A 144179-nucleotide genomic window follows, 5' to 3' on the forward strand; every position below is an offset into this window, starting at 1 on the left:
GTACCGGTGATCACGTACTTGCTATGGCCAATGATTTACACGTAATCTTTGGGAAGGGTCTCGGCGGACTAGCTGTTCCGAATGACGCTGAGAATCACGCACCCATGTGGAAGAAGAAATCTATATTTTGGGACCTACCCTACTGGAAAGACCTAGAGGTCCGCTCTTCGATCGACGTGATGCACGTGACGAAGAACCTTTGCGTGAACCTGCTAGGCTTCTTGGGCGTGTATGGGAATACAAAAGATACACCTGAGGCACGAGAGGACCTGCAACGCTTGCATGAAAAAGAGGGCATGCCTCCGAAGCAGTATGAAGGTCCTGCCAGCTACGCTCTTACGAAAGAAGAGAAAGAAATATTCTTTCAATGCCTGCTCAGTATGAAGGTCCCGACTGGCTTCTCGTCGAATATAAAGGGAATAATAAATATGCCAGAGAAAAAGTTCCAGAACCTAAAGTCTCATGACTGCCACGTGATTATGATGCAACTGCTTCCGGTTGCATTGAGGGGGCTTCTACCGGAAAACGTCTGATTAGCCATTGTGAAGCTATGTGCATTCCTCAATGCAATATCTCAGAAGGTGATCGATCCAGAAATCGTACCAATGCTAAGGAGTGATGTGGCGCAATGTATTGTCAGTTTCGAGCTGGTGTTCCCACCATCCTTCTTCAGTATCATGACGCACGTCCTAGTTCATCTAGTCGACGAGATTGTCATTCTGGGGGCCGTATTTCTACACAATATGTACCCCTTTGAGAGGTTCACGGGAGTCCTAAAGAAATATGTTCGTAACCGCGCTAGGCCAGAAGGAAGCATCTCCATGGGCCATCAAACAGAGGATGTCATCGGGTTTTGTGTTGACTTCATTCCTGGCCTTAAGAAGATAGGTCTCCCTAAATCGCGGTATGAGGGGAGACTGACTGGAAAAGGCACGCTTGGAAGGGACTCAATAATATGCAGGGACGGATATTCTTGGTCTCAAGCACACTACACAGTTCTACAGAACTCTACCTTGGTGACCCCGTATGTCGATGAACACAAGAACAGTCTGCGCTCCAAACACCCGGAGCAGTGCGACGACTGGATTACATGTGAACACATCAGGACTTTCAGCAGTTGGTTGGAAACACGTCTCAGAGGTGACAGCACTGTTTGTGATGAGCTGTACTTGTTGTCCAGGGGACCATCTTCGACTGTAATGATTTGGAAAGGATACGAGATAAATGGGAATACATTTTACACGATTGACCAAGATGAAAAGAGCACCAACCAAAACAGCGGTGTCCGCTTTGATGCAGCAACCGACAATGGAAATGACACATATTATGGTTACATAGTAGACATATGGGAACTTGACTACGGAGTAGATTTTAAGGTCCCTTTGTTTAAGTGCAAGTGGGTCAATCTGTCAGGAGGCGGGGTACAGGTAGACCCACAGTACGGAATGACAACAGTGGATCTGAAAAATCTTGGGTACACTGACGAACCGTTCGTCCTAGCCAATGATGTGGCACAGGTTATCTATGTGAAGGACATGTCTACCAGACCGAGGAAAAGAAAAGATAAGGAAGCGAATACATCATACAATGAGCCAAAGCGCCACATAGTTCTTTCAGGAAAAAGGGACATCCTGGGAGTGGAGGGCAAGACAGACATGTCTGAAGAGTATGAAAAGTTTCATGAAATTTCCCCCTTCAAAGTCAAGGCTGAGCCAAGCATCCTGATAAACGATGAAGATTATCCATGGTTACGGCGCAATAAGCAAACGACACAAGCGAAGAAAAAGTGAAGACTTTCTCCCGCAACTATTATATATGATGATACCATGCCAACTTTGTAACAGACGAGTATGATACCATTATCCGTTTTGTACATGCACATGCTATGCCAACTTTTTCAGATTTCATTTGAAAACTATGAATTTGAAAACCTCGCCAACCGAAGGGCGCTCACACCGGTTTATAAGCCCGTCCCTCTACACGCGTTGTTGAGCTCACAAACTTGTGATTCACACAAATTTCAAAGAAAACTAATGGCACAAACAGAAAGTTTATAATTTTGCTGACCTAAAAGCAAAAAGAATTAAAAAATAAAGCAAAAAACCAAAAGAAAATAATTAATGCAGAAAACAAAACAAAAAACAGGAAAAAAATAAAAATAGCAACAATAAGTATTTTCTTGTAAGTAGAAACAAAATAAAATGAATAAAGCAACAAAGAAAACAAGAAAAGTGTTTTCAAATTTGAAAACTAATGGCACTAACAGAAAGTTTATAATTTTTCTAAAACTAAAAGCAAAAAGAATTAAAAAATAAAGCAAAAAACAAAAGAAAATAAATAATGTAGAAAACAAAACAAAAAAAAACTGGAAAAAAATAAAAATAGCAACAATAAGTATTTTGTTGTAAGTAGAAACAAAATAAAATGAATAAAGCAACAAAGAAAACAAAAAAGTGTTTTCAAATTTGAAAACTAATGGCACTAACAGAAAGTTTATAATTTTTCTAAAACTAAAAGCAAAAAGGATTAAAAAATAAAGAAAAAAACAAAAGAAAATAAATAATGCAGAAAACAAAACAAAAAACTGGAAAAAAGTGCCACCTACTGGGCCCCCACTGCCTGAATACGACTAGAAACCCTACCATGGGCCAGGATTCAGGCCCGCATGAGGCCCAATAGGCCCACAGGCACAGATTGCAGGGTTAGGCCCGAAAGCCTGCTTAAGAGAGAAGCTCGAGAGGGAAGGCGCACCGCACCTTATAAACAGGTGCGCCTCCCTCTCAACTAGCGAGGTGGGACTAAATATTAGGTTCGGGGCAGCACAAGCCTTTGGTCCCGGTTGGTGGCACCAACCGGGACTAAAGGGGTGCATTAGTCCCGGTTGGTGCCACTACCCGGGACTAATGCCCCCCTTTAGTCCCGGTTGGTGCCACCAACCGAGACCAAAGGCCGCCGCTTCCCGCCCTTTGGGCTGCTGAAAATTGGCGTTTGGTCCCGGTTGGTGGCACCAACCGGGACTAAAGGGGGGCATTAGTCCCGGGTCGTGGCACGAACCCGGACGAATGCCCTTGCTATATAAGAAAACACTTGAGAAATTTCAGATTTCCCTCGCCAGTTTCCCCCCGACGACGCCGAGCACATCGACGCCGCCAGGCTGCCCTGACGCCGCCCGTGGCCCCCGCCGTCGCCGTCGCCTCGCCCGTGCCCGTCGTCGCCGTCGCCCGCGCCCTCGTCGTCGCCCGCGCCCCTCCCCGACGCGCGCCGCCCCTGCCCGCCCCTGCCCCGACGCGCTCCGCCCCGGCTCACCACCGTCGCCGTCGCCCGCGCCCCTGCCCCGACGCGCGTCGCCCCGGCCCGCCCTCGCCGTCATCCGCGCCTCTGCCCCGACCCCGCCATCCTCGCCGCAGCTTGGTCCGATCGCCGGCGCCCTCCTTTTTCATTTCTTTTTCATATATATATATGCTTGTTTTATATATATTTTTTTATGAATGTATTTATTTTTTCAATTGTAATATGCATGGTGTTTTCAATTGTTCTATGATTTAGTACATTAATTTTAGGTTAGTTTCATTTTTAGAAAAGTTTTATATATTTAGGACGAAGGAAGAGAAGGAAGAAAGGAAGAAGAAGAAAAAAGTTTTATATATGCAAAAGTTACATTTTTAGAAAAGTTTTATATATCTAGCTAGAAAGAAGGAAGAAGAAGAAAAAGAAGGAGAGGAAAAAGGAAAATAAGAAGAGGAAGAAAGGAGAAGAAGAGGAGAGGAAGAAGAGGAGAAATAAATAAGAAGAGGAAAAAAGAAGAAAAAGAAGAGGAGAAGAAGAAAGAAATAGAGGAAAAGAAGAAAAAATAGAAAATATTCTATTTTTTCTTCTTCTCCTCTTTTTTTCTTCTTTTTTTTCTTCGATCTTCTCCTCTGTCATCGTCGATATACCCCTCCCGATAACTTCAACATGAGGGGGGGGGTCCATATACCCCCTCCCGATAACTTCAATACATGGGGGGGGTCGATATACCCCCGCCCCGATAACATTAATTTCTCCCGTGTATGTATCTCGTTGTTGTTGGTATTACCCCCTTGAAGCGTTGTCGATATTATCCCGGGTCGAGGGTTCTAGGTCGAGGGATCGAGGGTTCCAGGATCGTCTAGGGGTCGAGGGTTCCAGGGTCGTCGAGGGTTCAAGGGGTCGAGGATCGCCGAGGGGTCGAGAGGGTTCCTATAGTGTCAAAGTATTGAAGAAATCCATGGCTTCATCATTAGCCGGAAGTAACCATGGCATGATGGTACGAAGTCCTCCAAAGTTATTCTGGAATGGAGTCCCGGATATGATAATTTGCCTTTTTGTATGAATTTCAGCAAAGGCCTTCCAAATAATGATATTCGGAAGGTTCTTGCTGAACTTTGTACCAAAAAGCGAATTATCCTATCTGGGACTCCGTTCCAAAATAACTTTGGAGAGCTTCGTACCATCATGCACCTGTTACTTTCGCCTAATGATGAAGACATGGTTTTGTTGAATCCTTTGACACTAGGCAACCTCCTGACCCCTCGGCGATCCTCGACCCCTTGACCCTCGACCGCTCGGCGATCCACGACCCTCTACCCTACCGCGGGCGTCGATGCCCACGTCACTTGTGGGACATAGATGTAGTGTTCAAGGCCGACCCCCTCCCGATAGCTTCAACACGTGGGGGGGGGGGGGGGGTCAATATTACCCCCTCCTGGCTTGAAGCGTTCTCGAGGCCACCCCCTAACCCTTGAAGCGTTGTCGAGGCCACCCCAAACCCTAGAGAAGCAGCGTCGAGGCCACTAATATGATTTCTTATTGTGATTAGCTAGCTAGTTCTACGTTTGCCACTAATATATCCATATCTGTCATGTTTGAATAATAATTGCCATGTTGTAAATATTTGTAGAAACTATGGACACCCCCCGAGACGAAGCACAAGAAGCGTTGTAGAGGGACATAATCGCACAAGGAAGTGATGCCGTCCCCTCGTTGATGTTTCTCAATGACAACGATGGTCTGGAAGGAGAGGGTTAAGAAGCAGCTGGCTATGATTTACATGGCTCTGATGACCCAATGCCGGTGCAAGAAGGAGAGGGTGAAGAAGTAGACCGTGAGGACGGCTCCGGTGATCACCAAACCGAGTCCGGCCAGGTATATATATTAGTTAAGCCTGTGCTGACTAGCTAATTGATGCATTCATTGTTTTGGTATGTACACATATTAATTAACTCTCGTCTTTGTTCTTTTTTCTAGCCCTCCGGATCGAGCACAACTTCGGTAAAGAGACGAGGTCCGAAGAAAAAGTTGAGCTCGGATGAAAAGTTTGAGATCATACAAATCGCGCGCGACGGCCAACCGATTGAACCCTACCGGACAAAGAAGGCATTTGTTGCTCAGTGCGGGGTTCTGGTTAGGGACAAGATCCCGATCAGCATCCAGCAATGGTATAAGCCTAAGAACGAAGACCCTGAGGTGTCTTATGTCCATGAGATGCAGAAAAAGAATCTTTGGACTGAGCTGAAGTCAAATTTCACCCTACCGCCAGAGGATGATCCGGAGAAGCCAGTTATAGAGCCATTAATCAAGTCTTTTGCTCTGAGGAAGATGGCAGACCTATTCAGGAATTGGAAGAAAGACCTCAATAGGTATGTCGAAAAAAATGAGACACCAGAATTCATTGGCAAATATGAGAAGATCAGAGATGACTGGCCCGCATTTGTGGCCCACAAGACATCGGAAAAGAGTAAAAAGATGTCGGCGACAAACAAGAGAAATGCTGAGAAGAAGAAGCTTCACCATCGCACGGGGTCAGGTGGCTACCTCGTAGCCCTGCCTAAGTGGGCCAAGGCTGAGAATGATCTGCTTGATAAAGGGATCGAACCAGAGACAATGAACTGGCCAGAACATTGCCGGACTTGGTTCTTTGGGGCCGGCGGATCCTTGGACCCTATAACAGGGAAGTGCATTTGGACGGACGAACAATTGGACATACCAGTCAAGAGGCTTCAGCAATATATCGAAGCAGCGCAGCAAGGGACGTTCGTTCCAGACAGGGAGAAGGACGAGCTCACAATGGCCCTCGGAAATCCTGAGCACCCTGGACGGACACGAGGCACGCCAGGCTCCGTTTCGTGGAAGGCTGGATTTCCGGATGCAGGGGGTTACAAAACCCAGGAGAGGAGGAAGAAACTGGAGCAAAGCCAACTGCAGGCGCTGCACGAAAGGGTAATGGGGCTAGAGGAACGAGAAGCAGATCGCAGCAAACGACCTGCCGAAGCTTCCCCCGAAGCTACCCCGCCATCTCAGCGGAGAAGCAGCGTGGCTTCCACCGAGCTGCTTCAGCCAGAGCATGCCTTGACGGCTCCTGCCAGCTATCCCGTGGATGCTATCGCGGATGCTAAAAATTGCCACCTTATGGCGCAATGGAGCAATTTGAAGGTCAAGGCGGCTGTTGGCTCTGTTTATCCTACTAAACCCGACTCAACTTTTCACTGCCGGCCGATTCCAGAAGGATATGCTAAGGTGATGGTCGATGAAATAATGGAGGGATTTGAGGACCTCCGGCTTGACCACCCTACCGGTGAAGGGGAGTATCGGCTGGGTTCTGCTCTGAAGACTCCATGCCTATGGCGGAAGGATCTCATCAACCTTCCGAACAGGATGCCTCCGCCTCCTCCTCCTCCTCCGGGGAGTCAGGGCACTCCACCTCCTCCACTGCCTCCTCCTCCGGCGAGTGACGATCAGGGCACTCGGCTGGCTCCTTCTCCGGCGCGTGGCAGCACTCCGCCTCCTTCTCCGCCTGCGCCGGCGCGCTCGAGCAGCCAGCCTCCTCCTTCTCCGCCTCGTCAGCAAGGGCGGAAGAGACCCGCCGCCGCTCCGGCTGCTCCGGCGCGTCACAGTCCTTCTCCTCTCCCTCGTAAGCAAGGAAAGAAGACATCCGCTCCGTCTACTCTGCCGGCGTCTAGCAGTACAGCCAAAGGCGGGAGGAGATACAGATTCGGTCTTTCTCTGAAGACTCCAGAGAAGTTACCGTACGAGAGGAGCGAGGAGGAAAACGCGAAGATCGCACAGACCGAAGTGGATGACTGGTTTCCAGGGTTGAAAGCAAAGAGACATCCACCTCCGGAGGAGAAGGTAGATCCGGTGAAAGCGAAGCGCACTCTGGCTGCCCTGACAAAACCACCCAAGTCTCCGCCGAAAGGCAACTATGAGAGCATTATTGGAAAGGCATTTGCCGAAGCGGAGAGGTCGGGAAGTACTAAAAGTGATCAAAGGATGAAAGAACGACGAGCTGGGAAACAAATTGCCCAGCTCGGCAAACAAGCGAAGCAATCGTGCCCCCCGCTCAAGGTGCCCGGTTATGGCAATCCTGCAGATTACCTGCCCGACGATGTACATTATGATATCTTGGAGGTGCAGATACAAAGATACGAGTACGGGAAGCCTCTCGTCAAAGATGAAAGTTCTCTATCAACGATGATGCGAAGATTGCATGATTGGTACATGAAAACCTGCAAAGAGTCTGAGGGGAGGAGTACTTTGTATGTGAGAGTTAAAAAGGAGCATGACCTCCTTGGAATTGAACTGTTGCCTATTCCATTTGAGGAGTTCTATCAGTTTTTCAATCAATTGGCCATCGAAAAAGCAACGGTCACCTCCTACTGTCTGTAAGTAGTACTACTTCCGTCATTAAGTCTCTCTATATAACTCAGCCCTTTCATTTGCATGTATTTATAATTATCCTCACTATATTATGCAGATTGAAGATCGCCGAATTGAAGAAAAGACAAGTGGGAGATATTGGGTTCATTAACACGTATCTCATAGATGCAACTGAGGTTCAATATCGTGCCCAAGAAACCGAGGCCAACTTGCTACGATCGTTGGAAATAAATGAACACAAAGATATAATACTCTTTCCTTACAACTTCAAGTGAGTGTTACTGTCTTGTGGCATATTCAGTTTCCTTATTAGTCCGGGTTATAGTAATGTAATATTGATGAGTTATGCATGTGTGCGCAGCTACCACTATATTCTCCTAGAGATTAAGCTTGAGAAGGGAGTAGTAACTGTCTTAGACTCCAAGCGAAAAGATCCCAAGGAGTATGCGGACATGACTGAAATGCTCGAGAAGTAAGTTAAATCGATCATTATCCACCATATCAGCAACTTTGTTCATTTCTGATATCAAGTAATTGTTTTCTCTGTATGGCAGGGCTTGGAGAAAATTCACCAAAAAAGCTCCGGGACTACCGAAGAAGCTGCAATTTAGGCACCCGAAAGTAAGTACTATATAGTAGCATATTCCAGGCATCTCCTAGTGATTCAAGCACTAGTTTCATCAATACCATTTAGCATGCTTGCTAATTATCAGTTTGATTGACCTCTATTTCTTGTAAAGTGGTTGTGGCAGGAACAAGGGAATGATTTCTGTGGATACTACATTTGCGAGTCCATCCGCCACACGACTTGTGAGCGGGGCTACTCCGACAAACAATATGAAGTGCGTAAATAACAATATTCACAATTTTATTTTATTACCATCATTTGTGTTGAGTTTCATTCATTCATATATATATATATATATGTATTGACCCCCTTCTTAAAATTAGATGTTTCGGATGCGGGATGAACTCCTAGCACCAGATCGCATGCGAGCAATTCAAGAGGAATTGGCGGCATTCTTTCTTGACCACGTGACCGCTGAAGACGGAGAATACTATGTGGACCACGCGTCCGTATTTTAGGAGATTATATATTTGTAAAAGATAATTATTGTATATATGTAGCCGGTAGTGTCGGATAGATATACGAGAACTTGTTATTCGACCAATCTCTCGGAGAAGGAGAGGTGGTCGATATCACTTCTCTCTGTATGCATATAAGTTCATGACGATCTTCTGTTTGCTTACTAGCTAGCTAGCGTGTCTAGCTAGTTCTCTCTATACGTATGTATGGTACGTAGCGTCGACCAAGCACGGACAAAAGAGAGGACACTTCTCTCTATTAATGAGCTAGCTATAGCACAATATATGAAACACCTAAATTAACCCCCCAAAACCCCCCAAACCCCCCCTTTCAAAAAAACACAAAAACCCCAGCCACAGAAATGCTGACGCGTGGATGCCTATTGGTCCCGGTTGGTGCCACCAACCGGGACCAAAGGCCCTCCTGCCTGGGCTCTGCGGACAGGCCACGTGGAGGCCCATCTGTCCCGGTTCTGGATTGAACCGGGACTAAAGGGTCAGGGCATTAGTACTGACCCTTTAGTCTCGGTTCATGAACCGGGACTAAAGGCCCTCACCAACCGGGACTGTAGGCCCTTTTTCCTGGTTGGTGAGGGCCTACAGTCCTGGTTGGTGAGGGCCTTTAGTCCCGGTTCATGAACCGGGACTAAAGGGTCGGTACTAATGCCCTGACCTTTTAGTCCCGGTTCAATCCAGAACCGGGACAGATGGGCCTCCACGTGGCCTGTCCGCTCAGCCCAGGCAGGAGGGCCTTTGGTCCCGGTTGGTGGCACCAACCGGGACCAATAGGCATCCACGCGTCAGCATTTTTGTGGCTGGGGTTTTTGTTTTTTTTTAAAAGGGGGGGGGGGGTTGGGGGTTTTTGGGGGGTTAATTTAGGTGTTTCATATATTGTGCTATAGCTAGCTAATTAATAGAGAGAAGTGTCCTCTCTTTTGTCCGTGCTTGGTCGACGCTACGTACCATACATACGTATAGAGAGGACTAGCTAGACACGCTAGCTAGCTAGTAAGCAAACAGAAGATCGTCATGAACATATATGCATACAGAGAGAAGTGATATCGATCACCTCTCCTTCTCCGAGAGATTGGTCGAACTACAAGTTCTCGTATATCTATCCGACACTACCGGCTACATATATACAATAATTATCTTTTACAAATATATAATCTCCTAAAATACGGACGCGTGGTCCACATAGTATTCTCCGTCTTCAGCGATCACGTGGTCAAGAAAGAATGCCGCCAATTCCTCTTGAATTGCTCGCATGCGATCTGGTGCTAGGAGTTCATCCCGCATCTGAAACATCTAATTTTAAGAAGGGGGTCAATACATATATATATGAATGAATGAAACTCAACACAAATGATGGTAATAAAATAAAATTGTGAATATTGTTATTTACGCACTTCATATTATTTGTCGGAGTAGCCCCGCTCACAAGTCGTGTGGCGGATGGACTCGCAAATGTAGTATCCACAGAAATCATTCCCTTGTTCCTGCCACAACCACTTTACAAGAAATAGAGGTCAATCAAACTGATAATTAGCAAGCATGCTAAATGGTATTGATGAAACTAGCGCTTGAATCACTAGGAGATGCCTGGAATATGCTACTATATAGTACTTACTTTCGGGTGCCTAAATTGCAGCTTCTTCGGTAGTCCCGGAGCTTTTTTGGTGAATTTTCTCCAAGCCCTGCCATACAGAGAAAACAATTACTTGATATCAGAAATGAACAAAGTTGCTGATATGGTGGATAATGATCGATTTAACTTACTTCTCGAGCATTTCAGTCATGTCCGCATACTCCTTGGGATCTTTTCGCTTGGAGTCTAAGACAGTTACTACTCCCTTCTCAAGCTTAATCTCTAGGAGAATATAGTGGTAGCTGCGCACACATGCATAACTCATCAATATTACATTACTATAACCCGGACTAATAAGGAAACTGAATATGCCACAAGACAGTAACACTCACTTGAAGTTGTAAGGAAAGAGTATTATATCTTTGTGTTCATTTATTTCCAACGATCGTAGCAAGTTGGCCTCGGTTTCTTGGGCACGATATTGAACCTCAGTTGCATCTATGAGATACGTGTTAATGAACCCAATATCTCCCACTTGTCTTTTCTTCAATTCGGCGATCTTCAATCTGCATAATATAGTGAGGATAATTATAAATACATGCAAATGAAAGGGCTTAGTTATATAGAGAGACTTAATCACGGAAGTAGTACTACTTACAGACAGTAGGAGGTGACCGTTGCTTTATCGATGGCCAATTGATTGAAAAACTGATAGAACTCCTCAAATGGAATAGGCAACAGTTCAATTCCAAGGAGGTCGTGCTCCTTTTTAACTCTCACATACAAAGTACTCCTCCCCTCAGACTCTTTGCAGGTTTTCATGTACCAATCATGCAATCTTTGCATCATCGTTGATAGAGAACTTTCATATTTGACGAGAGGCTTCCCGTACTCGTATCTTTGTATCTGCATCTCCAAGATATCATAAGGTACATTGTCGGGCAGGTAATCTGCAGGATTGCCATAACCAGGCACCATCCTTGGATCGACGATGTCGCTAGCAGGCACCTTGAACGGGGGGCACGATTGCTTCGCTTGTTCGCCGAGCTGGGCAATTTGTTTCCTAGCTCGTCGTTCTTTCATCCTTTGATCACTTTTAGTACTTCCCGACCTCTCCGCTTCGGCAAATGCCTTTCCAATAATGCGCTCATAGTTGCCTTTCGGCGGAGACTTGGGTGGTTTTGTCAGGGCAGCCAGAGTGCGCTTCGCTTTCACCGGATCTACCTTCTCCTCAGGAGGTGGATGTCTCTTTGCTTTCAACCCTTGAAACCAGTCATCCACTTCGGTCTACGCGATCTTTGCATTTTCCTCCTTGCTCCTCTCGTACGGTAATTTCTCTGGAGTCTTCAGAGAAGGACCGAATCTGTATCTCCTCCCGCCTTTGGCTGTACTGCTAGACGCCGGCAGAGTAGAAGGAGCGGATGTCTTCTTTCCTTGCTTACGAGGTGGAGGAGAAGGATTGCGACGCGCCGGAGCAGCCGGAGCGGCGGCGGGTCTCTTCCGCCCTTGCTGACGAGGCGGAGAAAGAGGTGGCTGTTGGGGAACGTAGCAGAAATTCAAAATTTTCCTACGTGTCACCAAGATCTATCTATGGAGAAACCAGCAACGAGGGGAAGGAGAGTGCATCTACATACCCTTGTAGATCGCTAAGCGGAAGCGTTCAAGAGAACGGGGTTGAAGGAGTCGTACTCGTCGTGATTCAAATCACCGGAGATCCTAGTGCCGAACGGACGGCACCTCCGCGTTCAACACGCGTACAGCCCGGTGACGTCTCCCACGCCTTGATCCAGCAAGGAGAGAGGGAGAGGTTGAGGAAGACTCCATCCAACAGCAGCACAACGGCGTGGTGGTGATGGAGGAGCGTGGCAATCCAGCAGGGCTTCGCCAAGCACCACGGGAGAGGAGGAGGAGGAGAGGCAGGGCTGCACCAAGAGAGGGAGAAGTCCTCATGTGTTATGGGCAGCCCCAGGCCTCTATTTATATAGGGGAGAAGGGGGCTGCGCCCCCTTTAGGGTTTCCCACCCCAAGGGGTGCGGCCAGCCCTAGATGGGACATGGGGAGGCGGCCAAGAGGGGGAGAGAGGGGAGGCGCCCACTAGGTGGGCCTTAAGGCCCATCTGGACTAGGGTTTGCCCCCTCCCACTCTCCCTTGCGCCTTGGACCCCTTGTGGGGGGCGCACCAGCCCACCTAGGGGCTGGTCCCCTCCCACACTTGGCCCACGCAGCCTTCTGGGGCAGGTGGCCCCACTTGGTGGACCCCCGGGACCCTCCCGGTGGTCCCGGTACATTACCGATATCGCCCGAAACTTTTCCGGTGACCAAAACAGGACTTCCCATATATAAATCTTTACCTCCGGACCATTCCGGAACTCCTCGTGACGTCCGGGATCTCATCCGAGACTCCGAACAACATTCGGTAACCACATACAAACTTCCTTTATAACCCTAGCGTCATCGAACCTTAAGTGTGTAGACCCTACGGGTTCGGGAGACAAGCAGACATGACCGAGACGTTCTCCGGTCAATAACCAACAGCGGGATCTGGATACCCATGTTGCCTCCCACATGTTCCACGATGATCTCATCGGATGAACCACGATGTCAAGGGCTCAATCGATCCCGTATACAATTCCCTTTGTCTAGCGGTATTGTACTTGGCCGAGATTCGATCGTCGGTATACCGATACCTTGTTCAATCTCGTTACTGGCAAGTCTCTTTACTCGTTCCGTAACACATCATCCCGTGATCAACCCCTTGGTCACATTGTGCACATTATGATGATGTCCTACCGAGTGGGCCCAGAGATACCTCTCTGTTTACACGGAGTGACAAATCCCAGTCTCGATCCGTGTCAACCCAACAGACACTTTCGGAGATACCTGTAGTGCACCTTTATAATCACCCAGTTACATTGTGACGTATGATACACCCAAAGCATTCCTACGGTATCCGGGATTTACACGATCTCATGGTCTAAGGAAGAGATACTTGACATTGGCAAAGCTCTAGCAAATGAACTACACGATCTTAGTGCTATGCTTAGGATTGGGTCTTGTCCATCACATCATTCTCCTAATGATGTGATCCCGTTATCAACGACATCCAATGTCCATAGCCAGGAAACCATGACTATATGTTGATCACAATGAGCTAGTCAACTAGAGGCTCACTAGGGACATATTGTGGTCTATGTATTCACACGTGTATTACGATTTCCGGATAATACAGTTATAGCATGAATAAAAGACTATTATCATGAACAAAGAAATATAATAATAACTTATTTATTATTGCCTCTAGGGCATATTTCCAACAGTCTCCCACTTGCACTAGAGTCAATAATCTAGTTCACATCACTATGTGATTAACACTGACAGGTCACATCACCATGTGACCAACATCCAAAGAGTCTTGGGTTTGATCATGTTGCTTGTGAGAGAGGTTTTTAGTCAACGGGTCTGAACCTTTCAGATCCGTGTGTGCTTTACAAATCTCTATGTCATCTCCTAGATGTAGCTACCACGTTCTATTTGGAGCCATTCCAAATAACTGTTCCACTTGGACCTATTCTAAATTGTTGCCCCATTATACGTATCCGGTATCTCTACTTAGAGCTATCCGGATAGGTGTTAAGCTTGCATCGACGTAACCTTTACGACGAACTCTTTTACCACCTCAATAATGGGGAAAATTCCTTAGTCCACTAGTTACTAAGGATAACTTTGACCGCTGTCCTGTGATCCATTCATGGATCACTCTTGTACCCCTTGACTGACTCTTGGCAAGGCACACTTCAGGTGCGGTACACAGCATAGCATACTGAAGAGCCTACGTCTTAAGCATAGGGGACGACCTTCGTCCTTTCTCTCTATTCTGCCGTGGTCGAGCTTTAAGTCTTAACTTTGTACCTTACAATTCAGGCAAGAACTCCTTCTTTGACTGGTCCATCTTGAACACCTTCAAGATCATGTCAAGGTATGTGCTCATTTGAAAGTATCATTAAGTGTTTTGATCTATCCTTATAGATCTTGATGCTCAATGCTCAAGTAGCTTAATCCAGGCTTTCCATTGAAAAACACTTTCAAAATAACCCTATATGCTTTCCAGAAATTCTACGTCATTTCTGATCAACAATATGTCAACAACATATACTCATCAGAAATTCTATAGTGCTCCCACTCACTTATTTGGAAATACAAGTTTCTCATAAACTTTGTATAAACCCAAAATCTTTGATCATCTCATCAAAGCGCACATTCCAACTCCAAGATGCTTACTCCAGTCCTTAGAAGGATCGCTGGAGCCAGCATACCTTTTAGCATCCTTAGGATCGACAAAACCTTTCTGATTGTATCGCATACAACCTTTCCTTAAGACTGGTAAGGAAACTTGTTTTGACATCCATCTGCCAGATTTCATAAACGCAGCTTGTGCTAATGTGATTCCGACGGACTTTAAGCATCGCTACGGATGAGAAAATCTCATCGTAGTCAACTCCTTGAACTTGTGAAAAACTCTTCGCCACAAGTCGAGCTTCATGGACGGTGACATTACCGTCCATGTTCGTCTTCTTCTTAAAGATCCATTTATCTCAATGGCTTGCCGATCATTGGGCAAGTCCACCAAAGTCCACGCTTTGTTATGAGACATGGATCCTATCTCGGATTTCATGGTTTCTTAACCATTTGTCGAAATTTGGGCCCACCATCGCTTCCCCATAGCTCGTAGGTTCATTGTTGTCTAGCAACATGACCTTCAAGATAGGATCACCGTACCACTCTGAAGTAGTACGCATCATTGTCACCCTACGAGGTACGGTAGTGACTTGATCCAAAGTTTCATGATCACTATCATAAGCTTCTACTTCAATTGGTGTAGGTGCCATAGGAACAACTTCCTGTGCCCTGCTACACACTAGTTGAAGTGACGGTTTAACAACCTCATCAAGTCTCCACCATCCTCCCACTCAACTTTCCGAGAGAAACCTTTCCTCGAGAAAGGACCCGATTCAAGAAACAATCCATATTGCTTTCGGGTCTGAATTAGGAGGTATACCCAACTGTTTTGGGTGTCCTATGAAGATGCATTTTATCCGCTTTGGGTTCGAGCTTATCAACCTGAAACCTTTTCACATAAGCGTCGCAGCCCCAAACTTTCAAGAAACGACAACTTAGGTTTCTCCAAACCATAGTTCAAACAGTGCCGTCTCAACGGAATTATGTGGTGCCCTATTAAAGTGAGTGTGGTTGTCTCTAATGCCTAACCCATGAACGATAGTGGTAATTCGATAAGAGACATCATGGTACGCACCATATCCAATAGGATGCAACTATGATGTTCGGACACACCGTCACACTATGGTGTTCCAGGCGCTATTAATTGTGAAACAATTTCCACAATGTCTTAATTGCGTGCCAAAACTCGTAACTCAGATATTCATCTCTATGATCATATCATAGACATTTTATCCTCTTGTAACAATGATCTTCTACTTCACTTTGAAATTGCTTGAACCATTCAATAATTCAGACTTGTGTTTCATCAAGTAAATATTCTCAACATCTACTCGAATCATCTGTGAAGTAAGAACATAACGATATCCACTGCATGCCTCAGCACTCATTGGACTGCACACATCAAAATGTGTTACTTCCAACAAGTTGCTATCTTGTTTCGTCTTACTAAAAAGAGGCTTTCAGTCATCTTGCCCATGTGGTATGATTTGCATGTCTCAAGTGATTCAAAATCAAGTGAGTTCAAACGGTCCATTTGCATGGTGTTTCTTCATGCATATATACCAATAGACATGGTTCGCATGTCTCAAACTTTTCAAAAATGAGTGAGTCCAAAGATCCATCAACATGGAGCTTCTTCATGCATTTTATACTGATATGACTTACGTGGCAGTGCCACAAGTAGGTGGTACTATCATTACTATCTTTTGGCATGAACATGTGTATCACTACGATCGAGATTTCAATGAACCATTCATTTTAGGTGCAAGACCATTGAAGGTATTATTCAAATAAATAGAGTAACCATTATTCTCTTTAAATGAATAACCGTATTGCGATAGTCATAATCCAATCATGTCTATGCTCAACGCAAACACCAAATAACAATTATTCAGGTTTTAACACCAATCTCGATGGTAGAGGGAGCGTGCGATGCTTGATCATATCAATATTGGAAACATTTCCAACACATATCGTTAGCTCACCTTTAGCTAGTCTCCGTTTATTCCGTAGCTTTTATTTCGAGTTACTGAACCGGTATCTAATACCCTGGTGCTACTAGGAGTACTAGTAAAGTACACATCAACACAATGTATATCCAATATACTTCTATCGACCTTGCCAGCCTTCTCATCTACCAAGTATCTAGGGTAATTTTGCTCCAGTGGTTGTTCCCTTTATTACAGAAGCACTTAGTCTCGGGTTTGGGTTCAACCTTGGGTTTCTTCATTAGAGCAGCAGCTGATTTGCTGTTTCATGAAGTATCCCTTTGTTCCCTTGCCCTTCTTGAAACTAGTGGTTTCACCAACCATCAACAACTGATGCTCCTTCTTGATTTCTACTTTCGCGGTGTCAAACATCACGAATATTTCAAGGATCATCATATCTATCCCTGATATGTTATAGTTCATCACGAAGCTCTAGCAGCTTGGTGGCAATGAATTTGGGGAAACATCACTATCTCATCTGGAAGATCAACTCCCACTCGATTCAAGTGATTGTTGCACTCAGACAATCTGAGCACAAGCTCAACGATTGAGCTTTTCTCCCTTAGTTTGCAGGCTAAGAAAATCATCGGAGGTCTCATACCTCTTGACGTGGGCACAAGCCTGAAATCCCAATTTCAGCCCTTGAAACATCTCATATGTTCCGCGATGTTTCGAAAACGTCTTTAGTGCCTCAACTCTAAACCGTTTAACTGAACTATCACGTAGTTATCAAAATGTGTATGTCCGTTGTTTGCAACATCCACAAACGACGTTTGGGGTTCGGCACACTGAGCAGTGCATTAAGGACATAAGCTTCCTACTGTCCGCATAATTGCTACTTTCAACTTTCAACTATATTTTCTCTAGAAACATATCTAAAACAGTAGAACTAAAGCGCGAGCTACGACATAATTTGCAAAAGGTCTTTTGACTATGTTCAAGATAATTAAGTTCATCTTATGAACTCCCACTCAGATAGACATCCCTCTGGTCATCTAAGTGATAACATGATCCGAGTCAACTAGGCCGTGTCCGATCATCACGTGAGACGGACTAGTCATCATCGGTGAACATCTTCATGTTGATCGTATCTACTATATGACTCATGCTCGACCTTTCGGTCTCCGTGTTCCGAGGCCATGTTTGTACATGCTAGGCTCGTCAAGTTAACCCTAAGTGTTTTCGCTATGTAAAACTGTCTTACACCCGTTGTATGTGAACGTAAGAATCCATCACACCCGATCATCACGTGGTGCTTAGAAGCGACGAACTGTAGCAACGGTGCACATTTAGGGGAGAACACTTCTTGAAATTTTGTAAGGGATCATCTTATTTACTACCGTCGTCCTAAGTAAACAAGATGCATAAACATGATAAACATCACATGCAATCAAATAGTGACATGATATGGCCAATATCATTTTGCTCCTTTTGATCTCCATCTTCGGGGCTCCATGATCATCATCGTCACCGGCATGACACCATGATCTCCATCATCATGATCTCCATCATCGTGTCTTCATGAAGTTGTCTCGCCAACTATTACTTCTACTACTATGGCTACCGGTTAGCAATAAAGTAAAGTAATTACATGGCGTTGTTCAATGACACGCAGGTCATACAATAAATAAAGACAACTCCTATGGCTCCTACTGGTTGTCATACTCATCGACATGCAAGTCGTGAATCCTATTACAAGAACATGATCAATCTCATACATCACATATCATTCATCACATTCTTCTTGGCCATATCACATCACATAGCATACCCTGCAAAAACAAGTTAGACGTCCTCTAATTGTTGTTTGCATGTTTTACGTGGCTGCTATGGGTGTCTAGCAAGAACGTTTCTTACCTATGCAATACCACAACGTGATATGCCAATTGCTATTTACCCTTCATAAGGACCCTTTTCATTGAATCCGTTCCGACTAAAGTGGGAGAGACTGGCACCCGCTAGTCACCTTATGCACCAAGTGCATGTCAATCGGTGGAACCTGTCTCACGTAAGAGTACGTGTAAGGTCGGTCCGGGCCGCTTCATCCCACAATACCGTCGAAACAAGATTGGACTAGTAACGGTAAGCATATTGAACAACATCAACGCCCACAACTACTTTGTGTTCTACTCGTGCAAAGGATCTACGCAATAGACCTAGCTCATGATGCCACTGTTGGGGAACGTAGCAGAAATTCAAAATTTTCCTACGTGTCACCAAGATCTATCTATGGAGAAACCAGCAACGAGGGGAAGGAGAGTGCATCTACATACCCTTGTAGATCGCTAAGCGGAAGCGTTCAAGAGAACGGGGTTGAAGGAGTCGTACTCGTCGTGATTCAAATCACCGGAGATCCTAGTGCCGAACGGACGGCACCTCCGCGTCCAACACACGTACAGCCCGGTGACGTCTCCCACGCCTTGATCCAGCAAGAAGAGAGGGAGAGGTTGAGGAAGACTCCATCCAACAGCAGCACAACGGCGTGGTGGTGATGGAGGAGCGTGGCAATCCAGCAGGGCTTCGCCAAGCACCACGGGAGAGGAGGAGGAGAGGCAGGGGTGCACCAAGAGAGGGAGAAGTCCTCATGTGTTATGGGCAGCCCCAGGCCTCTATTTATATAGGGGAGAAGGGGGCTGCGCCCCCTTTAGGGTTTCCCACCCCAAGGGGTGCGGCCAGCCCTAGATGGGACTTGGGGAGGCGGCCAAGAGGGGGAGAGAGGGGAGGCGCCCACTAGGTGGGCCTTAAGGCCCATCTGGACTAGGGTTTGCCCCCTCCCACTCTCCCTTGCGCCTTGGACCCCTTGTGGGGGGCGCACCAGCCACCTAGGGGCTGGTCCCCTCCCACACTTGGCCCACGCAGCCTTCTGGGGCAGGTGGCCCCACTTGGTGGACCCCCGGGACCCTCCCGGTGGTCCCGGTACATTACCGATATCGCCCGAAACATTTCCGGTGACCAAAACAGGACTTCCCATATATAAATCTTTACCTCCGGACCATTCTGGAACTCCTCGTGACGTCCGGGATCTCATCCGAGACTCCGAACAACATTCGGTAACCACATACAAACTTCCTTTATAACCCTAGCGTCATCGAACCTTAAGTGTGTAGACCCTACGGGTTCGGGAGACATGCAGACATGACCGAGACGTTCTCCGGTCAATAACCAACAACGGGATCTGGATACCCATGTTGGCTCCCACATCTTCCACGATGATCTCATCGGATGAACCACGATGTCAAGGACTCAATCGATCCCGTATACAATTCCCTTTGTCTAGCGGTATTGTACTTGCCCGAGATTTGATCGTCGGTATACCGATACCTTGTTCAATCTCGTTACCGGCAAGTCTCTTTACTCGTTCCGTAACACATCATCCCGTGATCAACCCCTTGGTCACATTGTGCACATTATGATGATGTCCTACCGAGTGGGCCCAGAGATACCTCTCCGTTTACACGGAGTGACAAATCCCAGTCTCGATCCGTGTCAACCCAACAGACACTTTCGGAGATACCTGTAGTGCACCTTTATAATCACCCAGTTACGTTGTGACGTTTGATACACCCAAAGCATTCCTACGGTATCCGGGAGTTACACGATCTCATGGTCTAAGGAAGAGATACTTGACATTGGCAAAGCTCTAGCAAATGAACTACACGATCTTAGTGCTATGCTTAGGATTGGGTCTTGTCCATCACATCATTCTCCTAATGATGTGATTCCATTATCAACGACATCCAATGTCCATAGCCAGGAAACCATGACTATCTGTTGATCACAACGAGCTAGTCAACTAGAGGCTCACTAGGGACATATTGTGGTCTATGTATTCACACGTGTATTACGATTTCCGGATAATACAGTTATAGCATGAATAAAAGACTATTATCATGAACAAAGAAATATAATAATAACTTATTTATTATTGCCTCTAGGGCATATTTCCAACAGAGGTTGGCTGCTCGGGCGCGCCGGCGCAGGCGGAGAAGGAGGCGGAGTGCCGCCACGCGCCGGAGAAGGAGCCGGCCGAGTGCCCTGATCGTCACTCACCGGAGGAGGAGGCGGTGGAGGAGGCGGCGTGCCCTGACTCACCGGAGGAGGAGGAGGAGGAGGAGGCGTCCAGTTCGGAAGGTTGATGAGATCCTTCCGCCATAGGCATGGAGTCTTCAGAGCAGAACCCAGCCGATACTCCCCTTCACCGGTAGGGTGGTCAAGTCGAAGGTCCTCAAATCCCTCCGTTATTTCATCGACCATCACCTTAGCATATCCTTCTAGAATCGGCTGGCAGTGAAAAGTTGAGTCGGGTTTAGTAGGATAAACAGAGCCAACAGCCACCTTGACCTTCAAATTGCTCCATTGCGCCATAAGGTGGCAATTTTCAGCATGCGTGATAGCATCCACGGGATAGCTGGCAGGAGCCGTCAAGGCATGCTCTGGCTGAAGCAGCTCAGTGGAAGCCACGTTGCTTCTCCGCTGAGATGGCGGGGTAGCTTCGGGGGAAGCTTCGGCAGGTCGTTTGCTGCGATCTGCTTCTCGTTCCTCTAGCCCCATTACCCTTTCGTGCAGCGCCTGCAGTTGGCTCTACTCCAGTTTCTTCCTCCTCTCCTTGGTTTTGTAACCCCCTGCGTCCGGAAATCCAGCCTTCCATGAAACGGAGCCTGGCGTGCCTCGTGTCCGTCCAGGGTGCTCAGGATTGCCGAGGGCCATTGTGAGCTCGTCCTTCTCCCTGTCTGGAACGAACGTCCCTTGCTGCGCTGCTTCGATATATTGCTGAAGCCTCTTGACTGGTATGTCCAATTGTTCGTCCGTCCAAATGCACTTCCCTGTTATAGGGTCCAAGGATCCTCTGGCCCCAAAGAACCAAGTCCGGCAACGTTCTGGCCAGTTCATTGTCTCTGGTTCGATCCCTTTATCAAGCAGATCATTCTCAGCCTTGGCCCACTTAGGCCAGGCTACGAGGTAGCCACCTGACCCCGTGCGATGGTGAAGCTTCTTCTTCTCAGCATTTCTCTTGTTTGTCGCCGACATCTTTTTACTCTTTTCCGATGTCTTGTGGGCCACAAATGCGGGCCAGTCATCTCTGATCTTCTCATATTTGCCAATGAATTCTGGTGTCTCATTTTTTTTGACATACCTATTTAGGTCTTTCTTCCAATTCCTGAATAGGTCTGCCATCTTCCTCAGAGCAAAAGACTTGATTAATGTCTCTATAACTGGCTTCTCCGGATCATCCTCCGGCGGTAGGGTGAAATTTGACTTCAGCTCAGTCCAAAGATTCTTTTTCTGCATCTCATGGACATAAGACACCTCAGGGTCTTCGTTCTTAGGCTTATACCATTGCTGGATGCTGATCGGGATCTTGTCCCTAACCAGAACAAATGCCTTCTTTGTCCGGTAGGGCTCAATCGGTTGGCCGTCGCGCGTGATTTGTATGATCTCAAACTTTTCATCCGAGCTCAACTTTTTCTTCGGGCCTCGTCTCTTTACCGAAGTTGTGCTCGATCCGGAGGGCTAGAAAAAAGAACAAAGACGAGAGTTAATTAATATGTGTACATACCAAAACAATGAATGCATCAATTAGCTAGTCAGCACAGGCTTAACTAATATATATACCTGGCCAGACTCGGTTTGGTGATCACCGGAGCCGTCCTCACGGTCTACTTCTTCACCCTCTCCTTGCACCAGCATTGGGTCATCGGAGCCATGTAAATCATAGCCAGCTGCTTCTTCACCCTCTCCTTCCAGACCATCGTTGTCGTTGAGAAACATCAACGAGGAGACGACATCACTTCCTTGTGCGATTATGTCCCTCAACAACGCTTCTGGTGCTTCATCTCGGGGGGTGTCCATAGTTTCTACAAATATTTACAACATGGCAATTATTATTCAAACATGACATATATGGATATATTAGTGGCAAACGTAGAACTAGCTAGCTAATCACAATAAGAAATCATATTAGTGGCCTTGACGCTGCTTCTCTCGGGTTTGGGGTGGCCTCGACAACGCTTCAAGGGTTAGGGGGTGGCCTCGAGAACGCTTCAAGCTAGGAGGGGGTAATATCGACCCCCCCCCCCCACGTGTTGAAGCTATCGGGAGGGGGTCGGCATTGAACACTACATCTATGTCCCAGAAGTGACATGGGCATCGACGCCCGCGGTAGGGTAGAGGGTCGTGGATCGCCGAGCGGTCGAGGGTCAAGGGGTCGAGGATCGCCGAGGGGTCGGGAGGTTGCCTAGTGTCAAAGGATTCAACAAAACCATGTCTTCATCATTAGGCAAAAGTAACAGGTGCATGATGGTACGAAGCTCTCCAAAGTTATTTTGGAACGGAGTCCCAGATAGGATAATTCGCTTTTTGGTACAAAGTTCAGCAAGAACCTTCCGAATATCGTTATTTGGAAGGCCTTTGCTGAAATTCGTACAAAAAGGCAAATTATCCTATCCGGGATTCCATTCCAGAATAACTTTGGAGGACTTCGTACCATCATGCCATGGTTACTTCCGGCTAATGATGAAGCCATGGATTTCTTCAATACTTTGACACTATAGGAACCCTCTCGACCCCTCGGCGATCCTCGACCCCTTGAACCCTCGACGACCCTGGAACCCTCGACCCCTAGATGATCCTGGAACCCTCGATCCCTCGACCCTAGAACCCTCGACCCGGGATAATATCGACAACGCTTCAAGGCGGTAATACCGACAACGACGAGATACATACACGGGAGAAATTAATGTTATCGGGGAGGGGGTATATCGACCCCCCCACATATTGAAGTTATCGGGAGGGGGTATATGGACCCCCCCTCATGTTGAAGTTATCGGGAGGGGTATATCGACGATGACAGAGGAGAAGATCGAAGAAAAAAAGAAGAAAAAAAAGAGGAGAAGAAGAAAGGAATAGAGGAGAAGAAGAAAAAATAGAATATTTTCTATTTTTCTTCTTCTCCTCTATTTCTTTCTTCTTCTCCTCTTCTTTTTCTTCTTTTTTCCTCTTCTTATTTATTTCTCCTCTTCTTCCTCTCCTCTTCTTCTCCTTTCTTCCTCTTCTTATTTTCCTTTTTCCTCTCCTTCTTTTTCTTCTTCTTCCTTCTTTCTAGCTAGATATATAAAACTTTTCTAAAAATGTAACTTTTGCATATATAAAACTTTTTTCTTCTTCTTCCTTTCTTCCTTCTCTTCCTTCGTCCTAAATATATAAAACTTTTCTAAAAATGAAACTAACCTAAAATTAATGTACTAAATCAGAGAACAATTGAAAATACCATGCATATTACAATTGAAAAAATACATACATTCATACAAAAAAATATATAAAACAAGCTTATATATATGAAAAAGAAATGAAAAAGGAGGGCGCCGGCGGCCGGACCAAGCTGCGGCGAGGATGGAGGGGTCGGGGCAAAGGCGCGGATGACGACGAGGGCGGGCCGGGGCGGCATGCGTCGGGGCAGGGGCGCGGGCGACGGCGACGGTGGTGTGCCGGGGCGGAGCGCGTTGGGGCAGGGGTGGGCAGGGGCAGCGCGCGTCGGGGCAGGGGCGCGGGCGACGGCGAGGGCGCGGGCGACGGCGACGACGGGAACGGGCGAGGCGACGGCGACGGCGGGGGCGACGGGCGGCATCAGGGCAGCCTGGCGGCGTCGATGTGCTCGGCGTCGTCGGGGGGAAACTGGCGAGGGAAATCTGAAATTTCCCAAGTGTTTTCTTATATAGCAAGGGCATTCGTCCCGGTTCGTGCCACGACCCGGGACTAATGCACCCCTTTAGTACCGGTTCGTGCCACCAACCGGGACCAAAGGCCTGTGCTGCCCCGAACCTAATATTTAGTCCCACCTCGCTAGTTGAGAGGGAGGCGCACCTGTTTATAAGGTGCGGTGCACCTTCCCTCTCGAGCTCCTCTCTTAAGCAGGCTTTCGGGCCTAACCCTGCAATCTATGCCTGTGGGCCTATTGGGCCTCCTGCGGGCCTGAATCCTGGCCCATGGTAGGGTTTCTAGTCGTATTCAGGCCGTGGGGGCCCAGTAGGTGGCACTTTTTTCCAGTTTTTTGTTTTGTTTTCTGCATTATTAATTTTCTTTTGTTTTTTTTCTTTATTTTTTAATTCTTTTTGCTTTTAGTTTTAGAAAAATTATAAACTTTCTGTTAGTGCCATTACTTTTCAAATTTGAAAACACTTTTTTTGTTTTCTTTGTTGCTTTATTCATTTTATTTTGTTTCTACTTACAACAAAATACTTATTGTTGCTATTTTTATTTTTTTTCCAGTTTTTTTTGTTTTGTTTTCTACATTATTTATTTTCTTTTGTTTTTTGCTTTATTTTTTAATTCTTTTTTCTTTTAGTTTTAGAAAAATTATCAACTTCCTGTTAGTGCCATTAGTTTTCAAATTTGAAAACACTTTTTTTATTTTCTTTGTTGCTTTATTCATTTTATTTTGTTTCTACTTACAATAATATACTTATTGTTGCTATTTTTATTTTTTTCCAGTTTTTTTGTTTTGTTTTCTGCATTAATTATTTTCTTTTGGTTTTTTGCTTTATTTTTTAATTCTTTTTGCTTTTAAGTCAGCAAAATTATAAACTTTCTGTTTGTGCCATTAGTTTTCTTTGAAATTTGTGTGAATCACAAGTTTGTGAGCTCAACAAGGCGTGTAGAGGGACGGGCTTATAAACCGGTGTGAGCGCCCTTCGGTTGGCGAGGTTTTCAAATTCATAGTTTTCAAATGAACTCTGAAAAAGTTGGCATAGCATGTGCATGTACAAAACGGACAATGGTATCATACTCGTCTGTTACAAAGTTGGCATGGTATCATCATATATAATAGTTGCGAGAGAAAGTCTTCACTTTTTCTTCGCTTGTATCGTTTGCTTATTGCGCCGTACCCATGGATAATCTTCATCGTTTATCAGGATGCTTGGGTCAGCCTTGACTTTGAAGGGGGGAATTTCATGAAACTTTTCATACTCTTCAGACATGTCTGTCTTGCCCTCCACTCCCAGGATGTCCCTTTTTCCTGAAAGAACTATGTGGCGCTTTGGCTCATTGTATGATGTATTCGCTTCCTTATCTTTTCTTTTCCTTGGTCTGGTAGACATGTCCTTCACATAGATAACCTGTGCCACATCATTGGCTAGGACGAACGGTTCGTCAGTGTACCCAAGATTTTTCAGATCCACTGTTGTCATTCCGTACTGTGGGTCTACCTGTACCCCGCCTCCTGACAGATTGACCCACTTGCACTTAAACAAAGGGACCTTAAAATCTACTCCGTAGTCAAGTTCCCATATGTCTACTATGTAACCATAATATGTGTCATTTCCATTGTCGGTTGCTGCATCAAAGCGGACACCGCTGTTTTGGTTGGTGCTCTTTTCATCTTGGTCAATCGTGTAAAATGTATTCCCATTTATCTCGTATCCTTTCCAAATCATTACAGTCGAAGATGGTCCCTTGGACAACTAGTACAGCTCATGACAAACAGTGCTGTCACCTTTGAGACGTGTTTCCAACCAACTGTTGGAAGTCCTGATGTGTTCACATATAATCCAGTCGTCGCACTGCTCCGGGTGTTTGGAACGCAGACTGTTCTTGTGTTCATCGACATACGGGGTCACGAAGGTAGAGTTCTGTAGAACTATGTAGTGTGCTTGAGACCAAGAATATCCGTCCCTTCATATTATTGAGTCCCTTCCAAGCGTGCCTTTTCCAGTCAGTCTCCCCTCATACCGCGATTTAGGGAGACCTATCTTCTTAAGGCCAGGAATGAAGTCAACACAAAACCCGATGACATCCTTTGTTTGATGGCCCATGGAGATGCTTCCTTCTAGCCTAGCGCGGTTACGAACATATTTCTTTAGGACTCCCATGAACCTCTCAAAGGGGTACATATTGTGTAGAAATACGAGCCCCAGAATGACAATCTCGTCGACTAGATGAACTAGGACGTGCGTCATGATATTGAAGAAGGATGGTGGAAACACCAGCTCGAAACTGACAAGACATTGCGCCACATCACTCCTTAGCGTTGGTATGATTTCTGGATCGATCACCTTCTGAGATATTGCATTGAGGAATGCACATAGCTTCACAATGGCTAATCGGACGTTTTCCGGTAGAAGCCCCCTCAATGCAACCGGAAGCAGTTGCGTCATAATCACGTGGCAGTCATGAGACTTTAGGTTCTGGAACTTTTTCTCTGGCATATTTATTATTCCCTTTATATTCGACGAGAAGCCAGTCGGGACCTTCATACTGAGCAGGCATTGAAAGAATATTTCTTTCTCTTCTTTCGTAAGAGCGTAGCTGGCAGGACCTTCATACTGCTTCGGAGGCATGCCCTCTTTTTCGTGCAAGCGTTGCAGGTCCTCTCGTGCCTCAGGTGTATCTTTTGTCTTCCCATACACGCCCAAGAAGCCTAGCAGGTTCACGCAAAGGTTCTTCGTCACGTGCATCACGTCGATCGAGGAGCGGACCTCTAGGTCTTTCCAGTAGGGTAGGTACCAAAATATAGATTTCTTCTTCCACATGGGTGCGTGATTCTCAGCGTCATTCGGAACAGCTAGTCCGCCGGGACCCTTTCCAAAGATTACGTGTAAATCATTGACCATAGCAAGTACGTGATCACCGGTACGCATGGCGGGTTTCTTCCGGTGATCTGCCTCGCCTTTGAAATGCTTGCCTTTCTTTCGACATTGATGGTTGGTCGGAAGAAATCGACGATGGCCCAGGTACACATTCTTCCTGCAGCTTCCCAGGTATATACTATCGTTGTCAAGTAAACAGTGCGTGCATGCGTGGTATCCCTTGTTTGTCTGTCCTGAAAGGTTACTGAGAGCGGGCCAATCGTTGATGGTCACGAACAGCAATGCCTTTAGGTCAAATTCCTCCTTTTTGTGCTCATCCCATGTACGTACCCCGTTTCCATTCCACAGCTGTAAAAGTTCTTCAACTAATGGCCTTAGGTACACATCAATGTCGTTGCCGGGTTGCTTAGAGCCTTGGATGAGAACTGGCATCATAATGAACTTCCGCTTCATGCACATCCAAGGAGGAAGGTTATACATACGTAGAGTCACGGGCCAGGTGCTGTGATTGCTGCTCTGCTCCCCAAAAGGATTAATGCCATCCGCGCTTAAAGCAAACCATACGTTCCTTGGGTCCTTTGCAAACTCATCCCTGTACTTTCTCTCAATTTTTCTCCACTGCGACCCATCAGCGGGTGCTCTCAACTTCCCGTCTTTCTTACGGTCCTCACTGTGCCATCGCATCAACTTGGCATGCTCTCCGTTTCTGAACAGACGTTTCAACCGTGGTATTATAGGAGCATACCACATCACCTTCGCAGGAACCCTCTTCCTGGGAGGCTCGCCGTCAACATCACCAGGGTCATCTCGTCTGATCTTATACCGCAATGCACCGCATACCGGGCATGCGTTCAGATCCTTGTAGGCACCGCAGTAGAGGATGCAGTCATTAGGGCATGCATGTATCTTCTCCACCTCCAATCCTAGAGGGCATACGACCTTCTTTGCTGCGTATGTACTGTCGGGCAATTCGTTATCCTTTGGAAGCTTCTTCTTCATTATTTTCAGTAGCTTCTCAAATCCTTTATCAGGCACAGCATTCTCTGCCTTCCACTGCAGCAATTCGAGTACGGTACCGATCTTTGTGTTGCCATCTTCGCAATTGGGGTACAACCCCTTTTTGTGATCCTCTAACATGCGATCGAACTTCAGCTTCTCCTTTTGACTTTCGCATTGTGTCCTTGCATCGACAATGACCCGGCGGAGATCATCATCATCGGGCACATCGTCTAGTTCCTCTTGATCTTTAGCAGCTTCGCCCGTTGCAGCACCATCGTGCACATCGTCTGGTGCATCTTGATGTTCAGTAGCATCACCGTATTCAGGGGGCACATAGTTGTCATCGTACTCTTCTTCCTCGCCGTCTTCCATCATAACCCCTATTTCTCCGTGCCTCGTCCAAACATTATAGTGTGGCATGAAACCCTTGTAAAGCAGGTGGGTGTGAAGGATTTTCCGGTCAGAGTAAGACTTCGTATTCCCACATATAGGGCATGGACAACACATAAAACCATTCTGCTTGTTTGCCTCAGCCACTTCGAGAAAATCATGCACGCGCTTAATGTACTCGGAGGTGTGTCATGAACCGTACATCCATTGCCGGTTCATCTGCGTGCATTATATATAATTAAGTGTGTCAAAAATCATTACAGAACATCATGAATAGATAATTAAGTGACCAAATTAATAGAAGTTCATCATCAGATAAAAACCAAAGGACATACATAGTTCTCATCTAACAACATAAAGCTCTGCAGAGCATCTAAATTAATTAAACCATACATTGAAACTATGTAAAACATTTCAATGCGAAAACAAATGCGATCATAATCGCAACCAAGGTAACAACTGATCCAACGGCATAATGATACCAAGCCTTGGTATAAACGGCATAATGAAACCTTAAGTACTGTGGCTCGGGCATTCCATCGAACACCTTGTGTGCATAGGAGGTGAGCTAGAGCACCACCAAGCCCTCTCCCCCTCGGCGAGAAAAAACAGAGCAGTGTGCTCTGCGCTTGCGCGAGGGGCTATATATAGGCAGCACCATTGGTCCCGGTTGGTGGCATGAACCGGGACTAAAGGTAACCCTTTGGTCCCGGTTCATGCCACCAACCGGGACCCATAGTGGTGGGCCAGGAGCCAAGACCATTGGTCCCGGTTCGTCCCACCAACCGGGACCAAAAGGTCCGGACGAACCGGGACCAATGGCCCACGTGGCCCGGCCGGCCCCCTGGGCTCACGAACCGGGGCAAATAGCTCCATTGGTCCCGGTTCTGGATTGAACCGGGACTAATGGGCTGAACTGGCTTGGGCCATTGCCCCCTTTTCTACTAGTGATAACTCTGCAACATTTGTAAAAAAAACCCTATGAGGAGTCAAAAAAATGCGCATAGGTCCACCAGATCCAACAACTCTCGGATGCCGTTCAATCTATATTTTGGGGTATGAGTACAAGTCTGGAGACGGGAGTAACCAGACATGCCAGCCAATCGGCAGAGAAAGGGCAAGTTTAGCAAGAAAATCTGCTTCCTTGTTGGATTTTCTAGTCTCATAGTTATATGCAGTATCCTCGAATTCCTTACGACTGTCATTGATCTCCTTCAAAATCGTGTTGTAGATGCTCAGGATTACATTGTTAATGTCGTTCACCACCACTTGACAATCAGATGCAATTTGCGCTCATCGGACATTAAGATCAAATGCAAGCTCCAAAGTCTCTCTACAAGCTATCGCTTCAACAACTGAAGGCTCCTGAATGCCTTGAAACAACACAACCGATGCTCCTATACAAGAGACATCCCTTGCACGGCAAACAGCAGCAGCGGATGACCTCCTACTGGATGATCTTGCTCGCATCTCAGATTTACGTGACATTAAGCAGGCGCCGTGGCCCAGTACGGCCATCTAGCGGAGACCATCGTGGCCCAGTACAGCCATCTAGCCAAAATTTGTGTCCAGTATTTTGGACCTTACATGCCAAAGTGGCACATTAATGAACGCTACTAGTCGAAACTCTTTGGTCGTACGCATGCATATAGTAGTAAACGGCAACAGCTTTTCCAGCCCCGTTGTAAGGGCATCTTCAACAGCGTTCATCAAACGAATGCTTCCAAATATCTGCAGACACGTATGAATATGTTTGTTAATATCTGGATGATGGATGCCATCCAACCCTATCCTTCAAACAAGGCACAAACTGAGCCATTTTACTAGTTAACAGATTTTTTATGATGCAAATGATTGCTACTCCATCCGTTCCATAATAAAAGACTAGTGTCTAAAATGTAGTTATATTATCACTGGTAGAAAAAGAGGCTTCTGTCCAGCCCCATTAGTCGCGAAACTGTAGGAACCGCGACTAATGAAGTCTTTAGTCGCGGTTCGGCAGACGAACCGCGACCAAAGGCCTGGGCCCAGGGCGCTCGGAGGCCAGCTGGTGCACGTGATGGGCTTTAGTCGCGGTTGGCCAGGCCAACCGCGACTAAAGGTGCCCAAAGGCCTTTAGTCGCGGTTGGCCAGGCCAACCGCGACTAAAGCTCCTCCCCTATATATACCAGTTCAGCACGCTCACTTAGCCATTTGGTGCCACTTCTCTTCACAAGCTTCACAAGGGGGTGTAGGTTTGCTTTTGGTTCCTCTTATGCACACAAGGTGTTTGATGAAATGCCCCAAGAGGGTGAAACAAACATGATATGAAGTGTTGGAGCCACACTTGAGGTTCCTCATTTATTTTTTCCTCCTCGATCGCGGTTAGCAACTTGAACCTTTCATGCATGTGTGTCATTGATAAAATATGCATGTGTGTTGTTCATTGTTTAATTTCTATTGTTTATAGCTAGTTAGTTTAACAAATGCATGATGGTTAATTATATATTTTATATTATAATAATGCAGATGAATCGGTAATGGATGTACGGTAACTGACTCTCCCGCGAGTTCACTACGGGTTTGAAAGATTTCCTCGTAGTGGCTAATGCGAACAAGCAGAAGGGTTTTGTTATCTGTCCATGTGTTGAATGTAAGAATCAGAAGGGTTACTCTTCCTCAAGAGAAGTTCACCTGCACCTGCTTCGGCACGGTTTCATGCCAAGCTATAATTGTTGGACCAAGCATGGAGAAAGAGGGGTTATAATGGAAGAAGATGAAGAAGGGGATGATTTCATCGATGAAAGCTATCTTGCTCATTTCGGTGATACTTTCATGGAGGATGCTGAAGGTGAAGGGGAAGGTGAAGGGGAAGGTGAAGGTGAAGAAGAGGCACGTGATGAGACCGTTGATGATCTTGGTCGGACCATTGCTGATGCACGGAGACGCTGCGAAACTGAAAAGGAGAGGGAGAATTTGGATCGCATGTTAGAGGATCACAGAAAGTCGTTGTACCCCGGATGCGATGATGGTCTGAAAAAGCTGGGCTGCACACTGGATTTGCTGAAATGGAAGGCACAGGCAGGTGTAGCTGACTCGGCATTTGAAAACTTGCTGAAAATGTTGAAGAATATGTTTCCAAAGAATAACGAGTTGCCCGCCAGTACGTACGAAAGCAAAGAAGGTTGTATGCCCTCTAGGTTTAGAGGTTCTGAAGATACATGCATGCATCAACGACTGCATCCTCTACCGCGGTGAATACGAGAATTTGAATGAATGCCCGGTATGCACTGCATTGCGTTATAAGATCAGAGGCGATGACCCTGGTGACGATGTTGAGGGCGAGAAACCCAGGAAGAGGGTTCCCGCCAAGGTGATGTGGTATGCTCCTATAATACCACGGTTGAAACGTCTGTTCAGGAACAAAGAGCATGCCAAGTTGTTGCGATGGCACAAAGAGGACCGTAAGTCGGACGGGGAGTTGAGACACACCGCAGATGGAACGCAATGGAGAAAGATCGACAGAGAGTTCAAAGATTTTGCAGCTGACGCAAGGAACATAAGATTTGGTCTAAGTACAGATGGCATGAATCCTTTTGGCGAGCAGAGCTCCAGCCATAGCACCTGGCCCATGACTCTATGCATCTACAACCTTCCTCCTTGGTTGTGCATGAAGCGGAAGTTCATTATGATGCCAGTGCTCATCCAAGGTCCGAAGCAACCCGGCAACGACATCAATGTGTACCTAAGGATATTAGTTGATGAACTTTTACAGCTGTGGGGCAGACCTGGTGTCTGTGTGTGGGATGAGCACAAAAAAGAGGAATTTAACCTACGAGCGTTGCTTTTCGTAACCATCAACGATTGGCCTGCTCTTAGTAACCTTTCAGGACTGTCAAATAAGGGATACAATGCATGCACGCACTGCTTACATGAGACTGAAAGTGTACATTTGCCAAATTGTAAGAAGAACATGTACCTTGGGCATCGTCGATTTCTTCCGAAAATTCATCCAGTAAGAAAGAAAGGCAAGCATTACAATGGCAAGGCAGATCACCGGCCGAAGCCTGCGGAACGCACTGGTGCTGAGGTATTTGATATGGTCAAGGATTTGAAAGTCATCTTTGGAAAGGGTCCTGGCGGACAATCAGTTCCGAAGGGAGCTGACGGGCACGCAGCCATGTGGAAGAAGAAATCTATATTCTGGGAGCTAGAATATTGGAAAGTCCTAGAAGTCCGCTCTGCAATCGACGTGATGCACGTTACGAAGAATATTTGCGTGAACCTCCTAAGCTTCTTGGGCGTGTATGGGAAGACAAATGATACAAAGGAAGCACGGCAGGACCAGCAACGTTTGAAAGACCCTGATGACCGGCATCCGGAATGGTTTCAAGGTCGTGCCAGCTACGCTCTGACCAAAGAAGAGAAGGTCATCTTTTTTGAATGCCTGAGCAGTATGATGGTCCCGTCTAGATTCTCGTCCAATCTAAAGGGAATAATAAACATGGCGGAGAAAAAGTTCCAAAATCTGAAGTCTCACGACTGCCACGTGATTATGACGTGATTATGACGCAATTGATTATGATGCACGGAGACGCCGCGAAACCGAAACTGAAAAGGAGGGGGCTCCTGTCGAACTGAGGGTAGCGCAGGCGGGGGATATCGCCGGCCGTGATGTAGTCCATGACGCTCTGCAGAGTCCGGCCGTACCACCATAGCCGACGGCCGGCCTCTGGTATATTATTTTGAATTGAGTTAGTTTTATTTTTTTTAATTTTTTGATATATTATTTGTATTTTTAGAATTTTGAATTGAATTAGTTTTATTTTTCTGAATTTTTTGATATAATATTTGTGTTTTTAACATATTGAATTGAATTAGTTCTATTTTTATGAATTTTTTGATATATTATTTGTATTTTTAACATATTGAATTGAATTAGTTTTATTTTTCTTAATTTTTTGATATATTATTTGTATTTTTAAGATTTTGAATTGAATTAGTTTTATTTTTCTGAATTTTTTGATATATTATTTGTATTTTTAACAATTTGAATTGAATTAGTTTTATTTTTCTTAATTTTTTGATATATTATTTGTATTTTTAGAATTTTGAATTGAATTAGTTTTATTTTTCTGAATTTTTTGATATAATATTTGTGTTTTTAACATATTGAATTGAATTAGTTTTATTTTTCTGAATTTTTTGATATATTATTTGTATTTTTAAGATTTTGAAAAAGAAAAAGTATTTTGAAAAATACCTTTAGTCGCGGTTGGCCTGCCCAACCGCGACTAAAGGTCGTTGCGCGCGGGAACGCAAAAACCCGCCAAAAACCCCTTTAGTCGCGGTTGGTCTGGCCAACCGCGACTAAAGGTTACCCTTGCGACTAAAGGTTACCCTTTAGTCGCGGGTCGCCTCCCCAACCGCGACTAAAGGGGGGGGGGCTATAAATACAAGGGCCCGAACCGTCGCCTCCATTTCTCGTCTTCTCTGCCGCGCCGAAGGCCTGCCGCCGTCGCCCTCGCCCTCGACGCCGCCCGCCGTCGCCCTCGCCCTCGACGCCGCCCGTCGTCGCCCGCCGCCCCCTCTCGCCCACGTACGGCGCCCGCCGCCACCTCTCGCCCTCGTACGCCGCCCGCCGACCTCCCTCGCCCACCGTGCCGCCTCTCGCCCGCCCTCAATGCCGCCGGCCGGCCTCGCTGCCGCGCGCGCACGCGCGCGCCTCTCTACAGAGAGCGAGATCGTGGAGAGAGAGAGAGAATTTTTTCTTTTTTTTTCTTTTTTTGTTCTTTTTAATTTTAACTAGTTAATTAGTTTAACAAAAAGGGTAAAATAACTTAAAACTTGATAATTAACAAAAAAAACCGTAAAATTTGATAATTAACAAAAAAGCGTATATACGGAGAGGGGGCGGCGAGGGGGGCGGCGATGCGCGCGGTGTTTTTTTTAGGGATCGAGAGGGGGCGGCGAGGGTTATACATGTGTGTTGTCCTCGCCTCCCTCTCCGTGACGCCGTCGTCTGCCGCCCCGTCTCGCGCTCTACCGCGACACCCTCTCCCACCCCTTCCTCGCCCCCTCCTTTTGCCACCGCCCTTTCGCCACTGCCACCGCCACCGCCCCCCTTCTTCACTTAATTAATTTGTTTTTACTACATGTTTTCAGGACTGACATAATGGCGGACGATAGAGCTGACCCGATTATGGACAACTATGATCCGGACGGTGAAGCACATATGTTCGGCATCATAAACGGCGATATTCTATATGTGCCGACCGGACAAGAAGAAGATGATATCTCTTCTTATCTGAACCTTGACGGTGAAGATGAAGGGCGCCGTCAGCAAGATGATGCCGAACAAATGTCGATAAACGACGATCTTCAAATGGAAGTAGCAACCACCTTCGGCGCCGAGGTATATATATACATTGAGCCTCTGGTGATACAAACTAACTGATTTGAATAAATATGTGTGTACTAACGCGCGCGACTCTCTTTCTTATTTTAGCCCTCGGCTGGATCGTCGAAACAATCGAGTACGTCGTCAAAGCGTGGCGCAACCAAGACGATGAAACAAGGAGAAACATGCACCATCGAGGTTGTCGACAGTGCAACCGGCAGGCCGCTGGAGCCCCGCAAGAACGCCACCAAGTTTGTCAACCAATGCGGAGCCATTGTTAGAGACAACGTCTCGATCACCGTCCAGGAGTGGAATAAGCCAAAGAAGGCACGAATTGCTGGTTTCACTTTTGTCGATAAGAGAACAAAAAAAGATTGCTCTATATCGATCGGCCTATTTCGTTCATTTCCTAATATCAAGTAACTAATGACTCTCTTGTTCATTTAATTTTCTTTGCCTCGTAGGGTTTGGAGACGGTTCGTAGATACAAAGGTCGGTGAATTCAAAAAAGAGCTAGAATTCAAAAGGTCAAAGGCTAAGAATGGTGAGGATATTCAGCCAGCGGGGACCAATCTATGTGCATACTATGTTTGTGAGATGATCCGGAGATACACCTCTGAGCGGCGGGTTCCGAGTGATACCAATGCTCAGAGGAATAACCTCCGGATGATGCTTAGTCCAGAAGCTCGCTTCCGACCACTTCAAGAGGAACTAGCTGGATGGTTCAGGAGGGAAGTCCTCCATCCTAAAGGAGAACACCATTACGAGGACGTATAACTTTATATGCATTAAATTATGTATGGAAACTTGTTCAAAATTGTATATGGTCATCCGATGATATTGAATATATATTGTATATTCCTCTTGAATTCTTTTTGGTTCTAATTTCAAATTTGTTTGAAATTGTACATTCATATGCATGTATGTAGTACCGTAGAATATGTGAAACTCCTTCAAAATTAAAATAAAGCACAAAAGAAATAAAACAATACAAATTAAACAGAAAACAGGTTTAGGGGGGGGGCTAAAACCCTAAACCTGCGGCGGCCTTTAGTCGCGGTTGGCCAGAAGAACCGCGACTAAAGGTCCTCCGCCCCGACGGCCGCCTGGCGCCCACGTGGACGGGCCTTTAGTTGCGGTTCTTAAGCAACCGCGACTAAAGGGGGGGGGGCTTTATTCGCGCCTGTTTGGTCGCGGTTGCGCAACCGCGACTAATGGCAGTTGCGAACCGCGACCAAAGGCCCTTTTTCCACCAGTGTATGGGACGAAGGGAGTAATAAACAATAAAAAACTACTCCAAAATTAATCTTACTCACTGGTAGAAAATGGGTCAAATCTGAGACACATTAGTGCCGGTTTGTTTTTGAGCCGGCACTAATGTGTACATTAGTGCCGGTTCCAATGGCTAGCCGGCCGCTGTCATTAGTACCAGTTCGTGGCGAACCTTTCACCGGTTCGTGCCACGAACCGGTACTAAAGAGAGTGGTGGTAGGATGTTGTCAATCTGGGGCCCCTCCAGCACCTTTAGTACCGGTTCGTGGCATGAACCGGTACTAAAGGTCGACGTACATAAACCCTTCGTCCACCCGAGCTCGCTCTGTTCTTCCCATTTTCCCTCACTTCCTCTGTTCTTCCCCTCTCTTCGTCGAGCTCATCACAAAGTTTGCCCAAAGTTTGTCAAGATTTGAAGGCCCCCATCCATTGAAATGATCACAAAGGTTAGCAACTTTGTCCTTTCATCTTTTATTGCTAGATTAGCTCTTGCAATGCTTTGTATAGTGATTCATTTGTGAGTTTAGTAATTTGGAAGCAATTATATGTGCTAGTATTTGATTTATATGCAATTTAAGGTCAAAAATAACACTTAGTTTGCATATGTAGGTGTGCTTTACTTAGTGCCTGCTAAATCTCCGTCGTAACCACCGTCGATCGCCCGCACCGTCCCGTCTCTCGCACCACCTTGTGGTGAGGCTCTTGTTCATGAATGTTTTACATTATCAAATTGATGTTTGTGTGATTTGGATATATAGTTACTCGTATAATTACCTTACCCGTACGTTGTTTGTTAAACATAGTGTCATGGTTTTGATATCCATCCCCGTGGGCCCTCGTCCTTGTTATGATTCGGATGTGGTATATTCTCTTTTAAATCTAGTTGTTGCATTTCGTGTTTATGACAAATTACGCCCATCAAGTTGACATAGATATTTTTATGTAGGAGGTATGTGAACCGGAAATTCCAACCGACCCTATTGTCGAGAGGTTAAATTTAGTTGAAAGAGAAAACGAGTATTTGAAAGAAAAATTAAAAAGAATTGAGGGGGAGAAGATGGAATTGGAGTTGCATGTTATCGATGTCGTCGATGATCACAAGATCAAGATGGAGAAAATGCGGTTGAAGATTAGAAAGATTAGAAAATATGCCATTGATAGTGTGGCTTGGTATCATTATGCTGTTGGATCAATTGTTACCGTAGTTGCGATCTTGATCGCATTTGTTGTTGCATTTAAATTCGTTAGCTAGAGAGTTATTTGTATGTTGCATTTAATTAAGTGTTGTATATGAACTTTATGTATGAACTTGTATTAATTTGGTCTATTCGGTGTTGTGTATAATGAAGATGAGCCGACAATGATTGTTTGATGACCGCTGCTCTCCCGGGTTCATTAATGTCGTGCATACTTTTCTTCTTGCCGCTAAGGCAAACAAGCGGGCGGATGATTTTATGCCTTGTCCATGTGTTGGTTGTAAGAATGGTCACAATTACTCTACGTCAAGAACCATTCACGTCCACCTATTTGAGTCTGGTTTCATGCCCCACTATAATGTTTGGACCAAGCACGGAGAAAGAGGGGTTATGATGGAAGACAATGAAGAAGAAGAGGACGACAACATCTATCCTGGCCATGGTTTCCCTGAATACGATGATACAACAATGGGGGAAGAAGCTGAGCCGGCAATGCGGGAAGAAGCTGAAGAAGAGGCATCAGATGAGCCCGCTGATGATCTAGGTCGGGCCATTGCCGATGCAAAGAGAAACTGCGCAAGTGATTTGGAGAGGAAGAAGTTGCAGCGCATGTTAGAGGATCACAAGAAATTGTTGTACCCGAATTGCGAAGCTGACAAAAAAAGTTGGGCACCACACTGGAATTGCTACAATGGAAGGCAGAGAATGGTGTATCTGACAAGGAATTTGGAAAGTTGCTGGTAATGATAAAGAATATGCTTCCAAAGGACAACGAATTGCCCGAGAGTACGTATGAAGCAAAGAAGGTTTTTTTTGACTGGAGACTGCAGGGCTTACACCCCACAACATTTTATTAAAATCAAGAATAGCAAGTACATAGGAAGGTTCCCTAAGAAAAGGAACAAAACAGAAGAAAATAAAAGAGAACTATGTGCAATCAAGAACAGCAACGAATTGCCCGAGAAGGAAGCAAAGAAGGTTGTCTGTCCTCTAGGGTTAGAGGTGCAGAAGATACATGCATGCCCTAACGACTGTATCCTCTACCACGGTGAGTACGAGGATTTGAACGCTTGCACGGTATGCGGTGCATTGCGTTTTAAGATCAGTCACGATGACCCTGGTGATGTCGAGGGCGAGCGCCCCAGGAAGAGGATTCCTGCCAAGGTGATGTGGTATGCTCCTATAATACCACGGTTGAAACATTTGTTCCAAAACAAAGAGCATGTGAAGGCGATGCGGTGCCACAGAGAAGAGCGTAAGAAAGACGGAAAGTTGAGAGTACCTTCTGACGGTTTGCAGTGGAGAAAAATCGAGAGAAAGTACAGGGAGGAGTTTGCAGGTGACCCAAGGAACGTATGGTTTGGTCTAAGCGTAGATGGCATTAATCCTTTTGGGGAGCAGAGCAGCAACCATAGCACGTGGCCTGTGACTCTATGTTTGTATAATCTTCCTCCTTGGTTGTGCATGAAGCGGAAGTTCATTATGATGCCAGTGCTCATCCAAGGCCCTAAGCAACCCGACAACGACATTGATGTGTACCTAAGGCCATTAGTTGAAGAACTATTATAGCTATGGAATGGAACAGGTGTACGTGCGTGGGATGAGCACGAACATGAAGAATTTGACCTAAAGGTGTTGCTGTTCGTGACCATCAATGATTGGCCTGCTCTCAGTAACCTTTTAGGACAGAAAAACAAGGGATACCGCGGATGCACGCATTGTTTGGATGATACCGACAGTATATATTTGGAGAGTTGTAGGAAGAATGTGTACCTGGGACATCGTCGATTTCTTCCGAGCAGGCATCCCGTAAGAAAGAAAGGCAAGCATTTCAAAGGTGAGGCGGATCACCGGACGAAGCCTCGCCACCGTACTGGTGCTGATGTACATAATATGGTCACGGATTTGAAGGTAATCTTTGGAAAGGGTCCTGGCAGACAACCTGTTCCGAAGGACGCCGACGGACGCGCACCCATGTGGAAGAAGAAATCTATATTTTGGGACCTATCCTATTGGAAAGACCTAGAGGTCCTCTCCGCAATCGACGTGATGCACGTGATGAAGATTCTTTGCGTGACCCTGCTTGGCTTCTTGGGCGTGTATGGGAAGACAAAAGATACACCAGAGGCACGGGAGGACCAGCAACGTATGCACGGAAAAGACGGCATACATCAGGGTCAAACCAGCTATGCTCTTACCAAAGAAGAGAAGGAAATCTTCTTTGAATGCCTGCTCAGCATGAAGGTACCGTCTGGCTTCTCGTCGAATATAAAGGGAATAATAAATATGGCAGAGAAAAAGATCTAGAACTAAAGTCTCATGACTGCCACGTGATTATGACGCAACTGCTTCCGGTTGCATTGAGGGGGCTTCTACCGGAAAACGTTCGATTAGCCATTGTGAAGCTATGTGCATTCTCAATGCAATCTCTCAGAAGGTAATCGATCCAAAAATCATACCAAGGTTACAGAATGATTTTGTGTAATGTCTTGTTAGTTTCGAGTTGGTGTTCCCACCATCCTCCTTCAACATCATGACGCACGTCCTAGTTCACCTTTGCGAAGAGATTAACGTTTTGGGTCCTGTATTTCTACACAATATGTTCCCCTTTGAGAGGTTCATGGGAGTCTTGAAGAAATATATTCATAACCGTGCTAGGCCAGAAGGAAGCATATCGAAGGGCCATGAAAATGAGGAGGTCATTGAGTTTTGTATTGACTTTATTCCTGACCTTAAGCCGATTGGTGTTCCTGAATCGCGCCATAAGGGCAGACTGGATGGAAAAGGCACACTAGGAGGGGATCAAATAATATGTATGGACGGACATTCTCTCACTGAAGCACACTACATAGTTCTACAGAATTCCACCATGGTGGCTCCATATATGGAGGAACACAAGAATTTTCTACACTCCAAACACCCGGAGCAGTCTGACGACTGGATTACACATGAACAAACGAGGAATTTCGCCGGTTGGTTGCAAAAACGTGCCATGCATGATGGCGATATTGAAGATGACCTGTACTCGCTGTCCCAGTTACCATCTTCGAATATAATGACTTTCAAAGGGTACGAGATAAATGGGAATACATTTTACACGATCGCCCAAGATAAGAAGAGCACCAACCAAAACAGTGGTGTCCGCTTTGATGCAACAACCAACACGGGAAAGGAAACATATTATGGTTACATACAAGACATATGGGAACTTAACTAGGTGGTTTGATGGGTCCCTTTGTTTCGGTGCAAATGGGTCAATATGACACGAGGCGGGGTAACGGAAGACCCACAGTACGGAATGACAACAGTGGATCTTAACAATCTTGCGTATGCAGACGAACCATTCATCCTAGCGAATGATGTGGTGCAGGTTTTTTATGTGAAAGACATGTCTACCAGTCCGGAAAAAAAAGATAAGGAAGCGAATGGATCATACGACGAGCCAAAGCGCCACATAGTTCTTTCAGGGAAAAGAAACATCATGGGAGTGGATGACAAGACAGACATGTCAGAAGATTATGAAAAGTTTGATGAAATTGCTCCATTCACAGTGAATATTGACCCGAGCATCCAGTTAAATGATGAAGATTTTCCATGGCTACGGTGTAAAGGGACACACGCGAAGAAAAGTTTCACACCCAAAGATCTGGGTTGTGATCGACTTTACTATCATCACTTTCTTCTGTATTTCACACCCAGGAGGGAATCTCTGTAATAGTTAGGGTAGTTATATGTTTTGGCATTTGATACGCGAAGAAATTTTATGTGCAAACAAATTCTTTCATGCATTTACTGATTTTTTCAGCTAAATGACCCTGAAATTGAAAAGCATTTCAAATGAACTCAGAAAAGGTTGAAAGTTGGCATGGTATCATAATTTCACCCACATAACATGTGCAAAAAAGTAGAGAGGGTTATGGCAAAAACTGGATGCACTTCGTGTACAAAATGGACAATCTATTTTGAAGTATCAGGGTTTCGGACGAAAACTCATCTGTTACGATTTACGAAGGCATTTCATTTTTTAAATAACCTAAGCATTACCAAATTGAATATAATAATAAAACACACTAATAATATTAAACATAAGAAAAAAGAATCACTGAAAAATCTATTTTCAAAGTTAAGTTGTTCACAAACTCGTGATTCACACAAATTTCAAATAATTCAAAATTTAAACTATTCAAATTTGAAAACTACCAGCACTAACCTAAAGCAAAAATATTCACAAAGAAACTCTATATACAGCAAAAAAAACTCAAAAATAAATATAACAAAAATAAATAAAGCAAATAAAATTAAAGCAAAAAAATTTAAGAAAACAAAAAATCCCGCCTAATGGGCCAGAGCGGCCTGCATACGACTAGAAACACAACATTTTGTTGGGCCAGGATGCAGGCCCGCAACGGCCCAGTAGGTCCATAGGGCAGCACAGAACAGGTAGGCCCAGTAGGCCTGCTTTGGAGAGGAGCTCGAGAGAGCTACCGCACCGGGGTTTACAAACCAGTGCGGACGCCCCTCGGCTAGCGAGGTGGGACTAAACTTGCCGCATGAACCTGCGCCAACACATACCTTTAGTACCGGGTCGTGGCACCAACCGGTACTATAGGGGGGGAGGGGGGGCGGTCTTTAGTACCACTTGGAGCCACCACCCGGTACTAGGGGGGGGGCACTTCCCGCCGCTTGGCCTGGCGAAAACAGACCTTTAGTACCGGTTGGTGGCTCCAACCGGTATTAAAGGGGTCTTGTATATAAGGAACTGCTTCAAAAAAATCATTTCTCATCTCTCCCTCTGCTTCTTTCTCTTCTGCCCTGTCGCTGCTGCCCCTCGTTGCCGCCCCCATCACCGTCGCCGCCCCTCGTCGCCGCCCCCGTCGCCGTCGCCGCCCCGGCCGTCCCCGTCCCCGTCATCCCCGGCCGTCCCCGTCCCCGTCGTCCCCGGCCGTCCCCTCGTCGCCGCGCCCCGCCCCGTCGTCGCCGCCCCATCCCGTCTTCCCGTCATCGCCGTCCCGTCCCGTCGCCCCATCGTTGCCTCGCCGGTGAGCTCATGCCCCGACCGCCATGTCCACACACACACACACACACACACACATACATTAGTTTTTTTGTTATAAATTTTAGTTATAGAATTTTATCTGTTTTTTAGTTATAGAAATATTAGAAATGTTAGTTATATATATATATATAAAAATGTTACAAAAATTTTCTGTTTTTTATTTATAGAAATATTTATAGAACTGTTAGCAATTTTTCTGTTTTTTAGTAATAGAAATATTAGAAATGTTATAGAAATGTTAGTTATATAATCAGAAATGTTAGAAATTTTAGAATTAGTTTTAGTTAGATGAATTAGATTAATGTCAAATTGTTAGAATTTGCATATAGAATTTTAGTTATCACAATCCAATCATTTAAAAAATGTTACTTTTTGCGGGCATATAGTATTTGTTCTCGATAATATGCCCGGCCCGCATCCTCGCCATCGGCCCGTTCGCGACGACGTCATGCTTCAGAGGACCCATGTCCGGGACTGGGCTCCGCCGGGCTGGCACTGGGAGGAGCTACCTGGAGGGGCGCGCCGCTTGGTGAGGAACCCGACCTCGGGTCCCGTCGTCGACCCTGATCTCCTTTGGTGGCGTTCGCATGAGCCACATTTGGTGCAGAGGCAGCCGGCCCCGCCGGAGGTGGTGCGTCGCCGTGTCAGGGAGGAAGACGAGCACGTCCATCGCTACATGGCTGCTATGGATGACGTCAGGTTCTCCACTACTTGGCAGGTTCTTTGGGCAGATGACTGCAGATATGATCCTGTGATGATTCCTTCTCTTTGGGTGTCCACCGCCCGCGCCCCAGGAACCACGAGTGGTGCCCTAGATTCTTTTGTAGTACTCGATCTCTATTAGGTACCTAGCCAGTGATGTATTCGATATATAATATCCGAGACGATATATTCGAGATTATATATATTATTCGAGACTATGATGTATTCGAGATTATATATCAATCGAGACGATGCATATATTATGTACTATATGATTCAGTTTTTCCTTATTAATTGCATCGATGCATTGTAATTTGAATACTAATTAAATTGTTTTATATTTCTTTTGTATTAGTTAAGTAAAAACTATGGCGGACAATACCGGCAGAGAGAGAAGAGGAATTGTTCGACATCATACGCAGCCCTCGCAGGCTAGATGATCTGAATGAAGAAGATGACGGCTCCCAATATCTGAACAATACCGAAAAGGGTGATGAAAGGATATTCGATCTCGACAACCGAGCTGATGAAGTCATGAACTATGATTATGATTATGATGACACAGACAATAACGTTTATGATGACACCGACAATACTGATCTTCAAATAACAAATAGTACCGGCGAGGTATATTTATATAAGTAGGCATCTGGTGATCATCACATGTTTTATTTTATTTGAAGATATATTAACGAATCGATCTTTCATCTTTCAGCCCTCCGGATCGAGCAAATCTGCTTCTACAGACAGCAGGACAAAGCGAGGCCCGGGCAAAAAGTTGAAGGATGGTGTAAAGTACAACATCGATTCCGTCAAACCTAGTGGCGAACCCCTCACGCCTAAGAACATTGCGAACAAGTGGACTCGTCAGTGCGGAGTTCTTGTGAAGGACGTACTCCCGATCTCCATTCAAGAATGGAAAGAGCCAAAAACTAAACGTCCAGGTGTTACTTGGGTCGACGACAGAGCAAAAAAAACCCTTTGGGAATCTCCGATGGAACATTTCACCCTACCAGATTATTTCACTAAAGCAGATGTGGACAAAGTCAAGGGCGCTGCTCTTAAGAAGATGGCAATTGCATTCAACACCCACAAGAAAACTGTATGGGCCAACTACCTCGCTGCAGAAAGGAAGATTCCAGAATTCATGAGAACACTAGAGAAGCAAAGAGAACACTGGATGATTTCGTGAAATTCAAGGATTCACAATTATCTAAGTAACGGTCGATAAAAAACAAGGCTAATGACGTAAAAAAGACGCAGTTCCAGAGGTTGGGTCCAGGTGGCTACGCGGTGGGAATGCCTAAGTGGGATAAGTCTGAGAAAGAGATGGAGGATGCAGGGGTCACTCCGATTACTAGAAGCTGGCCCCCCAGGTGCAGAACTTGGTTTTATGCGCATGGGGGGGGGGGGGCATTGGACCAGAAGACAGGCCTGGTTTCGCAGAAGGCAAGTCTAAAAGGAGCCGAACAAAAGATACTTGACACAATAGAAGAAGCTCGAACGGGGGTGTTCACGACCAACAGAGAGCACGACGAGCTTACGCGCGCCCTGAGAAATCCTGAACACCCGGGAAGAACACGAGGCAAGGGCGTTATTCCCTGGTATGAGTGCTTTTCGGACTGGAACAACGACTATAGGTCGTGCAAGAAAGAAGATGGAGGAGGAGAAGAAGAGGAAGCTGGAGGAGGAGCAGAGGAAGCTGGACGCAGAACGCCTTCAAGGCCTAGAAGCAAGGCATGCGGACTTGGAACTCAAATTCCAGCAGCAGCAGCAGATCAACTCACTTAGCCAGGAAAGGGGGTCTCAGCAGCGGCAACAGCAAGCAGATGATCGTCCAGCATTGGATAACACCGTCCATCCATGCCGAGAAGCAGCGTTGGTTCTGCCCTGGGCGACACACTGCTGGATACATACCCTATGGATGACATCATAGAGAACACTAACTGTGAGCTACACTCTAAAATGAAGAACATATCCATGAAGGTGGCGGACGGCGTTGCTTTTACAATTACCCCCGAAGCAACCTTCCATTGCATCCGATTCCAGAGGGCTATGCTCGTGTCATGGTTGATGAAGTGGTGGAGCCATATTTGATGCTAGCACTTGACATTCCTGGAGGTGACAGCGAGCGCACATTGGGAGAGGCCATACATCATATCATCCCATGGAGAAAGGATTGCATCATCTTTCCAAGTCCACCGACACCGCGTCGTCTGCCGACTCCTCCTCGAAGTCCGCCACCGAATCAGCAGACTCCCGCTCCTCCAAGTCCACGAACGCGTGAGCCGACTCCTCCTTGAAGTCCGCCACCGAGTCAGCAGACTCCGGCTCCTCCAAGTCCACGAACGTGTGAGCCGACTCCTCCTCGAAGTCCGCCACCTCCTCCAAGTCCCCGAACGCGTGAGCAGACTCCTGCTTCAAGTCTAGCACAGCATCAGGCCACTTCTCCGGTTTCAAGTCCGACACAGCGTCAGACCACTCCTCCTGCTTCAAGTCCGGCACAGCGTCAGCCGTCTCCGCCGTCTCAGCAATCGCAGAAGAGACACGCCACGGCTATGGTGCGTAGCGGTACAAGTCGAGGTAGTACAGGAAGTCAAGCAGAGACAAGCGATATAAATATGGTCCAAGCCTCGCTCCTCTTCCTCAGAGGCCTTACGACATGACCGAGGAGCAAAACGCAGCCATAGTGCAGGCCCAAATGGACGCCCATTTTGGACCGAAACCGGCACCGCCGCCAAAGGAGAAAGTGCCTGAGAAAACGATTGACCACTTCATTCGTATGGCTAGAGCACCAGCTCCCAAGCCTGTTGACTCAGACTATGAGCGCCAAATCAGGAAGCTACATCGAGCACGGCTACAGAAGGAAGCAAGCTCGAGCTCGAGCCAACCAGCATCTGGCAAAAAATGCGGGAAAACCGCTCCCCAGCTGGGAGAATAGACGGTACAATCGATCCCCCGCTTGTTGTGCCAACAACACATGAGAGTACACGCGCCCAATATTATTGTGGGCAAACCGTTACCGTTCCCCAGCTGGGCGATGTGGTAATAACCGAGGAGCATATAATGCAGGCTGAAATGCTCAAGATCACTGTTGGACAACTCCTCGAAATCGAGCCCATGCTTCGGCTTAGAGAGGAGGAAATAAAACGGAAATATGTCCAGGGCCAACCTTTGGTCAAGCCAGACAAGGTCAAGAACCTCTCAACGAGAATGTATGAATTGCATCAATGGTACATAAACATTACCAAGATTTCCATTTGAGAGTCCCTCATGGTGAATGTCAAGCATGAGCATTACTTCCATGAGAAAACTCTGTCCGTTGAGTATTCAAAACTATTTCAGTTATACAATCAAGACGCACTCGACAAGTCTATCGTCAGTTGTATTATCTGTAAGTGATTTCTTTTTGTAATTCAAGTCTCAAGCTAGCTATGTAGTGATCATTTTGATCAATCATTACATGTAATTATCCTCACTATATTCTTTTCTGTGGTATTATATGCAGGGATGAAGATATATGAAATGAAAAAATCTGGACGCTATGGCATTGGGTTCATTGACCCAAATACCATTAATGAGTACACTTGGAAGCTTCCAATTTATCAAGCAAGTGTATAGGAAAGCATGCTAGAGTTCTTGAAGCGCCTCAATACCAATGAAGATATACTACTTCCTTACAACTTCCTGTGAGTTACACTGTCTTGTACTACAAATTCTGTTTTTGCTTACTAACTAGCTAGGTGTTAATAATTAAGTGTATACAGTTTACGGTAGTTGATTAATTTTATGCACATGTCCGCTCAATTAAGACATGCAAACGTGTGCGCATGCAGTTTTCACTGGATCTTGTTAAACATTAAAATTGACAAACGAACAGTTGAAGTACTGGACTCACTACTTAAAGAAGATAAAGACTACACCATCGTGAAGGGGATAGTCAACAGGTAGTTTCAATCATTATTAACTATATCTCGGCCTATTATTAGCTCGTCATTTCCTGATATGAACTATTTAATAACGCTTTATTAATTTTCTTTGCCGGCGGGCAGGACTTGGGCAAAGTTCATCAAGGTGACTCCAGGCAAATGGCCAAAAAAGTTGTTTTGGCATCGACCAAAGGTAAGTAATTAAGTAGTACTAGCTAGCTACCATCTCTTTAATTCTTGTTTCAATACCATTAATTAATTATCATGCTTGATTAATCATTATCTGATTCAATTCCATTCTCATAAAGGTCCTGAAGCAGGCGCAGGGGAATGATCTGTGTGCATTCTACGTTTGCGAGAACATTTGCATGATGGCGTCCGAAAGGAGCAGATCTCAAAGACAGGACTGGGTACGTTTGTCAGAACACTATTCACACCATTATCGATATCTAGTCACACAACTAATACACATGCATATTGATCTCCTTCTTAACAGTTCAGGGAGATGCGGGATAAGCTCCTACCAGCGGACCGCATACTAGCACTTCAAGAGGAAATAGCCGGATTTTTGCTCGACCAGGTCATAGATCCCAAAGGAGAATACTATTACTCGCTACCGCCCCCATGAACCACTTGGCAACATGTAGGAGAAATTGCATATGTATATACATGTGTATGTGTGAATAATTAATGGTGTTGGTTGTGAGACATTTGATGATATATATTTATATATATATGCGGTTCTACGTACGAGAAAATCTATTTATATATATGCATAATGTGTACAATTTGTAGTATCGTGAAATACCAGCAAACAAAAAAGAATTAAATGGAAAATAAAGCCAAAACCCTCCCAAACATTTAGTATCGGTTGGTATTACCAACCGGTACTAATGTCCTACACGCACCCGGGCCTGGCTCGTGCCACATAGTGACACTTTAGCGCCGGTTCGTGACGAACTGGTACTATGGGGGGGGGGGGCTTTAGTCCCCACTCTTTAGTGTCGGTTGCCAAACCGGCACTAAAGGCCGTTACCACTACTACAAAAAGGGCTGCTAGTGGCGCACCTGTTTTCGTTACTAATGGCGCACTACAGGTGCGCCACTAGCACCACGCCATTAGATTTTTACTAGTACGCCACTAGTAGCATATCAATCCTATTATACCTTGTTGATGTCTAGGACTTTGTTCATGTTCATGACTATGATGAAATTTTGAAAAATATTTCAAACTTCCCGGTCATATTACATATCATTTTTTGAAAAAAAATCAAAACAATTTTTTTTGTTACTAGTGGCGCACCACATCCAAGGTGCGCCACTAGTAAGTTTGAATTTTTTGGAATTTTTTTGCATCTAGATCTTGAAAGCCCTGTAACCTTTTTCCTGTTAGGTTTTTTGGGATTTTGAAAATGTTTAACGGGGATTTTGAAAATTTGGATGTAACTTTTCGAGTAAATGATTTTTCATATAAAAAACTTTTTCATCCGAGTTCATATGCAAAAGTTATGCCCATTTTACAAATTTCCAGAGATATTTTGCAAATAAAGTCGAAATTCATATTTATAAATTTTCCCAACAACTAGAGCACATATCACATGGGAAACTTATTTTTTTTTAATATTTTTTTGACATTTTTATCATTTTCTTTAAATTTTTTTAAAACTGAAAAGGCGGTCCAGGGAGGGTGCATTCGGTGGAATTTTTCGGGCCAAGTTAGTAATGGCGCACCATGGGGTGGTGCGCACCACACCCACGATGTGCCATTACTAGTTTTGAAAAAAAAATTAAAAAATGATTTTTTTGAATTTTTTTTTGAAAAAACTTAGTAATGGCGCACCTGTGGACAGTGCGCCATTACTAGTTTTACTAGTAATGCCGCACTGTCCACAGGTGCGTATGGCGCACTGTCCACAGGTGCGCCATTACTAACAATTTTTTTTTCCAAAACTACTAATGGCGCACGGTGGGTGTGGTGCGCCATTACTATGTCAACTAGTAATGATACACTGTCCCACGGTGCGCCATTAGTAACAATTTTTTTTTACAAAACTTCTAGTGGCGCACCACACACCAGGTGCGCCATTAGTAATATATTACTAATGGCGCACCTGTATGTGGTGCGCCATTAGAATATAGTAATGGCGCACCACATGTCTGATGCGCCATTAGTGGCCGTATCATCTATAGCCCTTTTCCTAGTAGTGTACGAACCGGCACCAAAGACCGGTTCTGTACTAATGACTCCCCGCCGGAGGTGACATTGACCACAATGCCGGAGCTGATTGTCATTGGCCATGCCAACCCATCGGAGCCGTTGGCGTGTGCCTCTTTGGCCTCGTCGTCGTGCTGCTCCGCCACCTCATCATCTTTGGCCCGAGCTCCTCGAAGAAACGGGCGCATCATGCTTCGTTGATGCAGAGCTGGCGGTACTCCTTGTCCACCAATGAAAAGCTTCATGATTTGTCTCAAAAAGAAATGAATAGTCTTTTTTTAGCCTGGCCTGCCCGGGTATTTCTTTGTAGCGTCACCAGTGCTTATAGGACGACTTTAGTCCTAAAAATATTTACTTCGCACGTGCATTTCTGTAAGATTCATTTAAATTAGATTGTTTATTTTTTGTGAAATCATTTACACAAAGACTATACTCACTCTGTCTAGGTGTGTAAGTCATCTTACGAAAGCCAAATAATTCCAAAACACTTAGGCGCGGTGCATTAACTTCTACCTCGTTTCTTGTTTTTGACATGACAATCAATAAGAAATGAGGGATGTGCATGCTTTTAATGACTTGAGACTATGAAACATGACATGCAGTGGTTAGTTCATTACATGCAATACTATTAATTAGCAAATAAACATTAATGTCTCTCGTTGTCCCCTCCTCCTTGGTCACGGTGCATAATCTAAGATGACTTACTCATCTAGACGGAGTAATAAAGTTTACATTCACTCTAGTTACATGTGCAAATCATATGTTTTTCGTGTGTGTAACTAACATTCGCACTTTATGATATTATAAGATGGTTAGATATACTCTATTCATATGTGATGTGATTTGTGCATTCGCACACAGTACTTTGAAACGGTAACAGAGATTAGGCGTGATTGTTTGGACGTTTTGGAACGATCTTCCATGCACCTGCGGCCCTCTGCTGAATATTTATGTGTCATCAGTGTGCTCTGGTTGCCTGGCGAGCCAGCATATCTTGACAACCGGGCCAGCCGGGCACAGTTTGCTAGTTTAGGTGTCAAATTTTAGGTTCAGACTGGACTCAGTGGCCGACACAGCATTTTGCCTTGTCATCCTCAGTACGGCGTCTACCTTATATATATTCCAAAACAGATGAAAGTCTGAAGACCGTACTCCCTTCGTTTTTTTAGTCTACATATAAGGTTTGGTCAAAGTCACGCATTACATAGTTTGACTAACTTTATATTAAAAAATATCAAGATTTACAATAAGAAATTAACATTTTCAGATGCACCATGAAATGTATTTTCATATTATATAGTTTAAGTATTGTAGATGTTCATAGTTTTTAATATAAATTTGATCAAACTTTGTGTAGTTTGACTTTGACCAAAACTTATACGCGAAGTAAAAAGAAACGGAGGGAGTATGTCAAATACATGAAGCATGTAAGATGCACCAAGGTGCAAGGCCACAATCAGTTTAGGAAGGAAAGACAAGGAACAGAAGGAAGGGGGAACGAAGATTAGATTACAGCATACCCTTACAAAAAAATTAGGCATCATTCTTATCTGCTGTTTTCTAGCCCTGTTCCATAGCCGGATCATGTCCACGGCATAAAACCTGATATAAGACTCCGTTCAATATTTAGAATTGAAAACTCTATCGTTCTGTGCATGCCAAAGTGCAGTGGCGGAGCCAGAACTTTTGCGAAGCCTGGACAAATGTGAGGCCAAGTGCCTAACCTAGGAAGCAAAATTGGGTGTTCTGATATACAACATATAAAATAATCAAACTTTCAAACCACAAATCCGCATTAATGATGTAGTGAAAAATATAACCATAGAAATCATACAAATGCAATTTTAGAGTGAAATAATATAATACATGCCCCTCCGTCCCAAAATAAGTGTCGCTGATGATTATGTACTAAATTAGTATAAATTTTGTACAAAAACGACGACACCTATTTTGAGACAGAGGGAGTATTTAGTTCCATATGCCAAATAAAGTTGAGACTTGACAACATAAGTTATAGAACCAGGCCTGCAACCAAACTCGTCATATTGCCGACGAGAATATAACTATCAAATTACCAATCAAATATCCTAGAAGAGACAATCAGATAAAAAATGGATTTGTAATTCACATAGATTAAGTATTATGATTTGTGAATATATTCAAATACAGAGCTTGCAACCATCTCACGAGGCAATATGAGATGGTGGTTATGGCTCTACTTAAGTTTTCGGTCGCACACCACTCACATTTCAGTTCCAAAAACCTCATCATCTCTCAATTTAATAATTTGAAATTTGAAATTAACATCAACTATCTGAAACAAACCCCTAAATGAAGGACTAAGCTCATAAAGTCGTAATCTTCCCCAATGACCAATTTCCCTCGCTGTGACATCAAAATAAGTCTATTAATCTCACCTAACTACGATGACGGGGACAAGCAGCCGATGATACAAGCTGTTCCTAGGAATCTCGGGTGCACTACAACAAACCCGATATTACAAAATGGGGACAAGCAGCTGACGATGCAAGTCTCTCTCTAATCGATCAAGGATTCCGCCGTTTTGTACAGAAGCTAAACGAACAAGGGGTCGCCTGCAGGGAGGTGGAGCGATCGACCGATCGTTTCCTTCTCGTCTCGAGTAAAAAATACCCGAACCAGTAGGCTTGTCTCACGTGGGTACTCCTAGCCCATTAGCCTGTCAGTGCTAATGGAAGCCCGCTGGCCCAGCTGACAACTGCCCGGGTGAACCACCATCCGAGGAATATTTTCCCTGATTTGATAGCGCCATCATAGCATGTAGCGCAGCTAGCGAGCCCGGGCAACTGCCCAGGCTAGCCCCACTGCCAAAGCGTGATAGCACAAGCAGCAAAAGCATGCCGGTGAACAGCATGCTCCATAAAATACATGATGTCAATAGATATGCATGCCAAAGGAGTCAGAAGCAGCTCGTTCCAAGTAGCGTTGGTTGTACGGCAACGTAGTACCAAATGATCGATAGATTTAGTGGCCGGACAAATATCACCGTCAACATTTGGGGCAACCACCAACCAGCTTTTCCTGACCATGTTATGTTTTGTATTGGGACGCCCCCAGAAGACCAACCAAAGGAGAACCCTGTGCTTCAGAGGTACTAAAGAATCCCAGATCCAAAGTTCGAAAGCACACTTCACACCACGGAAAGTGAGCAGTCAGTAGAAATAGCTTGTGCTGACCTTACTACTGTTAAAATAGGGAGTGCACACTTTTTACTTGGTTGGTGGATAAAACGAGAGAGAAAAACAAGAGTGAAGAGAAGCAGGCTGTAAACTTGCCAGCTACTACAGCCCGCACTCAAATGAAATTTTGTGAGGGAGTAAAAGCAACGTAGTAGAGTCGTCATATCGGCTTGATCATCATCATGACTGACAATATGACGATTTTTTTCCAGTTCGCAACTCTAGTAGAGCCGGCATACAACTTCAGATCGCCACAATTCATGGAGGCGCTCCATATCGAGCCGACGACTCTCCATATTTGAAGGCTGTGGGGTGTTGTAGTGGATGGCGCTTCATCTGCCAACTGTTCGGGCGAGAGAGGAGTTTCACCTTCTCCTCAGCATCGCCTAAAATAACGTCCACCTCAGTGTCCTGAGCGGCCCATCTCCTCGCCCTGCCAACAACACAGATGACAAACACCTATGGAATCGGGAAGCATGTGAATAAATGGCGGCCACCGTGTGTCAACTATTGGCGACCATTCCCGCCAGATTTTCCCGCTGCGAGTCATGTTTTTCCATCGCCCGCTCCTATAAAGATTGTTCATACACACACCGTCCACCGCTGCCACTTAAATCCTCGTCGCCATGCCACTTCCCTGGCGTCCGGACTGGGTGCCGCTATTGGAGGTGAAGCTGGAGCAGATCCTAGAAAAGAAGCAACGGGACGAGGAGGCTGCCCTCAATGTTGAGGAGGCGGAGTTTAATTTATGTTGAATTTATGTTTTGTTTGCATGTTAGGGTTACTTGCGACGAGGGTTTGGAAACAAGACAACTCTTGAGTACCTTTTCAAAACTTTTAGAACTCTCTCAATTTTGAAACATTAAAACTTGATAATCATCATGTTATGTTTTTGCCAAGTTTTACAAAGTTCCATTTGATCTTAGAGTTTAGGGTTTAGGTTTAAAGCTTAGGGTTAGGGCATAAGTTTTATTATCTTAAACTTGGTGAAAATTTATCCTTCATTCTTATTAAGTTCATGTAGTTGAACCACATTGAAACTTGGTAAAATTTTAAAACTTGTGAAAAGGTGTACAAGAGTGGTCATATGTCAACGCATTCGTCACAAGGAACACGGATATGCAGTCGAAACATAATTTTGTCTTTCGATTGAAAAGTTATAGTAGATTTAAATTTTGAAGTTAAAAGAGGAAAACATGAGAACGTGGAAGCATAGTGCGGTTGGTGGGTTGACAAAGTATGCAAGCAGTGCCCCCCCCCCCCCCCCAACAAAGTAGTCAAGTGCTTAAGACATGGCAGGGACTAATAAAGTGTTTGTGTGGGTGCTACAAATCCTCTCTTGAGATAATGAAACCAAACATGCCCGGGTCCAACCGAAGTAAATCAAGCAAACGTGTGATGCATCAGCGTGGTCACTGGTGAGCCTCATGCAATCCATCGCAAGCACCCCTTGTGGCCCAGTCATATTTGCAGCTGATGGAGCACGGGCATAAGCGAGCTGATTCGCATCATGTCAACATGAAGTTATCTGCGACATCAACTGCGAGTACCCACCAATTGGTCTTTAACAAAGTTCTTGTCAGATACCCGCTCCATCTACGTATATGAGACCACTTAGTTTTTGTTAATTTCAAATGTCGTTCAATGTGCTGTAGGCATGTTCCAATGCATTTAATGTGGTTCAACTATGTTGTTTTTCGCTCCGATACAAAATTCAAATTCAAGATATACGAAAGTAATTTATTATGACTCTTGTTTTTAAGGTCTCTCCGTTGGAAAGACTGGTTCAAATTAGGCAACTTAAATCAGAGATTCGGTTTAAATATTGAGGTGGTTTCAGCTTGAGAGAGAGAGAGAGAGAGAGAGAGAGAGAGAGAGAGAGAGTAAAAAAGAAAACTAACCCATATATGTACCCGGTTAGAAAAAGGTAAGTTTATTTAGATCACATGTTTGGGAGATATTGCAGTTTAGTTGGTTCATTAAAAGAATCTAAGTTCAACATTTTCAAGAAACTGCATAGAAATGCAGTAAATCATACATGTACTCTACCTACTATTGATCTCGAAAAGATTTGGGTCATTTTGACCACTGGTTTAACAGATATTGGCCACTTAAGTTGGACGACTAGTGCAGCTTATTCGTTTTGCCATGTGTGGACTTACAAGCGAGACTCACCTGTTAGAAATCATGTCAACATAGTCCAACAATAAATTAGAGCTAGCCACAACAGATTACACCAATAGATGATGTCTTTTGTAACAAACCTAAATTGTAGGTGTTATGTGCAAACTTGACCACAATAGTTGATGGTTTGTGTAATTTCCTCACATCTCAGATTTTTTTTAGCTCAAGGCTGCTGACATTTTATTCAATCACAATTCTTTGGGGGGGGGGGTGGGGGGGCGTACCTAGTGCTACCATGATACGAACTCCTGGACCGTTGGATTCTCAGATCTAACGGCTCTCAGTAACTCTGCAACATTTGTAAAAAAACCTACGAGGAGTCCAAAAATTGCGCATAGGTCTAGCAGATCGAAAAGCTCCCGGATGTCGTCCAATCTAAGAATCCGACGGCCCGGATGACCGTATCGCGGTAGCATTTAAGCCTTGGTAGCACCAGATATTCTCCCATATTTTAGGGTATGAGTACAAGTCTGGAGACGGGAGTAACCAGACATGCCAGCCAATCGACAGAGAAAGGGCAAGTTTAGCAAGAAAATCTGCTTCCTTGTTGGATTTTCTAGTCTCATAGCGATATGTAGTATCCTCGAATTCCTTACGACTGTCGTTGATCTCCTTCAAAACCGTGTTGTAGATGCTCAGGCTTACATTGTTAATGTCGTTCACAACCACTTGGCAATCAGATGCAATTTGCGCTCATCGGACATTAAGATCAAATGCAAGTTCTAAAGCCTCTCTACAAGCTATGGCTTCAACAACTCAAGGCTCCTGAATGCCTTGAAACAACACAACTGATGCTCATACAAGAGACATCCCTTGCACGGCAAACAGCAGCAGCGGATTCCCTCCTACTAGATGATCTTCCTCGCATCTTAGATTTACGTGACATTAAGCAGGCGCCGTGGCCCAGTACGGCCATCTAGCGGAGACCATCGTGGCCCAGTACGGCCATCTAGCCAAAATTTGTGTCCAGTATTTTGGACCTTACATGCCAAAGTGGCATATTAATGAATGCTACTAGTCGAAACTCTTTGGTCGTACGCATGCATATAGTAGTAAACTGCAACAGCTTTTTCAGCCCCGTTGTAAGGGCATCTTCAACAGCGTTCATCAAACGTAATGCTTCCAAATATCTGCAGACACGTATGAACATGTTTGTGAACATCTGGATGACGGATGCCATCCAACCCTATCCTCCAAACAAGGCACAAACTGGGCCATTTTACTAGTTAACATATTTTCTACGATGCAAATGATTGCTACTCCATCCGTTCCATAATATAAGACTAGTGTAAAAAAAAGTAGTTATATTATGGGACGAAGGGAGTAATAAACAATAAAAAACTACTCCAAAATAAATCTTACTCCCCGCCGGAGGTGACATTGACCACAATGCCGGAGCTGATCATCATTGGCCATGCCAACCCATTGGAGCCGCTGGCATGTGCCTCTTTGGCCTCGTCGTCGTGCTGCTCCGCCACCTCATCGTCCTTGGCCCGAGCTCCTCGAAGAAACGGGCGCATCGTGCTTCATTGATGCAGAGCTGGCGGTACTCCTAGTCCACCAATGTAAAGCTTCATGATTTGTCTCAAAAGAAACGAATAGTGTTCTTTTAGCCTGGCCTGCCCGGGTATTTCTTTGTAGCCCCACCACTGGTTATAGGACGATTTTAGTCCTAAAAATATTTACTTCGCACGTGCATTTCTGTAAGAGTCATTTAAACTAGATTGTTTATTTTTTGTGAAATCATTTACATAAAGATTATAATAAAATTTACATTCACTCTAGTTACATGTGCAAATCATATGTTTTTCGTGTGTGTAACTAACATTCGCACTTTATGATATTATAAGATGGTTAGATACTCTATTCATATATTGCTTTCAAATCCTGCGAAATCGAACAGATCTCCACCAACTAGAAAATGGAGGAGTCAATGGTCGAATAGATATATGATGTGATTTGTGCATGCACACACAGTACTTTGAAACGGTCACAGAGATTAGGCGTGATTGTTTGGACGTTTTGGAACGATCTTCCATGCACCTGCGGCCCTCTGCTGAATAGTTAATGTGTCATCAGTATGCTCTGGTTGCCTGGCGAGCCAGCATATCTTGACAACCGGGCCAGCCGGGCACAGTTTGCTAGTTTAGGTGTCAAATTTTAGGTCCAGACTGGACTCAGTGGCCGACACAGCATTTTGCCTTGTCATCCTCAGTACGGCGTCTACCTTATATATATTTCAAAACAGAAGAAAGCCTGAAGACCGTATGTCAAATACATGAAGCTTGTAAGATGCACCAAGGTGCAAGGCCACAATCAGTTTAGGAAGGAAAGACAAGGAACAGAAGGAAGGGGGAACGAAGATTAGATTACAGCATATCCTTACAAAAAATTAGGCATCATTCTTATCCTGCTGCTTTCTAGCCCTGTTCCATAGCCGGATCATGTCCACGGCATAAAACCTGATGTAAGACTCCGTCCAATTTTTAGAATTGTCTATCGTTCGGTGCATGCCGAAACGCAGTGGCGGAGCCAGAACTTTTGTGAATCCTGGTCAAATGTGAGGCCAAGTGCCTAACCAAGTAATCAAAATATGGTGTTCTGATACACAACATATAAAATAATCAAACTTTCAAATCACAAATCCACATTAATGAGGTAGTGAAAATATAACCATAGAAATCATACAAATGCAATTTTACGATGAAATAATATAATATATGCTCCCTTCGTCCCAAAATAAGTGTCGCTGATGATTATGTACTAAATTAGTATAAATTTTGTACAAAAATGACGACACCTATTTTGAGACAGAGGGAGTATTTAGTTCCATAGGCCAAATAAAGTTGAGACTTGACAACATAAGTTATAGAACCAGGCCTGCAACCAAACTTGTCATATTGCCGACGAAAATATAACTATCAAATTACCAATCAAATACCCTAGAAGAGACAATAAGATAAAAAATGGATTTGTAATCCACATAGATCAAGTATTATGATTTGTGAATATATTCAAATAGAGAGCTTGCAACCATCTCACGAGGCAATATGAGAGGGTGGTTGTGGCTCTACTTAAGTTTTCGATCGCACACCACTCACATTTCAGTTCCAAAAACCTCATCATCTCTCAATTTACTAATTTGAAATTTGAAATTATCATCCACTATCTGAAACAAACCCCAGAATGAAGGACTAAGCTCATAAAGTGGTAATCTTCCCCAATGACCAATTTCCCTCACCGTGACATCAAAATAAGTCTATTAATCTCACCTAACTACGAAGACGGGGACAAGCAGCCGATGATACAAGCTGTTCCTAGGAATCTCGGGTGCACTACAACAAGCCCGATATTACAAAACGGGGACAAGCAGCCGATGATGCAAGTCTCTCTAATCGATCAAGGATGCCGCCGTTTTGAACAGAAGCTAAACGAACAAGAGGTCGCAGGGAGGTGGAGCGATCGATCGATCGTTTCCTTCTCGTCTCGAGTAAAACAGAAAAACCGAACCAGTAGGCTTGTCTCACGTGGGTACTCGTAGCCCATTAGCCTGTTAGTGCTTAATTAATTAATTAATTAATTAATTAGTGTTGTTGACTGGAGAGGAAATGGAAGCCCGTTGGCCAAGCTGCCCACTGCCCGGGTGAACCACCATCCGAGGAATATTTTCCTGTTTTGATAGCGCCATCGTAGCATGTAGTGTGGCTAGCGAGCCCGCGCAACTGCCCAGGCTAGCCGGGCGGTGGCTCCGCCACTAGCAAAGCATGATAGCACAAGCAGCAAAAGCAATATTCCATTTGCGCTTGAAAGCATGCTGGTGAAAAGCGTGCTCCACAAAATACATGATGTCAATAGATATGCATGCCAAAGGAGTCAGAAGCAGCTTGTTCCAAAGAGCATTGGTTGTACGGCCACGTAGTACCAAATGATCTATAGATTTAGTGGCCGGACAAATATCACCGTCAACATTTGGGGCAACCACCAACCAGCTTTTCCTGACCATGTTATGTTTTATATTGGGACGCCCCCAGAAGACCAACCAAAGGAGAACCCTGTGCTTCAGAGGTATTAAAGAATCCCAGATCCAAAGTTAAAAAGCACACTTCACACCACGGAAAGTGAGCAGTCAGTAGAAATAGCTTGTGCTGGCCTTATTACTGTTAAAAGAGGGAGTGCACACTTTTTACTTAGATGGTCGAAAAAACGAGAGAGATAAACAAGAGTGAAGAGAAGCAGGCTGTAAACTTGCCTGCTACTACAGCCCGCACTCAAAAGAAATTTTGTGAGAGAATAAAAGCAACTTAAAAGAGTTGTCATATCGGCTTGATCATCATCATGACTGCCACTATGACGAGTTTGTTCCAGTAGGCAACTCTAGAAGAGTCGGCATACGACTTCGGATCCCCATAATTTATGGAGGCACTCCATATCGAGCCGACGACTCTTCATATTTGGAGGTTTTGGTGTGTTGTAGGGATGGGCGCTTCATCCGCCAATTGTTCGGGCGAGAGAGGAGTTTCACATTCTCCTCAGTATCTCCTAAAAAAACCTTCACCTTAGTGTCCTGAGCGGCCCATCTCCTTGCCCTGCCAACAACGCGGACGAGAAACACCTATGGAATCGGGAAGCATGTAAATCATCCTAAAACCACATTTTGTTTATCATACGTGTGGCCTATTAGAAATGCTATAGGGTATATGGCAATATGATATAGCCAACCGTTAGCTCTGCTATTATCCTTGCTCTAAGGATGATGCTATGTATTGGTCAGGTAACATGAGTTCAAGTGCCCCAATCTGCACGTTGCAAGCTGTCCGATGGTATAGTCCCAACTGTTGGATCATAGACCCCCACATTCTTCCTACACATTGTAGCAACATCATCTTGTCGCTCGCAGCAGGCCTGCAGGACGTTTGAAGCTAAGAGAGAACACTGATGGACGATGACCAGCATCGGTTGTAGCCGCTCGAAGCACCGATGGTTGCAGCTCACAACAACACAGTCATCATCATTGTCGCCCGCTGTTGGTGACACCAGCAGCAACACGTACGCTCGCAACCCTGAGCAATGCTGGTCGAGAGGGAGGGGACACTTGGAGCGTGGCAGTGCAGCAATGGCGACCGATCTGGATTCATGGGAAGGAGAGAGACGTACAGAGAAATGAGAGGTTGCGGACGGGGAACACAGAACGAAGAGTGATCGAATATTTTCTGGAATATGGAATCACGAGGAGATACTTACCGTGGAGCCCATAGTCATGTGGCAAGCCTCGATGTTACCCCACCGTTTCTCACGTTTTCCTTCAAACAATTGTTTCCAACACATAGACACCCCGCTCTCAACAAAACATAAACATATCGTCAGTTTGTACCACCTCATTTTATTCTTTGCGAAGGTTGTAGCATATCTTTGATTTTTGTAAAACTTACAAAAATACTCTACATAATTGTGTGCGTGTCTTGTACCCTTAATAAAACAGAGAAAATATTCTACATAATTATGCGTCGATATACGGCACATATACCCTGGTAGCAGACATGCGAAGTCCAAAACAGCAATCGTGTTTGGCAGCTTACACAAAGGAAAAAAGTTAAGCACAACGGTATCTGGCTAGACTTTTTTTTTACTAGAGTAAAGAGATGTGCAACTTGGTACGCATGTAAAAGAGAATCTTTTGCTTTGTGTTGCGTGCAGGCATCCCACTCAAGATGGTGCTTCCAATGGACACGACGACAGAGAAGAGCCTTGAGCATCATGCAGGCCTAGGCCCTAGCACAGAAGATGATGGAGGCAAGCAAACATCCAACTTTTGCTTTTGACGAACCTGGGTGAGCGGTTGTGAGCATCTACTGGCAATTGCGAAAATCAGGCCCGCAAACCACCATTTTCAAATCACCAAATTGATATTATTACACGCAATGTAAAACCTACTCTAAGCGGAGGTCATCCGGCTCCACCTTGCCCATGTCCGGCAGCTGGTTGCACCACTTAGAGTGTTTATCGGGTCGCCGGCGAGGTAAAGTAGGACATGGAACATTGGCGGGCTCATAGGACTCAAGGCGTCACCGTCTCCCATGCCCTACTCTTCCTCGTCGGAGTTCGGGACCTTCACAGTGCCAGTCGACGTGAGATCGATGATCGATCCACCACAACGCGCTTGTGGAGCCCGGGGTGGGCGTGCACCACACTGGTCGCCGGAGAATGCGACCCTGTATCGCCAACGTCCACCACCACCTCGCAAGGCGGGCACACCGTGCCATATTTGCCTCGGCGGACAACCATGCCTTCACCTCTGCCTCGGTGCGCCAACGAAGCGGTTGCACATCCGCCGACGTGTTCGAACGCCAGACAGTCCACGCCGCCTCCGGTGAGGCAGCAGCGACACAGTTGGACGGGTGCAATGGATTCCCGACGGAAGGAGTCCGACGCTGCCGTCGAGTGGTCTCTTCCCGGGTATGGCGATGCGCAAGGAGGACGGTCATCTTCTCCTAGGGGTCGCATGGGATGAGCTCGGGGTGGTCGGATTTGGAGCTGCAGGATTTGGATCCGCTGACCGCCATGCCGGGAAGGGTAGGAGATTGCCGGACAGGAGCTTGTGGGCGAGGAAGTGAACTGGATGAGAGTGGAGAGGAGTAGAGTGGAATGCATATATAGGGTTTCAGCCGGAGGTGCGGATATGCTCTAGTTTATGTGTGGTCTGGTGGGGCAGTGAGGGCTAGGCATGTGCGGACGTCCCAATATTCAATTGAGAGAGAGAGTAAGCACAGATGGGGTTGAGAGTGGTCAGCATGGATAAAGTAAGTGCTCGGCGAATGGTTGCTGGTCAAGCAAGTTTTTTGTGACACGTTTTATTCATAAGGTTATGCATGGAATAACCATGGAAAGTAACCGGTAGGGAGAAAAATCATAGATAATATATGGATAATAATGTTAAAAGAATTAAAACAAATCTTCATTTCTATTTAGTCATTACTAAGAACTAACTGGTAGAAAGAAATCTTCGGTCGATGCGCCCTAGAGGGGGCGGTCTGACTTTGCGTTGGGGCGGCGGCCCCGGATGTAGTGCGGCGTTCGTGGTCTGCAAGCGGTTGCCCTGAGCAGCGTGGGCTGCGGGCAGCTGGGTTGTGCGGCGTTGCTGCTCGAGGGGAGCGGTGGTATGTCGGGGCGGCGGTCCCGGAAGGCGGTGCCGGTTGATTGCGTTGGGCGCAACGGAGCGGTGGATGTCGGGGCGGCGTCCCCGAGAGAATCACTGTGGCGACCAGACTTTTGAGGCAACGATTATGGTGGGAGTGATGTCAGCGATGCGGCAATGGTTGCGGTAGTCGCCTCTTCTCCGGTGTGTCCACGGTTTGCTTGTTGTTATGGAGTCGAAACTGCGGCGGCGGGGCTCTCTGGTGTACGATGACTGGCTGCATGTGGCCCTTCGGCGGTCTTCCGTGGTGCCAGCTGTGCCTGGTTTTGTTCTTCTGAGTTCTCCGTCTGAATCGGAGTTGCGTTGTCTGGCCGTAGGTCGACTTGTCGTCGATAAGGGTGGGCTTTGCCCTGTGTGTTTCAGTTTACGGGAGTGGGCTTGGGCCTTGTTGTTCCGATTTTTGCCCGGTTTTACGTAATTAACTGGGCAATTCTCTTTTGCTTAATTAATAGACGAGGCAATCTTTGCCTCCGTTTCAAAAAAAGGTACATAAATATAATATTTTATACACTATGAAAATAGGTAGAAAATGATATTTATAAATATTCGAATCCATCTAATTTCTACTCCCACTGTTCACAAATATAAGATGTTTGGATAGTGGACTACATATAAATAGAAATGAGTGTACAAACATACTAAAATGCGTCTATATACATCTCAATCAGAAAAAAAAACAGAACATCTCATAATAGTGAATGGAGGGAGTATAATATTTAGAGAAAACAATACGTATAGAAAGTTTCTATGTATAAAATTATAAACCTCCAGAATTCCTAGCCCGTGCACAGAACGGGTTGAGGACTAGCAGACATGGTCCTATGAGGAGCAGACCATACTAAAACAATTTTCAACAATTTTGCAATCCTCAAGATTTTCTATGATTTTTTTAAATGTGCCGTAGTATTTGAATGCATGACGTGACTACTTTATTATTTTTCTTATGCACACTGTGACAAATCATGGTTGGTAAAGGAAATTTGGGAAGCGTAGTACTCCGTAACTGATATGCACTGCACGCATACATCCATTCTAAATCAATGAGCCAATGAGGCGGCCTCTTATAAACGCGGATTTTCCTAACGTGTCCATGGACATATAGATCTACATAAGTTAATATTAAAAGAACTGGCGAACCAACCGGTGGTTGGGTGGTTAGTAGGACAGTTGTATCTCCGGCTCACCAGAGTGTTCAAGTCCTAGACTTGACGCTGATGCTCGCATTTTTCTGGATTTATTTCACGTCATTCGGCGATGTGCATTCAGTAGGATGTTCCCGTGACGACTTCATCAAACTCAAAATGATATGTCGGCTCAGTCTTCCAGAGGTGCTCATCAGGGTAAGGTGTGCGTGCATTAGTTCATAAGAGTAAGTGTATGTGAGGAAAATTGATCGTATTCTGTTAAAAAAATTCCCCCAAAAAACAAAAGAATTGGCAATGTCCCTTGCCTCCACCTCCACATGGAATTTTAGCGCTGAGAGATGAGAGGACCTCAGATCTTGAAGAATATTATAGTCTTCACCGGTATTTAGTGGTTATTACGGTCTTTTTTTGAATAATATTACTCTTGTTCTTTGGGCATGCCATGGAGACATTAAGGTCTGCATCCTCGCAGAGCTTATTGTTCCTCAACATTATGTGAAGATTTTGTGTTTCAACGGTGAGCACTTCTAAGATATCATCCTGGCTAAAGTACGTTTAGTCTTCACGTCATCTCATCGTTCTGGACATGCAACTTAAGAAACCTTTATTGGTAAGCAAGTTCGTGCAGACGAACGAGTTGCAATACTAATTCTTTTTCAATATAAATGCAGTCTCTTTCTGAAGCGTTGGTGATATTTCATCTTGCAAAGATTAATATCATGGAGAGGATGTCTTCAAGAGATTTCATTGTATTTCGCAAAAAAGAATCATTTTGTTCCTAGTTGTATGAGTTACTTTGATATTTTTTTGTATTTTAATTCCAAAGCAGTGCACCCCTAATATTCTCGAGAATGAATAAAATTACGCACATCTCCGAAAAAAATAAATCTAAAATAGCTTATTTTCCTCACAAAACTAGCGATATGAAGAAGAACATGAGTTGTCAAAAGGAGGCGACCGGCACTTCTCCTCGACCTGCTGGTGCGGCTGTGGACTCCCCCCCCCCCCCACACTCTATCGACCTCTTCAACGGAAGGAGTTGGAGCATCTACAGCCGGGCACCTCAAACCGTCCCCAAACGCCGCGACGGGCTGCCCGGTCAAAAAAGGGGACCCATCTAGGCGCCACAAACGGGTCTCAAATTCCCGTGCCGACCGGCACCCCTCATATCCAACCCAAATCTGGGGTGGATATGGGGACACCTGGATGCAACCGGGCGCGTCCGTCGTGTCGGATTCTGCTCACGCAGGACCACATCGAGCACACAGGTATTCGTCCCCATCCTGTTGTTGGACCAAACCATAGTACTCCACTCTGCCCCGCTCCGCCCCCGGCGAGCTTCGGGCTTCTCTCAGATGACAGACATCACATCCGACATCGACCACTGCGGATCCATCTGTTAGAGTTTGACTCGGATATCGGTAATCTCAACAATCCGAGTCTCTCTCTCCTCCCGTATCTAGTTCTACCTCTTGTAATCTCTTGTACTCCAAGGCAAGTGTTTGCCCAATATATATACACACCGCGGCTGCCTATGGCAGTAGGAACGCTTATACGCAAACCTCTTACATGGTATACAGTGCTAGTCTCTTCCCTATCATCTAGCAAACACAAAAACCCAAAACCCTAGCGCCCTTCCATCGCCATCACCATGAGCTCCAGCGCTATCGGCCTCAACCTCGGTGCTCCACCAACAGAGAAGCTCGCGAGGGGGAACTACCTCATATGGAAGGCGCAAGTTTTGCTTGCACTGCAAGGCGCGCAGGTGACCGGTCTTCTCGACAGCAGCGATGTCGCGCCGCCGAAAATAGTGGAGATCACCAAGCCGGACAAGACCATGACCATAGAGCCGAATCAACTGTATGGTCCATGGATCGCCAAGGATCAGCAGGTCCTAAGATATTTGCTGAATTCTCTCACCCCAGAGATCCTCGCGCAAGTCATCGGTAAGGAAAATACCCTTGATCTATGGACCTCCCTTACCACGTTATTTGCTGCGCAGTCGCAATCGCGAATAACAAATCTGAGGATTGCCATCTCCAACACCAAGAAGGGCAATATGTCTAGTAATGCTTTCATCGCCAGGAAGAAGAGCCTCGGAGATGAACTTGCAGCAGCAGGTCGTTCGGTGACAGATGGAGAGATGGTGGACTATATCCTCGCTGGACTCGATCGGGATTACGATCCCATCGTTGCAGTAGTTGGCGCCATCAAGAACTCCATTACCGCTGATGATCCTTTCTCACAGATTTCCGCCTTTTATCAGAGGATGGAGATGCTAGGTGACGGACCAACAAGTTTTCGTTCGTCAGCCAACGCCATGTACAGGGGGCGCGACCAGTTTCGAGGCAGAGGAGGGCGCGTGCGAAGAGGGTTTGGTCGCTCCGACCGTGCTCCCTCTTCTCCTGTTCGCGCCGCAAGGAACATCGACTATCAGCAGCGCCAACGCCAGCCATCACCGCAGCAGCACCAGCAACAACATGAGGGAGACTACCCCGAGTGCCAGATATGCTACAAGTACCATGCGAGCGGCGCCAGGGACTGCTGGTATCGGTACGATGAGGATCATCAGGAGAAGAAAATGGCCAACCTCATCACCAACTTGTATGGCATCGACACTAATTGGTATGCAGATTCAGGTGCAACCGAGCATATCACAGGAGAGCTTGACAAGTTGACGATGCGGGAGATATATCATGGAGGTGACCAAGTGCACACGACATGTGGAGCTGGTATGGATATTACTCACATTGGTAACTCAATTGTTAAAACCCCTGAGAAAATTTTTCATCTAAACAATGTCTTACAGATCCCTCATGCATCAATGAATCTTGTCTCCGTTCATCGTTTTACACTTGACAATAATGTTCTCATCATATTCTATTCTTATTCTTTTGTGATTAACGACTTGGCAACGAGTAGAGTCATCCTTAGAGGGAGATGCGATGGAGGTCTCTATCCAATCACATCATCATCTTCCTCGTCATGGTCAAATAAGAAAGCTTGGAGTGTCACCAAACCATCTTCAGAAAAGTGGCATCGACGCCTGGGTCATCCATCTTCAGTCATCATTCAGCATGTCCTCAACAAAAATAAACTTCCTTTCGTGTCTAGTATTGAGTCAGTTTGTGATGCGTGTCAACAAGCCAAAAGTCATCAATTACCATATCCCATCTCCACTAGTGTATCTACTGCTCCATTGCGACTTATTTTTCAGATGTTTGGGGGCCAGCTACCACCTCTGTTGGTAGATTTTCTTATTATGTAAGCTTCATTGATGACTATAGCAAGTTTACTTCGATTTATTTGTTAAAGAAACGATCCGATGTCTTTCGAGTTTTTAGTAATTTCCAAAATCTTGTTGAACGCCAACTAAACTCCAAAATTCTTGCCATGCAAACAGATTGGGGTGGTGAGTATGAGAATCTCAATTCCTTCTTCCAAAAGATTGGAATTTCACATCATGTGTCCTGTCCACATGCTCACCAACAGAATGGCTCAGCTGAACGGAAGCATCACCATGTCGTTGAAGTTGTACTAGCACTGCTAGCCCATGCGTCCATGCCTCTCAAATTTTGGGATGAAGCCTTTCTTACTGCCGCATATTTAATCAATATTCGTCCCAGTAAAGTAATAAAATGTTAAAATCCCATAACTCGTCTCTTTGGTGTCAAACCTTATTACACATCTCTTCGCATATTTGGTTGTGCATGTTGGCCTAATCATAGACCATACAACACATGCAAACTTGCGTTTTTTTCAAAACAATGTGTCTTTTTAGGTTATAGCCCTATGCACAAAGGGGTTAAGTGCCTAGATGTTTCCACTGGAAGGGTTTACATATCCAGAGATGTTGTGTTTGATGAATCCGTCTTCCCTTTCGAGTCACTTCATCCAAATCCCGGAGCTCTTCTTCGTAAAGAAATACTTCTTCTTCCGGAATTTGATCAAAGGGGGGGAGAACAATTGTGCTGACCCATGTGCTAATAACATTTCTAGTTCTACTCTTGATATGCCTGTACAGGTGGCTGAAGAAAACGGAGTTCAAAATGATCAAAACGACCAAAATCCGGTGCAACACAGTGCGGTATTTGATGTGTATGGAGACGAAGCAGCAGACGCGGAACCTGAGGAGGATTTAGTGGCGCCTACCACGCCTGCACGTCGATCAGCCTCGGATCGTGGCTGCAGATCCATGCGGGATCGCGCGCCCGCCTGACAGGAGGACCAGGCGGTTCTAGCCTAGTCGCCCATCGCCACGTCGCCTCGCATGCACGGGACAGAGCCAGACGCGGGATCGCCCTCGTCATGCGCGGGCATGCTGATAGCAACAGGTTCAGGATTTTCTGCGCCCGTGTCCAGTCCATCATCAGCCACACCAGGTACCATAGGATCCAGTGTGTCTCTTCAGCCTACACATGCTGATGGATCTGCGGGATCTTTTGCAACCAGCCAGATCGTGCAATCTCCTGTGCAGTCGCACCAACCTCCCGTCACTACTTCAAGAGCCATGACTCGGCTACAAAAAGGTATTAAAAATCCCAAAGTAAGGACAGATGGAACTATACCATATGGCATGTTATGCATTTGAGGAGAACCCACAAAATTGAATGATGCACTTCGAGGTCCTAAGTGGAAAAGGGCTATGGATGAGGAATATGGTGCTCTCATGAAGAATAAAACATGGCACTTGGTACCAAGTCAAAGAGGTAAAAATATCATTGATTGCAAGTGGGTTTATAGAATCAAAAGGAAAGCAGATGGCTCCATTGACATGTACAAGGCACGTCTATTTGCTAAAGGATTTAAGCAATGATATGGTATTGATTATGAGGACACGTTTAGTCCTGTTGTCAAAGCTGCTACTATAAGACTTGTGCTAGCCATTGTTGTTTCCAGAGGATGGAGCCTTAGACAGCTAGATGTTCAGAAGCGTTTCTGAATGGTGTTCTGGAAGAGGAGGTCTATATGAGGCAACCACCAGGGTATGAAAATAAACAAACACCCAATCATGTCTGTAAGCTTGATAAAGCTCTTTATGGTTTGAAACAGTAACCTAGAGCATGGTTCTCAAGGTTGAGTTCATAATTGAAGTAGTTTGGTTTTATTTCATCCAAAGCAGATACATCCCTCTTCATTTATACCAAGGCAAACACTGTTGTTTTGTAATTATATATGTTGCTGACATTATAGTTTCAAGCTCCTCTCAAAATGCCACTAATTCTCTTTTGCATGATCTGAGTTCAGAATTTGCCTTGAAGGATCTTGGTGATTTACATTTCTTCCTTGGCATTGAGGTTAAGAAGGTTCAAGATGGCATAGTCTTGAATCAAGAAAAATATGCCACTGAACGTCTAACATGCATGAGAATGAAGGACTGCAAGCCTTCACCTTCTCGATTGTCATCTTCAGAACAATTTTCAGCATATGAAGGAGTGCCACTTAATGAGGAGGAGAGTACAAAATATAGAAGTGTTGTTGGAGATCTACAGTACTTGACATTGACACGGCCAGACATATCTTTTGTAGTGAATAAGGTTTGTCAATATTTGCATGCCCCTACCTCTGTTCATTGGACATCTGTCAAGAGGATTGTTCGATATATCAAACAAACTGTGAGTTTGGGCCTTGAGTTCAGACGTTCTAGTTCTACACTTGTCAGTGCCTTCTCTGATGTAGACTGGCCAGGATGTAGTGATGATAGCAGATCAACTGGAGGATTTGCTGTGTTCTTTGGTTCGAACCTTATTTCTTGGAGTGCCAGAAAACAAGCCATAGTGTCAAGGTCAAGTATAGAAGCTGAATATAAATGGTTAGCTAATGCAACTGCTGAAATTATTTGGATGGAATCATTACTCAAGGAGTTGGGAATTAACCAACAACGTGTCTCATGTTTATGGTGTTATAACTCGGGAGGCACCTATCTCTATGCTAATCCAGTGTTTCATGGTAGAACCAAACACATTAAAATTGATTTTCATTTTGTGCATGAGAGGTGGCAGAAAATAAGTTGGATATAAGGTTTATTCCATCCATAGATCAAGTTGCTGATGGGTTCACAAAAGCCTTGCCAGTCAAATCATTTGAGGAGTTCAAGAAGAATCTCAACATAGGATAGTTTAGATTGAGGAAGGGTGTTAGGGTTTGAGTCGTATATCTGTAATCTCAACAATCCGAGTCTCTCTCTCCTCCCGTATCTAGTTCTTCCTCTTGTAATCTCTTGTACTCCAAGGCAAGTCTTTGCCCAATATGTATACACACCGCGGTTGCCTATGGGCAGTAGGAACGCTTATACGCAAACCTCTTACACCGTCAACTGGGGTGTCGTCCCATGCTATATGGAGAAGGCTATGGACTTTTGCATTGCCCTCCGACGCTGACAGGAGGACTGCGCCCGACCGATGGGATCAATCTGGTGTGCATCCATTGCGTCGATGCAACAGGCACTCAGATCCGCCGGGGCTAGAGCATCACGTTCTGTTAGCCTCCCCATCTCCAGTCCGCTGGTGTATGAGTGCTGCCGGAACGGTGTGCCCACCGTGGGAAGGAGAGGAAGAGGCTAGCTGAGGGAGTCCTGGATTAGGGGGTGTCTGGATGACCGGACTATAACCTTTGGCCGGACTCCTGGACTATGAAGATACAAGATTGAAGACTTCGTCCCGTGTCCGGATGGGACTTTCCTTGGCGTGGAAGGCAAGCTTGGCGATACAGATATGTAGATATCCTCCCATTGTAACCGACTCTGTGTAACCCTAGCCCTCTCTGGTGTCTATATAAACCGGAGGGTTTTAGTCCGTAGGACGAACAACAATCATACCATAGGCTAGCTTCTAGGGTTTAGCCTCTCTGATCTCGTGGTAGATCTACTCTTGTACTACCCATATCATCAATATTAATCAAGCAGGAGTAGGGTTTTACCTCCATCGAGAGGGCCCGAACCTGGGTAAAAACATCATGTCCCTTGTTTCCTGTTACCTTCCGCCTAGACACACAGTTCGGGACCCCCTACCCGAGATCCATCGGTTTTGACACCGACACTAGCCAAGGCCCACCTTGCTGCCGACATGGCGGAGGCGGAGGCGGTGGATGCAACAGCATGCACTGCCACTGGGGAGAAGGTCATCGGTGCCCACATCCTAAAGAGAGTAAAATCGGCCAGTCTGTGCCATAGCCGGACCCCCCACCAAGAGGAGAAGGAGGGCAGCAATGGGTTACTCAGGTGAAGAGCAGATCCGACTTGGTCCATTTTGTTGTATCGAATGATACTTCCACGAGAAAGACGGCAAGGGTGCCGGGAAGGGTAATGGCAAGGCCAGATGTGGATGATCCATAGTAGTATGTAGGTAGAACATGCCTAATTTGGTAGTCCAATGACATATGCTTATTTAGCCGGATGGATTTAAGTTTACATTACAATACATATTTTTGCATCGATTTGAGGTTTGATAATTGAGGTGTCCGACTGTGCCATGCAAAATTTAGACGACGATAACTGCCACACATGTGGGCGTTAAGGGGTCTGCCTACACGTTTTGTGTGGTGTCTAAGAGGACCAGCCCGCACGCCTACGTGTGGGCAAAACAACTAGCACCCACACGCCTCTTTTTTCCTTGCGGTCTCTCTCACACGCTTATGTGTGGGCAAAATGCATAACACCCACACGATCTCTCTCAGCCAACTACCTCACGGTCCCGCACGGCCCGCGTGACAGTCACCAACACTACAAAAAAAATACACTTCCGTGATGATACGTGTTTGTCACAGTAGGTCGCGTTTTCTGTCATGCATGTACATCCATGACGATTTTATGACAGAATCAAGATAGTCATACCTGTGTTGTCGTAGAAGTGTTCCATGACATTACTGAAATTATCATCACGAAAGTGTCTACTTCCATGACGATAAATCACGCATCACAGAAGTGCTTTCGTCAAGGGTGACCGACACGTGGCATCCACCGTAACGGAACGCTGTTAAGCTATCGGGCCGGGTTTTGGATACGATAACCTATTAACAGCCCCGACCAATGGAGATTTTCCACGTGTAAAATAATCATTGGCTGGAGGAAACACGTGTCGGCTCATCGCTGGGACAGATGTCATCCACTCATTGGACAAAAGGCGCCTATGATATGTCGACACGTGGCACGGCCCAACAGAGGCCCATTCCCATGAAAAGGCCCGCCCGTTTGACTTGGTCAAAAGGTGGCGGGCTGGCCCATGGAAAGCCTGTTAACGGCCTGTTCGCATATAGCCCATTTACAGCCCGCTAACCCAAGGCCTCTTATGCCCTATCCGAATTAGGCCCAGTAGCGTCATCTGGGCCATCCAATATGATTCCAGCCCGGCCGTTTTCACTTCTGGCCCATGTATGGCCCATGACGTCTTTCGGCCCATATGAGGCCCTTTGTAACTCTTGGCCCATTAATGACCCGTCGTGAAACTGGCCCGTAATGAACAATGTATCACTTTACACCCATTAACGGCCCGTGCTGAAACTGGCCCATAATAAACAGTGTATCATTTTATACCCATTAACGGCCTGTTATTCCGTTGGGCCGTTTCCACCCCATGTTATCTTTCGTCCTTCTTAGAGCCCATTTATTCTTGGGCTCATTTCCAGCATTCGTTTACTTACGGCCCATTACTGTCATTTTCTGCTTGTGGGCCAAATTCAGCCCATGGTTATAGTCGGCCTGTTTGTGGTCCGTTAATACGTTGGGTCGTTTTCATAGCGTCATCACATACGGCCTATTAACGATGGCCCGTTATGGTCGGCCCATGAACGGGCGATTCCAACTCTAGCCCGTTTACGGCCATAATGCGGTCTATTTGGCCCATGTTTGGCCAATCGATCATATGGTCCGTATAAGGCCCATTGATGACACAGCCCGTAGAAGGCCCATTGTTTCTATGGCCCATAGAAGGCCCACTGTTTCTACCGCCCATAGAAGGTCCACTATTTTTACGGCCCGTAGGAGGCCCAGTGTCGCTACAGTAAATATTAGCCCATGGTTATTGTGGCCTAGTTTTAAAAAATAGGTTATTGCAGCCACTAGCAAACCATGGAAAAAGAACTGCACTGACTACAAGCAAACAAATAAACAAGACAACAAGGAAATAAATAAGCAAGAAACTTATGCTAGACTATCACGGCTATTACACATATTACATCCACTGGGCATCAAAGTTCGCCACCGTGCAAATATAGGGAAGAAAGCAGCATATAAACGCCACAGCAAAAACAAGTCGAGAACTGAAACCACTTCTGAAGAGTTCAAGAAACATTATCCTAGGTACCCGTAATGCTGGCAAGATGCTTAGCAAGCTTATTAACTTTCTCTTGTTTAGCGCTTAAATCCTCCAGCGCTTGTTGTTGCACAAGAAAGTACGCATCTGAATTCTGCAGGGACTTCCTCAGTCCTTCGGCTTCTTGCCGCAGCATAGCTGACTGATGCCTTTCAGCTTGTAGCTGAGAGTGAAGAAGCCGAAGTGATTCAGGCAGCGAGTTCGAAGAGCTTGTGCCAACGGTACTGTCCAGTAACTCGAACACTACATCAACGCATGACTGTGGGGTTTTCTCACTGTCTACAAGATCGTTGTATCACCTTTCTTGGAGACCAATAGGGTTGTGTCACTATCTTGAACCTTATCTGCATTACTTTCTCTACCATTACATAGTGGGGTGCTCTTCTCCAATATTCTGTTTGCATACTACAAGAGAAACAAGCAGACACATCACAGGTTTAGCTTGAAGTATACGAAACTCATTTTGGTAAACTGGTTCAGTAGTAAGGTGGATAGGATAACAGCATGAAACGAACATATATATATATATATATACTGTGGTCACTGTATTGTCCATATTATTCTAGTTTATGTTCCCTAATCAAGATAGAGACGCAGTTAACCTCATATGTTTTTAAGACACAGCAGCATAGACAGAATATAGGTGTGAGAAACTACACAACAGTGGTAGCACTTGTAATTTGCATCACATGAGAACATAACTGTTTATACAACTTAAACTGAAATCAACATAGAGCAAGAAGTTAGAACATCAATCCAGTTAAAAAATAGGTTTAAAACATACCTGTTGCGCCATTGGAGTTTCAATTGGATCCTTCAAATTCGAAAGTAGTTGGTATGAGTAAATACAATGATGCAACAGCAAAGAAGTATGGACCATAGCTACAGAATCTGACCTGAGAACAATTGCTCTTCTGCTTTAAACATGGAGTTTGGGTTAGATGTGGTGGTCTTCGTGCTTTGGGAACTGCAGTAGCTTTACAAACTGCTCATGTGGGGGTACTCTGTGGTGGACATGGTGCTTTGTCAACTAGAAGTGGGTTACTATCCGCTGGGGTTGCGGTTAGATGGGTTGTAGCTGGTTCTCTGCCCAACGGTGTAAGTGTGCAATCTGGAAGAGTCTCGATTATGTGTGGTGGGGCTAGTTTGTGGGCCAGTACAACCATGGTTCTATCTGCATTGGATACTGCCATCACCCCCTCCAATTCAGATGGCAGATAAACAAGAAAAGAAATTGAACGTACATACATTGTATGATAGACAGAAGTGGTAATTCACATATATGTTGTCTAACCAAACAGGACAGCATGACACAATTTCACATATATGATTCCTAACTAAACATGATAGCATGACACAGTTTCAGATATATGATGGATAACTTAACAGGATATAATGGCATAATTCAACATATGGTGAGTACCTAAACAGGATGACATGACAAAACTATATGATGTCTTTCTAAAATAGGTTGGGATGAAATAATTCACATACATGTTCTCTAAGTATACAGGATGGCATGATATAATTGGCATAATTGATTCATATACTAAGTAGCTGACACTCGCATGTATGATCTCTAAACTAAGCAGATGGAATTCAATATTGTGCATATGATGTCTAAACTAAGCAATGCAAGACACCATATGCATCATATGAGAAATATAAACATTGCTAGTTAGAGCATACACCTCAGGTGGGATATAGGACTGGTCATCTGTCTCTGAATCCTCCTCTGAGGAGCTCCATGTAACCATCGAGATATATGCTTCAACAGGTACCATTGCCTGCTCTAACGACCTTGTTTTCACTCTAGATTTTTCAATAACCGGCTCAAATGGTTGATACACATGAAGAATAGTATACACAGATTGTCGACAAATGGAATATGTAATGAAAAAAAAAGATGGCATGAGATAATTCACATATATGATGCCTGGCTCCATGGCGGTGCATAATTCACATATATGATAACTGGCTAAAAAACATGGTATTGCATAATTCACCTATCTGATATATAAAGCAAATAGGAGGCATTCACACAAAGCATGGCTAATCTAAGCAGATGGCATGGCAATGCAAGACACCATATGCATGATATGAGCAATATAACCCAGCCAAGTTAGAGCATGCACCTCGGGGGGGGGGGGGATACGACTGGTCATCTGTCTCTGAATCCTCCTCTGAGGAGCTATCTGTAACCATTGGCTGATGCACAGGAAGAGTAGATGAACGTATAAATATTGTTGACAAATGGAATACATTATGGAAAAAAATATGGCACGATACAATTCACATATACGATGACTGGCTAAACAGGATGGCATTGCATGATTCATGTATATGATGCCTGGCTAAAGAAGATGACATTTCATAATTCCCATATACTCCCTCCATTCCTAAATATTTGTCTTTTTAGAGATTTCAAATGGACTACCACATACAGATGGATATAGACATATTTTAGAGTGTAGATTCACTCATTTTGTTCCGTATGTAGTCACTTGTTCAAATCTCTAAAAAGACAAATATTTAGGAATGGTGGGAGTATGATATAGAAACCAAACAGGTGGCATTCACACAAAGAAAATCTAAACTAAGCTGATGACATATAAGATGTATAATGTAAGCAATGCAAAGCGCCATATGCATGATATGACCAACATTAGCATGCCAGGTTAGAGCAAACACCTCAGGTGGTAAACAGGCGTGGTCTGCTCCTTCTGAATCTCCATCTGAACAGTTATCTTCCTCTGGAATACAATGTGGAAATGCAGGAGGGGTGGGCACTTCGCCCACCATGGAGCGGCGTCTGCATGACATTATATTCCCACACAACGGTCTTCTCTTTTTCTCTACATGTTCAGTACGATTGTGTACAATATCGGCATGCATAATAAAAAATAGTTAGATTTTGTAAGGCCTAAGGGGTGCATGCAAAAATCAAGGCTGATGGTAGCAAACGATTGGATGGATCCAAAACTAATGATAGTAGGTAGATTATAGCTTCAGTTTCAAAAGATAGACAACGGATCATCTATTGTTTGTTGCACACCCAACATGAACCACATAGAAGATCCCAGATGAACCAGATAGTAGACAAATACTATTCGTTGCTGGCTCGATATGAGACACATGTGCATTTCAAAACTCAAGTTTGAACGATAACGTAGCAGGTAATAATAACCGATGTATAACGTAAGCAAACACGAAAGACTGCAACCTCTCTTCCGGAACTGTGTAGTCCTCAGGTTCATCTGCTCAGTCGATGATGGCAATGCAGTTGGCGTGCCTGCCGGCAACGGGGAAGATGATCTGAGGCGGTGAAAGAAAGTCTTCAGGGGGGATCTCCGCTGCAGTGAACACTTCTGTCGATGGTGCACCTCAGGTGGGGGTGGATGATGGCACGGCAGGAGCAGGACATAACACACACAGTTTTCTTTGACGCCTATCTGAAAATGAAGTAAATCTGTAAGGGCTCCTTGGAATTGGAGGATTCTATAAATGCAGGGACAGGAAAAACACAGGAATAGGATAGGAATGCACGTGCAAAACAGAGCAATTGGAAACATAGGATTTCAGTCAACCTTGGTGTTTCGTTCACAAAAATTGAAGAACACAGGAATGGAGAAACGTGGTCAAATTAAAGTCAAACCACGTGAAAATGAAAAAATAAGAATCTTATTATGCCAGTAGTGCAATTAGTTCTGTTCTTCATGCATATTAATTTGAAAAGGACGTCCAAGTGAATAAAATGCCTACATTTTTTCTTCGAAAGAGACCCCAAAGGAAAAAAATCCTCCACTCTTGCTTTTCTCCACTCCTTCTAACAGATTTGCACGAATAGTAGTTCCATAGCAAAGGATCCCTGAGGGATCGACATGAATGCAGAGTAATAAAGTGATGTGACGAGTGTACAACCTCTTTGGCATAGCCTTGTGGACCACAGCATCATTGGGTAGTATGTGGAGGATGGTGATTGTCACATCCCTAGCTTCTGGTGCCGTCTAGTGTTTGCATTTTGTTGCATCATGTTTAAATTTCTAAGAAACTTGAAATGGGGATTGCCTAAACCCTAGCATTAAAGGAATTCACTAGATTTACCTAAAATATTTTTCAGTAAGTCCAAATGGCTTTCAAAAATGTTCATCAATTATGGTAAATACTGTAAACAGTAGCCAGAGGTGATGCACATTTTTCCATGACATATTTGGGCTCTGAATTAAATCATATGGTATTTTCATTGGGCATTTGAATACTATAAAATATTTGAAATGCTCAAATAATCATAAACTAAAATGTTTACTGTTGGATATATTCTAAACAGTAGCCATGATTAGTTTCATGATTTTTGAAAGTGTTTGAGTATTTTTAATAAAGCCCTAAAATTTACAGAATAATAGAAAACTGAGATAATTAGAAAAAGGAGAGAGAGAAACCTACCGGCCCAGCTCCTCCAGCCACTTACCTGGCGGCCCAAGTGGCCGGCCCAGCCCACTAGGGGCTCCACTCTGTCGTCTTCCCCCTCGTCAGGAGGACGAGCGCGTGGCCGGCGCGCGCGAGCACGCGTCCGGCCACCTCCTGCTTCCACCGCGACGCCACGGCCCTTCTAGCATCGCCATGCGACCCTCCTCGGTTCCCTTCACCTCTCCCTCTCTCTCCCTCGAGCGCCCTCCCTCCTCTGTCTCTCTCGCGCGCGTCCGTTCGAACGCGCCCGTCGCCATCGACGCCGTTCGCCGCGGCCACAGCCACCGCCTCGCCTCCCCGACGCCTCCCAAAGCTCCGCCTCGACCCACTCTTCCTCCCCACCGCTCCAAGCAACACCAGGAGCCCTGCAGTGACGCCATCGCCGCCGTCTTCACCGACGGGCACCGAAGATCGCCGGCCCGATTCTCCATCTCCAGGTCGCCCCCGAGCCCACTGAGACGCGCTCTGCAACCACAGTGAGCTCATGGACCGACTCCCCCTCCTCTCCTGCTCGTGTTCTTGCTCTAGCTCCGTTCCCCACCTCCGCCGAAGCTCGCCGCCGCCATGGCCGACGAGCTCCATGCTCCTGAGCTCGTCCGCTCGCCCGAGCATCACCAGCATGCTCGCCGCGCTCCTGTGAACCTGCAGCACCCACGGGTTCGCCCTGTTGTGCACCGTAGCGCCGTTTCCGCCAACGCCCGAGGTCCGGCAGCCGCTGAGCTCGACGCCGGCGAGGATTACGGCCACCCCAGCTCGCCCCGGTTGCACCGTTGGATGCGCGGGATCGCCAGCTTTCCGTAGAGCCCAACGGCGCCTCGAATGGTTCCCTGTATCGCAATCCCGAGCCGCCCCGCCGTTTCTGTCGTCGCCGGCGACAAGTCGCCGGCAGGTTTGACCTGATCGGCCCGGGGTTTGACCTCCCCTGACGTGTGGGCCCAGGCGCTTGCTTAATTAGTGTTAGGTCAGTTAGTGTTAATTAACTTAGCTAATTAGATGAGCCACTAACATGCGGGCCCCGCCCGGCTAACAAAGTTAGTTAGGGTTAATTTTAATTAGGTTAGTTAGTCCAGACACTGACATGCAGGGCCCACAGGTCAGTTTGACCTGGACGGCGCCCGTTGACCTGCTGACGTCACTATGAGGTCATGCTGACGCAATAATTCCTTTCTGAAATTTAAATAAATCTTAAATGATTTAATATTTTCGGAAAATGTCCAAAACTTCTAAAAATCATATAAAATCAACCGTAACTCAGAATGGAATAATTTATATATGAAAAATTATCAGAAAAATTCAAGGAATCCATCTGTACCATTTTCATGCATGTTTGAACAACTTAACCTCACTGTTTAGACCAAAACATGATAATGCACTATTTGAATTCATAGTTTGAATTTGAATTTGAACCTAGTGTTCAAACCAGCACCATTTAACCTGTTGCTAGATGCATTAGCCCAAAACACATTCGTATTGCCATGTCATAGCGTGCATCATATTGTGCATTGCATTGATCGTGTTTCTTCTGTGTTTGCCGGTGTTGTTCCCCCTCGGTAGACGCTGTACCGATGATGTGATCGTTGACACTGATGAAGACTGAATGTTATCTTCAGAAGTGCCAGGCAAGCAAAACCCCCTTGTTCATTCCGATACAATCCTACTCTCTCGCTCCTGCTCTCTTTTACTGCATTAGGACAACAACGACATATTGTTACTTGCTGCGGTAGTTGAACCCCTTTATCCTCTGCATGACCTGTCATTGCCACAGTAAATAGATGAAACCCACTAGCATGAGTAGGAGTTGTTTGAGCCCTGTTGTGCCTACTCATTCATGCTTGTTTGTCATGCCTGCTATTGCTTAGAGTTGTGTCAGGTCTGATTCATCGGGAATGAATCAGAGGTGTATGAACACGTCCTACTGTGTGTGAGCTAAGTGTGTGAACACGATTTGGTAAAGGTAGCGGTGAGAGGCCATGTAGGAGTACATGGTGGGTTGTCTCATTGCAGCCGTCCTCAGGAACTGAGTTCTGTGTTTGTGATCCATGATTCAGCTACTACCACGCATTGGGCCCGAAACCAATGGACCCTCTTGGCTTCTTAATCACCCTTGTCCTCTGTCCAGGAGTTGCAAGTAGTTTCTGGTGTTTGTAGTATGCTGGAGGCCGTGGGCAGCGCTGATCGGAGGGGTGGGCTGTGATGCGGTAGGTACGTGGCACGGTGTACCGAATACCCGTTAGGTATCTCGGGAACCCTGCACACATCGTTTGGGGCTGTGAGCGAATCTCCGGCCGGATCTCCTCATGGATGGAACCCGAATAGGCGATAAACCTGGACTAGAGACTTGAGTGTTTAGGCAGGCCGTGGCCGACACCCACGTTGGGCTTCCGCTTGAAGGTTGCCGAGTACATGTCGTGTAAACGGCGGTAAGTTGTGAGAGCGTGTGTGAAGAAGTACACCCCTGCAGGGTTAACATTATCTATTCGAATAGCCGTGTCCACGGAAAAGGACTTCTGGGTTGCCTAAACAGTTCATAGACAAGTGAAAGTGGATACCCTAAAATACGCAAGATAAGCGTGAGTGCTATGGATGGCGTTCTCATAGGGAGACGGGAGCGGATCCATAGTGGTGTATTGATATGGTGAATATGTGGACTCGTGTGCGCCACCTCAAAAGAGTTACTTGCAGTCGTAGTTTAGGTTAGCCACCGAGTCAAAGCTGGCTTGCTGCAGTTAAACTCCACCATCCCCTTTGTTGATAATGGTGCATATGTAGTTAGTTCTGATGTAAGTCTTGCTGGGTACATTTGTACTCACGTTTGCCTATTTTATGTTTTTGCAGAGAGACGTCAGTCTCGCTAGTAGTTCCGCGTGGTCTTCGACGTTTAGCTTGATACCTCAGCTACGATCTTGTGCCCTCGGCAGGATCTGGTAGATAGTCAGGCTTCTCAGCCTCTTTCATTTGTAGATGTCTGTACTCAGCTCAGACATATTAGCTTCCGCTTGTGTTTTGATCTGTATGCTCTGAATGTTGGGTCATGAGACCCCTGTTTGTAATATCTCGCTCCTCGGAGCCTATTGAATAAATACTTGAGTCGTAGAGTCATGTTGTGATGCCATGTTGTATTTGCACATATCGAGCATATTGTGTGTATGTTATTGAAATGCTTGGTATGTGTGGGATCTGACTATCTAGTTGTTTATCTTTAGTAGCCTCTCTTACCGGGAAATGTCTCCTAGTGTTTCCACCGAGCCATGGTAGCTTGCTACTGCTCCGGAACACTTAGGCTGGCCGGCATGTGTCCTTCTTCGTTCCTGTGTCTGTCCCTTCGGGGAAATGTCACGCGATGAATACCGGAGTCCTGTTAGCCCGCTACAGCCCGGTTCACCGGAGTCCTGCTAGCCCAGTGCTACAGCCTGGATTCACCCGCTGATGACCGACACGTTCGATGCTGGGTCATGGATGCCTGTCCCTGTAAGTTTGTGCCACTTTGGGTTTACGACTAGCCATGTCAGCCCGGGCTCCTTATCATATGGATGCTAGCGACACTATCATATACGTGTGCCAAAAGGCGCAAACGGTCCCGGAAAAAGGTAAGGCGACACCCGTGGGAATACCGTGCGTGAGGCCGCAAAGTGATATGAGGTGTTACATGCTAGATCGATGTGGCATTGAGTCGGGGTCCTGACAGCGTTGGTATCAGAGCTTGACTGCCTGTAGGATTACCAAGCCAAACTGGTCGAAGTTGAGTCTAGAAATTCTTTAGTTATGTAAGGGAATTGATTGTGGGATGGAACGTAAGGCTCTTTTTACTCCTTATACCTCATGTCCCTCTGATCTGAGTCATCCTCTTCTCTTCTACGGGGACTAAGAACTAGGCCTTCTCATCTATCTATCAGGATGACGTGTTACTAATCCGTAGACTTATAGAATTGTTGGATTTAAGCCCCTATTCAGTTCTACTACTTCCGTACGTTAACTGCTGATCTCGAAACCTTGGTATTGTGCTTCTGAGTGGCTATGCCACCATTTTTGTAGCATTTCTCAAATCTTTTTGAGCATTTATAGCCGTTATGTTGTCCGAGTCATCCCAGGTTTCTAAATAATCTAATGCAATTGCAAAATCCTTTCCCTCTGTTTTGGTGTCCGTTTGGTCAGAATAAGCACACTAATCGCTGGTTGAGGTACTCTGTTGCCTCGGTCTATATGTTGGAGCTACTATTATGACCCTAGGAGTTTTAGGGAGTCACCTAGTAAGCTAGCCATGATTTGTGTCCCAGTGTGATGATTCTGGCCTTTATTCTCGAAAGCATTCCGTGATGCTACTTAGTAGTAGGTATTCTATTCCTGGGTTTTGAACCCGAGATTCACTCTACTTACTTCATGTTGATAGTGTTTGCTAGTTCCTTTAGGATATTAGTAACTTTGCATTAGTCCTCGAAGTTCGTGGTATTTCCTTCTTCCAAATACTATGAACCACTTTATGGCAGATGTTTATTGGATCAAAAGATCACAATTAGAGTACTCTTGAGGAGATCTCCATTCATAAGTCGTGACTCTGCCAGTCCTACCTCTCTGCATGGGTTATCTGGAAGAAATGTTGATCTCGCTCGACATACTAATCTATGCATCCACAACTCAGAAAATTATATGTTCCTTTGAGTTGTTCTTTTTAGTTGCATTCTGACCCTCGTCTATCAATTGATAGTCAGGAGTATGCGTGCATTCATTTATCGAGGCCTATTACTCTTGTGGTCCGTCAAGCCATTCTATTACGGAATAACTAGGAGAAACAAACTCCAGTACCTTGTCCATTTCCAGGATTCGGTCAAAGCAGTCGTACTCCACAGATCAAATTGCTAATCTTGCTTTTGCTCTGTTCTACCTTAGAGTATTACCATCTTTATATCAAGAGTGTCATGGGAATTGCACACCATCCTATGAACTCTTGACACAGTGATACCTCTCTCCATCATTATTCATTTCTCGGTTCCCGTGTTGTTGCAACCGGAATGTCGACAAGTGAATCATGGTGTGTGAAATCAATACTCCTAGCAACCTTGTTGCTTGGTAGTTAAAGGACAATAATTTCATTCTTAGCGTGTTGGTTCTTGAATCATCATTCTAAGACTATTCGTGCTACCTAGTCCTTATTTCTGGTGCACCCTCTGATCAATGAGTTAGGATTGTGTCAATACCTTGCTCTGTTGATCATATCGGCCCTAAAAAGCAAGATTGTTCTCAAGCTTAGTAACATACCGGTGGTTTGTGATTTTCCGAATATCTTCTCGAAAGTATCACCAGGTTGTCACCTGACTGTTATGTTGAGCTCGTGATCAAGTTGGTTTATCCTGTAATCCACCTTTTCTCCAAGAATCTGTGTTGGGTACCCCTGAGCTAGTTGGCTAAGCTGAACAACAACTTGGAGAGTTGGAAGATGGAAGCTTGTCCGATTTAGTTCATCTTAAGGGATATCATGTGTGTGTGTGTGTGTTGAAGATAGATGATATCTTTATTGGTTGATCCTCATGATCAACTGTTGGATCTATTATCTCACCCAAACCTTTGATTTGAGTATGGGCTATCGTCAAATCAAATCAGAACCAACGATATTCGTAATGTTGTGTTACTCATGGTTGTTCCTCGAGCATACACCATTATATCTTTCGGGTCTGACCAATGCTATCACCTTGTTCACATAATTGTGGAATTCCACTAATATGGAAACCTGGATGAGTTGTTGTTGAGCCCATTGACAACATCCTTATCTCCTCCATGATTTTGTTGAACATTAAGCTAGTGTTGGAAACTTGTGTAAGCATTATCTTCATGACTCGTTCGTGAAGCATATGTTTGGACAAAAGAAGTGAGTCCCTCTAATTCATGTGCACTTGATGCAAGTTGCCGCCATGAATTTGAGAAGGCTTGTTTTACCTCCTTTGGAATCATCCCAAGTCAGTCATGCACGTGCGAAGAATTCTGTGGTCCGTTAGACTGATCATCTTCATTCCATATGTATATCCTAGCACACCAAGCCACTGATTGAGTTGTTCAAAGATAAAGGAGTCTGTCCAAGGTGAACTCTTTGGACTTCCACGCGTGGAGACTTCGATGTCATTAATGATGGTTCCCCACCTGAACTCGGTAGTGTTTTATTGTAAGACTACCATGTGATCATGTTTGTCTGGGACAACGTGTTCACATGTGTGTAGCAGAACCAGCTCATGTTTTGGAGCTTGCTATCGTAGTTCATCTCCCGAGAATCCCGCAACGTCATCTCGTCGATTTGTGTTGCAAACTTTCATTTTTCTTTCTAGACTCGATGAGTCTGGAATATCCTGACACCAGCCAGATCTCAATCTCAGGCAGATATGATGGTTGGAACATTTCCCAAGAATTATAATATTGGTCTCGTGATAACCGGTAAAGTGAATGTCGTGGCCAACACACCCCGCCGGAGACCTAATATTGTAGTATCTTGATTGGAGAAGTTGGCCACCTCCCCATAAGGATTTCATAGGATTTACCTCCGTAACTGTTCCTTATGGATTCTATTGCTCCCGAAGTCCGACCTTTACTTGATGTTCTAGTTATCAAACCATATCTATAAATGGGATACACTAGCACATCAAGGAGAACATTAGAAGCCGAGTGCTAAATGTCTCTCAGTCGATCATGCAGATTTTGGTTCCTTGGCCTCGCTAAGGTGAAATCTGAGAAAGTGTTATCCTCCTTTGCATCTGCATCGTCCATCGCTATTCATCATGGTAGTATGTTGTGTTGTCAGCACCCTTGACACGGATGTTGATAAAACCTTGATGATTGTGGAAATGCTCAAGTTCTTGAGAGCATGCACAAGCGCTACGTGTTATCATCGGCACTAACTGGGATTCCTCTCAGTTTCCTCGGCAATGCTATGACCTTTTCAAACAGTGAATTCACTCTCTATTGTTGGGTTCTTCCCCAGTTACCAGAATCATTCCCAACATTTGCATTTTGTTCCCAGCTTGCACCGCCAATGTGCCATTCTACCATGGGTCTCTTCCATTTCCGGTGGTAAGCAAATTCATCCATTACGTTGTCTTCAACAAGGTAATCCACATCATCCAAGTCCGAGTATGCCATTCTACCGACCCCCTCCAAACGATCGCTCGAGAATTGCCTTAGGCTGGTTTAAAGAGTTTCAATGATCTCTGAATCAAAGGTAATTCTTTTTGCCACTTAAGGGGATATATCTATGAGTCACCATCCCTAAGGTGCCTCGTTGTGGTATCATGGCAACTCAACTCCTCGCTACGTTGACAATCATTTACCACCTTTTAAGTGTGGAATTATTGTCTACCTAGTGAACCCTCGTCATCTGTTCCACTCCATCCCTCTAGAGGTGTGCTTCGTCTCTCAGCTCAAGAGATGTTGCTATGTCTCATTCCAAGAGTTAATCCTGAGTTGTTCGACCTTCGAGAAGATTGATCCTTCTAGAGTTCCCTTCTCCTCTCGTTGTCATGTTGGTTGGAGTTCTCGGAGCAAGACATCAAGATAATGATGGTGATCAAATCAACACTCTTATGGAGTGCACCCTGGATCGTGAAGATTATGTTAGTTGGCGTTTTCCCTTCGTCTTACCCTACGCATGAATCTCGGGTCGAGATTCTTGTTTAGTGGAGGTGAGTTGTCACATCCCTAGCTTCTGGTGATGTCTAGTGTTTGCATTTTGTTGCATCATGTTTAAATTTCTAAGAAACTTGAAATGGGGATTGCCTAAACCCTAGCATTAAAGGAATTCACTAGATTTACCTAAAATATTTTTCAGTAAGTCCAAATGGCTTTCAAAAATGTTCATCAATTATGGTAAATACTGTAAACAGTAGCCAGAGGTGATGCACATTTTTCCATGACATATTTGGGCTCTGAATTAAATCATATGGTATTTTCATTTGGGCATCTGAATACTATAAAATATTTGAAATGCTCAAATAATCATAAACTAAAATGTTTACTGTTGGATATATTCTAAACAGTAGCCATGATTAGTTTCATGATTTTTGAAAGTGTCTGAGTATTTTTAATAAAGCCCTAAAATTTACAGAATAATAGAAAACTGAGATAATTAGAAAAAGGAGAGAGAGAAACCTACCGGCCCAGCTCCTCCAGCCACTTACCTGGCGGCCCAAGTGGCCGGCCCAGCCCACTAGGGGCTCCACTCTGTCGTCTTCCCCCTCGTCAGGAGGACGAGCGCGTGGCCAGCGCGCGCGAGCACGCGTCCGGCCACCTCCTGCTTCCACCGCGACGCCACGACCCTTCTAGCATCGCCACGCGACCCTCCTCGGTTCCCTTCACCTCTCCCTCTCTCTCCCTCGAGCGCCCTCCCTCCTCTGTCTCTCTCGCGCGCGTCCGTCCGAACGCGCCCGTCGCCACCGACGCCGTTCGCCGCGGCCACAGCCACCGCCTCGCCTCCCTGACGCCTCCCAAAGCTCCGCCTCGACCCACTCTTCCTCCCCACCGCTCCAAGCAACACCAGGAGCCCTGCAGTGACGCCATCGCCGCCGTCTTCACCGACGGGCACCGAAGATCGCCGGCCCGATTCTCCGTCTCCAAGTCGCCCCCGAGCCCACTGAGACGCGCTCTGCAACCACAGTGAGCTCATGGACCGACTCCCCCTCCTCTCCTGCTCGCGTTCTTGCTCTAGCACCGTTCCCCACCTCCGCCGAAGCTCGCCGCCACCACGGCCGACGAGCTCCATGCTCCTGAGCTCGTCCGCTCGCCCGAGCATCACTAGCATGCTCGCCGCGCTCCTATGAACCTGCAGCACCCACGGGTTCGCCCTGTTGTGCACCGTAGCACCGTTTCCGCCAACGCCCGTGGTCCGGCAGCCGCTGAGCTCGACGCCGGCGAGGATTACAGCCACCCCAGCTCGCCCCGGTTGCACCGTTGGATGCGCGGGATCGCCAGCTTTCCGTAGAGCCCAACGGCGCCTCGAATGGTTCCCTGTATCGCAATCCCGAGCCGCCCCGCCGTTTCTGTCGTCGCCGGCGACAAGTCGCCGGCAGGTTTGACCTGATCGGCCCGGGGTTTGACCTCCCCTGACGTGTGGGCCCAAGCGCCTGCTTAATTAGTGTTAGGTCAGTTAGTGTTAATTAACTTAGCTAATTAGATGAGCCACTAACATGCGGGCCCCGCCCGGCTAACGAAGTTAGTTAGGGTTAATTTTAATTAGGTTAGTTAGTCCAGACACTGACACGCAGGGCCCACAGGTCAGTTTGACCTGCTGACGTCACTATGAGGTCATGCTGACGCAATAATTCCTTTCTGGAATTTAAATAAATCTTAAATGATTTAATATTTTCGGAAAATGTCCAAAACTTCTAAAAATCATATAAAATCAACCGTAACTCAGAATGGAATAAATTATATATGAAAAATTATCAGAAAAATTCAAGGAACCCATCTGTACCATTTTCATGCATGTTTGGACAACTTAACCTCACTGTTTAGACCAAAACATGATAATGCACTATTTGAATTCATAGTTTGAATTTGAATTTGAACCTAGTGTTCAAACCAGCACCATTTAACCTGTTGCTAGATGCATTAGCCCAAAACACATTCGTATTGCCATGTCATAGCATGCATCATATTGTGCATTGCATTGATCGTGTTTCTTCTGTGTTTGCCGGTGTTGTTCCCCCTCGGTAGACGCTGTACCGATGATGTGATCGTTGACACTGATGAAGACTGAATGTTATCTTCAGAAGTGCCAGGCAAGCAAAACCCCCTTGTTCATTCCGATACAATCCTACTCTCTCGCTCCTGCTCTCTTTTACTGCATTAAGACAACAACGACATATTGGTTACTTGCTGCGGTAGTTGAACCCCTTTATCCTCTGCATGACCTGTCATTGCCACAGTAAATAGATGAAACCCACTAGCATGAGTAGGAGTTGTTTGAGCCCTATTGTGCCTACTCATTCATGCTTGTTTGTCATGCCTGCTATTGCTTAGAGTTGTGTCAGGTCTAATTCATCGGGAATGAATCAGAGGTGTATGAACACGTCCTACTGTGTGTGAGCTAAGTGTGTGAACACGATTTGGTAAAGGTAGCGGTGAGAGGCCATGTAGGAGTACATGGTGGGTTGTCTCATTGCAGCCGTCCTCAGGAACTGAGTTCTGTGTTTGTGATCCATGATTCAGCTACAACCACGCATTGGGCCCGAAACCAATGGACCCTCTCGGCTTCTTAATCACCCTTGTCCTCTGTCCAGGAGTTGCAAGTAGTTTCTGGTGTTTGTAGTATGCTGGAGGCCTTGGGCAGCGCTGACCGGAGGGGTGGGCTGTGATGCGGTAGGTACGTGGCACGGTGTACCGAATACCCGTTAGGTATCTCGGGAACCCTGCACACATTGTTTGGGGCTGTGAGCGAATCGCCGGCCGGATCTCCTCATGGATGGAACCCGAATAGGCGATAAACCTGGACTAGAGACTTGAGTGTTTAGGCAGGCTGTGGCCGACACCCACGTTGGGCTTCCGCTTGAAGGTTGCCGAGTACATGTCGTGTAAACGGCGGTAAGTGGTGAGAGCGTGTGTGCAGAAGTACACCCCTGCAGGGTTAACATTATCTATTCGAATAGCCGTGTCCACGGAAAAGGACTTCTGGGTTGCCTAAACAGTTCATAGACAAGTGAAAGTGGATACCCTAAAATACGCAAGATAAGCGTGAGTGCTATGGATGGCGTTCTCGTAGGGAGACGGGAGCGGATCCATAGTGGTGTATTGATATGGTGAATATGTGGACTCGTGTGCGCCACCTCAAAAGAGTTACTTGCAGTCGTAGTTTAGGTTAGCCACCGAGTCAAAGCTGGCTTGCTGCAGTTAAACTCCACCATCCCCTTTGTTGATAATGGTGCATATGTAGTTAGTTCTGATGTATGTCTTGCTGGGCACATTTGTACTCACGTTTGCCTATTTTATGTTTTTGCAGAGAGACGTCAGTCTCGCTAGTAGTTCCGCGTGGTCTTCGACGTTTAGCTTGATACCGCAGCTACGATCTTGTGCCCTCGGCAGGATCTGGTAGATAGTCAGGCTTCTCAGCCTTTTTCATTTGTAGATGTCTGTACTCAGACATATTAGCTTCCTCTTGTGTTTTGATCTGTATGCTCTGAATGTTGGGTCATGAGACCCCTATTTGTAATATCTCGCTCCTCGGAGCCTATTGAATAAATACTTGAGTCGTAGAGTCATGTTGTGATGCCATGTTGTATTTGCACATATCGAGCATATTGTGTGTATGTTATTGAAATGCTTGGTATGTGTGGGATCTGACTATCTGGTTCTTTATCTTTAGTAGCCTCTCTTACCGGGAAATGTCTCCTAGTGTTTCCACCGAGCCATGGTAGCTTGCTACTGCTCCGGAACACTTAGGCTGGCCGGCATGTGTCCTTCTTCGTTCCTGTGTCTGTCCCTTCGGGGAAATGTCACGCGATGAATACCGGAGTCCTGTTAGCCCGCTACAGCCCGGTTCACCGGAGTCCTGCTAGCCCAGTGCTACAGCCTGGATTCACCCGCTGATGACCGACACGTTTGATGCTGGGTCATGGATGCCTGTCCCTGTAAGTTTGTGCCACTTTGGGTTTACGACTAGCCATGTCAGCCCGGGCTCCTTATCATATGGATGCTAGCGACACTATCATATACGTGTGCCAAAAGGCGCAAACGGTCCCGGAAAAAGGTAAGGCGATACCCGTGGGAATACCGTGCGTGAGGCCGCAAAGTGATATGAGGTGTGACATGCTAGATCGATGTGGCATTGAGTCGGGGTCCTGACAGCGATGATGCAGGTGTGACTGTCGGAGGCGGGGAAGAAGATCCGAGGCCTCTAGAAACGGCGCCGAGGGTACTGCTCCGCTGTGATGGACGGTTCCATCGCTGGAGCAGCTCCGCTAAGGTGTACGGCGACGAGGCGGAAACAGGACAAGACAGACAACGTTAATCTGAAGTGGGACCCTAATATCATCTGCAATAGATGATGTAATGTACATCACCAAAAAGTGCTAGATGTAAAACGCATCAGCCGCGCCACGGCCGCTCCGACAGATGCTGTAAGTACTGTTCACTCTGAACTTAACTGAAGAAAATGAACTTTATAGTCGAAACTGATTGAACTAGTACCAGCGCATTGCAATAGATGTTTAGGGCATTCGAGCACTAGTAGCAGAGAAGCAGTGATCTAAATCAGCAGATGCTCGAGCATGGAACGCACTAGCAGAGAGCAAGTCGTGCAGTAGCACCGCGAGCGAGTGCTAAAGCAACAACTCCTGTAGCTACCGGAGGTCGTGCAGCAGCAGCAGCGCAAGCGAGAGCAAGAGCAGAGTAGTAGCACGAACGAAAGCAAGAGCAGTGCAGCAGTGCGACCGACAGCAAGAACAGAGCCGCAGCGAGAGCGAGAGCCGGAGCAGCTGCATCTAGTGCCGTTGAGGAAGTCGCCGCCGAGGAAGCAACGACATGGGGGAGAGACGCCATGGATGATGTGGCCGGCGACGACGCCGTCGATGGAGATCCGCCATGTCTGCTCGATATCGAGCACCGACAGCCTCGCACTACTAGGGAAAAGGCTACTAGCAGCGCGGGTAAATTGGCTACTAGTAGCGCGGGTACCCGCGCTACTAGTATCGCGCTACAGCTAAAAGTTAGTAGTAGCGTGGGTGCAACCCGCGCTACTACTAAAAAGTTAGTAGTAGCGCGGTTGCCACCCACGCTACTACTATTTGAAACCCGCGCTACTAATAACAGAATAGTAGTAGCGCCTCTATTATACCACACGCTACTAGTATCTTAAATACTAGTGGCGCACATTTTCCCCCCACGCTACTACTAACAAATTAAGAACTAAAAAATAAAAATTAGATGCAGCATTAATGGATGAAGATCAGAGACACGTCCAGTGCAAAATAAATTAATGGATGAAGATCAGAGATAGAGTGTTTTTTTCTAAAATCCTACGACCAAGGACTATGATGTATGATGCCACCAAAAAATGTAGCTCCATCTTGAAATTTAGATTTTATTGACACTATACATAGGTCAGAGAAGACACTGTAAGTCAAGCAAAAAACAGTAGATTTGCTTAAGAACGTGATACTGAGTACTTAAAATTTCAGAATCAAGAAGCCGAAGGAAACAAAGGCGTAGTAAGAATGCGAGGATGAGTCATACCTGCAAGATGAAGAGCATGCATCCCTTCATGTAAGCCAAAAATAGCTTCTTGCGAAAAAGAAAACAAAGATCAGGTTTTTGTATCTAAATGGTTTGTAAAATATTGTATTTACAGAATGGGACGTACACATTTACTGAACTTTTGTGGGAGAAATTAAAGGAACCCCCAATTTGAATTTCATTATGAAATTCAGGTAGACCTCAAATGTGCAGTGGACCTGAAAAATGCACAGCACAATAGAGCTTCCATTGCTGAAGCGTGCAAACTAATCACCACTACTAGGAAAAGGCATGCTAGTGGCGCACCAGTTTTGCCTAAAAATGGCGCACTACTGGTGCGCCACTAGCATCACGCCATTAGAATTAAATTCTAATGGCGCACCTCTGGTGCGCCATTAGTATCTGGTGTTCTAATGGCGCACCAAGCAGTGCGCCATTAGTATAGCCTACGGTGCGCCATTAGAATGCCTCCCAGGGGGTCATATGTACCCATGTGCTTTGGCTTACTAATGGCGCACCAGTGGCTGATGCGCCATTAGTGTGATTATAACAGTGCGCCATTAGTGTCTTGTGTGGTGCGCCATTAGTATTAATATTAGGTTTTTTTTTTTTTTCTGATTTTTTCACAGGTTACAAAATATATTATTTGACAGAATATACACAGCACCACACAGCAACAGCAGATTCATCGAATACAATAGAAGGTAAGTCTCCGAATAAAATTCATCATATTGGTCTCCGAATACAAAAGACCGAACGAAGATAGAACATTACAAGTCTCGGAGACCGCGAGTAGCGAGTTTGTCTTCACATTACAAGTCGATATCGATCATCTAAACTACCATCACATAGAAGAGAGCTGCGGTCATCACGGTGAGCATCATCGCGATGAAACTGGTCTTCACCCGGTTCCTCCAACGGTCCCTTCTCTCTCCCGCTAGATAGCGGGCGTATCTAGATTCCGCCTCCGCCCTAGTGGTGTACCCTTTGTAACTATTACCGCGGAAACGGTGAACCTGTCTCCGACACTCCTCCCAGTCGTCGTAGACTCCGGGAACCTTACCCTTGTACACGACATACGACGGCATCTCTATGCACAAGCCAGACAACAGACAATACATAAGCAATATATAAGTATGCAACAAAAGGATCGGAAGAGAAAAGCAAGACATTAATAGCATGATTCATGGTCCTACTAATAAATAGCATCTATTACATCTAAGTTGAACGACTGTCCAAACCAAAGAGACATACAAGTTCATTAAAGTTTAATTACAACATGAGCTAATCGATGTTTCAGAACTACAAATAGCATCACTACTTTCGACTCGACTCATGGGACCGGAGCGTGGATGAAGCCGCCGTCTTTCGTGATGGTCATGAAGTCGCGGGCGTTGTCAGCCTGCATTTGAAGTGTTGTGTCTATCTCACTGTTGGACGGTTGCTCTCTGAGGTAGAACTGCCCCGAGGTACGAAGGACATCTTGATGGATGATTTCTGCAAACTCCGACTGGATGCGAAAGAATTCTTGTCGGAGGTCCGCGTCCTGGATTGCCGCCAAGCTTGCGGCCCAATCTTTGACATTATTTGGTAGCAGAAGGTGATTATGGTCCCGTACGATCGCCCTCATGTGATGGAGGGCGTAGTAGGCATCCTTCTGACCGCCAGGCGGCTGCTTGACGCAGGGGAACATCGTATTGTGGGTGAACACGTGCCTGCCGTACCTACGAACTGGCCTCTTAAAGGTGCCTCCAGATGTGGCGTAGCCGGGGAGAGCATCATCAAGAACTTTCTTGATATTTGTGTAGTCTATCTTGGAGTCACGGTCCGGGTCGAAATACGTGGCCGTGGAATATTTCGGGCTTAAGAGGATGAGTGTGCAATGTGTGTCACTGCACAGAACAGGAATGTTAGAAAAAAAAGAACGATCGAAATCTAAGAAATCATATGTTACGGGGCGGTGAGGGGATGACTTACTCGGGAAAGTAAGGCACGAGGAAGTTATCCTTATCTGGGTTTGCCAGAATGACGCCTTCGAGGTGTGAACTTGCGACTTGTCGGTCCCCAGCGCTGCCCAAGATCTTGGCACGCATGTAGAAGGGGTCGACTATCACGATGTCCGGGGTCTTGTCTCGAATGATCCGCATCTCCATACTCAGCGAAAACAGCCGAACGAAGGTGTAGTGCAGCGGATGAAGATTAAACATAGCAAAGATGTCATCAAACCGCAGGACGATCGTACCCCCGATGGCGCCATCCACAAAGCCCTTGCCCTCTGGCACCTTGGCCACGAAAACCGGGTATGCCACATCTTTCTGGGAGAGACGCCGCTTCTCCAAAGATAGAACGCTGTCATGCAAACTCCGCATAGCACCGGTTGCAGCATTGAGCATATTTGTCGGTAGCATCGCCCTACCCGCCACATGCACCCTCCTCGAGATATCCTGAGGTGAAGGTGGCCTGTCCTGAGGAAGGATCATACTCGGTGCCGGCTGGCTCGCACCGGCGCCCTTGGCAGTCTTTCGTTTCCGTCCCTTCTTCTTGATCTGCTGTAATGGGACCGAGTTCTGCTCACAGACCGCCTTCTTGAGCGTGTTGGGGCTGATAATATTTCGCACCTCAGCTATCTGAGGCTCGGTGAAGGCGGGAGCTGGAGGCGTCTCCTGAGAACTGAACGCCAGACGACGCCTGTTGCAATTGGATTTCTCCGCCGTACCAGCTAGATCGCGGTCGTCTTGGTTGGGTTCTTGAGAAGGAGGCCCGCCGAACTCGTCACCGTACCCATGTTCGGCAAAGTACTTATCGATGTTGGTAAATGTACCGTCGTCGTTGTCGTTGTCGTCCGGATCCTGTGCCATATGCATGTCCGGATCCTGTGCCATAGGGATGTCCGGCATGTCCGGTAGCGTTGCAGCGTTCTTGCCATGGCGCGGCGCCGGCACGACTGGCGGTCTTGTGTGTGGGGTGGTGTCCCCCGCCCCCAAACAAATCTGGCTCTTCGGCCAAAGCAGGGGCCAGCTTAGGCAGGCGCTGAGGGTCATCAGATCTTCTTCGTCGGCCCCGGTGGGTTGAATCGGAGGTAACAACTCGTCGCAGCCTGGCAGCACCCGAACCAGTTGAACCCTATACATGGTGGGTGGCATCGGTTTACCGTGGAACACGGGGTTGCCCGGTTGAACGATATTGCCCTTGGCGACATCGACCAACTCGTCGTTCACGAAGTGCAGGAGAGTGCACGGAACATCGGCGGCGCCCTGCGAAAACATGTAGGGTGTCAGGGATGCCCAGTCAAAGGAAAAAGGAGATGAAGTCCTCGGCCGAGAGGCTTAATTAGTTACCGTGATGATGGCGTCGAGCTCGGCTAATGTCGAGGCACCGCCAACGGCGGGCGTGCAACTGACGGAGGGGCCGCTTGCTGGCGAGGTGCTGGCCGGCGTACACCCGGGTGCATTAAGCTCCAATGCCCGTGCCCGCGCCGGAGACACCAATACCGCCGCCGCCGATGACACCAATGGCGCCACCGGAGACACCAATGGCGCCGCCTGCGCGTTGTGCGAGTTGCTGGCCGTGAAGCTGGGAATCGGGGGCGGCCCCTGTTGGCCACCCGCAATCCACGTCGTCAGCCCATGAATCAAGGTAGGCATAATGCCGGTGAGCGTCGTCCCCAGTTGTACTTGCACTTGCTCTTGGATAATCTCCGGAATCCGTGCCACTTGTGCCTTGAGTTCTTCAACCTCGCGCAACTGGCTTTCCGAGGTGGTCTTTTTCTCCTTTCGCCCACCAGCGGTATTGTATGACGACCATTTTGTGGACAAGCCTTTGCCGGACACACGACTTGCTGACGTCGGCTTACTGAGCTTATCCTTGTTTTTCATTACGTTCAACGCCCTATTTAGAGTGTTGTCCCAAGCAGGGGTGCTCTGAGACGACCCCGCGCTACTGCTTTCAGTCTCCTTCGCCAGAACAAGCTCAAGCGCCCTGGTCTTCGGATCCGTGGTAAGCTCCTTTGTTATCGGGTCCTCCTTGTACCGGGCCCTGACATAGTTCCTGGTCTGCTTGTCACCGCTGTATTTCTCGAAGCGGGGCGGTAGGCCTTGCTCGGCACGCTCCGCGTCCTCCTTGTCCCATATAGGCTCCGCCACTCTGTAACCGCCGGGACCGAGTTTGTGTTCCCCTAAGTTCAACTCCCGCATTTCTTTCCCCCACTGACTTGATTCGGAGGTTGCACTGCTCTCGCACTTGATCTTGAACTCCTTGTAGTCATCTTCGCTGATCGAAGGATTTTTCGCCTTGATCTTCTCATAACTATCACCTTTCTCAATCATTCTCTTCACCGCGCTTCTCCAAGTAGACAGGGCCGTGCTCATCCTCGTGAGGGCGGCACTGTTCACTTTATTCCCTGAGAGGCGTGTGTTTTCAAATTCGGCGGGGAACTTGTATCGTTCGTGCAGCTTCGTGAAGAGGAGGTTGCGCAAATTCCCTCGGTCCTTATGCCTAAGGTTCTCGGTGTTGATCGAGACGGTGCTCCGGAGAATGCACCCGAGCTGAACCGAGTACCCCTTGACTATATGTTTGGGCTCCGTTGGATGCCCGTCGGAGTCCACTTGAGTAAATTCCTCCTTGAGGGTGCGGAGCGCATTCGGGCGCCGGTCCTTCCGTTGCTTCTTCGGTTGGCTGCCATCTGTGCGTGCGCCGCCATCATCAGTGGTGGCATCCTCGGCGGCACCATCAGTGGTGTCATCCCCGACGCCACTAGGGGTTGTGTAGTCAGGATCGGTGTCTTCCGCGGCGTCCTCATAGCGGTGAGGTTGTTCCTCCATCTCCTGGGACAGCTCCCAGAATTGCTTGCCGCCCGAACCGCCGGCCTCATCGTTGTTGGCCATGTTTCGCTCTAAATAGGAAAAAAGTTTGGTCAAAAAGTTGGTTATTGTCAAGGAACAAGATCATGGTCTCATCATTTAGGGTTTGTCGACACCGAGGCATCCTAAAAGCTAAGCTTTTATCATTTAGGGTTTGTCGACGCCGAGGCACCCTAAAAGCCTAAGCGTACATCATTTAGGTTCTCATCGACACCGAGGCACCCTATAGAAGCCAAGGTTTCATCATTTAGGGTTTGTCGACACCGAGGCACCCTAAATGCTAAGTTAAGTTTTCATCATTTAGGGTTTATCGATGCCGAGGCACCCTAGGTTGGGCCTAATCACTTGGCACTAATCACTTGGCTCTATTGCCACCTATGTTGGGTTTATCATCTAGGGTTTATCGATGCTAAGGAGAATTCTAAGTTGGGCCTAATCACTTGGCTCTATTGCCACCTATGGTTTAATGCATCAAGAATGGCGGGGTTGTTGATCCTACTTAACTAAGTACTAAGATACCCCGGCCCATGCATTAGTCGCAAGTACCCCATATGTCCTATTTTTAGCAAAGTCATGCTAAAATTCACGGAAAATTTCAGCATGACCTTTGCTGAAAATAGGACATATGGAGTACCCGAATTTGCCGGAACGGAAGTTAATCGACATTCCGGCAAACTCAAGGGCCTCTCGGGGTACCTGCAAAATCATTATCCCCGCGTAATGAAGTCGCCAATGGGTCATTTCAGAAGATCACAAGTAGCATCATCACAAGTACAACATCATCACAAGTACAGCAGCAGCAGCAGTGAATACAGGCATAACAGCAGCAGCAGCAGGTTTATTCTTCTTCTTCATAAACATTAATTGGTGTGGGTGACTCTATCTGCCCTCTAATGACTCACTCAACTTAACAGGACAACCCACAAGCATTGTTTTGATTCCAACAGCTGCTGTAAAATACATCCAGCAAAGGTGCTCTAAAATCAGAAATACTACCCCCCAAATCTTTAGCTCAATTCTGAAAATACATGGTCTTCTAGTTACAATACTACCCCCCAACAGTCAAAATTTCAAACCACACACTTACTTTCAACTATAAACAAAACTGACTTGCTGTTAATGAACAGTGGCTAAAGATATATAAAACTCCATTGCAAATGTGCCATGTCAATAAAACAACTCATGGAAGTAAACTACTAGCAGGCTCAAAAGTCAAGTAAACTGAAGATTATGACAGCTTGCAAACACAGGACCATGTCATTATCATGGCAGTCCACTATATATTTTTATGACAAAATACATCATTATCAGGGCACATTATGGCCATTTTCTTACATGATGCTAACTGTACCTAACTGAACATATTTCTCACCTTGGAGGTGTTGCTGCTGCTGCACTGTCTGAACTTCACTTCCTTTACCTCCTTGGAAACCTGAAATATGCAGATGTTAGAAAGGTTCTAATTTGTATATGATGATTCTAAGAAAAGGGAAAAGGTGTATCAAGAACAGATTCACATGTCTGGCTGTTAGCCATTACAAACTTAAATTTATCTATTTTTGTATCTCACAAACTATCATAAATGAATAATAGTACACTTAGGAGCTCACTGAAAAGCAATGACATATTCATGACCTAGTTTAGCAGCAGGTTGCAAATACTTAACTGTCTAGAACATCACAGCATGCACAGTAATAAGAATAATGTAAACATTTGGCTTAGTTATAAGCATAGTATACTTCTTATAAACTGAAAGTGGAACTACTCACAATGAAGAAGTATTAGCAGATAGTTTGTCAACTCATGAAATAAAATTTTTTTCAGCCCAAAATGGATGCCATTTTATAACATTGCATAGCATTAGTCAGACAGAGCTGAGCCTTTCACCACTATATAATATTGCCATATAAAATTACAAATTTATGTAACCTGGATTTTTTTTGGTATGAAACCTAGTCAATGTGACAATATATAAACTACTGATCTACTAGTTATCAAGTTGAGAAATTGACCGCATATAAGCAAAAGCAATATCAGACTTGACTAGAGATACTTGTAAAGTTGTAAGTATTATGTTCTGGTATATAAATTCTTCTCAATTACTTGCTACTCATCTTCAGAACCCTAGAACACGGTATAAATGTGTGGTTTGAAATTTTCACTATTGAAGAAAGGCATACTAAAGATTTGAAATTTGAGTGTTCAACTATTTTTGACTGTAGAAGATCTTATGAACCCTAGAACACTTGAACCCTAGTGAGCCTCTCTTTAACAGTGCGGGAGGCGCTGTTCAAGAACAGTCAAAATTTTGACTGTAGGAGATCTTATGAACCCTAGAACACTTGTTGTTCAAAACAGACTTACTTTCAACTATAAACAAAACTGAACAGCAACAAAAACAATTGAAGAGAGGCTCACTAGATAATGGCAGGCTGCCGTAGGAGGGAGCCGGCGTCGAGGAGGCGGCGGGCGGCAGCGCGTCGAGGAGGAGGCGGCACGTCGAGGAGGAGGAGGAGCGTCGAGGAGGAGGCGGCGTGTCGAGCTTGCCATCCACCTTGGAGCCGGAACCCTAGGGCGTGCAGGCGCGGCGGACAAAGGGGACGGAGGGGGCGGCGCTCGCGAGGGAGGCGGGGCTCGGGGGGGAGGCAGCGCTCGAGGGGGAGGAAGGGGAGAGGGAGGCGGTGGGGGCGCGTGGGCGGCTGCGGCGGACGGAGGCGGCAGATGGCGGGGGCGCGTGGGCGGCTGCGGCGGCGGTGTATGGTTGAGCTCGATCGAGGGGAATCTGGCGGGGGAGGGAGGGAGGCCACAGTGCGAGGGCAGTAGATGGAGGGGGGAGGGTTATAATGGCGCACCTTCCCCTAGTGCGACATAAGTACGACTGTTCTAATGACGCACCTCCCCTCGATGCGCCATTAGAATTTTGTTTTAATCTAGCCCGACTGGTCAGGTTATATACAGCCTAACCCTATCTACATCAGAACCCGCCCAGTAGCCCGACTGGTCAGCGCGCAACACACACACCAGGAGGTCCTGGGTTCGATTCCCAGGCTCCCCAATTTTTAATTTTATGCATTTAAAATGCTGTTTGGTATTTATTTGTGTTTAAATATGTTCAAACTTGTTTAAATCATAACAGTAATTTTTCTTAATAAAAACAATAATAATTTTTTTAAAATATGTTCAAATTTGTTATTTGAAAATATTTATGAATATGAAAAAATATTTATATGGGGGGAGGGTGCGGGTGGTCGGCGGCGGCGGTGGAGTGGGGGAGGGTGCGGGCCGGGGGTCGGCGGCGGCGGCCGGTGGAGCGGGGAGGGTGCGGTGGGTCGTCGGCGGCGGTGGAGTGGGGAGGGTGCGGGGGGTCGGCGGCGGCGGCCGGTGGAGCGGGGGAGATGGTGCGGGGGTGCTCGGCGCGAGGGGGACCGGATCTGGCGAGGTGGGATAGCGATCGAGATGGAGGGGGATCGAGATCGAGTGTCCATGAAATTTAAAAACATTCCTGAGTTCAAAAAGTGCCCATGAAATATAATCGAGAAATGAAGGCTACAATTTAAATACAATCGATCTTAGCTAGCTATCTGTTCACAATCTTCTTGCCCTTATTTTTCGTAAATGGAGTTCTTCTCTTGAACGGACGTCCTTTAGGTAGGGTGGTCCTGCTTCTTCTTGTGGTGTATGCTGATACTTCATCGTCGTCGTCATGTTCCATCTTCGGGTCGCCGTACTTGTCGAAGTCTTGCTCATTGGCGACTCCATCCATTCCGATGATCTTCCTTTTGCCTCTCCTCACGACAACACGACTGGGCTTTGGCGGGTCGGTAATGAAGAAGCATTGGTCCACTTGGGAAGCCAGTACCCATGGCTCATTTTTCGCGGTGACGTTTGCGCCCGCGGTCTTGGATTTGGCTTCGGGTATAACCATGGTGGTGAAATACCGGTCTTCTTTTATGACGCTCTTGGCCCATCTGACACGGAACATCGGGACCTTCTCTCCAGCGTAGCTCAGCTCCCAGATCTCCTCGATCCTTCCGTAGTATCTGTCCTTGTCGTTACCGGTGTAGGATTCCATCGTTACCCCGGAGTTCTGATAACCATCGCTCTTCATGTCCTTGTCCTCGGTGTAGAATGTGTAGCCGTTGATATCGTACGCCTCATAGGTCATCAGGTTGTGCTCGGCGCCCTGTGACAAGGCGAATATGAGTTGTTCTTCCGCGGAAGAATCCTCATGTAAAGGGTACGACAGAAGCTTCTGCTTGAACCAACGCGTGAAACATGAGTTGTGCTCTTTGATTATATCTCCGTCCGTCCTCTGTTGGCCTCGGTCATTGTACGTCTTCTCAATAAAGGTTTTGTGCTCTACCACCCAAGGATCGACCACGTCTATGTGTTGTAGCGCGACTAGGTTTGCTCTTTCAAAGTCGGCGAGTCGACCCTCGAAGTCGACATGCATTTCGCGGCGACCCTCACGGTGACCCCATCCAGCGAGCCTGCCGAGGTGCCTGTTGACGGGCAGACCAACGGGGTCCTCGATGCCTAGATAATTCGTGCAGTAGGAGATGCACTCTTCGGTCAGAAAGCCCCTGGCTATGCTTCCTTCTGGACGTGACATGTTGCGAACGTATCCTTTGATGACACCATTCGTCCTTTCGAACGGCATCATGCTGTGCAGGAACATCGGCCCGAGTTGGATGATATCCTCCACGATATGAACCAGCAGATGCACCATAACGTCGAAGAATGCGGGTGGGAAGTACATCTCAAGCTCGCATAGTATCACCACGATCTCTTCCTGTAGCCTTCTGAGTTGCCTCACGCCAACCGACTTCCAAGAGATGACGTCGAAAAAGTTGCATAGGCCAAATAGCGTTTCACGGACGTGCACGTCCATGATCCCACGGATTGCAACTAGAAGTATCTGCGTCATCAGCACGTGATAGTCGTGAGACTTCATCCTGCTGAACTTCTGCTTTGCTGGGTCTAGATATCTGCTTATCTTCCCCGCGTAACCATAAGGAAGTTTTACTCCTACGAGGCAGGTGAAAAACTGATCGATCTCCTCCTGATTTAGAGTGAAGCACGTGGGAGGGTAGTCATTTCCGGTCTTCTTGGCCTTTTTGCCTTTGCGATGACTTTCCGTGTCCTGCTTCGCCTCATCATCATCATGATCATTAGCGTGAAGCTCCTCCCTGATGCCCATTGATTTCAAGTCTGTCCTTGCTTTCGGCCCATCTTTGGTCCTCTCTGGCATGTTGAGCAGGGTACCAAGCAGACTCTCGCACACATTCTTCGTGATATGCATGACAGTGGATCTTCCAGTACGGCAAGTCCCAGAAAACAGACCTCGTTTTCCATACCTTCAGCAGCGGCTCTGGTGCCTTTCTCTTCTTTCCTGGCTCTGGCACCTTTTGCTTCTTTCCCGGCAGTGGGCAATCTTTCCAATTTTTCAACAGCTGGTCTATTTCCTCGCTGCTCCTCGTATGCGGGCGTCTTCGGGGCTCGGTTTCACCATCGAACAGATCCTTGCGTTTCCTCCACGGGTAATCATCGCAAAGCCACCTTCGATGTCCCATGAACACGGTTTTCGAAGACCCGGGATCTCTATCTAGCTGGCGATACATTGTGTCATCCATGCACCTGACACATCCAGAAAATCCGTGGACCACCTGCCCCGCGAGATATCCGTAAACGAGATAGTTGTGCACCGTCGTGAGTAGTGCGGCTCTCATAGGGAAATATTCATTCTGTGCGGGGTCCCACGTATTGGCTGGCGTTTTCCACAGTGTGTCTAGCTCCTCTTTCAGCAGCCCCAGATACAGATTGATGTCGTTCCCTGGTTGTTTCGGCCCTTAAATAAGCATACTCATATGAATGTACTTCCTCTTCATGCACAACCAGGGGGGAAGGTTGTACATCCACACAAACACAATCCAGGTGCTATGTGTGCTTCTCTGGCTGCCAAACGGATTGACTCCATCGGTGCTCGCGCCCAGCACGATGTTCCTTGGATCCTTCCCAAATTCTGGGTGTTCGAAGTTCAACGCTTGCCACTGGCTCCCATCCCTAGGGTGACTCAGCATCTTGTCTTTTTTATTTATCTCCGGATCATTTGCGTCATCTTCTCGCTTCTTCTTCTCCCTATCCGCGTGCCAACGCAGGAGCTTTGCTACCTTAGGGTCCGCGAAATACCGCTGCAGACGAGGAGTGATCGGAAAGTACCACACCACTTTTCGAGGAGCTTTCTTCCTCTTCTTGTATCGAGTGACGCCGCACACCGGACATATGGTAGACTCCGCATGCTCGTCCCGATAAATGATGCAATTGTTCATGCACACATGCTATTTCACGTGCGGTAAATCCAGAGGACACACGATTTTCTTCGCCTCCTCGAAACTGGTCGGGCACTTGTTCCCCTTGGGAAGACGTTCGCGCCAGAATGACATGTTCTCGTCGAAGCATGCTTCGGTCATTTTGTGTTTTACCTTCATCTCCAGAGCCATGAGCGTTACTTTCAGGCGGGTATCCTCGGGCCTGCATCCTTCATACAATGGAGTGACCGCGTCTATCTCCAGTTGATCCAGCTTGGCTTTCTCTCGGGCGGCAGCTCTTGCATTATCCGTCTGCTTGAGAAGCAGCTCTTGAACATGAGGGTCCTGCACCCAGCCCATCGATGGTCCATCGTCGTCTGCTCCGTCGGCATCTTCATCTTCATGATCATACCCTTCATCTGCTCCGGCATCTTCCTCATCGTCATGTCCTGCATCTTCTACATGATGACTGTGTACAGCATCACCGTCGTGATCATGTCCTGGAGATTCTTCCTCTTCTCGCCCGCCCGAGTCTTGCTCATTTCTTGCCGCCCGACCCCCATGGACGACTTCATAGTCATCTTCATCACGTTGCCACCGATAGCCATCCATGAAACCATGCAAGAGCAGGTGGTCCCGCACCTGCCCGGAATCCGGGTCCGCAATAAGGCTGTTCAGCTTGCATCTTCGACACGGACATCTTATCTCCAACTCATTATTTTGAAGCATCTCGGCCTTCGCGGAGCTCAAAAACCTATTCACGATGCCTTTGGTCATCGTGCGGACCATGGTCGCCTGCAGGGTAGAGCAAAACGTTATTTTAGAACCAAGAAAAAAATTGGCACGACTTTCCCTAAAAATAGGACCAAAAAGAATGCATAGTGCCAAAATTCTTGCCAAAACGGAAATGAATCAACATTCCGGCAAAATATTGGCAACTATCGCATTTCAAATACAGGTACCTGCAAACACAAAATATATGCAACACCACAAACATATGCAACACCACGAACATACATAGATCTAGCTATAGGCCACAAAAAGTGCATGTGCATGTTGTTGGAGAGGGAGAACAACATAAAGATAGCTTCCCCCTTACTTACCTGTCAAAAAAGGTAATTTAACCACTTAATTTGGATGAATCTATGGTGCAAATGAGGTGAGGAGGAGGAGGCAGCCGAGACAAGCTTGGAGGAGGAGGTGGAGAGAATGAAGTGGGGAAAGTGAGTGGGTAGGTGGGCTGTCCAAAATATCTTGTTGGTCCCAGGTTAATAATGGCGCACCACCTGCAAATGCACCATTAGTAACCCTGGTTACTAATGGCGCACCTGCTGCTGGTGCGCCATTAGAAGTTTTGCAATAAAATAAAAAAAAAGTATATATTCTAATGGCGCACGGTGGCACAGTGCGCCATTAGTAGTTTAAACTAGTAATGGAGCACCCTGCCATGATGCGCCATTAGAATCTTTGGAAAAATAAGAAGAAAAAAATATTACTAGTGGCGCACCATGTGCATGGTGCGCCACTAGTGTCTTCCACACTAATGGCGCACCTGCACATGGTGCGCCACTACTATATAGTAGTGGCGCACCACATGACAGGTGCGCCATTAGTGGCCATTCCATCTATTGCCCTTTTTGTAGTAGTGCACCCTGCTAAGCTGACTGTGATGGTGATCCCGAGCAGTAAATATTCCTCTTTTACAGCCTAGCCAGCTCTCCTAGCCTATCTAGTATAGCAATCCTAATGGGATTTGGAGAGCAAGAACTGAACTGGGTGCGTGGATTGAATTGATTCATCATCACGCAAAAAGAAAGAGGGAGAAAGAGATGGATGGGGAAAGTCAGGGTGGGCGTACCGTGGATTTTGAGAGCGCCGCGGCGGTGGAGTGGAAGGACACCGCCGCTGCCGCCGCGCCCTTCCTTGCAGCTGCTTGCATCCCGGGAGAAGAGGATGGGAGCGGGAGTGTGTGTTAGGGTCATCTTCTTGGCCAGGGCCCTCCGCTTCTCCTTGCGGCGGCAGCGCCTCTCGACGTCCTCCTCCAGCGTGCGCGTGCGGGCGCCCGCCGCTGCCGTGAGCTGCCGCCCCAGGTACACGTCGCCCCACGTCATCGCCACAAGGACGACCCCGTCTGCCGGAGGATACGACGAGGGGGATGGGGTGCTGGGGGAGGCGGCGCGCGGGTGGAGAGGGAGAGGAAGGCGGTGGCGGTGGCGGACGGGTGGTGCTTGGTGCGGACGGTGGGTGGCGGCGTCGGGGACTTGGGAAAAAGGAGTGGTCAGGAGGGGAATTTGGGCTTTGGCCTCCACGAGCTATGAGTGTATACATGCGTCGGTGGCACGATGAAGACCCCAAAGTAGTAGCGCGGGGTTTACAAACAGCACTACTACTATTAACTTAGTAGTAGCGTGGGTTTATACCCCGCGCTACTACTACAGCTTGTCCCGGCGGGCACGGTGGAGAACACTTAGTAGTAGCATGGGTTTACTCCCTGCGCTACTACTATCAATTTAGTAGTAGCGTGGGTTTACAACCCGCGCTACTACTAATTAGCAGTAGCGCCTCTTTTTGTGCCGCGCTGCTGCTAAGATTCTGTGTATAAGGTTTTCCCTAGTAGTGTCGTGAGATCTAATAAAAGATAAAATGCAGCGGTGAGTGCAGAACCTCCTTGGTGGCGCCGAGTTGGCCTCGGCTTCATCTGAGGAATTGGTGAGGGTGCTGCGGTTCCGGTGGGGCAGGTCAAGACGGCGCTGTGGGGATTGAGGTGGCGCGGTAGACGAGACGAACATTGAGGCAACTCCTTGGAGGTGGAGGACGAGGTGGCTGATTCGGCGGGATGACGAGATCAACAACGGATCCTCATCCGGTGCGGTGGATGAGGGACGGCGAGCTGTTGCGGTGGACGACGTAGTAGGGGAAGAGTCTCTGGCTGAGGGGTAGAAGGGGGATTTCGCGTGTCTGGGCTGTGGGACCGATTTCGGATGAGGAGGGAGTTCTCGCGCGCGTCGAAATTTTGGGATAACAAGGCGCGGCGCGGGTTGAAGAGGCGGGAGTTTCAAAGCAGGTGAGACAAAAGATACTCGAGCTTGAAAATTTTGGGATAACATGGTGCGGATTCCTTATTCGGCAGAACAAACTTGACGTGTAAAAAAACAATTCATACAAGACACAAGAGAGTCTTGTCCCCTTTAACTACATTGCTATAGATGCCATTGAAAAAACTACAAGAAAAATGTGAAAAAAATCGGGAGAACAAGATTACCCTGCACAGTACCAAATCGATTCGCACTTCCCTCAACAACAAAAAACAAATCAATTCCCACCAAAAGAAAGAGTAATGTCCCTTTTTATATGATTACAAATGCCAGGATCTCGAATTTCAATTTTTGAATCCACGTTATGTTGAATTTGAATATATCATTAGGTGACCTTGCGGTTTATAATTGATGTAGTTGTACATTTTGATCTTCCATCGTATATGAACATTTTACTCCACCATGTGAACATATATATCGTCATCTACCATATGGCCTAAATTTCAATCAATTTTCCTTATTTGAATACGATTGCTGTCAAATTATACAATAATTTCAATATTATCTTGATAACAAAAAAACATGCATATAGTAGTAATCGTATTCACTATGAACTACATGTACCATACGCTCTCCAATTCAAATATTTGTATCCATTTTACGTTGAATTCAAATCATAGTACATTATTGGTCTAGGTAGTGAGATGTTCAGGATAATCTAAACCCTGTTTTCATATGTATAATTTTGGCTGAATTGGGACAAGTTTTGGTATAAGCTTCTTGCAAAACCGGAGATTCTCTCAACAAGCCTCGTGGTTCCGAGAGGGAACGTGTCACCTTTGTGTGCGAAACGATATACGCTGCCTCCCCACAGATTTTCTTTACAGAGGCAACATAGAACTATATGAGTGCCCTGTTAAATTTTGGAATATTTTCGGGTTCATTTGGCCTTTTTATACATTACTGGAGTTTCCGAACTTTTAATGTGCATAATCTAAATATGAACTGCATGCACATGCTCTGGTGCACCAAAGTGGGTTGAAAAATCACATGTGTGTCCTTGTTTGAATTTCTAGGTCCCATGGAAGAAATGAGAATGAAATTCAAACATCTGGGCGTCATGACTCGGCCGAGAACATCGAGAAACTTAGATTTTAAATTCATGTAAATCCAAAACTCGCCTAGAAATCATGAAACTTGGCATGGTGTCATGTCATGGCACTAACATGTTATGGTAAAAAATTGGGCCAATTTGGAAGCTCGTGGTTGTAAGAGGGAACGTGCCACCTTTGAGTGTGAAACGATATACGCTGCCCCCCCCCCTTGAGTTTCTTAACAAAGGCAACATAGAACTACAAGAGTGCCCTATTAAATTTTAGAAATATTCCGAGTTCGTCTGTCATTTTTTATACATTAATTGAGTTTCTGGTCATTTAATGTGCATAAGTCAAATTTGAACTACAAGCACATGCTCTCGTGCACCAAAGTTGGTTGAAAAATCACATTTGTGCCCTCGGGTGAATTTCTAGGTCCCATGCAAGAAATGAGAATAAAATTAAAACATCTGGGCATCGTGGCTCAGACGAGAACATTGAGAAACTTGGTTTTAAAATTCTTGTAAATCCAAAACGTGTCTGAAAATCATGAAACTTGGCATGGGTGTCATGTCATGGTACTACCATGTTGTGGTAAAAAAATTGGCCGAATAGGAACATATTTTGGTATAAGCTTCTTGCAAACCAAAGCTTCTCTCAAGAAGGCTCGTGGTTCTGCGAGGGAACCTGCCACCTTTGAGTGCGAAACGATATATGTTGTCCCCCTTGAGTTTATTTACAAAGGCAACATAGAACTACATGAGTGCCCTGTTAAATTTTGGAATTATTCTGGCTTCGTTTGGCCTTATTTACACATTAATTGAGTTTTTGGTCATTTAATGTGCATAATTCAAATTTGAAGTACAAGAACATGCTCCCGTGCACCAAAGTTGGTTGAAAAATCACATTTGTGTCCTCGGGTGACTTTCTAGGTCCCATACAAAAAATGAGAATAAAATTCAAATATCTAGGCATCGTGGCTCGGTCGAGAACATTGAGAAACTTGGTTTTAAAATCATGAAACTTGGCATGGTGTCATGTCATGGTAGTACCATGCCGTGGTAAAAAAATTTGGCCGAATAGGAACAAATTTTGGTATAAGCTTCTTGCAAATCGGAGCTTCTCCTAAGAAGGCTCATGGTTCTGGGAGGGAACATGTCACTTTTGTGTGCATACTTGAAATTTGAAATACAAGCACATGTTCCATTGCACCAAAGTTGGTTGAAAAATCACATGTGTGTCCTCGGATAAATTTCTAGGTTCCATGCAAGAAATGGGAATGAAATTCAAAATTATGGGCGTCGTGGCTGGGTTGGAAACATTGAGAAACTTAGTTTTTTAATTCCTGTAAATCCAAAACACGCAAGAAAATAATGAAACTTGGCTTGGTGCCATGACATGGCACCAACATGCTTTGGTAATTTTGCAGTCCGATTTGCGAAGGCGCACACATTAACAATCAACAAAGTCATTTTTGGAACAAGTGTTGTCACGTTACAATCGGAAACACCAGTATTATTGAAACCGTGGGCGTTCTATTTACTAGTACCATTTACGTGCCGCCACGCGTCCCCATTTTTTGTTAGCTAGGAGGCGCCGTGCAGGGTACCTATTTGAGTATGAGAGGCGTGCGATCAGACCCCTGCGCGTGCTTATCGGCAGGCGAGCCCATTGACCTCCATCTGTCGTCCACCTCTCTCCCAAGGTATCCATTAATGGCGCCAGAGCCTCTGTTTAATGGCGTGGCTATGTATCACTCGACTGAGATTTAAGAGAGAAAACAGAAAATCTGAAAGCATGGATCTTGATGTAAGATCCGATGGACCTATATAGCATCTACTGCGATTTATAGCAAGACTGATGAATATATAAGGACGATTAATTGTCTTACATAATTAGAAAGATAATTAAAAAAGCCACATGCATCTATACCCAAAATACACAAGGGAAAAAGAAGAAGGAAGACAAGGATCTCGCTCGCTGATCTCTACTTTCTTGATGCGTTGTTGGAGGCCGCGGGAACTAGTCTCCGCGGTGAGCGGCGATGAGCTCTTTCGTGTCATTAGGACGCTGCTTGAGAACATCCACGGATTCCTCCACCAGCCTTTGGCGCTCGTTGCAGAGAATGTCATTCTCGTCCATAAGTTTCTTGACGATGACGCCGGTCCTCTTCAACAAGGCACTGGTCTCCTCCTGCTGGTCTGCACTTCGGACGATCTTCGCCCTCAGCAGGTCACGCTCGGCCCGGAGCCGCTCATTGCCCTCCCTTAGTTGTCGGATAACGCCGGTAGCCTGTTCAAACGAGGCTTTCATGTCGTCCTGCAACCTCGCCCAGCCAGAGATCTGATCCATCTGGCTATGGACGACCGCATGCATGCACCTGTTACAATCATCGCCTGCCCGCGAGAAATTTTCCCAGGACGCCATGGCACGGCGGGACATCTCTGCTGCTTCTGCGGCATGGACGGACTAGTCTGCTACATCGACGGTGCGGCGGGACCTCTGTGCTGCTACTTCCGTGTGGCGGGACATGTCGGCTACTCTCGCATCGAGGCGGAACATCTCTCGTGCTTCCGCTTCCATGCTCGCCTCTCCCTGGTGGCAATCTCTCGACCCAGAACTCACGTTAGCCATGGGAGACGCAAGGGAAGGATGTTGAATGACTTGTTTGTTTTGGTGGATGAGGAGTTGAGGAGGAATGTGCAGTCATCTTGGCATACTAGTATTTATAACCGAGTACTAATACGCTCCTAAGTGGGAAACCATTTAGGTTGTGATCGGTGCGAACAGGTTTGCAATTCAATATAGCGTGGAGTAATTTGGAATGTCACGAGACGCAAGCTCAAAATTTATTGACGGTTCTAGTTTCGAAGTGCGGCACTATTACCGGATGGAGTAGTTCTTTTTCTACTCCTTCCTTTCCGGTTTATAGGTCTTATCTCAAAATTTTAGTTTTTCCATTTTATAAGACTCAGTTTGGTTGTTCCCCATCACATGTTCAGATTCCAAGGTGCATTAAATCATTGCATGCAAATATTAAGAGAAAATTGACCAATGCATGTACTTTATGCATGCATGCATTGCAATTAATGCATTGATAAAATATTTTTTTTGAGAAAAACAAGAGCATTAATTAGGTGCTTTTGCAAACTACAAAAAATATTCCACCACTCACCATCTTGGTTGGTGAGATTTTTGAATTAAGCCCTATAAACCGGAAAGGAGGGAGTACTGCTATGTACGTGCAATAACTGGCACCGTCGTATACATATCTTATGGTTAATAGGGAATTTGACAGGAATAGCCGCGTGGCGAGCTCTAGGCTAGTTTTTTTTCAGACGCATTAAACCTATCTCTCGGGACTTCTCGCACGCACCATCGTGCCACCCACAAAAACTTGTACTCTGAGTTTAGTATGTTATACAGGAAGAGAAGAGGTGCAAGCACGCACTCGTCCTCTCACACACGTGTCTGTTTTTTCTCCAAAAGGAGGATGATGACCCCCAGCCTCTGCATCTGGGAGTCACACACGCATCTGTAGCTACGAATTGTAGTGTTCTCAACCATCCGATTGGCTCTATCATGGATGTACCTATATACTAAAACATGTCTAGATACATCTATATTTTGACAAATGGAAGGCATGTATTGTGGAACGGAGGGAGTGCTTGTCATTAAAATGGATAAAAAGGGACGTATCTAGAACTAAAATACGTCTACATACATCTCTTTTTATCCATTTTGATGACAAGTAGTACTTCCTAGCCAAAGGAACTTTATATCCAACGGACACAAAATATTCATTCGACCATTGGAAATTACTGATCTGATGTTGAAGTAATTGCTGCATCGCCACCAAAACCCACCATTTCTTAAGCTAAAGTAGACCGAGGTAATCCCTATATTAGCATATTACTAAGATAAACAGAAGGCACTGTAAATCTGAATATGGAGGGACACCAGCTTAGCCCCGGCCAGCAGCTTGGGCGGAACTGTGAAGAAGGTCAGCTCCTGCACGTTGACGTCGCCGGGATGCTTACTGCTTGTCACCTCCATTTCCACCTTGATGGCGTCGGTCGTGCCTTTGGGCTCCCCCGGCGGGCCGTTCGCTCACAGCTTGGCCACGTAGTGCGGCAGTGGGGACGCCCCCGCTCTATTGTAGACAACTGACACAGTGATAGGCGCGCCGATGTTGAGCACGCCGCCGACCAAGAAAAACACGCGGCCGTCCTCCTCTGCGAACAGCAAGAGCCGTGGCTCCGACAGTGGCACTTGCAGCTGGAGCACCTTGCCATACTGGATCCTGTGCATGGGCATGGGATGTGCGGTGCTGATGTGGTGGTAGAGCACCGGCGGCGGGCCTTCGTAGCCGCATACGGGCACATGGCATTTTAGGGCGCGAGCGGACACACGCTCTGGTGATCAGCGAGCTTGTGGTAAGTGACGTAGAGACCACAGCCTTCGTGCGGGCACTCCACCCTCACCGACGAAATGACGGAGTCCACCGCCGTGTTCCGCACGTCAAAGCTACCACCGCGCTCACACTTCTGGCACTACCGCTGCTTCCCGGGGTGCTCGATGCAGCAGTCCACGCAGGCCAGGTGCCCTCCCTTGCACTGCAGAAGTCAATCGAACAGCACATCAATCAAGAAACCTGCACCTTGCTCAATCAGCCGAACGGACGAGGTGTATTCGAACCTCATTCACTGGAGGCGTCAAGGGGCGTAGGCACAAGGGGCAGTGGAGCATGGTGAGGTCCATCGAAACCTTAGAGAGCTCCATCGTCGGGTCCTGTTCGGTCTGCATGATCTCGCCCTCCTCGTGCACAACCATCTCTTGACTTGGCCCGGGGCATTACAAAGCTTTACCGTCACATATTTTATACTACTTCAAGGTGCATTAAATCAACACATGCAAGTATCAAAAGGAGAGTCACAGCATGCATGCATGCATTGTAATTAATGCACCGGTAAACGCAAATTATTGAAATATATCGAGTGCAGTGCTTTGATGTGTCGCGCCAACTCGTACATCAATGAGAAGTTTGATTATCCTCTCCCTCGCGGACTTAAATGCACCTGCCTTTGGCTGTATGATAGGTTGGCCACCCACCTGTCGGGCCCACCTGTCATACACGCAAAGGCAGGAGCGTCCCTCCCTCGCCCATGAGCGTGGTGGCTGGCAAGAGTAGGAGAAGCTTTCGCTACACGCTCTCCCTCCTGCATGCGGTGGACATGCAGCAGTTCAATCGGTGTGAGATGGCTAGAAGCATACTGTAGTACTCCTCCAGTGCAGTAGTATTCCATCATTGTTCGACTTCCTGAAGAGGCGAAGAGCCAAGCGCAGCCTAGACGCTCGTGTGGCAGTTTCATGTGTAGAGTAGTCTAGGATAGCGTGTATCGTGCCTGTAAGCTTAAAATCATTGGAGTCGGCTCCATGCTATGTAGCCGGCTCAAAGTTTTGAAAAATAAATTAAAATAGTCTTCTGGCCCTACCTGTCATCCTGGTTATTGTAGTTTGCACGCTCATCTGGTCAAGACAGGAATATATATTTTAATTTGTTTTTTCGAAAAGGGGGGACTCCCCGGCCTCTGCATCAGAACGATCCATACGAACACATATATTTTACTTTGTGGTGGGTAAATGTTAGAGGTTGCAGCAAATATATTGTACACTGCAGGTCTTTCAGCCAAGTTTAGAGGCAAGCATGTGGGGCCAGTGCTATGATGTGTCGCGTCAACTCGTACAACGAGGAGAAGCTTGATTTTACTACTACACGCCTTCTCCCTCGCCCATGCGAGCGGTTACTTGCAAACGAGGACAGGCTTTTGCTTAGTAGTACTTCTACAACAAGCTATCCGTCCCGCTCGCGGTGGACGAACATGCAGCAGTGGATTCGACACTATAGAAGCAGTAGTAGTAACATCATTGTTCGTCTTCTCGAAGAGGTGAAGAGCCAAGCGCAAACCGAACGTTGCAGTTGCCAACATTGGAGCACGCATATAGCCAGGCTCTTGCATGAGACAGAATTGCTATGTGAGCCCACTATTGTACTAGTACGTACAACTACTTGCTAGTATAGCCCTGTAAACCAGAAAGGAGTATTTGCCCTTCTAGAGATTTCAACAAGTGACTAGACTACACCAAGACGGAGTACATATGGAGTAAAATGAGTGAATCTGCACCGTAAATAAATACTTACTGGTTCTATCGTTTTCCTCTCCGAGGTGCACAATATTGAGTATACTGACTAGTCACTTTTTGACGCGGATTTACGTTTTTTTGACACAGTACAGATGCAAGAGCTCATATGCACGTGCATACACTCACCCCTATGAACGCACACACGCACGACATTATCATCTTGAAATTTACGAAGTCACCATAGGCACCTCGTCGTCGACTGGTCCATAGGTGCTTGAATGCCAAGGAGGGAGAGTGTAGCGGTTCCTGAGACATTGAACGGTCAATGACGCATCCTCAATTACATGTAGGGGGAATTAATTGGAGAAGCATAATAGAGCCAACACGATATGAATGCAACAGAGTTTGGACTCTCATATAATAAAGGCGCCCCACTACTCCAATCCATCTACTCCCAAGTCTCTTCGCAACACTTCTCACTCGAATCCAATACCAAGTGACCAGAAGCCACAAGCACCTATGGAGGCGATGGACGCGAGCGGTAGTCGGCTGTGCCAAAACATCCAATGTGCTGGTCTGCGGCCCTGCACCGTGCAGCGTTTCCAGACGGTGCTGGTGACCGCTGGCATCATAGCCCTCGCCATCGCCGGCTTCGCCTCTCGCATGGATGACATGATGGTCAACTCCATCCGCAAGTTCACCGCCATCACGAAGCGTGCGGACGACCTTGCTGTACTGCTCTAGCCCGCGCGCCCAGGCTCCTCATTGCCTGCCACCCTCATCGGCCTCCATGGTGATGAACTCTTTCAAGCCCTGGTGGCCCTGCAGGAGCCGGAGGTCGCGAAAAAGAATGTGCACCTCGAGGCCGCGCTCGCCGCGCAGTGCCTCGCCATGCAAGAAACCGTCGACCTGCACATCCACGCCTATGAGGAAATCGTCTACATAGGGCACTACAAGGCAAGCGAGGACAGAAAGAGGATGGACTTCTTCCAACGGCTGGAATCTTTGGACGCCATTGTTCAGAAGCACGTCAACGTGGCCACGAAAGCCGCTGCTACTTAGGCGCCGTTCGGTGGGCCGGCGCGCGAGTCGAGGAGGTGGACATCGTTGATGGATGCATCTCTTCTTCTCGCCTCCTGTAACCAGCACTGCATCGCCTCGTGGCCTTAATGTTTTATTAGTACAGTACTCCCTCCGTTCCCAAATATAAGTCTTTCTAAAGATTCCAGCAAGTTACTACTACATATGGAGCAAAATGAGTGAATCTACACTCTAAACTATGTCTACATACATGTGTATGCTGTATTCCATTTGAAATAGTATCTAGAAAGGCTTATATTTAGGAACAGAGGGAGTATATGGCATTTTTATTCCAGTCGTAACGTTTTCACTGTGAGGTGGCGCCGCAGTTGAGCAAACCCACCCTGCCCACCGGGCATCAGCCGAGTTTAGAATTAGAAGAGAGAAACGAGGGAGGAGAGCTAGCTGTAGCACGGACACTGTTGTCAGATGGGACTCGTGTATATAGAATAGGAGTACTGAGCACTCATGCGACCTATAGCTGTCATCAGTTTACGTCTCCTTTTCAAACCATAGCTACGCTTCATAGTACATATTTTTTTCACGAATTTATCCTCCTATATGTACTCCTAGGCTATTTCCACGTGCTCCCATTCCCCAACATGTGGGACATAGAGCATCTGGATCATAGTGCATGCACGACTCAGAGCATATGTCGGGGTACTTTACATTTCAAACCTCACGAATTACATGCAAAACCCCCGCAAAAGAATAAATAAATGAATGAATTACCATATGAAACCAGATTATTTTTGTAGAAACCGGAGCACGTTCATTAAAATTTGGACGTAACACGTTTATAAAAAATGACCGAACCTAAACCAGTCTAAGGGCCTCTTTGATTTTCCCGCAAAAAAAGGGCCTCCTTGATTCGCAGGATACTGAAAACACAGGAATGGGGAAAGTATGATGGCGATGAACCGAGACGAGGAGAACTCTAACTCAGTTAGAGGTTAGAGTTAGATTCTAACCGTGAACTAACTCTAAACCAAAGCGGTGTATGGATGGCAGGGTTAGATTGACAGTAAATGCTCTTTTTCAATCATTTCACTACTTTGGACCCTATTTCCTGCCGAATTTGGTGTGGCCGGCTCTTCTGTGGCCTCCTCCCACTCACAATTGACATAAACGAACCATCTTTACAAATCAAGCATGCAAAACATGATAATTTTTACTTTGCCCATACAAATGAGATATCCCACTTAATCATACAAGTCGTCAATCAAGCTTCACAAAAAAAACACTTCATGAAACAAAGCATGAGCCAACTCATCATGGAAGTCATTCACGATAGGGAGGGAGCCCGGAGCCCCTCACGCACCGAGGGAGGAGCTCGCCATCGTCGCTCTGGAGGAAGGTTTTGTAGAGCCCAAGCCCCGGGAACCCCTCCGACGCCGGCCCTTGCGAGTTGGGGTCAACACTGGCATGGGTAGCAGGGCCGCTTGCCATTGACTGAGAACGTAATCTTTGGGCCTCTAGAAATAATGCAAGCCTGTAACTAAAATACCTAGAAAGGTGAACTGAATCTTTGGGCCTCTAGAAAAAATGCAAGCCTGAAACTGAAATACCTAGAAAGGTGAACTGAATCTTTGGGCCTCTAGAAATAATGCAAGCCTGAAATTGAAATACCTAGAAAGGCGACCTGAATCTTTGGGCCTCTAGAAAGATTTATTACCTCCTCAAGCAGCATCAAAAAATTCCATGGGTGCACCACAAATCTATACCAGGTTTGATCAGGATCTACTTCTCCAAATCGGAATTAACGCTAGAGTGAGCAAGATCAATGATATGGCCGTGAGACAGAGAAGGAACAAACAAACTCAACCCTCTCACGACCTCCCTGGTAGATGTGCCGCCACCGCGCATGACAGAGGGAGAAAAACGACTGGTAAAGGGGGAGCAGGGCGACCTTCGAAGGCCGGAGGGAGAGGGCGGCCAGAGTAGGGCGGCGGAGGCCGGAAGGAGAGGGCTGCCGGAGGAGAGAGAGGGCAAGCGGCACTTGGGCGGGCGACCCTATCGGGAACAGATAGGAGTCGTGCGAGAGGGGGGGTGAGCGATCTGGTGCGGGCAGGGGAGATTTTTTTAGTTCTCTTTTAGTGGGCCAAAGGATAACTAACCCAATTAGAGCCTCTCCACCGGGCTAGTTTTTTTAGCTGGGTTAGAGCAAACTAGCTCAAATTAACCCCTCTTGTTTCGATAATTTGAGGCTATTTCAACCCAAACTAGCTCTAACTCAGGGATCATAGCACATTGTTTTTATGGCCATATCACCACATTGTTTTCTACTGCTAGTTCACTGGGCTGTCGTGGTTCGCACTGCTGGTTCACTGGGTTGCCGTGGTTCACACTGCTGGTTCACTGGGCTGCCGTGGTTCACACTCCTCCGACCTGAGTAGTAGTAGTACTAGTATATACCACGCCATTATTTGCTCCTTCTTACTACTCCGACATGTGGGAGAGCCAGCATCCTGGTCGACGAGTCATGCACCAGATTAGAGCGCGGAACGGAAGAGGGGCATCACCCCGGTCGGAGCGCCAGTAATTCATGGGTATAGTGAGTGGTCATATCACAAGTCTTTCCAGCAGTAACACGCCGTCAAATCGCACAGCCCGACCTTTCCAACAGTTTGTTTGAGAATCTGCCACTCGCTCACCCTCCTCGCCTCTCTGTCAAACCGCCTACCCGAAAATTGCCGCGCGTACTGCCCGGGAAAAGCCCCGCCCTCAACTTTTAACTATGCGAAAATAGTTCGAGCTTGTTCGTTCTATATAAATACAGCACTTACTGTATGTTTATTCACCTGTGGGTTTGTTCAATGAATGGAGGGGCGGGGAGCACAAGTGAACAATACTAGTACTACTACTAGTACTAGTAAGTAGGAGTCGTACAGTAGTCACCTTAAATAGAGAGTTTCTTTTCTTTAATGGCACATACACAAATTGAAACGCTTGTTGTGGAGAGAAAAAAGATAATCACTCCACTATATATGTATGCAGGGGCCTAAGCGCTTGCTTTACTAGGGTTGCTACTTCATTCTCTCATCCTCTCCAGATATAAACAAGACAGTGGTAGCGACATTTTCTCTCTGCTCACCGCTGGTCACAGATCCGCCGGATCCCTTCGGCCGGTGTGTGTAGAGGACTAAAAGGTGCATCCTTCACGCGGTCATCGCCGCCGAGGGAGGAAACCCACAGCTGTCGGAGGGGCCCGATCCTCTGCCCGTGTCGTTCTCTCCGACACAGCACCAGCTCGGGAGGTCCTCCGACCCTTCTTCCTCCCTGCCGTATTGTTCGTAGATCCGACCTGCCACCACCGACATCCCGGTGACCCTCAGGTATAAGTTCTTCGAAAGCGGCGTTGCTCTACTGCCCCAGCTCCCCATGTGTTTGCATGTGCATCTTTTTCTACTCCCATTAGCTACTTCATGCATTCGAATCTAGGGCTTTATTCAAACAACGAAGAAAGGGGGAAAGTTGTAGCATGATCCAGTACTTGATTCAAAGAGGAAATAATATGGTGAAAGTAGTAGAAATCGGATACCCAACCGGTCTCTTGGTTGAAAGGGAAATAATGGGAAAACGCAGTACAAACTGGATAAGGAACAGATCTATTATTGGTTGAAAAAAGGATAGAAAGTGGCGGCTGGTGGATAAGTCAACAGAGTATGTCGAGGATTAGATTTGCTGCATCACATAGTAAAAGGACTGCAGGATTAGATTTGCTGCCCTCACATAGTAAAAGGTCTCAAGATTAGATTTGCTGCCCTCACATAGTAAAAGGTCTCCAGGATTAGATTTGTTGCCCTCACATAGTAAAAGGTCTCCAGGATTAGATTTACTGCCCTCACATAGTAAAAGGTCTCCATGATTAGATTTGTTGCCCTCACATAGTACATGGTCTCCAGGATTAGGTTTGCTGCCCTCACATAGCATGAACAAACTCGGCATCACCACTTTATGCCTCCTTGTAGGTATATTGTGCTGATGCATCCACTGTCGCATGTCCTTATACCAACCTTTTGTTGTTGTTAATGTAAGGGCGCATGTAAAATGAAGCGATCACACTGTTACCTTAGGGACATGTCTAACCAGTGTTATTGTTAATCTAATGCCTCGAGTGATAAGATGCAATTAAACTGTTTTACAAATGGCACTCCTGTTGTTTTCCCCAGTATGATAAGTAAGTTGCTCCTTTACGCCGCTGAGTGTCCTAGTGTCCCCACGGTCCCATGCCCTTAAACTAACTCTTTAGCTGCTGTTGATTTACTGTGTCTGGTAAACAAGCAATGCCACCATTAAAGTAATCCCACATTTGAGGAATCTCATTGTTGATCGTAATGCTTCTGGTAACATGAAGCATTGCTAACATTTTAAAATTTCTACTGTCCTTGCATGATTGCCATGAACATAATTAAGATGCTTCTTTTCATTTTGTATATGTTTCGAATATTCTTATTGACCAACAACTGTTTAATTTCTATCTTTTTGTGCAGATAGGGATATCCATTTCACCTTGTTGCTATTGTGACCTATGGGTGAATTGCACAAAGCACTTTTTTTGGAATGAGTGTCTTGTGCAGTTCAACTAAAATGTCACGTGGGCAACATCTCTCAATTTTGGTGGAACTAGACAAAATGGTGATTGGAGTTTCCAAAATCTCTGTCAAGTTCTGCTGGTAATCTCATGCAACATTTTATTAGCCTTTGCATGATAGAGCCGTCACTGTCACCACAATGGCACTTTATTTTAGTGGAACTGCACAAAAGTATAAGAAAATTATAGTTGCACGTTACATGAGCCGGACAACCAACCTTAATGTTCCTCAATTTTAGTGCAACTACTAAAGAATAACATGCCAGCTCACGAGAGCAAGTACTTCTTGCTAGTTGAATGACGCAATCTTTGCTTCATTTCAAGTGAACTGCAGAAAAAGGTGCATGAATTGAGTCATGGAACTCCAGGCAGACCTCATCCTAGTGGAGCTGCAGGTTGAGTTCAAGGAGGCCACCATTAAAGTGAAATCATGCTCTCCCTGTTTGTGATGTGCAGATGTTGTGACGGTCAAGAGCATTCGCCAAGTTTTTCGATTGTATGACATGGCTTGCCAAGATGGATTTAATCCCAATATTCACTTTATCAAAAGGCTCTACTGGGTTGGTTTTGAATCTTGCAAGCTGGGAATCAATGAGATGTGTAGGCATCTTTGTTGTACTTATTATTTGAATCTTATTTGTTGGTTCTGAATCTTGCAAGCTGGGAATCAATGAGATGTGTAGGCATCTTTGTTCTACTTATTATTTGGATCTTATTTGTTTGTTCTGAATCTTGCAAGCTGGGAATCAATGAGATGTGTAGGCATCTTTGTTGTACTTATTATTTGGATCTTATTTGTTGGTTCTGAATCTTGCAAGCTGGGAAACACGGCATGATGATGCAGAGGACAACAACCATAACAAACAGTTCAAACTTGGTAGTATTATCTTTGTGAAAGTGCGCAAATGTGGTGATCGTGTGCGTCCTAAGAATAATAATTCTAATTGTTGTGCATGTTGATCCTGTGGCACTGATAGAACGAGCCAATGCATTGCTTGTTTTAAGTATAAATTTCTATTAAAGCTAATTAAATTTATGTAAAGTGACCACTAACTCCTGTTATTATAGTACCAATATAGACCCGCTCGTGAACCTACGTGTGGCCGAAGTAGGTTTCTTAATAGAGACGTTTGAATGCACCGAGGGTGCATCTTCTCCCGGGCGTGCAGCGGACGAGGAAGGGGTAGTAACTATTGTCGTCTGTACACACTTAGGTTACTGTTGAATCCAGTTCCCCAAGAGCTGAAAAACGAACTGTTGCCGCCGCCTACACACTCGTTCACTCGAAGAGACTCCAATGGCGATCCGAGGGGTGAGCCTGCTGGATATGGACTTCAGCAAGGAGTTCCCCTTTGAGTTCGCCGTTCAGTCCTATGGCTGCACCAAGTTGAATGTGATGTACACCAACGATCCGGACTCGGTCAAGCTCTGCCTTGCCGAGTTCAAGCAGTACCTATAGGACGAGAAAGCACAAGGTTGCAGGACTAGACCTTGTACCCATCCATTCTTCTCCTGACAGGGACCAGCGGATCGACGTCGCCCAGGTATGTGTGCGGGACGAGGTTGTCATCTACCACTTCTGTAGGGCCATCAGAGGTTCTGGAGCATTCGCCCGTTTCATCGGCATCGTCGACTACAGCTTCGCTACGGTGGAGTGAAGGAAGAACGCGACGATTCGGCCATCTGGTGCAACAAGCTTGTCGACATCCAGAAGCAATACAAGATCATCAGCAACAGGCGGGAGAAGGACTCCGTGGTTGACCTCTCCAAGACCGTCTTTGACCCCTGATACGCCAACATGAAAGAACACAACGTTACCAAGGACGTGAACACGTGGGAGGTACCTCTGAATCTAGCCTACGTAACCTACGCGGCCAAGGACGCATACGCATGCTACGACATGTACTAGTAGATCTTGGACATGAGGGCATGTCTGCTTCCCGTAAGCGACGAGTACACGGACAGCGGCGGCATCATGATCGGAAGGTCTAGATGTTGTAATTTATCTGTTTATAAGCACCTTTATCATCTGAGTGTTTCATGCATTAGCCTATGTGTCATCATTATCTGTTTTGTCCGAAATATTTCTTTTAAGAACCCATTAACCTGATTGCTTTTTTTAGTGGCTATTTGCTTATGTATGTAACTAGTTCACTTGTCCGTTAAAAAAACTAGTTCACTCGGCTGCCGTGCTTTGAATCTCCTTCCTCCTAACATATTCCCCTCCTCGGGTGGACCCAGCAGGTCTCTGAATTTTCTCCCACATTCTTTTTCGATGTAAACTGAGTTTTCTCCCAGTACTTTTTCCTAGAACCAACTCAATTGTCCCACGTCTAGCCTAAAAAATAATAATACCCCACGTACTATTAACTCATCAAATTTAAATGATATTTTATTTCGTAAGTTGAAAGTTCTTACAAAATAATAATAATAATTGTTTATATATAACTTGGCAAGTTAACTTCTAGTGATTGCGTACATAAGCTTGCAAAGATTTTACTGACCAATGCAGTAATAGACGCGCAATCATGTGTTTATGTTTTTATAACATTTCTCCGTCTAGACCAACATGATATTTTCACCCATCCTAGCAAGTCTGCGGATTTCGAGAAAAAATGCAAATGGGATTTAAATGGGATGCATAGATGCTACATCATTGTTTCATCCAGCCCACCAAATGGACTAAAAAATAAATGGACTGGCTGACATGTGGGCCAGTCGGTCGAAGCCAAAGAAGGCGTTGGATTTACATCCAATGGACGGCATTCTTCTTCAATCTCTCGTCTTCTTCCCCCAGCACTGCCAGGACCGCCTGCTCCAGCCTTCGGCGTCCAACTACGTTGTTTTGCGCTACTCAGTGAAATGCTACCCTGCCGACGGCCAGGCAATCCCTCCACTCCGCACATGTTGTTATTCTCTGCCGAGTGTAGGCCCACCCCGCACCCGAACCAATCAAGTTTCCCACTCCTCTCCGTCTGCGACTCCACTGTCGTGTCTTCCCCATCTCTAGGTCGTTCCAGTCTGGGGCCTCGCGTCTACCGCCTCGGTGTGCTTGGCGCGGCGTGGTCAACATACAAGAGTCATCGGAAGAGGACTGTATGAGGAGAGCCTGACGGCTGGGACCCACGAGGTCCATGGTCTCACGCAAGGAAAGTTCCTCCTTATCACACACTGTACGTGGACTGTATGTGGGAAGGGCTTCTGTATTTTGTGAAAAAACGTTCCCCCCGCTGACAGGTCAGACCCACCAGCTATATCTTCGCACGAAGGGAAGTGACTCCTTATTACACACAAAAAAAAGAATACCCCCCTGCTAGCTGGGACCCACCATAGTGGGTGGCTAACTTGTGGGCCTACTAAGTTGATGAGGACGGAGGGCTTTGTCAACTTAGTCAATATGAACGATTCTAGCTCCAGTGACCGTACGATGTCCATCAAACGACCATAGCGCTTCTTCAACCTCTGGTCTTCTTGCTCCAGCCGCCCAAAGCAGCGCCGGTCGTGCCGCGTGCTCCTGCCTCTCATGGCCGGCTGTGATGCCGTGGAGGCCTCACTGCCCCCTACTACTCCCACCGCTGGCCCAGGGCATCCCTCTACTCACCCACACCTCCTGTTATTCTGCGTCGACGGCAGCCTCACGCCGCAGCCGAACCAGTGAACCCTCGTACTCCTCTCCGCGTGGGCATCCACTGCCGCGTCTTCCCCAGCTTTGTGTCATCCCCATCCTAGGCCTCGCCGTCGTCCACCGCCTTGGTGCTCTCGGCGCGGCGTGGTCAAGGTGGTCAATGACCGACTTCCATCGGAAGAGTACTATACATGGAGAGGCTGACAGCTGGGTCCATGGCCGCAGCTAGGTCCACGGCCACAGCCTAGTTTTTTTGTGATTTTCCAAGTAAGTCGCTTTGTCAGGCCTGTTGGGCTGCAAATCTTTCAAGACGAGGAGAGCTTCATTCGGCTGGCCGAGAAAATGGCCTATCAGTAATGAGAAATGGGTTGTACATTTTTAAAACACATTAAACCGGCAATTAGTTTCAAATATCTTTTTATCATTTCAAGATTTTAAATTGCATTTATTTTTATGCATGGAGATAGTTGGATTTTATATTGAAATACATTTATTTTTAAAATCATTTTGAATGTGACTCAAAATTTCGGGATTAAAAACAGTTCGGACCGCACCGAAATACGCAAAATTTCGTATAATTTTTTAACCGTGGCCACAATATGAGCTGTAACGCTAACAAAAAGAATATGGGCTCCAAAAAAACCTTAAGAATTAGCAAATGGGCTGTAAATTATTAGAAATAATGGCAGATGGGCTGTATGTTGTTTTCCATAGATTTGAGGCTTTCCTAAAAAACGTTGACGCACAAGCACTGACTGTTGGATTTCCATCCAACGACCGTCGTGCTTCTTCAATCTCTGCTCTTCCTGCTCCAGCCGCTCAAACAAGCGCCGGCGGGACTGCCTGCTCCCTCCTCCCCACGGCCGGCTGTGCTGCCGCGCAGGCCTCACCGCACCACCGTACTCCCATTGCTGGCCTAGCCATCCCTCTACTCACCCACACCTGCTGTTATTCTCTGGCGACGGCAGACGAATCAGTAAACCCTCGTACAGTCGTACTACCCTCCGTGTGGGAAACAAAAGCCGAGTCTTCCCTGCCTCCGTGTCATTCCCTTCCTAGGCCTCGCCGTCGTCCACCGCCCTGGTGCTCTCGGCGCGGCCTGGTCAACATGGTCAACGACCGACATGCATCTGAAGTGGACTGTACGTGGAGAGCCTGAAAGCTGGGTCCACGACCGCAGCAAGGAAGTGCCTCCTTATTACACGGAAAATAATGATACCTCCACCTGACAACAGGGACCCACTGGACGGGCCACCGTATTTCGCAAAAAAAACGTTTCCCCCCTGACTGCTGGGACCCACCAACTACATCTTCGCACGCAAGGAAGTGCGTTTGGGCAAAAAAATGATTCGCCCTCCTGACTACTGGGACCCACCAGATACATCTTAGCACGCAAGGAAGTGCGTCCAAAAATAAAATGATTCGTCCCCCTGACTGCTGGGACCCACCAGCTACATCTTCGCACACAAGGAAGTGCCTGACAGTCGGGACCCACCTGGTCGAAGCGTACGTAGCGTTGTCATTCTAGTTGCGAACGTGTACGTACATACTGGTGGATGTAGAGGCGCGCACGTGTCGTAGTAGAGGCGCGCGCGTGGCATGTACATGTATGTACATCAGCCAGTGTGCAAGAAAGAAACTACGGTAACGTATGTATACATACAGGTGGGGTCTCGAACGCCTACTCACGCATACGTATGGCCAGGGCTCGTGTACATGGCTGGGTCGGAACGGAGAAACAACGTCGTCGTCATGTTCATGTGGAGCCAACCGGCTGGGTCAGAACGGAATGCGTCGTCATGTTCATCGGGAGGGCTTGGACGGAACAGGCGATGGAAACGAGGCCTGGCGTACCGCAGAACGGAGGAAACGGCCTTGTGTTCGACCGGCCACGTTTGAAATGGTATCCTATTCATCGGGAGGGGTCTGGCATACCGCAAAACGGAGGAAACGGACCTCCTACGGTCGAAACGTGGGTCCTGTTGATCGGTAGGAGTGTGGCGTACCGCAAAACAGACGAAACGGACTTGTGTTGGAGCGCTACGGTCGAAACAGGGGTCCTGTTCATCAGGAGGGGTGTGGCGTACCGCAAAACGGGACTCCATGGAACATTGTTCATCTCCACCGTCGAACTCCTCCAGCCTCCACGGGCTACCGTCGACCTCCTCCAGCCTCCACGGGCTCCTGTTCATCTAGCCTCCACCGTGCGCTACTCCACCGGCTACTGTTCAACCACCCCTCCACGGGCACCCCTCCACCATCTATTGTTCATCCAGCCCTCCACGGGGTTGTTCTATTCATCCAGCCCTCCATGGGGTCCTGTTCATCCAGCCCCAACCGGCTCGATCGATCGGGGTCCTGTTCATCCAGAGGCAACGCCACGGGGTCCTGTTCATCCACCCCCACCGCTCGCTGTTCATCCAACCCCCCCCCCCCCGCAACGCTCACTGTTCATCCCGAGAGGCAGCATCGATCGGCTTCAGTTAGCAGCAGTAGCGAAGGAATCGCTCGATCGGGTTCAGTTAACATCCATCGATCGATCGCTCAGGTTCAGTAATGCGTAGCCTACAGTGCAATCACTCGGGTTCAGTTAGAGCCAACGCCTGGCACACACGCGTGTACGAGTACGAGAGAAACATGCATCCCCGCATTTTCCATTGTCCGGACCCTCTTCAATGTCCGTTTAACGGCAGTTGCCATGTCGCTGAACTACAGTTGCAATGTCGGACAACTACAATTTCCATGGTTGCTCAACTTTAGTTGCCATGTCAAGTTAAGTGCCAGATGCCATTTTAGACAATCGTTGCTGTTGCCATGTATGGTCAGGTTTACTATAGTTGCCATGATTTGAAAACTTTAGAGATTGCCACCTACTAACACTAAGCAGTTGCCATGTATGGTCTGGTTTACTACAGTTGCCATGATTTGAAAACCTTAGGAGTTGCCACCTACTAACACTAGGCAGTTGCCCTGTAACGCTACAAAAGAGACATGGCAAAACAATATGTTCGGGTAAAAGAGAGAGTTGCCATCTTCTTACAAGCACACTAGGGCATTTTCCGTGTACCCTGCAAAACACATGGCAACTGACATGTACGGGTAAAAGAGAGAGAGAGAGAGTCGCCATTTGCTTACAAGCACGCTAGGGCAATTACCATGTACACTGCAAAACGCATGGCAACTGGCATCTTGGGTGTGAAGAGAGGAGATAGGCGTGTGGGCGAGATGGCAAATGCGCACACACCAACCCTTGTGCGTGAGTAAAAACTGGCGTGTGGGCAAACTGCTAAAAGGCCACCCACCGGCCCCTCCGTGTGGTGAAACGGACGTGTGGGCGACCGAATGAATGCCCACACACCAGCCCAGTCCTACGTGGCACCACAAACATGCCAAAATTCGTGCACCCACAAACGGATGTGAATCCACGCATGTGGGCGAGATCCAAACGCCCACACGTGTGGGCGTTAGTGTTTACGAAAATTTAAGGTCAACCTGTCGGTTTCTGCGGAGGGCCAGATTTGGTGTTGGTAGATGCTCTATGGAAAGCACCGAGCGCACATGCTTGTTGTACCTTTTTTTAGAGTAACTAGGGATTTTATTCCAAATTCAAGACATCCGGGTTACAAGCAATGTCTGGGAGATTCCCTAGTCACACATGGCGAGCCACCGAAAGAGACACAACTCCTTTTGCTATCAAGTGGGCCTCAAAATTATCATCCTTATGCTCAAAACAGAAAGAAACAGAAAGAAAACTACTCCTACTAACAAGAATTTCATTTATTATCGGAGCATAAACCGGTGATGCATTGTTGTTGATGTTCGAGATCACCTCAAGGCAGTCCGAGGCTATCCACCAGCTTTTGAAGGTTTAAATCCCGAGCTAGTGCAAGAGCTTCACTACATGCATGCGCCTCCAGACTCGCTGGATCAACCAGGCCATCATAAACCATAGCTGAAGCTCCTAGATACTTGCCCGTGCTGTCCCGACATACCGCAGCTGTTACTCCTCTCTCCCCCAGAGATGAAACTCCATCGTCACAGTTCATCTTGGCCGCATTATCACCTGGTGGAAGCCACACGATCGCCCTAGGGCCCGGACACAACACATTGTTTCTCGTGGTACGAACGACGACAATGTCCAGATCTTCTAGGAATCGTATTATAAAACACATTGTGGATTGTGGGCTCTGAAACTCGTCCTCATGATTGCCTTTCTTCGTAGCCACCAGATCGCCCTCATGGTGACCTGCACGCGGGCTATATCCTGCTGACTTGAAGATTCAAAAAGACAAAATAACCAGAGTCTTGCATCTTTGCTTTGGTTTGATATCACATGCTCCAGCAGTTCTTCATCCCCAAGAGCCCACACACATCTGGCCATGCGGCAACTAAGTAGATCTTGCTTCCAAGTATCATTCTCTGCTCCGCAAATAGAACACCGAGGATCATCCGCCATGTTCCTGTCATGTCATACTTGGCCTGTTGGGATCGACGTATGTGCTAGTCTCCGCGCAAAAACCATCACCTCTGATGGAACTTTCACCTTCCAAAGTTGTGACCAAGACTTTTTCTCTATTGTAATATTGGAGTGCCCCGGTCGGTGTTCCAGCCAATCCTCTCTTTGGAACTTGATTGCAACAAGCATCCGATAAGCCGACCGAACAGAAAAAAACACCCTGTTTATCTTAGTGCCACGCCCAAAAATCAACCTGAACCCGAGTGCGGAGAGGGATATTAAGGATCACCTCTACGTCAGGAGCAATGAAGTGTTCATCAAGAGCTGGCTTGTTCCACACCCGCATGACAGGATTAATTAGGTCCGCAACCAGTGATGGAGGGTTTATTGATCGAGCACACAACGGCCGCAGGCTATAATCCCTCGGTAACCAGTTATCTTCCCAGATATTTGTATCTTGTCCCGATCCAATTCTCTTAATCAGCCCCAGAGCTAGCACATCTCTGCCTTCCAATTGGGATCGCCACACCTGAGAAGGCGCAGACCCTAAAGTTGCTTCCAGTGGGTGATCATTGGGGAAGTACCTCGCTTTGAGAACACGAGCACTTAGCGAATCGGGCTCATGCAGCAACCTCCAAACTTGCCGCGCAAGTAGGGCGAGATTAAAAAGCTCCATATCCCTAAAGCCCAACCCACCCATGAACTTCGGCTTTGTCATCATTTTCCACGAGACCCACAATGTTTTCCTCTGTCCGTCCTTGCAACCCCACCAGAACTTGCGGATGATCTTGTTGCTATGTACACACAGCCCCCTTGGAAGCTTAAAACAGGCCATCGAGTATGCTGTAATAGATTGAGCCACAGATTTGATAAGTACCTCCTTACCTCCTCCTGATAAACACCTCTCCATCCAACCTTGCACTTTCTTCCAAATGCGATCTTTTAAATATTTGAATGAGCCCTCCTTTGCCCTGCCCACGTCTGAAGGCAAACCAAGGTACTTGTCGGACAATGATTCAGTATGAACAGCAAGAATGTTTTTAATGGTGTCACGAGTAGTAGTAGGAACTCCCATACTGAAAAAATGGACGATTTCTCCGTGTTAACATGCTGGCCTAAAGCATTGCAGTAAGTTCTCAAGAGCTCATTTATGCCTGCTGCACTCAACTCATTTGCTTCAAAAAAGAGTAGGCTGTCATCGGCGGAAAGTAGGTGATTGACTGCCGGGGCATTGGGTGCAACTGAAATTCCACTTATCGCTCCTTCCCCCTTGAGCAAACAGGCAAGCCCTTCGGCTACTATCAGGAAAAGATATGGCGATATAGGATCTCCTTGACGCAGCCCGCGGGTGGGCCTGAAAACATCCAAGCTATCTCCATTAAACAAAACAGAGAAAGAAACCGATAAAACACACCTCATAATTGTGTCGGTGAAACGAGGACCAAACCCCATTTTTAACATCACTACCTTCAGGTAAGCCCATTCCAAACGATCATAAACCTTCATCATGTCAAGCTTTAGAGCACAATATCTATTGCCATTAACCTGCTTGGTTTTCATGTAGTGTAAACACTCATAGGCTGTAATGAAATTGTCCGTAATGAGACGTCCAGGGACGAAAGCGGACTGCTCTTCGGAGATGATCTCAGGGAGGATAGTTTCCAGCCGGTTTGCTAAGACATTTGAAGCAATCTTATAGATCACGTTACAAAGACTTATTGGCCGAAATCGTCCTAAAACTTTTGGACTTGCAATCTTGGGAATCAAAACAATGAACATGTTGTTAATTTTCTCCGGCGAGTCTACCCCTTCAAGCACTCTAATTATCATCCTTCTAACTTCATCACCACATAAATCCAAATGTTTCTGAAAAAAATATGCGGGAAAACCATCTGGGCCCGGGGCCTTAGTAGGGAACATCTGAAAAGGGGCATTTTTAACTTCCTCCTTACTGTAGCTTGTGTTCAAACGGGCATTCATATTACCATCCACCCTTGCTGGGATATGTGACAAAACTTCCTCCATACCAATGGTACCTTCAGACAAATATAGGTTGGAATAAAATTGAGTTGCCATGTTTGCAAGTTCATTCTGATCTGTACAGATGGTCCCATCCTGGCGACCTAGCTTTGTGATTCTGTTCTTTGCTCGCCTAACACTCGCCTTTCTCTGAAAAAATTCGTGTTATTATCCCCCTCCAACAACCAGGTGATGCGTGACCTATGTCTTGCCATGACCTCCGACAACCATGATGTACCTGACATGAAACTGCCGTCACGGTCCAGTCCGGCATCTAGCTAGTATCATGATGGCCCAGTACGGCCATCTAGCCCAGAATTGCGGTCCTACAAGTCAAGTTGCACAACCTCGAAAGAAAGAAGCCAAGTTGCACATTAATGAGCTTGATTAATGTGCAACTTGAACTTGATTATCTCAAGTAGATTAGCCCACCATCGTAACTCAAAAATCTAGACTGCTCCATATTAATACTATTTCCCTGAAAAGTTTCAGATTCCATGGCATTTGGATGCTTCATGAGAATTGCTTTACGTACGACACATTCCTTTTGACTCTTGTGTGATGAGCCAATCGACCGTGATGCACAACTAATCCTGCCTAAAAATATCGGATGTCGCTAAATCCAACAGCTTTTGCAGGACTGAACCGTTGTAGCCACTCTTTGCAGAAAGGCCAACGATCATATACAGTAGTATCAAGTCGGATAGTGTCGTATAAAAATACCCCTATAGAAATTCAAAATTACATCTAAATTTATGGTGTCGAAGTCTTCTTCCTTCTTCATTCACTAGTGTCGTTGCCGCCACTTGGCCTCCATCTCAGTTGAGCAAACTTGTTTAAACAAGAAGCTTGTAGAAGCGGTGTCCGGAAAATCAATGTAGACAAGAAGATACCAACGGCAGTGATATGCATAGCAAATCGTCGCCTTAGAAAAGAAAACATCATAGCAAATCAACATGTGGTTGGATGGTTAGAAGGACAGTGGTATCCCTAGCCCAGTAGGGTTGAAATCCTAGTGTTCGCATTTATTTTGAATTTATTTCAGGATTTCTGGCGAAACGCTTTCAGTTGGAGGAGACGGCCCCATCGACTTCGATGCGTCTACAGTGACTTCGTAAAATCTCAAGATGACATGCTGACTCAGTCTCTCGGAGGTGCTCACATGGGTAAGGTGTGCATGTATGCGCTCATAGGGTTGAGTGTATGCCGTATATACGGGTGTCAGAAAAAGCCATAGATGGTCGGTATAACACCCCAGGTCCGGTCAAATAAAAACGGGGAACACAACTCTCACACGCTTCCCAGTGAGGCTGAACTATCCAACCTTTATCAATCGAAACAGTGTCACCAAGGCAAACCCACGGAAGAAAAAAAGTGTTTAAGAACAAGATATACATGAACCTCCACACGTCTCCCAACAACGCTAAGAAGCATTGTCACAACGAGGATGGGGCGGGGGCGACTAATTCCATGTCGAGGGCTTTTTGTTCGCGTGTGTCCTTTGCTTATTGCGCCGTAAGCATGGATAATCTTCATTGTTTAGCAGGGTGCTTGGATCAGGCTTGACTTTGAAGGGAGGAATTTCATGAAACTTTTCATAATCTTCAGACATGTCTGTCTTTCCCTACACTCCCATGATGACTCTTTTCCCTGAAAAAACTATGTGGCGCTTTCGCTCATCGTATGATGTATTTGCTTCCTTATCTTTTTCTCTTTCTTGGTTTGGTAGACATGTCCTTCACATAGAAAACCCGCGCCACACCATTGTCTAGGACGAATTGTTCATCTATGTACCCAAGATTATTCAGATCCACTGTTGTCATTCCGTACTGTGGGTCTACCTATACCTCGCCTCCTGACAGATTGACCCATTTGCACTGAAACAAAGGGACCTGAAAATCATGTCCATAGTCAAGTTCCCATATGTCCACTATGTAACCGTAATATGTGTCCTTTCCCTCTTGGTTGCTACATCAAAGCGGACGCCACTGTTTTGGTTGGTGCTCTTTTGATCTTGGGCGATTGTGTAAAATGTATTTCCATTTATCTTGTACCCTTTATAAGTTAATACAGTCAAAGATGGTCCCCTGGCTAACGAGGACAGCTCATCAGAAACTGTGGTGTCACCCATGAGATGTGTTTGCAACCAACTGCTGAAAGTCCTGATGTGTTCACATGTAATCCAGTCGTCACACTGCTCCGGGTGTTTGGAGCGCAGAATATTCTTGTGTTCATTGACATACGGGGTCACCAAGGTAGAATTCTGTAGAACTATGTAGTGTGCTTGAAACCATTAATGCCCGTCCATACATATTATTGAGTCCCCTCCTAGCGTGCGTTGTCCAGTCAGTCTCCCCTCATACCGCGATTGAGGGAGACTAATCTTCTTAAGGTCAGGAATGAAGTCAACATAAAACCCAATGTCCTCCTCTATTTGATGGCCCGTGGAGATGCTTCCTTCTGGCCTATCACGGTTACGAACATATTTCTTTAAGACTCTCATGAACCTCTCAAAGGGGAACATATTGTGTAGAAATACAGGGCCCAGAATGGCAATCTCGTCGACTAGATGAACTAGGACGTGCGCCATGGTATTGAAGAAGGATGGTGGGAACACCAACTCAAAACTGACAAGACATTGTGCCAAATCACTCCTTAACCTTGGTAGGATTTCTGGGTCGATTACTGATACGTCTCCAACGTATCTATAATTTTTGATTGATCCATGCTGTTATATTATCATTCTTGGATGTTTTACAATCATTTTATAGTCATTTTATATCATTTTTTGGCACTAACCTATTGACTTGGTGCCCAATGCCAGTTGCTGTTTTCTGCATGTTTTTTACATCGCAGGAAATCAATATCAAACAAAGTCCAAATGCAGTGAAACTTTTTGAGGATTTTTTTGGGCCAGAAGACATCCAGTGGGCCAAGGCTGCACCTGGGAGGTGCCTCGAGGACGGCAGCACCCACCAGGGTGCGCCGGGAGGCCCAGACACGCCCTGGTGAGTTGTGCCCACCTCGGGTGCCCCCTGAACCGCCTCTTTGCTCTACAAATACCCCAATATTCCAGAAACCTTAGGGGTGTCGACGAAAATCAATTCCAGCTGCCGCAGAGTCCAGAACTACCAGATCCAATCTAGACACCATCACGAGGAGAACTCTAACTCAGTTAGAGGTTAGAGTTAGATTCTAACCCTGAACTAACTCTAAACCAAAGCGGTGTATGGATGGCAGGGTTAGATTGACAGTAAATGCTCTTTCTCAGTCATTTGACTACTTTGGACCCTATTTCCTGCCGAATTTGGTGTGGCCGGCTCTTTTGTGGCCTCCACCCACTCACAATTGACATAAGCGAACCATCTTTACAAATCAAGCATGCAAAACATGATAATTTTTACTTTGCCCATACAAATGAGATATCCCACTTAAACATACAAGTCGTCAATCAAGCTTCACAAAAAAACACTTCATGAAACAAAGCATGAGCCAACTCATCATGGAAGTCATTCATGATAGGGAGGGAGCCCGGAGCCCCTCACGCACCGAGGGAGGAGCTCGCCATCGTCGCTTTGGAGGAAGGTTTTGTAGAGCCCAAGCCCCGGGAACCCCTCAGACGCCGGCCCTTGCGAGTTGGGGTCAACACTGGCATGGGTAGCAGGGCCACTTGCCATTGACTGGGAACGTAATCTTTGGGCCTCTAGAAATAATGCAAGCCTGTAACTAAAATACCTAGAAAGGTGAACTGAATCTTTGGGCCTCTAGAAAAAATGCAAGCCTCAAACAGAAATACCTAGAAAGGTGAACTGAATCTTTGGGCCTCTAGAAATAATGCAAGCCTAAAATTGAAATATCTAGAAAGGAGAACTAAATCTATGGGCCTCTAGAAAGATTTATTACCTCCTGAAGCAGCATCAAAAAATTCCATGGGTGCACCACAAATCTATACCAGGTTTGATCAGGATCTACTTCTCCAAATCGGAATTAACGCTAGAGCGAGCAAGATCAATGATATGGCCGTGAGACAGAGAAGGAACAAACAAACTCAACCCTGTATGCTATAACTGTATTATCCGGAAATCGTAATACACGTGTGAATACTTAGACCACACTATGTCCCTGGTAAGCCTCTAGTTGACCAGCTCGTTGTGATCAACAGATAGTCATGGTTTCCTGACTATGGACATTGGATGTCGTTGATAACGGGATCACATCATTAGGAGAATGATGTGATGGACAAGACCCAATCCTAAGCATAGCATAAAAGATCGTGTAGTTCGTTTTGCTAGAGCTTTGCAAGTGTCAAGTATCTCTTCCTTCGACCATGAGATCGTGTCACTCCCGGATACCGTAAGAGTGCCTTGGGTGTATCAAACGTCACAACGTAACTGGGTGACTATAAAGGTGCATTACAGGTATCTCCGAAAGTAGCTGTTGGGTTGACACGGATCGAGACTGGGATTTGTCACTCCGTATGACGGAGAGGTATCTCTGGGCCCACTCGGTAATGCATCATCATATTGAGCTCAATGTGACCAAGGTGTTGGACACGGGATCATGCATTACGGTACGAGTAAAGTGACTTGCCGGTAACGAGACTGAACAAGGTATTGGGATACCGACGATCGAGTCTCGGGCAAGTAACGTACCGATTGACAAAGGGAATTGCATCCATGGTTTGATCGAATCCTCGACATCGTGGTTCATCCGATGACAACATCGAGGAGCATGTGGGAGCCATCATGGGTATCCAGATCCCGCTGATGGTTATTGACTGAGAGCGTCTCGGTCATGTCTGCATGTCTCCCGAACCCGTAGGGTCTACACACTTAAGGTTCGGTGACGCTAGGGTTATGAAGATATGGATATGCAGAAACCCGAATGTTGTTCGGAGTCCCGGATGAGATCCCGGACGTCACGAGGAGTTCCGGAATGGTCTGGAGGTAAAGAATTATATATAGGAAGTGCTATTTCGGGCATCGGGACAAGTTTCGGGGTTATCGGTATTGTACCGGGACCACCGGAAGGCTCCCGGGGGTCCACCGGGTGGGGCCACCTGTCCCGGGGGGCCACATGGGCTGTAGGGGGTGCGCCTTGGCCATCATGGGCCAAGGGCACCAGCCCCTATAGGCCCATGCGCCTAGGGTTTCCCCCTAGGAGGAGTCCTAGTGGTGGAAGGCACCCCTAGGTGCCTTGGGGGGAGGGAAACCTCCCCTAGGCCGCCGCCCCCCCTAGTAGATCTCATCTACTAGGGCCGGCGCCCCCCCTGGCACCCCTATATATAGTGGGGGAGAGGAGGGACTTGATACACCAGCCCCTGGCGCCTCCACCTCCCCCCGTTACGTCTCTCCCTCGTAGTCTCGGCGAAGCCCTGCTGCTGTGACGCCCTGCATCCACCACCACGCCGTCGTGCTGCTGGATCTTCATCAACCTCTCCTTCCCCCTTGCTGGATCAAGAAGGAGGAGACGTCTCCCGTCCCGTACGTGTGTTGAACGCGGAGGTGCCGTCCGTTCGGCGCTGGTCATCGGTGATTTGGATCACGTCGAGTACGACTACATCATCACCTTGCAAGCTTCCGCACGCGATCTACAAGTGGTATGTAGATGCAAACTCTCTCCCTAGACTCGTTGCTTAGATGAACTCATAGATGGATCTTGGTGAAACCGTAGGAAAAATTTTAATTTTCTGCAACGTTCCCCAACAGTGGCATCATGAGCTAGGTCGATGCGTAGTTCTCTTTGCACGAGTAGAACACAACTTTGTTGTGGGCGTGGATTTTGTCATCTTACTTGCCTCTACTAGTCTTTTCTTGCTCAACGGTATTGTGGGATGAAGCGGCCCGGACCAACCTTACACGTACGCTTACGTGAGACCGGTTCCACCGATTGACATGCACTAGTTGCATAAGGTGGCTGGCGGGTGTCTGTCTCTCCCACCTTAGTTGGAGCGGAATCGATGAACAGGGCCCTTATGAAGGGTAAATAGAAGTTGACAAAATCACGTTGTGGTGATTCGTAGGTAAGAAAACGTTCTTGCTAGAACCCAATTGCAGCCACGTAAAAGATGCAACAACAATTAGAGGACGTCTAACTTGTTTTTGCAGCGATTGATCATGTGATGTGATATGGCCAGAAGTTGTGATGAATGATGAATTGTGATGTATGAGATCATGTTCTTTGTAATAGGATTCACGACTTGCATGTCGATGAGTATGACAACCGGCAGGAGCCATAGGAGTTGTCATTATTTTTTTGTATGACCTGCGTGTCATTGAATAACGACATGTAAACTACTTTACTTTATTGCTAAACGTTAGTCATAGAAGTAGAAGTAGTCGTTGGCGTGACAACTTCATGAAGACATGATGATGGAGATCATGATGATGGAGATCATGGTGTCAAGCCGGTGACAAGATGATCATGGAGCCCCGAAGATGAAGATCAATGGAGCTATATGATATTGGCCATATCATGTCACAACTATATAATTGCATGTGATGTTTATTATGTATTATGCATCTTGTTTACTTAGGACGACGGTAGTAAATAAGATGATCCCTTATAAAATTTCAAGAAGTGTTCTCCCCTAACTGTGCACCGTTGCTACAGTTCGTCGTTTCTAAGCACCACGTGATGATCGGGTGTGATGGATTCTTACGTTCACATACAACGGGTGTAAGATAGTTTTACACAGCGAAAACACTTAGGGTTAACTTGACGAGCCTAGCATGTGCAGACTTGGCCTCGGAACACGGAGACCGAAAGGTCGAACACGAATCGTATAGAAGATACGATCAACATGAAAATGTTCACCGACGATGACTAGTCCGTCTCACGTGATGATCGGACACGGGCTAGTCGACTCGGATCGTGTAACACTTAGATGACTAAAGGGATGTCTAATCTAAGTGGGAGTTCATAATTTGATTAGAACTTTATTATCATGAACTAAGTCTAAAACCTTTGCAAATATGTCTTGTAGATCAATGGCCAACGCTAATGTCAACATGAACTTCAACGCGTTCCTAGAGAAAACCAAGCTGAAAGATGATGGCAGCAACTATACGGACTGGGTCCGGAACCTGAGGATCATCCTCATAGCTGCCAGGAAACAATATGTCCTAGAAGGACCGCTAGGTGACGCTCCCGTCCCAGAGAACCAAGACATTATGAATGCTTGGCAAACTCGCGCTGATGATTACTCCCTCGTTCAGTGCGGCATGCTTTACAGCTTAGAACCGGGGCTCCAAAAGCGTTTTGAGCATCACGGAGCATATGAGATGTTCGAAGAGCTGAAACTAGTTTTCCAAGCTCATGCCCGGGTCGAGAGATATGATGTCTCCGACAAGTTCTACAGTTGTAAGATGGAGGAGAACAGTTCTGTCAGTGAGCACATCCTGAAGATGTCTGGGTTGCACAACCGTATGACCCAGCTGAACATTAACCTCCCAGATGAGGCGGTCATTGACAGAATCCTCCAGTCGCTCCCACCAAGCTACAAGAGCTTTGTGATGAACTACAACATGCAGGGAATGGAAAAGACCATTCCTGAAGTGTTCTCGATGCTGAAGTCAGCAGAGGCTGAAATCAAGAAAGAACATCAAGTGTTGATGGTCAATAAGACCACTAAGTTCAAGAAGGGCAAGGGTAAGAAGAACTTCAAGAAGGACGGCAAAGATGTTGCCGCGCCTGGTAAGCCAGTTACCGGGAAGAAGTCAAAAAATGGACCCAAGCCTGAGACTGAGTGCTTTTATTGAAGGGGAAGGGTCACTAGAAGCGGAACTGCACCAAATACTTAGCGGATAAGAAGGTCGGCAACACCAAAGGTATATTTGATATACATGTGATTGATGTGTACCTTACCAGTAATCGTAGTAACTCCTGGGTATTTGATACCGGTGCCGTTGCTCATATTTGTAACTCACAGCAGGAGCTGCGGAATAAACGGAGACTGGCAAAGGACGAGGTGACGATGCGCGTCGGGAATGGTTCCAGAGTCGATGTGATCGCCGTCGGCATGCTGCCTCTACATTTACCTACGGGATTAGTTTTGAACCTCAATAATTGTTATTTAGTGCCAAGTTTGAGCATGAACATTGTATCTGGATCTCGTTTAATACGAGATGGCTACTCATTCAAGTCTGAGAATAATGGTTGTTCGATTTATATGAGAGATATGTTTTATGGTCATGCTCCGATGGTCAATGGTTTATTCTTAATGAATCTCGAGCGTAATATTACACATGTTCATAGTGTAGATGCCAAAAGATTTAAAGTTGATAACGATAGTCCCACATACTTGTGGCACTGCCGCCTTGGTCACATTGGTGTCAAGCGCATGAAGAAGCTCCATGCCGATGGACTTTTAGAGTCTCTTGATTATGAATCGTTTGACACGTGCGAACCATGCCTCTTGGGCAAAATGACCAAGACTCCGTTCTCCGGAACAATGGAGCGAGCAACCAACTTGTTGGAAATCATACATACCGATGTGTGCGGTCCAATGAGCGTTGAGGCTCGCGGAGGATATCGTTATGTTCTCACTCTCACAGATGACTTGAGTAGATATGGGTATGTCTACTTAATGAAACACAAGTCTGAGACCTTTGAAAAGTTCAAGGAATTTCAGAATGAGGTGGAGAATCAACGTGACCGAAAGATAAAATTCTTACGATCAGATCGTGGAGGAGAATACTTAAGTCACGAATTTGGTACACACTTAAAGAAATGTGGAATCGTTTCACAGCTCACGCCGCCTGGAACACCTCAGCGAAACGGTGTGTCCGAACGTCGTAATCGCACTCTATTGGATATGGTGCGGTCTATGATGTCTCTTACCGATTTACCGCTATCATTTTGGGGATACGCTCTAGAGACAGCTACATTCACTTTAAATAGGGCACCATCTAAATCCGTTGAGACGACACTGTATGAATTATGGTTTGGAAAGAAACCTAAGCTGTCGTTTCTAAAAGTTTGGGGATGCGAAGCTTATGTCAAGAAACTTCAACCTGAAAAGCTCGAACCCAAGTCGGAAAAATGCGTATTCATAGGATACCCTAAGGAAACTGTAGGGTATACCTTCTACTTAAGATCCGAAGGCAAGATCTTTGTTGCCAAGAACGGATGCTTTCTGGAAAAAGAGTTTCTCTCGAAAGAAGTAAGTGGGAGGAAAGTAGAACTCGATGAAGTACTACCTCTTGAGCGGGATAGTGACGCAGCACAGGAAACCGTTCCTGTGATGCCCACACCAACTGAAGAGGAAAACCATGATAATGATCAAGGTACTTCGGATCAAGTTACTGCTGAACTTCGTAGGTCCACAAGGACACGTTCCGCACCAGAGTGGTACGGCAACCCTGTCCTGGAAATCATGTTGTTAGACAACAATGAACCTTCGAACTATGAAGAAGCAATGGCGGGCCCGGATTCCAACAAATGGCTTGAAGCCATGAAATCCGAGATAGAATCCATGTATGAAAACAAAGTATGGACTTTGACAGACTTGCCCGATGATCGGCGAGCGATAGAAAACAAATGGATCTTTAAGAAGAAGACGGACGCGGATGGTAATGTTACCATCTATAAAGCTCGACTTGTCGCTAAGGGTTATCGATAGGTTCAAGGGATTGACTACGATGAGACATTCTCTCCCGTAGCGAAGCTAAAGTCCGTCCGAATCATGTTAGCAATTGCCGCATACTATGATTACGAGATATGGCAGATGGACGTCAAAACAGCATTCCTTAACGGGCATCTTAAGGAAGAACTGTATATGATGCAGCCAGAAGGTTTTGTCGATCCTCGGAACGCTAACAAAGTATGCAAGCTCCAGCGATCCATTTATTGACTGGTGCAAGCATCTCGGAGTTGGAACATTCGCTTTGATGAGATGATCAAAGCGTTTGGGTTTATGCAGACTTATGGAGAAGCCTGCGTTTACAAGAAAGTGAGTGGGAGCTCTGTAGCATTTCTCATATTATATGTAGATGACATACTCCTGATGGGAAATAATATAGAATTTCTGGACAGCATTAAGGCCTACTTGAATAAGTGTTTTTCAATGAAGGACCTTGGAGAAGCTGCTTATATATTAGGCATCAAGATCTATAGAGATAGATCGAGACGCCTCATAGGTCTTTCACAAAGCACATACCTTGATAAGATTTTGAAGAGATTCAGAATGGATCAGTCCAAGAAGGGGTTCTTGCCTATGTTACAAGGTATGAGACTGAGCTCAGCTCAGTCACCGACCACGGCAAAAGATAAAGAAGAGATGAGTGTCATCCCCTATGCTTCAGCCATAGGATCTATTATGTATGCCATGCTGTGTACCAGACCCGATGTAAACCTTGCCGTAAGTTTGGTAGCAAGATACCAAAGTAATCCCGGCAAGGAACACTGGACAGCGGTCAAGAATATCCTGAAGTACCTGAAAAGGACAAAGGACATGTTTCTCGTTTATGGAGGAGACGAAGAGCTCGTCGTAAAGGGTTACGTCGACGCTAGCTTCGACTCAGATCTGGATGACTCTAAGTCACAAACCGGATACGTGTATATGTTGAATGGTGGAGCAGTAAGCTGGTGCAGCTGCAAGCAGAGCGTCGTGGCGGGATCTACGTGTGAAGCGGAGTACATGGCAGCCTCGGAGGCAGCACATGAAGCGATTTGGGTGAAGGAGTTCATCACCGACCTAGGAGTCATACCCAATGCGTCGGGGCCGATCAAACTCTTCTATGACAACACTGGAGCTATTGCCCTCGCAAAGGAGCCCAGGTTTCACAAGAAGACCAGGCACATCAAGCGTCGTTTCAACTCCATCCGTGAAAATGTTCAAGATGGAGACATAGAGATTTGCAAAGTGCACACGGATCTGAATGTCGCAGATCCGCTGACTAAACCTCTCTCGCGTGCAAAACATGATCAACACCAGAACTCTATGGGTGTTCGATTCATCACAATGTAACTAGATTGGTGACTCTAGTGCAAGTGGGAGACTGTTGGAAATATGCCCTAGAGGCAATAATAAAAGTATTATTATATTTCATTGTTCATGATAATTGTCTTTTATTCATGCTATAACTGTATTATCCGGAAATCGTAATACACGTGTGAATACTTAGACCACACTATGTCCCTGGTAAGCCTCTAGTTGACCAGCTCGTTGTGATCAACAGATAGTCATGGTTTCCTGACTATGGACATTGGATGTCGTTGATAACGGGATCACATCATTAGGAGAATGATGTGATGGACAAGACCCAATCCTAAGCATAGCATAAAAGATCGTGTAGTTCGTTTTGCTAGAGCTTTGCAAGTGTCAAGTATCTCTTCCTTCGACCATGAGATCGTGTAACTCCCGGATACCGTAAGAGTGCCTTGGGTGTATCAAACGTCACACGTAACTGGGTGACTATAAAGGTGCATTACAGGTATCTCCGAAAGTAGCTCTTGGGTTGACACGGATCGAGACTGGGATTTGTCACTCCGTATGACGGAGAGGTATCTCTGGGCCCACTCGGTAATGCATCATCATATTGAGCTCAATGTGACCAAGGTGTTGGACACGGGATCATGCATTACGGTACGAGTAAAGTGACTTGCCGGTAACGAGACTGAACAAGGTATTGGGATACCGACGATCGAGTCTCGGGTAAGTAACGTACTGATTGACAAAGGGAATTGCATACAGGGTTTGATCGAATCCTCGACATCGTGGTTCATCCGATGACAACATCGAGGAGCATGTGGGAGCCATCATGGGTATCCAGATCCCGCTGATGGTTATTGACTGAGAGCGTCTCGGTCATGTCTGCATGTCTCCCGAACCCGTAGGGTCTACACACTTAAGGTTCGGTGACGCTAGGGTTATGAAGATATGGATATGCAGAAACCCGAATGTTGTTCGGAGTCCCGGATGAGATCCCGGACGTCACGAGGAGTTCCGGAATGGTCCGGAGGTAAAGAATTATATATAGGAAGTGCTATTTCGGGCATCGGGACAAGTTTCGGGGTTATCGGTATTGTACCGGGACCACCGGAAGGGTCCCGGGGGTCCACCGGGTGGGGCCACCTGTCCCGGGGGGCCACATGGGCTGTAGGGGGTGCGCCTTGGCCATCATGGGCCAAGGGCACCAGCCCCTATAGGCCCATGCGCCTAGGGTTTCCCCCTAGGAGGAGTCCTAGTGGTGGAAGGCACCCCTAGGTGCCTTGGGGGGGAGGGAAACCTCCCCTAGGCCGCCGCCCCCCCTAGTAGATCTCATCTACTAGGGCCGGCACCCCCCTGGCACCCCTATATATAGTGGGGGAGAGGAGGGACTTGATACACCAGCCCCTGGCGCCTCCACCTCCCCCCGTTACGTCTCTCCCTCGTAGTCTCGGCGAAGCCCTGCTGCTGTGACGCCCTGCATCCACCACCACGCCGTCGTGCTGCTGGATCTTCATCAACCTCTCCTTCCCCCTTGCTGGATCAAGAAGGAGGAGACGTCTCCCGTCCCGTACGTGTGTTGAACGCGGAGGTGCCGTCCGTTCGGCGCTGGTCATCGGTGATTTGGATCACGTCGAGTACGACTACATCATCACCTTGCAAGCTTCCGCACGCGATCTACAAGTGGTATGTAGATGCAAACTCTCTCCCTAGACTCGTTGCTTAGATGAACTCATAGATGGATCTTGGTGAAACCGTAGGAAAATTTTTAATTTTCTGCAACGTTCCCCAACAGTGTGCGGGACGAGGTTGTCATCTACCACTTCTGTAGGGCCATCAGAGGTTCTGGAGCATTCGCCCGTTTCATCGACATCACCGACTGCAGCTTCGCTACGGTGGAGTGAAGGAAGAACGCGATGATTCGGCCATCTGGTGCAACAAGCTTGTCGACATCCAGAAGCAATACAAGATCATCAGCAACGGGCAGGAGAAGGACTCCGTGGTTGACCTCTCCGAGACCGTCTTTGACCCCTGATACGCCAACATGAAAGAACACAACGTTACCAAGGACATGAACACGTGGGAGGTACCTCTGAATCTAGCCTACGTAACCTACGCGGCCAAGGACGCATACGCATGCTACGACATGTACTGGTAGATCTTGGACATGAGGGCGTGTCTGCTTCCCGTAAGCGACGAGTACACGGACATCCGCGGCGTCATGATCGGAAGGTCTAGATGTTGTAATTTATCTGTTTATAAGCACCTTTATCATCTGAGTGTTTCATGCATTAGCCTATGTGTCGTAATTATCTGTGTTGTCCGAAATATTTCTTTTAAGAACCCATTAATCTGATTGCTTTTTTTAGTGGCTATTTGCTTATGTATGTAACTAGTTCACTTGTCCGTTAAAAAAACTAGTTCACTCGGCTGCCGTGCTTTGAATCTCCTTCCTCCCAACATATTCCCCTCCTCGGGTGGACCCAGCAGGTCTCTGAATTTTCTCCCACTTTCTTTTTCGATGTAAACTGAGTTTTCTCCCAGTACTTTTCCCTAGAACCAACTCAACTGTCCCACGTCTAGCCTAAAAAATAATAATACCCCACGTACTATTAACTCATCAAATTTAAATGATATTTTATTTCGTAAGTTGAAAGTTCTTACAAAATAATAATAATAATTGTTTATATATAACTTGGCAAGTTAACTTCTAGTGCTTGCGTACATAAGCTTGCAGTAATAGACGCGCAATCATGTGTTTATGTTTTTATAACATTTCTCCGTCTAGACCAACATGATATTTTCACCCATCCTAGCAAGTCTGCGGATTTCGAGAAAAAATGCAAATGGGATTTAAATGGGATGCATAGATGCTACATCATTGTTTCATCCAGCCCACCAAATGGACTAAAAAACAAATGGACTGGCTAACATGTGGGCCAGTAGGTCGAAGCCTAAGAAGGCGTTGGATTTACATCCAATGGAAGGCATTCTTCTTCAATCTCTCATATTCTTCCCCCAGCACTGCCAGGACCGCCTGCTCCAGCCTTCGGCGTCCAACTACGTTGTTTTACGCTACTCAGTGAAATGCTACCCCGCCGACGGCCAGGCCATCCCTCCACTCCGCACCTGCTGTTATTCTCTGCCGAGTGTAGGCCCACCCCGCACCCGAACCAATCAAGTTTCCCACTCCTCTCCGTCTGCGACTCCACTGCCGCGTCTTCCCCATCTCTAGGTCGTTCCAGTCTGGGCCCTCGCGTACACCGCCTCGGTGTGCTCGGCGCAGCGTGGTCAAGATACGAGAGTCATCGGAAGAGGACTGTACGTGGAGAGCCTGACGGCTGGGACCCACGAGGTCCATGGTCGCACGCAAGGAAAGTTCCTCCTTATCACGCACAGTATGTGGACTGTATGTGGGAAGGGCTTCTGTATTTTGTGAAAAAACGTTCCCCCCGCTGACAGGTCAGACCCACCAACTATATCTTCGCACACAAGGAAGTGCCTCCTTATTAAGCACAAAAAAAGAATACCCCCCTGCTAGCTGGGACCCACCATAGTGGGTGGCTAACTTGTGGGCCTACTAAGTTGATGAGGACGGAGGGCTTTGTCAACTTAGTCAATATGAACAATTCTAGCTCCAGTGACCTTACGATGTCCATCAGACGACCATAGTGCTTCTTCAACCTCTGATCTTCTTGCTCCAGCCGCCCAAAGCAGCGCCGGTCGTGTCGCGTGCTCCTGCCACTCATGGCCGGCTGTGATGCCGCGGAGGCCTCACCGCCCCCTACTACTCCCACCACTGGCCCAGGGCATCCCTCTACTCACCCACACCCCCTGTTATTCTGCGTCGACGGCAGCCTCACGCCGCAGCCGAACCAGTGAACCCTCGTACTCCTCTCCGCGTGGGCATCCACTGCCGCATCTTCCCCAGCTCCGCGTCGTCCCCATCCTAGGCCTCGCCATCGTCCACCGCCTTGGTGCTCTCGGCGCGGCGTGGTCAATGTGGTCAATGACCGACTTCCATCGGAAGAGTACTGTACATGGAGAGGCTGACAGCTGGGTCCATGGCCGCAGCTAGGTCCACGGCCACAGCCCAGTTTTTTTGTGATTTGCCAAGTAAGTCGCTTTGTCAGGCCTGTTGGGCTGCAAATCTTTCAAGACGAGGAGCGCTTCATTCGGCTGGCCGAGAAAATGGCCTATCAGTAATGAGAAATGGGTTGTACATTTTTAAAACACATTAAACCGGCAATTAGTTTCAAATATCTTTTTATCATTTCAAGATTTTAAATTGCATTAATTTTTATGCATGGACATTCTTGGATTTTATATTGATATACATTTATTTTTAAAATCATTTTGAATGTGACTCAAAATTTCGGGATTAAAAACAGTTCGGACCGCACCGAAATATGCAAAATTTCGTATAATTTTTTAACCGTGGCCACAATATGGGCTGTAACGCTAACAAAAAGAATATGGGCTCCAAAAAAACCTTAAGAATTAGCAAATGGGCTGTAAATTATTAGAAATAATGGCAGATGGGTTGTATGTTGTTTTCCACAGATTTGAGGCTTTCCTAAAAAAAGGTTGACGCACAAGCAGTGACTGTTGGATTTCCATCCAACGACCGTCGTGCTTCTTCAATCTCTGCTCTTCCTGCTCTAGCCGCTCAAACAAGCGCCGGCGGGACTGCCTGCTCCCTCCTCCCCGCGGCTGGCTGTGCTGCCGCGCAGGCCTCACCGCCCCACCGTACTCCCATCGCTGGCCTAGCCATCCCTCTACTCACCCACACCTGCTGTTATTCTCTGGCGATGGTAGACGAATCAGTAAACCCTCGTACAGTCGTACTACCCTCCGCGTGGGAAACAAAAGCCGAGTCTTCCCTGCCTTCGTGTCATTCCCTTCCTAGGCCTCGCCGTCGTCCACCGCCCTGGTGCTCTCGGCGCGGCCTGGTCAACATGGTCAACAACCGACATGCATCTGAATGGACTGTACGTGGAGAGACTGACAGCTGGGTCCACGACCGCAACAAGGAAGTGCCTCCTTATTACGCGGAAAATAATGATACCTCCACGTGACAGCAGGGACCCACTGGACGGTCCATCGTATTTCGCAAAAAAAAAATGTTTCCCTCCTGACTGCTGGGACCCACCAGCTACATCTTCGCACGCAAGGAAGTGCGTTCGGGCAAAAAAAATGTTTCGCCCTGCTGACTACTGGGACCCACCAGCTACATCTTAGGACGCAAGGAAGTGCGTCCGAAAATAAAATGATTCGCCCCCCTGACTGCTGGGACCCACCATCTATGTCTTCGCACACAAGGAAGCGCCTGACAGTCAGGACCCACCTGGTCGAAGCGTACGTAGCGTTGTCATTCTGGTTGCGAACGTGTACGTACATACTGGTGGATGTAGAGGCGCGCACGTGGCATGTACATGTACGTACATCAGCCAGTGTGCAAGAAAGAAACTACGGCAACGTATGTATACATACAGGCGGGGTCTCGAACGCCTACTCACGCAAACGTATGGCCAGGGCTCGTGTACATTGCTGGGTCGGAACGGAGAAACAACGTCGTCGTAATGTTCATGGGGAGCCAACCGGCTGGGTCAGAACGGAATGCGTCGTCATGTTCATCGGGAGGGCTTGGACGGAACAGGCGATGGAAACGAGGCCTGGCATACTGCAGAACGGAGGAAACGGCCTTGTGTTCGACCGGCCACGGTTGAAACAGGATCCTATTCATCGGGAGGGGTCTGGCATACCGCAAAACGGAGGAAACGGACCTCCTACGATCGAAACGTGGGTCCTGTTGATCGGTAGGGGTTTGGCGTACCGCAAAACAGACGAAACGGACTTGTGTTGGAGCGCTACGGTCGAAACAGGGGTCCTGTTCATCAGGAGGGGTGTCGCATACCGCAAAACGGGACTCCATGGGACACTGTTCATCTCCACCGTCGAACTCCTCCAGCCTCCACGGGCTACTGTCGACCTCCTCCAGCCTCCACGGGCTCCTGTTCATCGAGCCT

This window comes from Triticum aestivum, chromosome 3B, assembly GCF_018294505.1.
Source record: "Triticum aestivum cultivar Chinese Spring chromosome 3B, IWGSC CS RefSeq v2.1, whole genome shotgun sequence".
NCBI lineage: Eukaryota > Viridiplantae > Streptophyta > Magnoliopsida > Poales > Poaceae > Triticum > Triticum aestivum.